This window comes from Poecile atricapillus, chromosome 2, assembly GCF_030490865.1.
Source record: "Poecile atricapillus isolate bPoeAtr1 chromosome 2, bPoeAtr1.hap1, whole genome shotgun sequence".
Lineage (NCBI taxonomy): Eukaryota > Metazoa > Chordata > Aves > Passeriformes > Paridae > Poecile > Poecile atricapillus.
In genome coordinates, this window is record NC_081250.1 from 8610868 (window position 1) to 8755046 (window position 144179).

Below are 144179 nucleotides of genomic sequence, written 5' to 3' on the forward strand. Positions count from 1 at the left end.
TAGCAGTTAGACAGCAAGGCCACCTTCTAGAGATCAGTAAGGAAGAATGACATTAATTTGACCTACAAGAAAATTCTACTTCAGGAAGTGCTAAGGGCACCACTGTGAATAAGCAAAATAAGCAAAATTTCCAGATAAACACATTGGAAGTGAAGCATACTGGTTAGTTACAGTGTCAGACAAGAACAAAAGAAAAATGGACAGTCTTCAATTTAGAAATTCAACCTTTTTATATATTATTACAACTATTTTCAGGGAATTCATCATCTTACACCTGTTCTAGCAATAGCCTCAAACAATAAAGGCATCACTTTTGGATTTCAAAGCACTATTAAAACAGACAACCAAACATAAAAATGTTTTTCATGATGCCAGATGAAACAGAATTTATCTGTGCAAGGACTGGAGTAATCAAAACAGGTATTTCTAAGGTGGTTAGGAGGCACTACAAGAGCAATGAACAAAGCTTTCTCACCAGTAGAAGGCTATGGTTTATGGTAGAGAAGATACTTTCTACAGGGGACAGCACTCTTAGATAAGGCTGTCTCAGACCTCCCACTCAAACACCATTTTTACAGGAGTTCACATCTTCCCCAAAATGTAATGATTTAGGATGAGAAGTTTGAAAATTGCTAAGGCTGAAATATCTGGGAAATGTTGACCTAAAAGTATTCTGCTCCTTCTCAGGGCTGGGAGGATGAATACATTTCTTTCCCTATTCCCTCCTCCCCCCACCTTTTACATATTAAGTAAAAAATACCTTTTACAGCTGCTTGGTGGAGATGCTACTGCTCCCTCCATGACTCAGATCAGGATTTGGAAACATGGCACAGCAGTTGCTATAGCACCGATATTCTGTTGTTCTTGTGAAAATGTCCACAAACTCAGCCAAGTTTCGAGTTTCTGCACATCTGCCCACAGAGACTGAGTGGAAACTTTGACTGTAGAGAAAATAAGAAGCACAGCTGGACCCACTGAAGCCTGTTGGGGCAGAGACTGCACTCGTCCTCCTGAATCACAGGTCCATCCCCTGGCAGGGCTTGGTGAGCCTTTCTGTCTGTGTGCACCCACCAGGCCCACTAGCAATAGAAGTTGTACATTTTCTCCTTCTTGTGCCTTTTATTGCCTCTCTCTGCTATCCCACCTCTCCTCAGTAATGGCTAGAAAAGAATTATCCCAGTAGAATGAGAATCAGGCAGAAAAGTTTGAGCATTATTGGATAAAGAAGTTAAATTACTAAATTCAGAATGGAAACTGGGTCACATAAGGAGGAACAACAAATGGCAGCAGATTGTTCAGTGCATCCAAGGATTTTGTCTTTGCTGGTGTCTCAAGCAATCAGAGTATGCAGTTTTACTTCTCAATTTACCTTCTCAATAAATTTGAAGTTTCCCTTCATTCCACAGGATGGCATTATGAAAAATAAGTCTGGGAAAATCCCAGCATTCTGGAATCCCTCCATAACTTTGCTCCAGCGCCTCAGTAGTTTTGGACCTTTAGATGTTCATGTAGATCGACATTTCATTCCATGTACCAGGAGGCCAGCAGGCTGGGAACCCATCACAGCTGGAAATGTAGAGGAAATGAGAATGCCATCTTTAAGAACCTCTCTCCCTTACAGCAGGAGTTGAAAGACAGGCAGTGCATGAGGAAAGTTAAAAATGTGGTCATAAAATTAAAGAATATAATCCTCAAGTATAATAAGTCAGGTCAGTTTTGGCCACAACCTATATGACACTGAAAATATTGCCTCGAACTTTGCACTGTTGAATTCTGACTGTCTGGCCCTGACTTTCTGAAAATCCAGATTGCCTGAAATCACAGTTCTGATTTGTGAAAGAGCTGAGAATCCAGAACTGCAAAAGTTGACCTGTTTTCCCTACAAGAAGTGTAAAATATTCTGAAATGTAAGAGGTTTAAGGCATCTCAAATTCATAAAATTGATCATTTTACCTTGCATTTCACCATTTTTTTCTCTCCCTGTGCATTAAATAGCAAAATACATTTAAACAGTAATTAACAAAAATAAACCACCCTCTTATGTTAGCACTATATAGAAAGATACTTGAGGAAGTTGATAATCATGCATTCAATGCTGGACAGAATGATGTGCAGCAAATAATTCAGTGGCATACACTGAGCAATTCAGATAAAAAGAAACATTTCATAAAGCTTCTATTCAGCAATCTCTTTTGTATATGTTAAAGGCACAGACATCTCATGGAAAAAAAGTAGCTATGCAATCATGTAATTTAATATCTCTGTCAGGATGATGGTGAACAATTGAAAAAATAACCAGAATTAAGATTGTCCATGTATTTTCTGTTTTCTCTACACTTGACTTTACAACCTTAACACTCTTGTAACAAAGCATATGATATAGTGACTTACCAAAATCCATTTTTCCACTTCTGGGCATTTCCATACCAGGGCTTTGTAAACACTGTTTCTTTATTGAAGTCCTAATAACATGTAGAAAAATCAGGAACTTTTAAAAGTCACAGAAGATTATATTCAAAAATATAAGTTTATTATACCTTTCTAATAATTTGGAATACTGAACCTGCCTTTCAAAAACACATGCAAATGCTATCATTTATCAAGTAAAGGTGTAAGACCGTGTTCAGTGGCCCATTTAGGAGGGTGTGGGGGTAGAGGCCAAGAATCTGAAAATATCCACTTTAAAATGTCTCCCTTCTTTAACTTGGATCAATTAGGGAAATGGTTTGCCATTAAGCTATGGCTCTCCCACACACCATTTAAATACACACTTGACTCCCATTGAAATGGTCAGTTCAACTTAAATTAGATTGAACTGTGCATAAACAAAAGGCTACTGGAGAGCACAAAACTCCCATAGCACCCTCTGCTGATAAAGAGGGAATGGGATTAACATTCATACAGAGCAATTCCACAGAACAGGCAAAGTAACAGAGGAAAGTGAAAATGGGTTTTCATTGCAGTTCAGAATTTAAGCTGCTGCTTTATAAAGGGACCCTTTCAAGACATTACACTCAAAGGTCCAATCCTGCAGTCCTTACTCTGGCAAAATTCCAGCTGAAGTCAATGGGAATATTGCCTGTGTAAGGACTATTCAAAATTAGTCAAACTGTCTGAATATCATTCAATCAGCTCTAATCACTGCATTGAGAATAAAGGCCGTAATTTTAGCAGTTTTTGTCACTTTAAATTCTTCAACAAATACTTGCATTATTCTCTGTAAATCATCTTGCCAAGCAGTATTTGTCAAATAATTGGACAATTTTTTTCCATCAACCATTGAATAAATTATGAATAACAAGCACTGATTTAACCATGTGACTCCCATCAGTCAATTCTTAAGTTTCCTATGAAGGGCTTAACTGGAGGTTTTATTGGTGGCTCAAACATTAGAGAAAATCTCATTCAACAAGAACTACTCAGCGACCTTTCCATCAGTATTGACTACGTTAAACCTGAATGGCAATTTATTTTTTTAATTGTATGGACTACCATAAAAGTTAGCATATTTTTGACAGAATGTCTGATTTTACTTTTTCTTTCAAATCCAAAGTATAATTTTAGAAAAAAAAAAGCAAAGCTCTACTTAGGAAAGATGATATATGTAAAGAGATTTAATAATATTTGTCAAATTAACATATATACTTGGAATAAATATTTATTTTCTCTCAGGCACATAAGCCTCACACAGGCACAATAGCTACATCACATTAGCAACATAATTTGTGTCTCCTAGTCAACAAATATTATGCTGATTCTTTCACCTCTGAGACAAATTCTAATTAGAAATATGAGGGTTATTGGGAAATTTTACTCTCTGTTAATAAAAAATTAAACTAGAAAATAAATACACATTTAAACAGGCATTTCGCAGGCACTTAAAATAAAAAATAGGGAGAAAAATTAATTTTAAATTAGAAATACTAGGGCATAAACATGCACAAACAGCCCAGTGACCAGTATCTAAAATATTAAGAGTCTTCTGGTTTAGAAGCAGAAATACTCCTTTTAAAGATCTATTATTGTGCAATACAGTGTTAGGAGAAAAACTTGGTTTTATCTGAAGTATGGCAAGTATATGTCACTATTACATGGAAAAAATAATTTTGAATATTAATGATGCCATCTGAAATTGTTCTTCAGTAACCCTGAATTACAGAAGGTATTACAGTTCCATGCAGTGGCTTGCCCTACAGAAGAAATGGGGATTCCCTCTCTCCCCCATGTTGAGGTAACTATTTGCACCGTTTTTTGCCTCATTAACTCTCATTAACTTTATATTTCCCTCTCATTAATTCACCTTTTATTTCAGGTAGTACCAGGAAGTGTAATTAGCTGCATCAAGCACATCTTCACTACACAAATTATTTAGCTGGTAACTGTGTTTATAATTAAGTGGTTTAACACCGCTTTATTACATATTTTCAGTTGCTCACAACCCTGCCAAACCTGAGTTGTTCCCCATGCCAGGTTTCTGTCTTGGGAAGAAATTTCTCTGGAAAATTTCTGTGAAAACCTTCTATGTAAGTGGAAAAACTGTTTTGTCTACATTCAAGACACGCCTTTCTCAGATATTGCTGGTGCAGTAATTGCAGAAAAAGAGATAATATTGGGGCATGTCTCTCTCCATGTGCTCAAGGGAGTCTTGTTGGAGTTGGCAGATTTAAAGCCTCTATTTGGCTAATATGTTCCATCTTCCCAGAGCTCTGAAAATGGAACCAGTTCAACCATATTTTACCCCCAGAAGCTGACCAGCCTCTGTTCTTGTTCTACTAGTCTACACAGAACGTTTTTTGCAGCAGCATAGGAAAACACAGGCACCTAGATCAGAAAAACTGTGGGTTTTACACAGCCTGAGATCTGTGGATCCACAGCTTGGTGGAACAACCTGGGCAGTTTATCCACATCTCCAAGCCTGCCTGGAGCTCAGTGTGGGCCACCCACACAAGCATTAACTTGGTTTTCCAGAAAGATTTTCTAGCTCTCTGCTCTGTGTGATGCAGAGTTAGAGGTAGAGCAGTTCCCTGCCTTGGAGCTAATTTGGGCAGATGGCAGAGGAGCAAAAACACCCTGACAGCTGTATGGACTTTGGAACTGCTTACTGCACTCTCAGTGCTCCCCTTTTGCTCTGTGTGCCAAGGAAGCACAGTTAAAAAACCTCCCTGACACCAGAGCTGGAACTGGAAAAAGGTAGGAGAAAGGACTAGACTGGAGCAGACTGGGATATGACAGAAGAAATCTGCATCCTACAGCAAAAATTAGAAAGCAACTTTGCATTGACTGTAAAAACTGATCCTAACCAGCACCCAAAAAACCCCACATCTCTAAATACACACCCTCTAGACTTGCTTTCATAATTATGTCAGTCTCTTGCTCTAGGTCTCTGCTATAATCACCCTGGTTTTCATATTAAAAACATATTGGGGTAGGTTCTCTGCTGCTGTAAATTGGCAAAGTGCCCTGAATCTCGTGGAACTGTGCCAATTTTCATCAGCTGCAGATCTGGACCATTCTTGCTAATTTACTTGTAAAGAAGCTCCCCACATGCCTCTAATCATTTCCATTTTCCCCCTTGACCCTTCCTGTGTTTGAGGTTGGGTTTTTATCCTAGAAACATGGTGAGAAAATGCTTTATTTTATTTCATCAGCAAACTGGGATGTTGTTAGTCACCATTTCTAGCCTCTCCTCCAAAATCAGATTCACAGCAGGGTGCAGCACAGAAAGATCTGTGACACCTCCATGGTTTGGAAAGGTGCAGGGAGGGACACAGACAGTGCAGCTCAGGGAGTAAGACCTGCTGTGTCAGAAAAAGAGGTGGCATGTGCTCTGTGGCAGTTTAAACACATCTACAATGACCCTTGGATATCCCACTGATGTGTTTTTCAATGGAAATATTTTGTTTTCTATTACCAACCTAGTTTTCCCCCCTCATTGGCCTTGTGTCACCTTAACTATTAAGTTTTTATTTTTATGTTGAGCTGTGCTACTAACTTCTCCAGAAAAACTTTGTCTAGTATTTTTTGTGGAACTCTCTTTTGATAAAACTATATATGCACTTGCAAACTTCTCCATTAAATTGTTAATCTTTGAAATACACTATAAGGCTGGAGCAGCAAGATATACTGTTGCAACAATAAGGGTTATTTTTCCTTAGAATTATACTCCATCCAGGCTCTTTGTAGATTTGGGTCTTTTATCATTAATGACTTTATCAATTAAGTTTCCTGACACCAAAGAAATTCACCATTGTAATTCCTGGAAGTATTCTCAGAACCACTTATCCCAACACAGTTTGTATGAAGCTGGCTACCTCAAGTTTTCCTCTATTGTATCACATTTTCCTGATTAATTACCTAAGTTTTAATAGGAATTCAGTTAGCAATTCTTTAGCTCCTTCAGATTCCTTGGATGAATGCCACATATTCTGACTTTCACTGTCATTTAATTCCATGGGTTGTTGCAAGCCCTGTATATACATCACTGCTTTTGGCAACACTTGCTCTTTGTAAATAGAAAATACTAAGAGAAGTTGTTTCTTGTGATCTGCTCTGCTGAAGTTCTAAGCCACCAAAACACTTTGTTTCTGTATAAGCTCTTTGTCTTCTCAGTTTGTTCCCTCTGTGCCTTGGTGACTCCTCGTGTATTTTCAGCGCATTATCACTATAAACATTCTTCAAATTTCCTCTGAAGTATTTGAGGTTAACTACACTTGTATTACAAGCAAATGGCTTCGAAATAATAATAAACCCCTATTTTTTAACAATACACAGCAATGCTGTCATCTAGCTTTACTCATATTTGCCTTAAAATCCTGTCAGAGAAGAAAGCAGTCTTTGCTTTGTGCTCTTTACTGTCACTCATAACCTATTCAAGGTAGGATTTAGCCCATGTATTTTCTCTTGGTCCTATGAACTCTTCCCTTTTCTTGTCTAAAAAAACCCTATGGGATTTATAGAGCATCCTCCCACTTCCACATCCCAATCTCTTTCCTACACAGGATAGAGAAATGAATTGTTGTACCTCATTGATTTTTTAACTTAGCACCATATTTCACAAGTGATAAATTATACCCACATTATCCTGATGCCAGACATTAAGCCCTACCCAGAGTTTCCTTCAGGCTCCTTATATCAGGATCTGCAAGTTTTATTATTTTACTTAAATGTTCCTTTCTAGAGGTGTCTTTTCCCCCTTGCTGCACCACAGATGCAATTGTTCATCATGTCTTCTGTTCCTGGGTGCATTTTGCAAAGATGAGAGGTATGAGAAACCTTCAAGAAATTGAAAATTTTCATCTCCAAACACAAGAGGAGAAAAGCAAAATTATAGGAAAATACCCTTTCTTGTAAAGATTGCTTTTTGCTGCATACACTTTTGTTCTATGAGGAAATGTGTAACACTAAGCAAGAATAAGAAATATTTTTGGTTTTTATAAGTTGATGAAAGAAATAACAGAATACTAAATTTTTCAAGAATCTTCATTTTTTTTAAGTTGAAAATTTCTGCAATGTACAGGGTGCAAAAAAGACAGGAAAATATTCTAGGCCTAGGCAAATGTCTGGAAGTGGTCTGACAAACCCAATCTATTCAGATTAACAACAGAAATTGAGGGATGACTTGATGACATCGTTAATGTATCTTTTCAAGGAGAAAATAATACCAGTTAATAAAGAGCTCTTCAGCCTAGATGAGAGAGGCATAAAAAGAGCAAATGGTGAGGAGCTGATGCCAGACAAATTCAAATGAGATATAATAAAGAGTAGCAGTCATGATGATTAATCACTTGAACAAACAAGCTCCTCCAAGTTATGAAATTTTTAGATGAAAACTGGATGGCTTTCTAAAATACAGGATTTAAACAAATGGTTGAAGTTCCAAACAACTGCATAAAATTTGTTGTACAATCTTAGAAGGCCAAAGTGGGTGATCAAACAGTGCCTCAAACCTGAAAGTTTTAACATGTGGCAGCTTCCAGAGCCACACAATCATTCATAACTACTGCTCTTTAGGTTTTGGGGTTTTTTTTTAATTTTCTTAAAATGCTAAGTTTGTGAAACAGTTTTCTAGCCCTCAGTCTTGTTACACAAAAGGTTCATTTCCCTTCAGACATACCAGGTAAAAAGCAGGTGAAAGTTGTATTTAGGAAAACACTCCTGTTTCAAATAGCATTTAACATAAAGAGAGGGGGAGGGAAGAAGGAGAAAAAGACACAAACACCAGCTCTGGAAGTATTAAAAGCATGCTCTGAAAACCTCTGTGATGACAGTTTGAAGAAAGCAGCTTTTATGTGCTACTGAGCCCATCTCCACAATGTCTTTTAAATGCAACTGTTTACCTAGAAAATATCAGCAAGGGCCAGAATCTGGACTAGAAGAGGCACCTTTTGATTGCAGACACTGAACTGAATCCTCAGCTAATAAATTGTTCCACACCTTTGTCTGAAACAAGAAAAGCAAAGGTCTTCATTTTCTCACAAGAATGCACAAGCCCCCTCAAAAGCAGTATGGTTTCCTACATCTAAGTCTCAGTATTTGTTGACTTAAAGAGTTTGTATGAATGACAATGCACATCACTGGTTTGTTACTTCTGTCATCTGTGCTACTGAGTGTACCTTGGCTCAGATCAAAGTTGAAAGCTTCTTAAAAGACACACAAACCACAATGTGACAAATAGCATGCTTTGTTTGACACAGCAAACAAGAAATTACTTTCATCAACCCAGGGAAAGAATCCTGTGTTTTCAGTGCTAATTCTGAAGGCTGCAGTGATGGAACCAGAGCTTTACTTCATCTCCAAGGAATGAGGACCTCTCCAAAGACAAACAGAAAGGAAGAAACAATATCAGTGCATTAAATGCTGACAATGGTATGAATTCAAGGCTTGCACCCTACAGGACACATTTGCAGAAAATTCACCCTTTGCACAATTAAATGGGTTTCCCACAAAGTGAAAAATGTCTCCATTAAGCAAATATTAATCTGACTGGAAATTACAGATTAGAACATTCTCAGCACTTCATAAACAGATCCAAACCTAAACATTCCTACGTCTACCACATTACACAGCCTCATACCATACATGATTAATGCACAGGCATCAGAAATACTGCAAACAAGATGTTTTGTTCTTCTTACAGCAGCATTACCTAAGCAATTGCCAATGCATTCTTATAAAATATTTTAACATTTTCACAAATATAAAGCACATTAGATGTATAAATCCTTACTAAATGTGCACTATTGGAGTAACAAGATTTTCACTAAGACATATGCTCAATAAAAATCAATGGTCATATGTGAAATCACATTTTGGTTGGAATCTAATGTGATCCAATAATGTATATATATAAATTTACCCCTAAATTAAGGTTTTTCTCCCTGAGCAGGAAGAAACACTTAACAGAACAGATTTTTAATTCAACTACAAACAAGTGACAACATTTTCACTGATTTGTAAGGGCTTTAAATGAGATCAAACAACATCCCCACTACCCTTACAAACTAAAATTGCTCAGCTTTCCTACTGAGTTGGAAGCACATGCCTGAAAGTTAACAGAAATTCACAGAAAATGCAAACAGTAAGCAAATAACACAACAATGACAAATACATAGAATGCCCATGCACCAACAAATATGTATTTAATATATGTGACCAAAGAGCAAATGAGGTAAAACATTTTCAAACCCCCGAGAAGAAAGGGCAGACACCGTATTTTTGTAATTAAGGATGTCTGATTCAGTTCTCTTAAAACAACTTTTAACAGGGCAACTACAAAGGTCTGTGACACGCTGTTCCTTGCTGAGTCAAAGGCAGGGCTCACATGTGCAGATTTGCCAAAACCTGCCCTCCTCAGCCAGCAGAATTATTTCAAGCTGGAATTCCTCTTTAATGCGTTCAGACTCGGCTCTCATTGTTTATGACAGCAGTACGCTCAATTCTCAGAAGAAATACTGGCTTGTAGGCTTCCAGTAGCATAAATGTCCTGATTTCCAGTGGGAGAAAAAACCTGTTTGTTTACACATGCAAGGATTTACCCATCCTGCTCAATGTCTGCACCCTGGAGCTTGGTTGGGAGGCAGTGACACAGCCCAGCATCCCTGGGACAATCCTACCCATCAACCCTTTAAGGGATAAGCTCGGGGCAGGTAGAGCCCTCACCGTGCTCACTGCTCTCCACACAGGCTGTATTTACTGTGGCAATACTTTTATAACACATCCTTTTAGAAACCACCATTCAGTTTGAGCCAACCTGCACTATTGTACTGCTTTCCTTTCATTTATATTCCTATTTTTATCACACTTTTTTAAACACAACTAACGTGACAGACAGCAATGTTTCATGATGGAAAGACATGATGTAAAGACGATATCAGTGAAGCTTACTGCAGTTGCTGTACTAAAAAGTTTGCTTCAAACCTTTGCCCCAGCACTGCTGTTTCTGTATCAGATTTATTCAGCCCACACAATTTAATAGCTCTTCCTGAAAAGTTACTCTCCTGCCATTGATGACAGCAGGCCACCTGCCTCTGCTAATTAGCAGTACCATGCCCAGTTGCAGCTCTACAAGAAGAAAATAGATTGGCTCTTTGATGCATTTCATTCTAGAAGACCAGAAGCTGTTGAATCTGTGTCTTGCTCCTCCAAAAAGGTTTTAAAATTTACTGCAACATACAGTACCTCCGCTGAGTGCAGCTAACCTATGGCTAAAAACCCTCATTTTTCCTAAGTCTTCTTAAAAAGGATTCTGTAAAAGTCAATCATTTGGGACAGATCTAAGATGTCAGCACTATTTAAACATACAATTAACATTTAAAAATTATACACATGGATAAAACCAGGTATCATTAGTCACTTATTAGTTACCTTCAAAACAGGCAGCGTGTTCATTATGCTAATGTCCTTGGAGTGTTTAAAGCAACCTTTTGCATTTGAAGTGGAGGCTCTTGGTAAAAGGTGGCACTTAATAAGAAATGGCAATTACTAAGGCATGTTACTCTCCAGAAGACTGCAGTATGAATTTTAATTTCTTCCTGTCCATGTATCAGTTAAGGTTAACACAGGCATTTTAGTTTAGAAACAGTAGGAAGTACAGTAAAAGTGAAAACCAAAATAAGAGACGACACTAATCTTCTCTGAGATTCAATTAAGGCCCAGCACCTCTGGATTAAAGGCTTATTTTAACGAAAAGCCTTAATTAAGCATACATGTGTATAGGATCACCTTAATGAGGTATGACAGAAATAGAAGAGATTGCAAGCATTACTTGAAAAGAAGCTTATTAACAACTTTAGGAAAGTCAGTCATAGATTTCTAAACAGAAATGGAAGGCAATATACTGAAACGACACAAGAATGCTGAATCATGCTCAAGCATAAAACCGAAATAGGCACAAGAGAGGTAATTTTCAATATATTTTTACCCATATTGGTACATGTTAGTGATTTTTCTACACATCAGTGGGTTGGTTTTAAAAATATTTCAGCATTTACCCTTTCATTTAAATTTTAAAAATTTAAAAATTGAGTTTTCTACTTTATTTCCTAATTAAAATTTATTATTGAATATCTCTAAAAGTTTATACTGTAAAACATCCCTTCATCATATTTGGTGCCAGGATAACTTGCAAGTTCGCCTTTAAAACTGCTATTTTATCTTTTTATTCCCGTCTTTGAAAACAATCAGTGATTTAATGTCATTTTAAAGATAGCCACTTCAGCTGCATTTTACATCTTCTCCTACCGTACAGAGAGGTATTCTCATTTGCAGATTTGACTTTAAAGTAATTACTTGTAATTACAGAGAAGTGCATCCAGTAGATTAATCACTCCATTTATATGCTGCTCAAAGGATTAGTCTCAGGACAGCCTCACTGCTTTTGCTCAGAAAATGTCACTTCCACAGGAAAACAAATCTCTCAAGTCAGCAGCAGCTGAGAAGGACTCTGACAAGTATTTAAACCCAAAAAATCAAAGAAATTGCACACCTGGATTTGAGGCACCATCTGTGCCTGTTCTCCTTGCGAAAAATAAAGGGCCACCAAGTGAGAATAACCAGGAAAATGGCCAGAGGAAGCCTAGACTCCTGCTAGAAGGACTTTTGCACAATTCTGGATCTGAAAGAAACACATCAGTGTTAATCAGACATGGGCAGTGCTTCTGGCTCAGAAAGCCACACTTGGAAGTGTGGAAAGTCCCTGAAGCAGCTGATGCTGTACTGAACACATTCCTACCACATCCTTGAGCCATTTTCTTTCTTGTCTTGAACAAAAATGGGACACTGGGGGACAAAGATCTTCGTTTGACCCATGTGGATACCATTCATCTGACCTCTTTATGAAGATTTCTCTTTCTTTTAGTGGTGATTCTATTATAGAGTTGCCAAAGACACAGGTCACCCAAAATGGCAGTGAGGAAGCTGCTGAGGGAGCTGGGGATCGACAACCTGGAGAAGAGGAGGCTCAGGAGGGACCTTATTGCTCTCCAGAAGTTGAGAGCATGGAAGCTGCAGCCAGGTGAGTCTCTTGTTACAGATAACAAGTAGTATGGATGAGAGAAAATGGCTTCAAATTGGGTCAAGGGAGGTTTAGACTGGAAATTAGGAGAAATGCCTTTACTGAAAGGGTTGTCAAGCACTGGAACAGGCTGCCCAGGGAAGTGTTTTCAAGTCATTTCAAACCTAAGCGATTCTATAAATCTATGATAATCACAAGCCTGCCTCCCATCTTACTACCTGCCAGGTTAAAAACACACATTAAAAATTGAAAAACACAGCAAAAAATCTTTGAATCCAAATGCACATGGAGGATCACAACTAATGCTCACTACCCCCCACAGACATGGAGCTAAAGGGGAAAACACTGCCTAGGGACAGTGGGATACGGGAAAGCCAAAGGAATCGTTCCCAGAGGCTTCCCCATGGGCAGTGACTGGTGGAGAGGCTCCATTCCACCCTCTGAGGAGAAGGGAGCAACACCTCCCACTGCCACCCTTCCCTCAGAGCCTGTGTGGGGCTGTGGGGCCGGGGCTGTGCAGGGAAAAGGGACAAGAGGTTAAAAAGAATCATCATGGCTGGAAAGACCTGTAAGACCAATGAGCCCAACCATTAACCACTGCCCAGTCCAACACAAAACCACGTCCCCAAAGGCCACATCCAGAGCCCCTCTGGTCACCCCATCTTGAGCCGTGAGTGGAGAAGCGCTGTGCTGGCAAAGCAACAACCACACACTGAAACTCCAGATCTGGGGTCCCCAGTGTGAGAGGGACACAGACCCAGAGGAGTGAGTCCAGGGGATGCCACAGAGATGATCAGGAGGAGGCTGGAGCACCCCTGCTACGGAGACAGGCTGAGAGTTGGAGCTGTTCAGCCTAGAGAAGGGAAGGCTCCAGGGAGACCTTAGAGCAGCTTCAGGTGCCTAAAGGGACAGCGGGAGAGGGAACAGAGTGCTAGAACAAGGAGGAGTGGCTTTAAACTGAAAAGGGTAGATTTAGTTTAGATATTAGGAAGAAATTCTTTACTGAGAGGTTGGTGAGGCCCTGGCACAGGTTGCCCAGCGAAGCTGTGGATGTCCCATCCCTGGAAGTGTTGAAGGCCAGGTTGGATGGGGCTCTGAGCAACCTGGGATAGTGGAAGGTGTCCCCAGCCATGGCAGGGGCGTAGAACAAGATGATCTTTAAGGTCCCTTCCAATGTAAACCTTGCTGTGAGTGTGAGTCAGGACAGCCCTGTAAGCAGTGGCTCCTGTTTGTCCCAGCTCAGGGGCCTCACTTCATCCCCTGGTGCCAAGTCACATCCCCCTGCTGTACCGGGGGTGTTGGGATCACAGCGGGGCAGCCAACATCATCCCTGCCCTGTGTACCACAGCCTTCCCTGTCCACAAGCTAACCTTGCAGAACAGCTCAGTGGGGTTTATTGCTACAGACACATCTTTTCCTCAGCTCAGACTGAAATTCGTGATTCCTGCCATTTGTTTTGAATCCATTCCCTGAACATTGCAGACAGCCCACTGAGGGTGAAATGAGGTTGAAAGGAAAGGAACAGACTTGGTGATTTATGGATCCAAAGTTAACTTCTGCACCTGGAACAGATGTTAAGCTCTTTTCCATGAAATCCTGAGGAGAAAACAACAGAAACTGTAGGTTTCTTATCTGCTATTGATGAGGCTACTTCTCCTGAGAAATATTATTGAAGTCCTTCTTCATGTTTGCTTGTGAAGGAATACTATTCTTGTCAAATCAGCTAAAGATCATCAGTGGAACATCGTGATTTTATACTGTACTATTTCACATCTCCTAAAATAAAGCATAAGCATGGGGAGAAATGGAGGAACAGGTAGATAAGCCCATTCCCTGTATAAAAATGATACATTCTTGTTTATATTCAGTGTTCTGGAAGGCAAAATTAGCCTTTGGGATTGTTTCTAATTATATAAAATTAGAATGTGTTTGGGCATGACAAATTTTTATAGTTCATAATGAGTTTATTGAATATAATAATAATGAGATCAGTAATTAAAAGTTTAAAATTACTGTTATTTTATTTAATATAAATGATAAATCAAAGATTTCATTTGACTTTCTATAAGTTAAAACTAGGATGTGTCAGAAACATCAATCTTAAATTTCAAATTACAGTAATTGAATGTTAGGCTTCAAATATTGGAGTTGTATGTGTATAAAAGCATTTAACAATTCAAAAATATTGGCTAAGTACAGCTAAGTACAGCTAAGTACAAATTCTAAATATTGGCTAAGTACAGCTAAGTACAATTTCTTTTAGTTTCCTATAATATGTACGGTTTTAAATAATTTATAACAATAATTATTCAAGATTGGTTAGGGTTTTTTGCTTTTTAGGGCTACTCCTCTGCCCAAGAGACAAGAGCAGTTTCTGCAGAGCAGTTGCTCTACAGGATCATATAATACACAGACATCAGCTGCAGGATCTTTTATTAAGAGTCCTTCTAAGTCAAGGACAAGGAATACCAAGAACTTTTACAAATCCCATGAATCAAAGAAATGGTCAGAATAATAGTAGATACTAGACTAAGAAAAAGAGCACAAAAGCAAGGAAGATGCAGAAAAGGAGCATCTTCTTGACCCCAGAGCTCCACAGCTGGCATTAGGTAAACCATTCTCATTTGTAATTTTTGTTTTTATTTAAAATAAACTAAAATGTGGAAGCTTTCTGTCGGAAGATGATTTAATGCTAAACAGCATGGTATCTTGTTTAAAATTTATCAAAATTCAGCAGTTTAAGCCACTAGGTAAAAAATGGGATCGTCATCAGTGGCTTGTGGGTGTTCAAGCAAGGCTGGTACCCTGGCTGGAACCAGCACGGGCGGCTATCCTCAGCCGCGCGGTCCATATCCCACTGCATCAATATGATGGATGGCGAATATGGCGATTTATTGCAGGGAAACTTAACATTTTATAGTCTGGGGTCACTGTGTTACTCCCATCTGCATACGTCACACCTAAGTGCTATTGGCTAATTGCTAGAGGCCTAGCTATCCTAACAGAGGGGGTCGGATAACTTTCCGTAACATCCCGAATTCTTCCGCATCGCCAGGCCCTAAACTACAACATATCCCCTCTCTCTATGAATAACTAATTTGCTAAAACATAAGGTATATTAGTCTCAAAAATTCTAATGTTATTTGTTATATACGTATTTTTAACACTTCATCTAACTTATCTATATTATAAAAGTTTTTTTTAAAAATGGATAATATAAAATTGAGTTCAAAGATTAACACAAGTAAAATCATCACAACTGGTCCAATCAGGGTAGACACCAGGGTGGTTAGCCATGGAGATTGATCGAACCAGGATTGGAACCAGCTTTGCTGGGCTTCTCTCTCTGCTTTTCGTTGAGACAGCCTGTCTTGTAGCTCTGCCATCGTGTCTCTCACTACTCCGGTGTGGTCAGCGTAGAAGCAGCATTCTTCTTTCAGGGCGATGCAGAGGCCTCTGCTGCATGAACACAAGTTTGAGACCTCACTTGTTCTGCAAAACAACTTCAGAGAGTGAGGAGACTGATTTTTCTAGAAAGGATATGAATTTCTCAATTCTCGGTAGATCTTCATCTACAGTCATCTGTAGCTAAAGCAGTCTCTGTTGTTGGGTCACGATGACAGAGACACCTGTGGCAGCACCTGTTGCTCTCAGGTTAAGCAGCATCGCTGTGGTTACACCTGTCACTACTTCTCTTTTCTGAAGTCGGGTGAGTCTCTCTACTTGCAGGCTCCACTCTTCATCCAGGTGGTACAGGACTCTGGGGATGATAACAGCTAATACACACAAAAGTCAGCAGAGGAGTTAAAGCTTTGGGTGTAAATGCAAGGGCTTGACTATTAGATCATGGGTTTTCAGTTTGTACCACAAAATTGGGGCTCACTGCTTCAGGTGTTATAACTATAAACAACACAATTACTATAAACAGTTTACCATGTAAATGACATCATACTTATAAACTTACAGCTAAAACTTTAACATAAATGAACCTTTAAAGATGCTTACACTACCTCTTAAAGGAAAATACTTATATTTTATACTAACATAACAATTACTACACAAACTAAACACTTTACCTTAAACTATTATCTAACTACTTTTAACACACGTGTTCTGGTATATATGTAGTCTAAGCGTGAAAACAATTTGCTAAAAGGATAAACACACAATTACTATTTGCTTTGTATATAGTTAGATGGAGTCTCTACACCTCTCAAATCTTTTACAGAATTTCTCTAACACGATTTAGTCCTGGAATGTTCACTGCTCCTGTGATGTCAGCTGGTAGCTGATCGGTGACTGAGGGCTTTGATGTTCAAGTTGTTCCTCACATCTTTATAAATCTTAAAACAAAGGATAACTGAAAAATTAATAGAAACACCACATCATAATAACAACATAAAATTTCTGTTGGCAACTGTCTGTGTATTGTTCAGACACAACTGTGTCCTGGCAGGTCCACTTCTGATCCAAGTCTGGAGTACCAAGGCTGTGTGATGATCTCTCCATTCACTGCATCTCGTGTTCAGAGGCAGACAGTCTGGTCAGATGGACAGGTGACCTTCCTGAATCTGTCAACAAAACGCAGGCACTTCTCTCCTTGAAGTTAATGAAATACACTAATCAAATTGCTTTTAGGGTATCAATTTCCCCCGTTTTCTAAAAATAAAAATGAGATGTATTTCTGTTCAACATTAACACAAAACCTTATACACAATCAGTAAACACCTATAACAGTTAAAAATCAATTAATATAAAAGTACTGTTAATTATTAAAACACTGCACCAGCATCCCATAGTTAATAAACAAACAAAACTAAAAATCATCAGTGAAGGATTGGATCATCATCTCCGGAAATGATTCTCCAAGCTCACTTTAAAATTGATCCAGCTGTTATATTAATAGGGTCAAATTGCAAAGTCAAAAAATGACTCAAATACTGATTTGGGACAGAAAACATCTGGATCTGTTGGCAAACATTCCACCCAGGTAAAGTCAAGGCTTGGCCAGGGCCTGGCTTTAAACTGGAAAGATGCCTCTTAACTCATTTCTAAAACAAGGTTCTCAATAGTAGCAGCTATGAGATGCTTACAGCACAGCAAACTGTAAAAATGCATTTGTACAAAGCAAATAATTAAAAACCTTAGGTACCAGACTAATTAAATCATTCAGCAGTTGGTTTAATTTGAAGCTTCTTTTATGGCAGCTGATTTTCAGCAATGGTACATCTTAAAATTCTGAAAACACTGAAAAATAAAAAAGTTACAGCAAACGAAACTGCAAAAATTGCAACAACTGAATAGAACTCCCAATGAAGTCTAGGGTGTCACAGTCTGCATTCATTTCTGTCCACAAGCAGGTGTTCATCAGTGGTTTATCACAGTTGCTTCAGTTGTAGCTGTCTTCATATTTCTAGAAAAATAACTACACTTTGCAATTCAAACAAGTGTCTTCAATAAAACATAAAACAATTCAAATTAAACAAAAATTTAAGCTTAACAATAATTATTTATAACAAAAGGAAATAACAAAACCTAACTTTAAAAGAATATCCAAGTTATACAGCTTAACTTAAAAACATTTAAGTCAACGGTAACATGGATTCACTATAAAATTATAAAAATTTAACAAATACATCACAATTCCATGTCATCTAGCTTTGAGAATAACCCATAATAACTGCAAATGTTACTAAAAACACTCATTCACAATAAGAATTTGCCTAGTATATGCTCAAATTAGCTAAGACTCCAAAGTGCAGCCTTTCCAAAGAAAAAAGCCACAATACAGGATTGGGCAAGTTGTCATTTAGCTTTTGTAGCACTTCTCAAAAATATCAAGTCCAATTTTTAAACTAAAATCCAAAATTCAAATTGGTATATATACAGTTATATGTGTTTTATATAACAAAAAGATTCACATTAAAATTTCCTTATTAAAATTGTCAAAAACTCAGCAAATGGGTAATATATAATTAACATAACTTTAAAATTATTAAAACAAAACAAAAATCTTTTAAGTTTCTTGGGATACAGAAATACATCATTTAAACTTTTTAATCTATTTTTAAAGGCACTTAATTCAATAGAAACTTATTTTTAAATCTCAATTTTAATTACAACAATTTGCTAATTTATAAGCAATACAATTTACAAAACTTCTAATTTTTAAATTGTCTGATTAAAACTCTCTTTTTTTTTCTTATCCTTCTCAAAAATGTCCAGCTTTCTGTTGTTTATTGTTGTTTTATTGCTTTACTTTCCGCGGTTTCATTGAAGTAACTGTTACGTGTTTCGCTGGTGGTTGCCATGGCAACAGCGTTCTGCCGTGTGTTTTCTAAAGCCGTCTGCGCCGGGCCACTTTTTAAATCTGAGAAAAACTCTGAAAACTCCAACTGCATAAACTCATAATTACTTAAAACACAAAATTAACTCCAAAAGGGTACATAAACACCTTTTAAAAACTCAGTAAATTATGACTTTGTAACAAACTCGGTATTGTCCCGGTGCTTCTTCCCGGGGGGGGGGGGTGAACCGCTCGTGTCTCAGTCAAAGCCAAAACTGGTCGGTTACTTCCTGTTTGCCGTGCCTTTTCTTGGTCTGTTCCCTCCCCCCTGGTTCCACTCCGCCTCCATCCCACCTTTCCTCCGCCCCTGGTTCCACTCCGTTCTGGCTCCTGCCCTCCCCCCTTTCTTGCATTCCAATCTCTGTGCAGAGGTGCCCATCCTCCCGCGTCTTATCTCTTTCACATTCCTTATCTTTCTTCTTCACATTCTTTTTCTTTCCCATCCCCCCGACCACGTTCCTCTTTCTTTGTTAGAGACATATTTTTCCCGCGCTACAACTTCTTTCTCTGTGCCATCTTTATGTCTTTGGAGGGATGTTTTCTTCTTATTTTTTCTGCCACACCTCTGGCTATTTCTGTTAACTTTTTCCAAAAATCTTCTGCTCTTCGCTGTTTCTCTGAGAGCAGATAAGAATTTAGGGACTGAGGGGACTCCCGGCCCCTCTCCCAGCTCAGTTGAGCTTCTCCCGTCTGGGGGCTGTAAAGGTCTAACCCTAAATTTCAGGGTAGCCAGCATACAGTTCCTTGTTGTTCCCCAGATCTCTTTGGCAAGCGTTTTAGTACATCTGTCCCACACCTTAGGGTGGATAAACCTTACAAACTCATTTACGACTTCTACAACCCAAAGCCTTGTAATAACAAGCGAATTAGGTTTACAACTTAATTAATTTACAACTTACAATCTAACCTTTTTCGATGATTTCATCATCCTTCTGGGCCCAGGCTCTTCCGTCAAGAATAGACTCACTATCTTGACCGCTGTTCCTTGACTCAGGGTATCCTTGCTTTCTTCTTGTCCCACTTTTCTTCCTCCCGGGTTTCTGGCACCATATGTGGGTGTTCAAGCAAGGCTGGTACCCTGGCTGGAACCAGCACGGGCGGCTATCCTCAGCCGCGCGGTCCATATCCCACTGCATCAATATGATGGATGGCGAATATGGCGATTTATTGCAGGGAAACTTAACATTTTATAGTCTGGGGTCACTGTGTTACTCCCATCTGCATACGTCACACCTAAGTGCTATTGGCTAATTGCTAGAGGCCTAGCTATCCTAACAGAGGGGGTCGGATAACTTTCCGTAACATCCCGAATTCTTCCGCATCGCCAGGCCCTAAACTACAACAGTGGCTTAAAAGTGTCTTTTCATATCTGAAAAGCATTTAAAACATTATTCTTCTGACAATGAAGGTAAAAAGGTGAAACTAGTGCATCTTGATGAAGACGTATTCTTCATTAGAAGCAAAAAGTACTTTTAATGTCTATTGAATGTTATACCTTTCTTTATATTTTATTTTCAAGAAAACATCAGTGATTATATTTAGTCAGGGGAAGATCCTAGCATTAAGATTTTTTTTATGTCGATTTGAAATGGTCTGGTTTATTCCTTACTCTGTAAAAAGACATTTAATAATGCTTCATGAAATGTATTCTTTGTTAATATATACCCAGCTTTGCTCAAAGTTAAAAAGGTTTGTATTTACAATAGTCCTGGGGGCTAAACTAGGGAAGAATTAACACCTGTAGCTAAATACCTTTTTCAAATTTAGAAGCAAACATGCAGCAAGATAAAAGTCACAGATGTGAGGGCTTGGAATGATGCCTGGTGAGAAAACTCACTTTTAAATAGTGCTATAATAATACAGTGGTGGAGCAGCACTGCAGATATTGCTTAGAAAAACAAAGCCAAGGAGCATCCTAACAGACCAGGAGAACAAATGCGCTTCTTGCCTCTCAGTTTTAGACCTGTATTTACCTTTGCTAAAGATTTCAACAGTATTTTTGCCATGAACATCTCCTTTCTGTTGCCTTGATTAGGCATTCCTTAAAGAACCTTCTGGCTCCAAAATTTGAAGTTTTGAGCAAAATAAATTTTCACCATCATTAATAACTGTTTAATTTATTCTTTTTCATGGAAATGCCCTTTGGCCTCTCTGAAGATCAGGTTGGGTTTGGCACAGGAACTGTCACAGCAGTCCCAGCTCCAGAGGGAACCCATTAAACCAGGGATGCTCCATCCAAGCATCATCTGCCTTTGGAATCAGCTGAAGATTCAGAGGGAAACTTCAGATAGTGAACAACAAGTGAGTGTAACCAGTGACAGGACACAGGTAATAAAATGAGATAATTAACACTATATTAACATGGTTACAGTTCTAAAGATGGGAGGATTGTTGTTGGTTTTTTTTGTTCATTTTGAAGAGAGGATACCAGGGGGAAAAACAGAAAAGAGATATTGGGGTTAAAATGAACATCAATAATGAGTGATTATGGAAGCTAAAGGTGAAAAAATGCAGCCCAGGTGTGAGCATGTTTTCCGCTGTTATTAGAAAATGTATTTTCTCTTTAAATCACAGCACTGACTGAATTTTCATAAAGCCTTTGTGTAAGGGATTCAAAAGACTGTGCTGAAATATTTTTTGAATTTTCAGTTGTTCCAGGGTTTTACTTTGTTGTATTTTCACCAATATTCTCATATTATTCCAAAACGCATCTGTCTGACTTTCTCTTCCTTAATAAGGATTGTGTGGTTTAAACATTAAAACTGCAAAACAACTTTGAGTATGTAATTTAATGTAATATTTTCTTCTTGAGTTTATGGGTAATCAAGAAAAGTTTCAAGGGTCTGTGTCATTCATTTTTATCAATAGGGGTTTGATTCCTAAAATCCAGCAGTAATAATTTAAAGGTTAATGCATGTAAACTCTTCAATAAGGTTCATTTTAAGATAAATAACTTGGTTGTAAAAGGGTATTTCAGTAAATGGCTTTTAAATTTGATGCATAAGGATGAAAATTCTTGCATCTCTTGAGCTGTGATAAATGTAGGTTTTCATTGCTTGTATTTTTTCAAAGTGCTGCTTTGAGAATCTCTCCACAGAGCCTTTTGCTTTGGCCACACATCACTCCTTGTGTGCCCTACTGCCAGTTTTCCTTCAGAAACTGTTGTATAATTTTTTTCCTTCTAAGCACCTGTACAACCTGTCTTTCACAAGTGTCCTATCTGTTTGTATTATTTAGAAGTCCAGCTTTGCTGCCAATCTCTTCTTGTTTGGCAGTTTAAATAATCCATTTCTGAAGCCTTTAAATAAACATTTTCTCTTACCCTGGGGATATACAGAAGGCTTTCCACAAAGCCATCTCATTTTCTTCCTTAAAACAGTCTCTGACCACAGTGCTTGGAAAGAAATCAAGAAAAGGCATTTTTTAGGTTGTGATACAGCATGGTTTCATGCTGTCCCTGCTTTGCTTTCTCACTCACTCTCCCCATACCCAGATTTTCTCATCACAGAGGCCATCACTCAATTCACTGGGCTATCAAAATGGGATAACAAATGTAACAAGGTGGGGTCTTAGGTGAACCAAACCACATGTAGTGAAATCAGTCCCCACATTGTTCCAAAAGCATAAAATGACCCAGTCGAAACCTCAAAGCTGTTGCTCTAAAACATGGATTCAAATTGATTTATGTTAGAAGGATGTCATGACCTCACAAGGAAGCAGGTTAGGTGGATAGTTCAGCTAAAGGGAAGATAGTATTCCTGATAGATCCTTTAGTACCTCTCAAAAGTTCCTTTCAAAGATCAAAGGCAGTTTGTGCAAATTTTAGGTGATTGACGATATACATCTGTAGATGGATGAGCTCAGAAGGAGAATTTTTGCCTCAAAAATTAACAAATCCTGCCCTAGAATAATGAGATACTTGAGAAAGGGGATCACCAAAACCCCATGATTTGCTAGGATTCCTTTTTTCTTCATGAGAAATGGGTTTGGATGCACAAGCTGCCTGATGGGGTTTTTGAAAGCTTACACAGGACAAATATGTGCTGCATAGCAATGCCAGATTTATGCAAAGATTTCAGTATGAATGAAAGAGTTTACCCTTTCCTTCCCATCTAGGACTGGAACTCTCATCTAGGCACCATCACCTTGCATTGTAATTATTGTAATTAACTATTGTATGCTGCTCTTCCTTTCTTGTTTTGTTAAATACCATTAAGGCCTCATCATGGACAAGTTACTGGCTTCTTACACAAACCTTGGACACTTCTCCATGGATTCTGGTCAATCAACACAAGCAGCTTCTTGTGGTCTTCAAAGATGATAAATATCTATATTCTGCTCACACATGGTTTTTACTGCTGAGGTACTGACACTGGGCTTTATCTGCCACTTGTGGGGGCAGGCAGGAATACTATAAATGTTTCCATTGATTCCTTCTTTAAGAAAGCAGAGATTTCACATGTACATGCAGCAAGGCACATCAAATTCATTGCTGAAGATGGACAAGCTCAGCTGTAACAGTGACAATTTCACTGGCCTCTTGTGACCATCTCCTTTTCTCTTCATGCTCTTTATTTCTCTTTCTTATGTCACAGCTTCATTAAACCTCAGAATTTTGCAGCAGCAGCCACAGTTCTTTATTATACTATTTGATTATTTTTTATTTTTAAGAATGCACAAATGCAATGCTGAGGAAAACTTCACAATTCTGAAATTTTATTTATACTGATTATTTGAAATTATGTCTTTGTTACATTCTTTAGTTAATCCTATTTTAAAGGATTTTTATACTCTGAAAAGTATAAAAATAAATTCAAATTACTCAGCAAATAAAAATGTACAGTAAAAAAATCCTGTATAAATCCTGTATGTAAAAGAGGTTCTGATAATTACTGAATAGTTAATCCATTAATGGTTTAGGTTGGAAGGGGCCTTAAAGATGACCCAGTTCCAGCTCCCTGAAATAGGCACTGACACCTTCCACTATCCCAGGTTGCTCAAAGCCCCATCCAACCTGGCCTGGAAAACTTCCAGGGATGGGGCAGCCACAACTTCTCTGGGCAACGTGTGCCAGGGTGTCACCACCCTCCTAGGGAATAATTTCTGTCCAATTTCTACTCCAAGCCTACCCTCTACCAGTTTGAAGCCATTCCCCCCTGCCCTATCTGTCCATGCCCTGCCAGAAGCCCCTCTCCAGCTCTCTTGTACCCCCTTTAGCTATTAAATAGTAAGAAATACATGGCCTGATGGTTTCTTTGTCTGATGATAGATTTATATGAAGTATCTGTATAAAGTATTTCTCAGCAAATGCATTATTAATGAATTTCATATGAAGAAAATCCATTGTCTGTAAAGAACAATGGGTTTTATTCAGTGATTTGTTGTTATTGTTGCTCAGAAATCAGGAGTAGTTGAGCACCCTTCCTTGTCATTTCCTGCTGAAAAATGGGTAAAGAGATCCCCACAGCATGGAAAATCCATACAGCACTGTGCAATATTCAGGAAAGAATTTGCAGTTCAACCCAGAGTATAAATATAACTGAATTGTGTGTACTTACGATTGTGCTTACTTATTTTATTTTCCTGAAGTACTGCTGAACATCATCAGCTGGAGGAAGAAATGAAGGAAATATTCTACTTTCAGACACCATTTAGCTTTGAATAAGTGGACTCACTCAGTGGCCAACTCTGATATTGTTTTGAACACGACATGGTAGAGGAAGATTAGCGGTATTTGTGGACTTCTGAAGTCATCACAGTAGAGAAGCCTTTTTATCTGTTCTTGCAAAGCAGGTATAGGCTATTTTCTGCTTCAAATAAACTCCTGATAGATATGATTCTGGCCTTCATTATTCAGGTAAATATTTGTTGTTTGTACAATTCAAGGGGTTTTTTGTCTTCTCAAAAGTTTTGTTAATTTCAGTTTAGCACAACAGTTATTTCTATTTGGAAAACAAAGTAGGTGCACACCCCATGCCAGGCAGCCACTTCCTCAGGTTATCTGATGAAATGCCTGCATTTTACCTTGATGTCTTGCTCAGTGCACGTGTGTAGCATGGGCATAAATACATCCTGCTTTATTGCATTCTCTAATCTATCATCTTGAAAATATTAAGCAACAGAGACAAGTGGCTGATGGAACAAAGAGCTGCTTTGGAGAGGTGATGATGGTAATTAGAATTATCCCAACTGCTTACATGTTTCCTTCCATAGTACATTTTAAGGTAGTTTTTCTGCCTTTTCCCCTTTTACATTTTTTTAGAAGACTTTTCACAGACAAGTCTGTTTTGTGAATCAAAGTCTCTGAATAACCTTAGGTACAGGACTTTTGCTTCTTTTTACATCAATATTAGCTGGAGGTAAACAACTGTCCACAGAGAGGTGGGAGAGGTCTAGAAAGATCTGCCAATTTCTGGCTACTCTGAAAGTCTGAAACTTCACAAGAGAGAGCAAAAGACAGTGCTCATTAAAAAGGTTACTTTAGATTTGGCACAAAAAGGCAAATGCCTCCGGAATTCTTTTTGTCCTCGGTGTTTCGTTAGCTTTCCTCCCTCCAGGGAAAAAGCCACTGTATCTGAAAGCTTTCCCTCCAGCTGGCTGCTGGCCATTAATCCTCTTGTGTTTGCCAGCTCAAGAGTGCTCACCGCTTGTTCTGGCCTTCACTCCTCTCCCAGTTTCCCCTTCCTCTAAGAGCCAACTCTTTTTTTGTCCAGCTCTGTATCTTTTGTCAGGACAGAGATCATCAGCATTTAGTGGGAATTTAGGTCAGATAAAGGTGACGTTTTCTTGTAGCCTGTCAACTTACTTTCTCATTTGTTTTATTGTGTGAGAAATGCTGCATTTGATGTGTATCTCCTCTTGAAATGTAATGTCTCTGTTGGGAAAGGGGAGAAAAATTAATCAGATTTCTTTTTAAATGTTTTATAATTTTTTCCTCCGGTCAGTAGCAGTTGCCAGTTCTTGCTTTCTGCCACCCCATGTGTTGTCAACACAAAATTCACAATTTCATAAACTAGTTTTATTTTCACTCAAAGACAATCATAATCACAGAAGGAAACTGATGACCTTTCACAATTTTTCTTGTCAGCATTTTTTTTTCCTTTTCAGCTGTTAGAATGCTTTAAAGTCAGGTTTGGTTCTGGGGTTGTTTTTTTTCCTTTGAAAAAACAGGTGCTGCATTCATATTCCCATGTAGTCCATTAAGGGAGTACATTTTTATATAACTATTCAAGCACATAATACATGAGTCTTTTAATTAAACTACCTAAGTGAATATCTTAATGAATTAAACGTAATCATCTTGAAAAGTAATTTTGATTCCAGATTTTTATGGTAAGAAATATAATTTAAAGCTATTTTATGATGAAGCTCTTTATTCTTTTTAATAACCCTTTTTAAAAGCATATGGGAAAACACAGTTTGTAACTGAGCTATACAGGAGAAGAGTAACCTGAAATAATTTAATCCACAAAATTTTATGTGAATATGTGGAGACTTACAAAATTCTCTTAATACTTTTATTTTAAAAATATGCATGGGGTAGTGTTCACAGATTGATTAATTAACTGTTTTTACATTCTGTAATCTAGCCTGTTTCATGCGTACCAAGGAGATGAAATATATTGTAAGTAATTGTAATTATAATTATTTTTTCAGTCATGCTTGAAAACCTTTGAAAAATTTACAGGTAAAAAATGTAGAAAAGAGCAGTATCAGACCAGAGTAATACATGATGGGGCATGCTTAGTTAAATTGAATTAATTAGGTAAGCCTTACTTCTGCTACAGGTGTGTCACCGGACAATATTTATTTCTTAATAATGTTCCAAATGCATTGCACTTTTAGTAAGAAACTAGACAGAATGAATGCACTACAAAAGCTAAAGTTTAAAGAAATGCATTAAATCATTGTTTCATCTAAATAATTAAATTATATAAATTTGAATTTCCTCTTCTTGAGCAGAATTTTGTCTTGGAGAATTCAAGCCTCCTGGAGGGGATATATTTCTAGAAAAGAGTATAAAGACTTGAGAGAAGCAGCGGCTCGCAAGGATAGGAAATTAAGAAAGCAATTATTTGACAGAAAGTTATTTTGTATTTGGTTCCTTGGTCTGTTTCCTTGGGGCAATTCAGCTTCCTTAAACCAGAATGCCTGAATATCAGCTCCCTTTTCACTTACTCCTTCTTATTCATACTAAAGAGGCAGCACTGGAGCCACTCAGCTGTTTTGTCAGTCTGTTCATTCCATCTTTAGAATCAATGCAAAATCCTTCCCTGTAGCACAGAAAAAGAATATGAAGGTGACTGAAAAATGCTGATGTTACACTAAAAGTGCTCAAGCCCTTAAGTTTGGAATAAATTAACCTGTCAGCAGGTTGTGACTGTCCTCAAGAAGCATGACTGGAACAGACAACAGCAACACCTTGATTTTCCTGCTGTTTTCCAGCAGATGTAGGCCTGTTTCCCCTGAAGGCTGCCAGTTTCCCATGGGCCCAAGATACTGTGCTAAGCCATGAAATAAGGTGTCAGCAACAGGAGGTCGAAAAAGGCTCCTAAATATGCTGAAAGCTGCAGCTGAATGTTGTTGGTCAAAATTTCTCACACTGAACCTCTAGTGGCTACAGCAGGAACCCTCCAAGCTGCCTCCCCTGGGCCAGCTTTAGGGTCTGTGTCTTTGGTACAGACACATTTCAGTGTGAAATGTGGTATCTGCCCACATTTCAGCCCAGAGTTTTAAAATCCAGGGGAGGTTTTCATCCAACACAGTGTCCAGAGAGAGGCCCTAGCACCAGGAACTCATTCTCACAGGTAACACTTCAGGATTTTACAGGGAACAAAATGGGCACTGCTTCTCCACCTTCCATTAAGAATAAATTTATAAAGTCTTCTCATAATGATGAGACAGGTTTGAATAAATTCAGTGCAAGCCGTGATTAAAGGACCTGCACTTATTTTTCTTAGTGGCTTTCAAGTAGGAACTGTAGATGAGTTTTCCTGCTGTTCGCTCTGACACTTTTAAGTGTTGGTTAACAAAAACATTAGAGAGTTTTCACAAGGAGCTATCCATTTCCAGACACTAAAAAGCTTTTCTAAAATAAAATTTGCTTCTCAAAATTGAACTGTGATTTTAAAAGGTCACTCCCTAAACATTAGCATAATCAAATGGCATCACAATAGCTTAAAAAAAAAAAAAATTTTTTTTTTAATAACCCTGCTGCCTCTGGAAGAATCACAAAGGTTAAATGTCAAGTTTCATATGCTTAAATAAATATCACAAAATAAAAAACAAGGTCTGAAATATTAGTACTAGGAAGGACGCATATTGCTTGTTTCAGGATGCTACAGTAGCCCTTATTACACCTGGTATTAAAATTTTTAATAATCTAGATCAAAGGAGATAAGAAAGGTCACTGAAACCAAAGTAGGCTACTTTTTAGCACTCATATACACAGAGAGCAGTGTTACTTCAGCATGTTAGGTAGTGAATTTCTTTGATCCCACCTATAAATGTCACTCTGTATGTCATTTAATTGTGGTATAGCCTTTTATTGGTGCAATTAAATCTTTTCTAATGCATTACATTATCTCCAGCTCTGCTAAAACCCTGCCATTGTTTAGGAAGCGAGGTAGGTCATTGTGAAATGATGCAGTTGACTTTAGCTTCTTCCTCCCCCCTCCACATGATTTCTCCCAACGATTTTAATTTAAATCTCACCAAACAATATAATGGTCTTGGAATTTGTTTAGTCGTTTGACTTCCTTTATCACACAGAGATGGTAAACATTCTGTTGCTAACCTGAAGTGGCTCCAAGCAGCAAAACTAGGAGGATATTAAACCAGTAAAAGCTTATCAACTGATTCATTGATATGCTGTAAATTCCAGCCTTTTCATTTTACTTTTGAGGGTTGCCATAAGTCAACACATTAGTAAGCAATTTGCTGACATTGGATCACTTAAAAAGGCTTCCCCGTGGACAAAGTTCACCTCGGCGCTTTGTTTCATCGTTTCATTTTATCATAGTCTTGTGCTGCTGTACAGATGACTGATGCAGCTTTGCATACCGATGGGGGATTTCACAGTCACTTTATGCCACTCTGTCCAAGCTTGAGGAAGTCTCAGACATAAAATGTACAGGGTATGGTGTTTTCAGAAATAAATTCAATTGCCCTGTTTCAGTTATTCTAGGATAAAAAAAGTTATTCAGTAATATGCATTGAAACAGGGTAGAATTTCATTTTTACATCCTAAAACATGACAATAACAAATTATTAAAAACACTGACTTCCTTTCCATTCATGCTGATAGTTCATGCTGACTTGCCAGGTAAAATTCTGGATTAAATTTCAGTTACATTTCTTTTTCTTCCCAACCTTAGACTTTATTTACTGATTGATGGATAGGAGTTGGGTCAGGTAATACTACAGAAAATCCAGGAGTACCTCAAAGAATATAGTAACTTAGCAGCAGAGGAACTTCATAGATCCCTGTCTCATGCAGGAAAAGAGTTTTCCTCTTATCTTTTTACAGTTCCAGCTCAAGGACGCTCACTTGCTTACAAAATCAGGTCAGGTCTGACACCACTACAAATGAAGACCAAGCATCATTCAGGGCCAGAAGTGTTTTCAAATGGATCAACCTTTACTCAATGGTGGTCAGAAACCCCAAATTACATAAGAGTTTGGTGTAATCTTACCTTGTTCTTCCTGAAGCCAGATTTTAATATGAAATCAGTAAGGGCATTTAAAATTGCAATGCAGCGATTCAGCTCTAGAACCCAGCTAACAAGAGTCAGGTACAACTTAGCAGGGGTTTTATTGATTAAATACATAATCACATTAAAATATTAAATATATAAGCAGTGTTTCACGAGTCATTCAGAGAGTCACCGGTAGGGATTGTTTGGAGACCACAAAGTGTAAATATTAGAGGAGGCCTGTGGTGGGACTGTTGCTTGTGTTTTTTGTTTTACACATACCACTGAAGGTCAGTGTGAATGTCTGGGTGGGAGAGACCGGGATGTTTCTTTCTTTACACTGAGCAGTTGCGAGGGGAAGCACCAGGTTCCCCACCTGCTCTTTGCTACACAGAATTCTCTCACAGAGTACAGGAGGGGCTGCTGCTCTTCCCATCACTTTGGGATTGAAATACATCCACAATACAAAGGCTCTCAGGGAACTTCTTTTATGTTACATTGCTAAATCAACATTTACTAAAAAGGAAATTAATCCAATTCTACTGACAAATGGATACATCCTTTCAACATCCTGTTGTGTTAGGGATCATTCAGGAACACAGTAAATCGTACTAGCTCTCAGCACTGAATCAGACCACAGAATAAAAAGAATATGAGATCATTCTAGCAGAAAATTTAGGAAGTTCAAAGCTTATATAAATTCTTAGTGAGTTTTCCACATAATTTGAGGGATTTTTGCGAGATTTGTGCTCTTGAGTTGTTTGGGTCTAGAAAATTTCATTTTAGCTACTCTGATCTATGCTATGAAGGGTCACTTTTGCAGCTGGAAGGGAGCAGATGTGCTGGTAGAGAAAATGTACCAAAAGAAAAAAAGTTAAATGAAACAATAGGAAAGTGTTCAGGTGCCATGAGGCTGTCTGACCTTGAGCTCAACCCTTCTGCCACCTCACCTCCCACTTCCCAACCCACACTCCCTGAAGAAATGGCTTCTTTTCCTATCAGGTTTTCTCTCACAGGAAATGCATGGAGAGAAAGGCTCACGTTGCCTGGTCACGATACAGATGTCAAAATGCCCCTTAAAACTACTGCACACAGACAAGCCTATGACTTGTGTGAGTCCCTGCAGAGCTTTCAGATACAGGAGTACATTAGGAGGAAGTGGCCACAGTGAGCTAGGATTGCACTCAGAATGATTAAATTCAAGAAAAGCAATCCTTTGAGATATTTATTTTGTTGAGCACCTGTGGGAGCATCTTCAGATACAAAGGCCTTTATGCAACATTCAGAAACATACTCAAGGCAGTAAGAAGGCATAAAAATCTATACTGAGGACAAACCCTGAGATGCCTCTTCTCCACTGTCTGTCAAAAAAACCAACCCAAACCGATCAATGCCAAAAAAATATAAAGAAGTACTGAAGACATGATGTAGTGCCAGAGCTCAGGCTTGGAGGTTTCTGTGTCCACTTGAGCTCTGCATTTCCAAAAATACAAAACCATACCCACAGATAGCAAAAAGGATGATAAGACACTTCCATAAAACCGTTGAGGGAATTGTGGGTCACTTCTCATATAGAAAATAAAGGGAAATGTAACCTTTCAGGTGTGGAAAAAGCTGGCACAAGCAGAAAGGTTTGTTTTACTATGGATGTTTGAGAACAAAATTAAAGCTTAAAGCATGACAAGGGCCCTTCACATTTGACATTTCTGAAATCTTGGACAATCAAACACTGGAATATACTGCCTAGAGACAGCACAGCAATCCCATCACAGACAGCCCCTGCCAGGCTGGTTAAATACCAAGAATAACACAGCTATGTTTGATCCTGTGCAGCTGGATGGATCAAACATCTCCAGGTCCCTTCCAGCCACGTGATTCTTGAACTTTAAAAACAGCCTAAACTCTCCTGTGAAATGGAATTTAAAGTCTGAAGCTGTTTAAGTTACAGACAGTTTAGGAAGCATGGTGGTCAGGGGTTTAAGATGCAAAAATTGCCCTTCAGTCAAGCCATTAAGCAATTGAAAATTACTTACAAATTACATAATGAGCATACTTAGCTATAAACAATCCCCACTGGCCTAAAGCAGAGGTTTCAAAATAATTGCACACCTGTCTTAAAACACAGGGCAGTGATGCCTCTGAATGTAGAGCAATCTCCATCACTTTCCCTACCTCAGCTATTTTAGAAATGCAACCAATTTGAGAATCTCAAAAGCAGGTTAAATTGGGAGGAGGAAGAAGAGAGGAATTATTCATACCAATTACTGACAGGATAATTTAGAATGACAGATTCTTCTTTTTTCATTGCTTTTAACAAAAAAAGGCACAAAACTCTGCTATAAATCACACTTTACCTTTATTGAAAACACAGTAAAAAAAAAAGTTTCCTACAAAACATTCAGTGTAACATTTCAAACAAAGGAAAAAAACATATTACCACTGCTTTCCACAAAACAAAAAAGTCAGCCTAGCTAAGGCAACAGATATTTTCAATTCTTTTTGTAACACAACAAAATACCCACAACAGAGAACATTATAAATCATAATTCAGGATGACCTAAAATGAACCAGGAAGGGTTTGGTGGGGAGAAGGTATCTACACCGAAAACTGTTGTGATTGAAATAACACTCAAAGCACAATTTTTCAGCTGTGTTATACCTTGGTCAGATACATCCATGTGAAAAAAAAGTCAGTTGCTCAAGACTGTGGAGTTTACAAAACCTAAAGCACAAATCAGACCAAGAGGGAACCACCAGTTCCATTCAGCACCTCCCACCCTCACACGGTTTATGGATTGTGCGTAATTTTTCATTTTTTTTGTAAACTGTGATATTAACCAGTAACACTGCAGTGACAAACCTGAATGTGCACAGTGAAGGTACCTGCTGCCATCATCACAGCCCAGTCAGCAGCACCAACAGCCATGGAAAGGCCAGCTAAGAATTGCGGTTTTATGGTCATGCCACCCAAGCACACATGAAGCCAATTCCATGTGACAGGGATCGGGGTGCCAGCAGCACCCTGAGAATATCCTCAGTCTCCTCACTGGGAATTTTAAAGACAAAATTTTTAATTTTTAAAGACAAGAGCAACATGTGATTTCTATTCAGGTGGTATGTGGTTGGGTCCCAAACCCCACAGGAAAGGAAATGCACCTTTCTTGTGTACATGTGTTTCATACACACACACCAAGATTTCCCATGACCCAAACGTATCTTCTTTTTCTACCCACTTCTCTTTGAAGCAACAGAAATCACACCAAATAAGGCAAAAATACTTTGCAACCTACCTTTAAGAAAATAAAAGTGACTGAATTTTTTTTGTTATACAAAGCCAAGGAGGAGAAAGTACTCACTAAGATTTTGTGACTCTTACTAATTTTGGTCCAAACTGGAATAAACTCATGGTTATGGGGGAAAAGGGAAATCATGCATGGGCTAATTTTCTTCTTAAGCATTTAAACACACCCACTGAATCCACTGCACAAGCATCACCATCATGCCACTTCTCTGAATGGTCAATTCACATGGGGAGAGAGGACCCAAAATATGCTCACACACATGAAATACAAAATTCCAGAGAACAGGGGAAGAGCCTCACCTCAGCACCTCATAAAGCCTGACCCTGATGAGAAGAGCTGACACAAAGTGTGTCCACCTTCCACTGAGGGAGGCAGTGAGAGCTGAGTCTCTCTGTACATCCCACAGCAGATGAGCTGCAGAGCAGGCCCACAAGAGGAGCCAGCCTGCAGTGACAGCCACCCCAGGGGCTCCCAGCAGCCCAACCAGCTTGCTCCCCTCACTGAAAAGTGGGGCTGTGCCCTCATACCACTGGAAGCTAAAAGCACAAATAGATGCAATGGCTAAACCCTCTCATTCATGTTTCAAACTGACTTGAACTCTTGGTAATTTTTAGAGGACCCACTGTAGTGACAGGATTGCTTAAATGGAGTCTAGTGGTAAAAAATTAATAAAAGTGAACATTTTTGTAGTGGAAGAACAGTTCTAACAAGGATATCTCTTTGTACAGGCTACATGGGAAAAGAAAAACATTAAAATCAAAGCAAGTGGCCCAACACTTCAATAGCTGGTACCTATGGAAGCAGGGAATAGATGAGGAATGCAAAATAAAGCCCTGTTCAGGACAGGAGCTTCATCCAGTGATGTCGACTATAAAACTTAATGTAAATGGGGGTAGGAAGAAAAGCAACAGCAAAGCTTGGGGTTAGTGATCAACAAACACCTAGACACGGCATTCCAAAGTGCTCAAGTAGGTACATATCTACATTCAGATACCTAAAAGCCTTTAAGAATTAGGATTTCCTAATTTCTATGTTGAAGTAAGGCCTTCATACAGACAGTTTCTAAATAGCTTGGAATTCAGTATGTCAAGAATATCAGCATTTACAGAATATTTCTCACACTATCTCTTTGACTGTTTGCAGTCACCTTCTATATTTGTTAGAACATTTAATGCTATATATATTTTTTAAAAATTATGAGCACTAAATTAAACTAAAAAGTTATGATAAAATATGGTAATTAACACAAAAGTAGCAAGCATTCTCAGGTTTCTGTTACCAAGACAGAGATACCCTCAGAAGTTCACAGGCTTCTATAAAAGTCCAAGATACTGTTTCATTGTGAATCACAAAAGAGGTTTTAAGAAGTGATGAATATTTTATCAGTGTCAGTGAATTACTGGCTTTTTTAGAGAACATACAATTGACATTTGTATACTAATGATACACAATCTTCTTTCTCTTGGAAAGAAGAGTTTTAGGTGCTACAGTTGTAAAATATTTCAAAACCCTTCCATTAAAATTGCCTTTAGTATGTTTTCTTACAGTGCATAAATCAAATCTATGTGGATTCTTCTTCTATTTCATGTTTTGTCTGTCTCAAGGGGGCAAGGTAGAAAAGGGGACAGAAGCTATATCACAATGTGACTGGTGGCTGTGGCCTTAGTTTGCACTTGCTGAATGGGATATATTTTTGTAAAGTTCAAATCCTGACAATGTGACTGAAATAACCTGCCAGATTACCAACAGCAACTTCAGTGTTCACGGGTTGGGGAGGGAAGTCAGTGTAGGTAATATTGTCTCAACTTAGCACTAAAATAACAACACAAATCCTAACACTAGGAGGTAGGGAATCTTATTTCATTAAAGCAATTAAAGCTTCACAGTTCACATTAACACTTTTAAATAAAACTAAGAGCATTTCTTTTTGAAGAGGTTATTTACGTGGCCTTCATGTCCTGTCTCTGCTTAGAGTATTTCATCTTGATTTTAAAAAATGTTATTTTCAAGATCAGAGAATATGGTAAATAGAATTTAGCTGTTTTCTTGTTATTTCAAAATTTTAGACACCAGTCCACTAAGGGTAAGGCTCAGCTGCTGTACATACACCACCACCCCACTTCTGGAAGAGGAAGAAGAGATGGGAAATAACCTACAGCATGCTTCAACAACTCAAGGAAAGACACATGCAGGAAGAGGCCAACAACTTACTTTTTCTACCTTATTCCTTTCTAATTTAGACTGTAAATTCTTTAAGAAAAGGGCTGTTGTGTCTTCACAGCACTGGGCACATGTGAGCACCTCAAGCAGCATCAGCTGCTGCACAGCCTCACAGGTGAGTGGCAGAGACATGGTGGGATGGACAGAGGCTGCAGCCACCCCTGGTGACACAGAGGAGGACGTGCCACTCCTGGTGACACATGAGGATGTGTCCCCAGGATCTGCTCCCGTCTCCATCCTGCCAAGCACCTGCTGAAGGAGCTCCTGCCTGCAGAGGCAGCCCAGCCCTCCCTCCACGGGTGCTCCAGGTGGTACTTGGGAACCAGACATGGAAAACAACTTGTCAAATCTTTTAATTTCTATGACACTAAAACAGCCAACAGGCTCAAAGGTATCAGAGGAACAGGGCCAACGATAAACAGCACATTACAGACAGTAAACAAAGCTCCTTATGAATGCAAAACTGTAACTTGTACATTAACCAATACTATTATTTTTTAGCTTAAAGTGATAAGCATGTGTGCTTTATGCTTAAAAACCCCACAAATATTACAGTTCTGCAATTGCATTTAATATTGTGCTACCAACACAGAAAAAAAAGCCAAAAAACAGCTAAATTAAAACACTCCGTTTACATCTATTTTTTGGTCTTGTGTGGTATCTAGTTGAAGATGGAAGCATTGATGTGCTTTTTGCCTCGTAAGAAGTGAGGCAGATGTTAATGTTACTAAGATCAGCTGTATATACCTTGAAGGTATAGACCACCTGACTCTACATGAGTCAAAATACTAGGAATGTATTGTCAATATCCATTAATGAATTACCAGTTGCTTGTACTTAAGTGACCATATGCTTCTGTGAAAAGTACACAGTGACCTGTATCTTGCATGCAGTGACAAAGCTTTGCATAAGCATGCCATTTTCAAGGCCAAAGGCATATTTTAATGTAGACAGTGTCACAATATCAGCAGTTGATTTTAAAACAAAACACTGTCAGTAGTTACACAGGGTAATTCTGAATTTCTCACCCATCTTGGAAACCACACAGCACCTCAACCATCCCACAGTGTCCAGGGTAAAGTTGTCCCTAACGTAGCCTTAACCCACACATCTGCCTGCAGAATCCAGCAGAAGGGGTGGGGATATAGTCAAGGCTCTAACATTTGTTTTGAAAAAGAGTTTTTAAAGTCTTGCCTGAAGCTTGGGTGCTTCTTGGCAGGAACTGCCCCTGCTCAGTTGAAGTAATTGCCCAACTCACTTGCAGAAGCCACACACACATTATAGTCCACCTTCTTCTGTGTTCTTGGGTCACTGATGCCATGACAAACACCTCTCCAAAGGCACAAAGAGCAAGACCTATGCTGCTTCATACTCCTAGGATTATTCCTAATATTATTTTCTTCAGAGTGTATTAACTGTCTTAGCATTTTAACAGATGTATTTCTATAAAGCTAACTGGCCTCACACACCACGATTCACCTGACCCATTAAGACATAAGAACAATATTGGTCATACAATGAGTTGCATGAAAAAGTGAGCACATGTCACCAGTTTTTAACTATGATGCCAATACATAAGGCTACAAGCTCTGAGAATACCTGACTGATGCCCCTAATAATATATCTCCCAATATTTTAAATATAAACTCATTTGAGAACAACTTTTAATTATAGCTCTCTGTTATTGGTTGTAGAACTTATAGATTTCTCACTAAAGTGTCAGCATTAAACAAAGAAAAGATGCTTGTAAATCTTAGTGAAATCAAGTAATTTTACTTTTTCTTCCAAGACTTGATACAACCCATCAACAGTCATTTCAATAAACCTTGAATTTATACTAATCACACACTCACAAAAAAAAAAAAGGAATTCTCTAGAATCATGTTTACTACAGAAATATTTACATTATGCCCCAGTTCAAGTCAGAAAAGGCAGCTGCAATAAAGAGAAATCCTCATGTGTACTGGAGCATGATTTTTGAAGCACTTTAGGGGAAAAACAACCAAGCAGACATTCACACACACAGCAATAAGGTCTACAGCCCAGAGCAGTCATCTCAGGAAAAAAAGCCAGAGTTTCTGACACAAGGTTTACCTTATTTTGGAACCACACTGGAAACCAAGTTGTCACCAACTAAGACCTCAATCTACAGACAGGCAGATTTGTTTTACACAAACAGGAAACGAACAGGAAAATTTTCTGGCTCCCTACATGATGGGCACTCACTGAAGGTGTCCCCATTCCAGTCTGTTTGAAGATTACTTGTGGCTGAGCAGGACAGAAGTGCAACCAGATTTTGAATACTTACTTGGTATTTTTCTTTACTATAAACTGCTTAAAGGATTCCTAAGGCTGCAAGGAAATGCTACAAGAAAGGACATTATCACTCACTGATGCCATCTTGAATCTAAGGCCTCTGAGCAGTTACACTGTAACACTGCAGAAATTCAAACTACCAAGACCGAACACACAAGTTTTACTTACCAAACCACCTATTGTCACCTCTATAACCTTAGAATTTAATTTATTATATCTACACATATGGGCCTATATACATGTTCATGTGTACATTAAAAAGCAGGATGGTGACAGATAACTGGATTATGCCACTGAACAGAAATCCTGGCAACTGAAGTATAAATTCAGAGAAATTTACTTTGAATTAAAGATTGTAGAAAACTGCAACTGCAGCCTCCTAGGCCTGTGCTCCTTGCATTGATTCCAGGTACTGCTTACACACATCAAGAAGTGTGATGTTCTTACTTGATGGAAAAGTTCATGGAGAATTTCACAGGGGGTACTGGGCAGGGGAAGGGACCTCCAGGGCACAACTGCTCACAGAACTGTGAGAGCTGTGACAGGGGGTCTACACAGCTTTTGACAAAGCATACTAGGCTCAGATTTAACACTGAAGTTAATCTTCATCTTGGACTTACATAAGACATCGTTTGACCACCAATAAAGCAAGCTGGCATTTAGAGCTAAGGACAGAGAGTGGAAAACACTGGCCCTCCAAGAAAGCTCCATGACACAGCCTACTGCATCCAGCACCAAGGGAACTGTGATCTTTCCTGTCCTTTTTAACTCACTCTCAGTAGAGCTGTTTATCTCCTGTCATGGAGAATGACTCCAGGTACTTTACATTTCCAGTAAGGGTCGTATTGGCCTTCAAGTGTATGTTTTCTTCTTTTCTTTTTTCCATCAAGTCCCAAAGTTATTCTTTTGTAGCTGTGTTTGTGTAACACAGGAGGTACTGAGCATTCAAATGGTAGCAAGTTTAAAAATAAGGATGTGAAACTTTCAACAAATAAAAAGGAATGCGTTTTTCTCTTCAGCTTCCAGTCTTCAAGGCACCTCCTGCATTAACGTACTGGGAAATAAACAAGCAGACCAAAAGTTCACTGGAAAGAGAAGAATCTGACACACCTAATTTCCTCAGAAGCACACAGCATCAAAATGAGACAAGGCTCAAACCAAACTAACAACTAAAAGCAATATAAAAATGCTGATGAGATGACAGGAATGCCATGAGGTTGATGTTTTCAGCTCTGTAGATTGTAGGTGATTGTTATCACAGTGTTTTCTGATGGCCATTTGCAGAAGGCTTTGTCTCCGAGTCTCTTGGATTGTTTGACAGATGAAGTTTATCTAATCCTGCAAAACATTACAGAACAAGGAAAAACTAAGACTCCCCCTTGTTTCAGGCACACAGGTATCCAAAAGAACACAGACAATCCAAATTCTACTTGGTGATTGTGGACTTCACATTTGCTGAAGACCAGAACTGATGTTCTACCTCCCTGTAAGGACTGCTTCTGGGAAACTCCCTCAGTGTTGTTTAAGTGAGAAAATCCATTACACTGGGCAAGCATGAAATACAGAGAATCTTAACTTTCTACTTTTTAAATCACAGGCTCAGATATTAAGAACGAAGAAAGATTTGCAATAATTTACCTTGTCACCTACAAAGACCTAAATAATTACCTAAAGTATTTATTTTAAACTATATCATCTTTTTGTAAATCATCCACTGCTGATCTTAAAGTCACTGGTGATGACCAAATCACTTCTCTAAACTATTTATATGCCTAACTACATTTTTTAGGACTACACTATTACTGATTTCGCTCTGTTTCCAGCCATTTGTTCTTATTGCACAATTCTCTACCCTGAGTGCTAATTCAAGTCTCACATCCTGTCCCAGGCAAGTAGTTGAATTACTCTTTTTCTTTTTTTTTTTCCTTGGGAGGGGAGGGAAGATGAAGAAAGCGGGCAAACTTAGCCATATTTCATTCAAAACAGGTGTGATGTCGGTCTTTTCTTGCTTGCTACAGTTACTCTCTGAAATCTCCTATCAAGTCTCTAAAACTTGATAAGAATAAAATCTGGAAAGAGTTTCTTATTCATTTTGTGTAGACTACACCGAATGTTTTACTGAAGTGCCCTGATGTACAAAGTTAAATCTCTTGCACTGTTGGAACTGAAATTCCAAAATTGACTGCACTACCACAAAACCAAAATCTCCTTAATATTGTCTTATTTGTAGTCTTAATACGTGAATTTTTTGGTCATAGGCCAATTTTGGTTCTCATTCTTTGAATTCCATGGGACAGTTTTTAACAGACACCATTTGTGATGTACAGCATTGAAAACAAACCAAATTTGTGCCAGGAAAGTGCACATTTCAGGGTTTGAGAGTCTCTACTTGTGTCAAATCCAGTGACCATTACCTTACTATGACTGCCATTTTTATGTTTGTTAATCTGCCTTCAACATCTGTAATTTTTTATTGAACACTTTAATTATTTTACAACAATTTTAAACTAATCTTCCACCAGCACTCTGAGAAGTGCTCAGATTTTGTTTCAGCATCACAACTCTGAAAGCAGTTAACTAACGTGAAAACTAACATGAGTAACTTACAGATGATGCAAACTGAACCCTCAATTACAAAAAACACTAAAGTTCCAACATTAATCCTTTCAATTTAAGGAAATACTACTCTAAGGATCTAAAGAGAGAGAAGCTTTGTTAATTAGTAAAAATAAGGCAACAACAATACAAAAATAAAAATTTATCCTCTTAGTATCAAATGTGTTTCAATTCTTTCTTCTATGGTCAAGAAATATCAATGCAAAATTAGATGAAATTTTTGATGAAATCAGGTACAGGTTTTACTCAGCCACTTCCTAAGGTTCTATATATTCTGTACAAGGATTTTCTGAATAGATGTTCCAAAAAAAGTATGACAACAAAGCAGTTAAGATCTCTGCTAACTATTTTTAGGTAATTAATAAGCTGCTTTAAACGAAAAAGAAAAAAGCCAACCCATACACAAATTGAAGTTTCAATTTGGAATAATTGCTCATAGCAATGAGAATTTCTGAATAAATTTTCTGAAGAAAAGACTGAAAATCCAACTGGAGATCAATAATTACCACAGGTGTATCATTAAAATCAACATTTTACCCTAGCTCTGGACTCTTCAAAATACAATGTTATTCAATGTTATTCATCCTCACATCTTAACTTGGAGAAATTTCCACCAGAAAAAACATATTCTGTGAGCTGTGACAGAACATTACCAGTAGCACATCAAGGTGTTAGTGGTGGAGAAAGGGAGTGGTCAAGCACCCAGTGAACTTTCAGGGCTGTGTTACCTAATGCCTTCAGGAGCTCTTCTCGCACAGCAGAAGTGAACTTTCTGACCAGACACAACGTTGTCATGATAGCAAAGAGCAAATTGTAAGATAACACAATATAGAAGTTCCCCAGCCAGTTGAACCTTCCAAAGTCTCCAAGGAGATCGAATCTGGTGATTCCTGTTATTATAAATATATAAAAATGTAATATAATAATATATAAATACATAGAATATATAATAAAGTATTTCAATATTTTTTAAAAAAATAAATATCAATATTCCTAACCTTTTTTAAGAAAGGCAAAAATTTCCTTCTATTACATTTACATTTGGATGCAAAATTCTTACAGACAGCACACCAAAAGACACGTGGCTAAACACACAAGACAATGTTTGTCAGTCACTACAAAACTGTAAGACACCTTCATCAAAATGGTTTTTTAAATTTCATAGTAAAATGGTTGAATAATGGGAGTTGAAATGAATTGTCTATTCTAGGTAAGAACTTTATAATTACAGTAAATGTGACTAGGAAAAACCAGCTTTAGTATGAAAACTACTTGAAATCTCAGTTTCTATAAAATCCTTCATGATTCCAGAAACAAATTAAATGCATCTTGAGCTTTTTTTTTTTTTTTAAAGATATAGGGAGCAAACAGCCTTTCTATGACAGCTACAACAACTTATGGTAAACACTAAACCTTTTAAGTGTTCTTCCAGAGCGCTGCTTTTGAAACCAAAGTTTAAAGACATCTTTCCGACTGCAGTTTTTCTCCTGGATACACCCACCACCAGAAGGAAAAGAGGCTGAAAGATGGTGCTGACAGGTCTCCTTCACAGGGCACCTCCAGCCCTGACACTTGGGTTTTGTGCTGATCAAACGCCTGTCAATCACTAATTAAGTTGAACAACATTTTTCTGAAACATGGAAGCATCTACAGGGTGTAGGGCCCATTGCAGAAGGCAGAAGAGGAAGAAGCACAGGTTGCTCCTTTGTCAGGTGTCATGGAGTATTGCACTGAACACATGGCAGAACATTGAGATGACAGCCACATGACCATTGTCTAGGATTCAAAAGCTGTTGTATTCCCAAAAATCCTTTGGCACAGATGATGTCAGAAGGAAGTGTGCCCTCACAGTAGTGCAGAAGCAGGAAGCTGACCCTGTCCCAGAACTAAAATGGCAGCAGCAAACGAGGCAATGACAAAGCATCTCCAGCTCTGAAACTCCTGAAAGCTCCTGATTTTCTATCATCTTATTTTGAAAGTGTTTTGGGGCTTTTAAAAACTGACTTCAAAAGTGATAATAAATGAAGAGACAGAATTAAGGTTCAGTTGTACTTCTTCCAAGGGTAAATCCAACACTCTCACTGTATCTGTATACACAAGACTTGCAAGCCAGCTATCACACTGTTAAAAGATACACACACTTGTTATAGTCAGCATCAGTCATTTAAATTAAAACATGAGAATTTAATTTGGTCTAAGGAAAAAATACTGAAATTAAAACAAGTAGTTTCAAAGGATGAAACAAAACAATCACTGATGGAAACAGCAAAAGAGGCAGGGAGAAATACTAAAAAAAGCACAGAGGGTCTCAGCACAGAAAGAAGAAACCATCTGTCTGAATTAACTGGTAAAGAGATGAAGGACAATAAACACAGAGCTGCTTTCCCACTTGAAGGAAAACAGTGTCCTTAACATCCCCAAAGCAGCAAGCAGTGTTTTAGTCAGACTGTGGAGCCACATGAAAATTAAGAAAGTCAGGTTTGAATGTACAGGCTTCCAAAACTAAAGGAAAAGTTAAAAAACAGGCAGAGCACTGGAATTCTCTGGAAAAGGAGTAACATTTGTTGATACATAGTGGTCCAGAAGAACAGTGAGCCCTGGAGCAGTGTTACAAGGACAAACAAATGAACCCTGACACTTCTGTTAGAGTAGGTGGGGAAATTCTTGTCCATAAATTACATTCAATTTCTTCTTACAAACAGAAAAAGTCACTGCTCTTCAGAAAAGTGACATAGTAACAGTTTGTAAACTCATGGGAGGAAAAGGTTAAAAAGGTTTTGATTACTTTCTTACAGAAGCAGCCTCTACTCAGCCCACAGAGAAAAAAACCAAGATTTTTAGTAACTCTTCAGTAATTGAACAAAAACTTGCATATCTAATGGCACAAGTACATACACACAAAAGTTGATGAAATTTTATCAAATAAACACTTAAAGAATTCTTCAGGTTAAAAACAAGTAGTGGGCTTTAGACAGCACACACAAATAAAATTAAAATCCCCCTTTGCTTGCATGTAATACTCAAGCGTAGAATTCTCAGAAAATTTCCATATGCTAGAGTTCAATTTTCTCTGGAATTCTTTGGTTTTGTATTCTTGACTATTAAGTGCCTTGCTCCCAATTGTTTCTCTGTGATTAGCAGTATGGTGCTGGTGGAAAACATTTCTGAAGGGCTACTAAAACGCTGCAAAGTTCTGGGAAAATATGAGTTAACTTATTTAAGCAAAATCACTTAGTTTAAAACTTTCCTGGAGTTCTAGAAGAATGACAGATTAGACATTCACCAGCTATATATCTAATTAGAATGCTATGAAACATGTAAGAAACTATTTCCATTTTTAAAAGTTGAAGAAGGTCAGCACATGTATTAGATAACTTTTGCTTTTTCACCTTTCCCATAAGGATAAAGTCTAGTCTTTTCTGTATAGTCTAGAATCTCGCTTTTTTAATAAAATGAAAAGACTATGAATCTGCTTAACATATTTATTTCTTTTCATCTATTCAGTGCCACAGGGCAGTGGCATGTAGTGCAACACACATTGATATTTCTGCAAAGCACCACATGACTCACTGTACTCTAATACACTCTATTAATCCTGTTTGGACAGCTGTGACTGTGCATTTGTTAGCTGTGTGTTAATTGTTCCATCTTTTTTCTTCTTTTATTTATCTCTATGGCAAACTATTCAGGAATTTCACTTGTTAGTCAGGTTTTTAAGTGAGTTTTACCATTAATCTGTTTCCTATGAGACAACAATGGACCCAGCATGTACACTTACTGCCACAGAATCTGGTTATTATCAACTGGTAATCTCATGGATCATTAACAATTAATTTTATTTTCTTTTAAACAAGTCTTGAATGCAGTAACTTAGTGGACACAAACTTATGTTACAATTCTATTCCAAAACAGTGATTTTTCTATGTAACATCTGGCTCCGCATGCTAGAACTATTTCACTTCTTAGACCTTTATCATACTGGTTATATCTTAAAACTGCACTGCTTTAAGTACTTGAATTACTCTTCTGCATTTTTGTGGAGTTTTACTACAGACTTTCTTAAAGTAAGTTCAAAAACACCTATTAAGATTCAATGCTTCAAAATGCATTACAGAGGGTTTTTCATTTGCTATAGAAATAATTTATGATTTATTAAAATGCTTCATCTGTAGATATATGTAGCATCAGAATATACAATATAATTTACTGGAAAACTATGAACTACTCTTGACTCAAGAGTATTCTCCCTGAAAGGAAAAACCAACTACAGAACTACTGAGCACACACTGCTGATCTGTGGGCCTGAGCTCAAACTTCTAAGCTTGTACTTGAGACTTGTACAGCCTGAGGTGAAGATTCTTGTTTTGTTCTATTTAATGTTCCCAATGAAATTCACATTAGCTACAAGGATTCTGCATGACTTAAAACATGTAATAGCCTTGCAATTAAAGTTCAAGAATTCAAGCTGAAGATTACCTAATTAAAGTGAAGATACAACGCGTCTTTCCAACTGGTTAAAACAGCTTAACTACCTCAAATGCTACTGCCAATCCTTAGCAATAAAATCAGCTCTTCAGTTCTGCTATTGTAGACTCCAAATTGTTAAATTTTAAAAATTAAGTTAACAAAAAATACAAGGATACTATTGTAAGGAAAGCAAAAGTAGCCTGGTATCACTGCTGATTAAACTTATTTAATGAGGAGTCATTAACTATTTTTAAAAAGCCATTTGCACTCAGTGTTACCTCAAATTTCAGAAACCAAATCTCAAATGTATTTTTTGACAGTGAGCATGAAATTATTTCATACTGCTCTGGACAATCAGTTTTCCTATATTTTCATCTCACAATCCCGTTTTAAGAAGTTTCAAATCTGACCTTCTTAAATAACATTCTCTAAAATTGCTTAGAATATTTTCTTTTTAGAAAGTATGTTCTGCAGTTCATGTACATAGATTTATGTTCTACAGTTCATGTTCATGTAGAAATGAAGGCCAAAGATACATGCTCTTTCCACTGAAAGTGATGGCAAGTTATATACGTACTATGGGAAATACAGCTACAGGCTCTTCTTTTTTTTTCTTGCATTTTTTAATTCAATTAAACCTCTTTCAGAATGATGTTACTTCCATTTCACTTACCCAGTGTCCTTGACATCACTGGCAAAGCAGAGCTCAGCACCAAGATTGAGACACAGTTTCCAATTATCTGTTTGAAAATGACAAACAGCATTTAAATGATAAATGGGATTTCTGAAGGGAACACAAAGAAAAACAGTGGTCAAGATGAAAAAGAATTCTTAAAAGGCACATTCTTCAAATTGAACCTAAAGCAATTTACAGTAACATATTGTTAGTCTTGCTGACTTCTGTCACTCCACTCCACATGGTGTTAAACAAGATGAAGATGATCCAATAAAAAAATCAAATATGTATTCATGTGCTTTTAATCGAAGTGTTACGTATGCTCAGAATCAAAATTATTCAAAACAACCATGTTGCAAAGCATCAACTGTTTACTTACTTCCTGTGAATGTTTTATAAAAGAACAATTCCATGGGCTTAGAATGGATGACTGATACATCAGCTTAAGCCTTGGATGTAACTGCTTGCAGGATTAGCACTATTTAAAAAATTACAACAAAGAGCTTCCTTTCAATTCAATGCCTGTTGTCTACTTTAAATAATACAAAAAAATTCACAGCTGTTAGATTTTACTCCTTAAAAAGAGTAATTGAAACTTTCTTTCACAAGGGATCATTTTCTTCAAGTCTGGTTCTATCAGAAGCCAAAAGGAAAAAAAAAAAGAAAACTTGAAAGTTGGTAGACATTTGTACATTCACTATTTATTTCCACATTATTCCTGGTGTAAACAATCAACAGGAAATATTAAGAACATTCCAACTCTCTACTATTTATTACTTTAATCATTCTGTATGCATAACCACTTTCTCACTTCCAACAATTTGTAGTAAAAGTATCATAATCCATTACCTCAAGAAAAAAATAAGAAACAACGAAACATACTGAAAAAATAATTAAATTCAACATCCGTTCCTTGGTTACTGATCACTTCCCCATGTCAGCTGTGGGAATATTTTGCCAAAAACCTAGGCATGTTCCTCCAAATTAGGTAACAGCATTTGTTATTCTAAAGCCAGTGCTAAATTGTAGAAAGTCAAATTAGCTTCAGATTGCAAAATGTTGCTGAATAGCCATCCTCAGTTTTAGTTTCATTATTCAAATTTGAATCACTTTGTCTTATTACTTCTAGCAACCACACTGTTCAGATCTCAAACAAGCTCCCTGAAGTACAGTTAACACAATCAAAGTTACTCATTAGCAGTAAGTTCCCTTTGAAGGAAGTTCTTTCACTTGCTTTTCTATAGCCAGTTAACAAGCTCTGCCATTCCTGGCTTTTTACAAGTGAATGGATGCCATCCAAACTAAACAGAGCACATCCTTTTTCCCACTCATTCAGCATTTTGACAATCTTCCAGTTTGTGTTTACACAGCTTACAAACAAATACTGATCACTGCAAATGAGCCATTCAGGGCAATTAAATAAGAGAGTCAGCTTGTCTTGGGTGGCAAGAAAGACAGGAGGGGCCATCCCCATCCCAGACTGTACCTTACCTTTGTCATAGTTGTATCATCCTTCCTGGGAGTGAAATTCTCAAAAAAACGAAGACTGTAGAAGCCAACGACAGAAGATACCATAAGATAGCTGTGAGAATCAAGGAAAAAAGGAACCTCCAAGGAATGCAAGTTTCACTCAAGTTCTCACCAGTCTAAAAGTCTTAAGAACTAAAGAAAAAGGAAACAAAACCACTTCAAGTATTTGAGAAGGACTGACCTATCTTTCTTCTTTCCAGGTTAGTGTCTTGCTGTATTACCAGTGTCCCAGAAAACTAGACAGAATACTTGTTAACAGACAGAATTCTTTCAGAAAGGATACAAAATCAAAATGATTTCAAGTGCTGCTCCCACAAAGCCAAAGGTGGATAAGGAGGCATTTCCTATTCCAGGTCCCTACAAGGAAAAAAAATACTTTGCATAACTAAATAAGATACATGCAACAGTTCAAAAAGTCAACTTCTAGCCATAACAAAACATGTAACAGGTTCCATGTGTTATGAATACACTCAAGAGAATGATATGGTTCAATCAAAGAAAAGTTTTATTAATTACAGCAAGCAAGTAATAAGCAAAAGATCAGCGCTGGGCGACAGGGGAGCAGGGGAGCCTTTTCTCAATTCAGTGTTTCAGGGGCATTCTGATGTCCTATTCTCCAAGTCCCCCCACCCCATGCAATGGCACCAGCAGCTTTCAAACTGCAGTGAAATGCATGGCAAAGACACATCTGCAAACTCCAGATTACTGATCTGCTTCATTGCATCACTATCTACATAAAGCTTCTGCACTATTTTAGTAAGAACTCACTACAACATGACATGTAATAAATGTTTGTGTGGGCACAGGAATGAAATCTAGCAGCCAAGTCAAGGTCAAGGCACATTAGTTTCCATGTTATTAAAGCAAAAGCTCTCGCACTTCTGCAAGACTTCCAGAGCTTTACTAAAATTATAAAAATTGTAAGAGAAGATTACTTTACCCCTGATCCCTTTGGCATTGCAGTCTCATCAACCAACAGGTACAGAATGTTGAGAGCAACTAAAAGAACTGAAAAGGACTATAAAAAAGTAGAAAGTCATGTTATTGACAAGTATTCCACATTTTTAAAATCTACACATTTATCCTCATCAGACTCCATTATGTCAAGTTTCTCATAAATGGTCAAGAAAAGATTATCAAGATTATTGTTTAAACACTCGTCACTCAAAAAATTTAAAACTACTCCCTCAAATAACCAAAGAACTCTTCATACTTTTTGCTGGAGGAAAAAAATAAAATTCTTACTGTCCAAATCAGGAGCAATATCATGACAGCTGGATAAACTAAATTCCTTTCCCAAGCAGAAGCTTTTTTCCTCCGTTCTGTTCAAAAGAGAAAAAACATTAAGTCTAATACCATAGATCACCTTAGAATAAAACAAAACAAGTAACAATCATTGTAAGAATCATTCCGCTATCTGTAAGCTCACTATAAATGTAAGTAACAACAGGATCCTGATCTGGTACAAACATCAACCAGTTCATAAGAACATCCACCCTGTACAGCTATACAAAGCAATGGCAAAAATATGAAGCCTCTCTAGAGAAAGGCTGGGGAGACAGAGACAAGCAGATTTTTCTAAGAGGTATGTTTCCCCATAACCTTTTCTTCCCTTAGCAAACAGCAGTTCCACAAAGTTTAAAATCTGCTGAATTTACAAATACACTGCTTACATGTATATTTTAGCATGACCTAAAGGGACAGAACAGAATTTCAGATATTTAAACAGAACTTTCCTTTTGCAAGGTAGGAAAGACGAAACTAACTTCACTGAACATCATTAGCATGTGCAAGAAAAGAAAATACTTTTGAATTTTAGAGAAATAATTCAAACACAAAAAGGAAAGTAATGTCCTAGATCAGCCCAAACATTCATAAGCATTATACATTAAAAGCTCCATGAAAAGAAGTGTTATAATTTCTCTAAAATAATGTTAAAAATAAGATCCAAATCAGACTCCTTAGTAAATTTATTTTGTTGGAGGGGTGCAATGATTTCATGTAATGTATTTACAAATGCACAAATTTGGTTAAGAACAAACTGGAATCAATCAAGCAACTACTCCAAACTGAACACAGCACCTTAAGGTCATTTAGTAAACTACAGACTACATGAAACACTAAAAAGTTCGTTACCTAGATTTGTTTTCTTGCTTTTCACTTTTTCAAGCTCACGTTCCAACTCTACCGTCTGGTATTCCACTGTGGAAGATACACCTTTTAAAACAAAAGACATGATTTTCTTTTAGATGTGACTGCAAGGCACACAGTGACAGTTTGGATTTCAGAAGCATCGCATTAGCATTTGTGACCTGAAACAGCAGGTGTTTCTTTGAGATTCTTCAAATTCTTTCCAGAAACAGCAGTCTACCCAGAAGAGTTCAGCACAGAGGTTTCAGCATCATCTCTCATCCCAGCCTGTTGTGCTCATGCTGAACTTTCACACAAGTCCAATAACCAGTGATAGTGTGACAGACAAGATGTCTCAAATGCCTCATTCTTAAATCCCTATATGATTCTTGCACCAAGATGCAAAGAATCCCTGGATGCCCCTCAGGAGCATTATTATTTAGCAAAAGTAGGTCTTTACCTTTAAAGTGGCCAGAGTTCCAGATTCAGCTTCTGCCCCTCCCTCCCTCCTTTTCCTCAGAAAGCTGCTTCCATACTGCTTGCTGATGGATCTTCTGCTCATACCAGTTTGTGTGCTCCGTGCCTCCATGCCATAATCAGATATTTCTACAACCACCCATGAGACCAACCTCTTCCACTTTCCAGCTTCCAACATACACATCACTGTTGTGCAACTCCTCATACTTTATCCTGTACATCAGCTTAGCCCTGACAGCCATAATTTTAATTCCTTTCTTCCTACTAATTTTCTGCCTGAAAGTTGCTCTTCAACTTTTCTTCCCATTCCAATGCACCCTTGAGGAAACCCAAACCACTTTCTCTCTCCATCCTTTTTCTCTTCAACCTTCCATTTTTTTCCAATCACGCCTCTTTCCCAGTGCAAGCACACTGGGGTTTCCCTCCTTGATGCCAGTTCCTCTACAAACCCTGCACAGTGTTCAGGCACTGACACAGCTCTGCAATGCTGACTAGAGACCTGCTGTTTCAGTTCCCATCCCATTATTTCTGCTTCAGCTTTCACTCTCTGCAATCACAACCTGGAAATATTCTGCTTGGGATAAGTTAGAAACACTCTCCATCCAAGGGATGAAAGTGGGGCAATCTCACCTGAAAGTTAAGGGCTCGTATTTTCCCTGTCTATTCTAGGCCAATTTCACTCTGCAATAACACACCATGGCAGAGGCAGTTCAGGTCAGTTTAAGGTCTAAAACCCAAAGTCCTCTCTGTTGTTCTTTTGCTGATTTACATTCACACCCTTCACCTGGTGGCCATTCCTTACCCTCAGATAACCTGTAAGAGCACCATGCTCCATGTACTTTTTTTAAACAGTCTCTAATAAATTTATATGATATTAATATGCTTGTCCAGGCTTTTATCTCATATCTTGACTACTTGCCTACAAAATCTAAACAGCACTTAGGCTGCTGGCACAGTAACACTACTTTGTAGTCCAGTCTCATTATTTCCTTATTTTCTGTTGTCTTCTCAGCCATTCAGCAACCTCAATACAAGAAAAAAGGTGACTATTTTTATTGCAGATAAAATACTGATTCGTTCAACGCAGTGAAATCGTCAATGAAACATCCATTTAAAATTTTAAATGTTTAATTGAATTAACTGAATGCTTCCTTTGCACACATTTTTGCATATAACACATAACTTCTGTGCTATGTCTAAACATTTATCTTGGATATCAGTGACATAATGAATATGGGGTAATATTTACAGGGCTTCAAGTATATAAATATCTCTAATCTCAGGACTATCCAGTAAGACCTATAGACATTGTTACATTACAACACCTTATCACTTGAAGTGCCTGAAATACAAATGTCAGTTTCATTTCCTCGGTGTGTTTTTTAAAAATTCATCATAATACACAGGTTTTCAGAAAAAGTCTTTAAAAAACCACAGGCTAATTACCACTACAAAAATAAGCTTTTGTGATGATGCATTTCCCCCAAAAAAAGTCTAAAACATCTGTTTTATGGAATGACTAATTACTGTTATGTGGGAAAATGGACAGCTCTAGAGCTCACTGGGAAAAACACTTTCATGGAAGCAGTTGAACAAGAAGGAAAAGTCAAGGCAGCATCTGAGGTCGTCTTCTTCTCTGTAAATGATTTAGGAGTCTCTGAGGAAAAGCTCAGTTCAAGATATATACATATATATGTTTTTTATTTCCCTCAGTATAAAAATCCACACTGATTTCATGGGAGTCTATTCAACAAATCAGTCATCACAGTAGGTCCCTAAGATATAGGTCAGTAAAAATTCTGAATCATATCTAAGTGCAGTTGTAGTTCCTCCTTAAAAATAGTTGCAAACAACAGGTTGCTACACAAAAGGATATTTTACGAGAGAGGCAAAGTTTCAGATCAGTCAAAAGAGTATTTGAAAAGGATGCAGCTAAATTCTTAAAAGCTCTCTAACATTAGCTTTATTTCAAACACGCACAAAGTTCAATGTCAGCGCTGTCTAGCCAATAAATCAAATTGGTAGACGAGACTTGTTTGGACTAGCAATGAAAAGTTAGAAGGGATTCTCCAAGAAAGCCACAAAGCAGCTCATTTAAGGTCAATTTAACGGTATTATTCTGTTTTTCTTCCAGCACCGACATAAGATTTCAGTACCTCAAAGGAAATTGTAAGAGTATCTATTTGCATTCCCCCAAGGTGATTGGCAGTTCACCACCAATTAGTTCAAAATTACACTGTTACTAGTGTGCAATAAAAACAACACCTTTCATCTTTCTTACATAGGTAAGGATACCTTCAGAGCCAATAACTTTGATCAAGTAAGTATTTTTGATCCTACCCCACCCGTCTCTTTGGATCCAGGAAAACTAATAGCTGAAGGCAACTTTTTTCTTTTAATATAAAAAAGTCCCAGCTTTATTCTTCAACTGTAGGAGTGATGTGGGTACTGAAATATAATACACTGGAAACAAACATTTTCCCAAAGCCCAGTATCTCTTCAATAGATAAAAATACTAGGGTAGATAACACAATCAAACTTTCCCCTCCCTCCTCCTCCAATTTTCAGTTAGACACTGCAGACACCTGAGGAGGAAGAAAATTAGTTCCCACAAAGAAGATCTACAGTTTCACAGATAGATTTATTTTCAAATATGAAAAGCTTTACAGTCATCAAGTATCACTTAAGCCTCTGCTCTGGTCCTCTTCATTTTAATAAAAATTTGACTCTTTAGATATAAATAAAGTATATATTTCATAGCACTTTACTGCAAACCTGCCCAGCAGGGTTACTTATGCACCAGGGATTTCTACCACCAACACTGTGGAAGAGTTGTAAAAGCCATGGCAGAGGAAGTGTGTAGCTGAATATATCTGCCATGATACAGCAACAAAGAGACACAACCTGTGAGCTGAAACACAGATTATGGCCTCTAACATTACAGCCCAACATTTAACTGATGTAATTAGCACCACCCCCATTTATATACACTTTTTTCAAATGCAATAAACATGGTAAATATGACCCTTCATAGTTCTGGATTTAACGATGTCAGTGTTTCCAGTATAATTTGTATGTATTAGAAAGACTTCTGGAAGAGAAGATGAATGTTTCCATGCTTGCCATAATGAGAACCATGCTTAAACTGACTAAAGTATCTACTCACAAAAATCCTGTAGAGTATCTTCTTGCATACATAACATCTTTCCCCAGCTGCATGCTATGTGCAAGTTTAGATTTTCATTTACTTTTCAGCTTAAGTCCATTAATTTTCTCTATACACTAAACTAGGGGTTTTCAAGCATTCCTTTAGATGGGGGTGTCAATGCCATTCCCTCAGCATTTGAAACAGGGAATTCAGTCTCTCTCCTGTCTCAGGACATTTAAGCCCCATGTCTTTCACTGCTCAAGAGCAGGCTGGTGAGTGCTCCATGGAATATGGGTGGGCTGCAGTTCCACTTTTCACTGAATACCAAGCCATGTGCTGAAAGCAAATCCAGTTGCTTGGCTGGTGTTAGGGGAGCTCCCAGCACACATCCTAAATCCATATCCAGTTTTGTACTGGACAGGCACTGTACTGTAGCTACCTACAAACAGCCTCGGTCCACTCCATAAGTGTAATTAAACTGCAACATAAGCAAATGTTGAGAGACTTCTGCAAGAAAAAGAGCTGCCAAGCATCACCTACATAATCCCATTCCCCCCCTGAATAGCAGACCCCTCTCTGCACTACTTCCAATAGATTCTTGAATAACTATAGGGTCATTTCTCTGTGTTGTACACAAGCAGAATCACCATGACAACATAAAATATTCAGTAACAAATATTTTACAGTTCCCAGCTAACATCAAACAGACAGAATGATTATCATTACCCCATCACAGCTTCAAAGACACTCACTGCATGCACCTTTTTGTGTGCCTGTGTGTGAATGCACATACATACATGTCACTATAAACACCTGAAAAGGTAAATGTTACTTTTAAACTGCAGTGATGGCTGATTTCAGCACAAAGAAGTCCCTACTCCTCCAATAAGATGACCACACCATGATCTCTGCAATCAAACATACTTCCCCTGACAAAGCAACTTTGAAAGCATACTTAATGAGACCTCAGAGGAGGAAAGATTGAGATATATGACAGAAGACTGAAAAGCACGAGAGAAAAATCAGGAAATTTAAAAAATTAAGGCTAAAATAAGTCATCATGACACACTGTTGTGCTGTCTTACATGAAAATTCCTTGGTTTTAGAAACTGCAGAAATTGTATAAATTATGGATGGATGGCTTATCCATGGAGTTAAAAGCACATCAGAAGATTTGTATAACATGATTTCCAGGTTTATAGAACCAATACATTTTCCATAGTTGGTGCCTGCCATGTTGCAACACTCCTTTCTATTCTAAGCCAAAGCTTCATACTGCTTATTAAATGCTTTGTAACAGAAACATCTTATCAAGAAATGCAAAATTGTAAGACTAAATACAGTAAGTCTGAAAACATTTTTATAATTGCTAATTTCCATTACTTATTAATAGAATGTTTTTAATTATTAAATTCACCAAATAACTCCTAGAATATAAAGGAGTGCTCTGATTTTTAATGATTACTACCTAAGATTTTAAATAATCAACTGAAACACAAAATATAGTCCAAATTAAAAACAAATTAAAAACTCATATTGCAGGAAGTCAAGCCTCTTGCTAATTAAGTTCACTGTCCTTGAAGCAAGGCTGAAATAGAGTTATTTACCAATCCAAGCTATTTTGCAGTAAGGGTGGTGGGTCTGGACGACCACTCAATTGATCTCTCAGGCTCAGAACATTCCCCCATTAGAGAGCTGACACACAATTCAAAAACAAAACCAGAGCAAACCCCACATACACAAGAGCCATTCTTGGAAAACCCAGTGAGGAAATGTACACCTGCAGCATTTGTTACAGGCTAAGATGTTGAAATTTTCTGGTTTGAAAGAAGAAGCTACACAACAGTGAGACCAATACTCCTGACCAGGACCACTCTACTCTAAATACTGCATCTGAAGCAGTACCATTACAGGTATAGCCTACATACCATTAAGCTTCCTCTGAATTGCTTCTTCCTCTAAAGTGATGATATACATCTGCTCATCTAGGTCTTCCAGGATCTGTATTTGGAAACAAAAACATGAACTGAGTCTCACAGACATTTCTTTTCCTGACTGCACTTACATAATCAGATTCACATTGCTCCTGTAACCTGTACTTTAAATACACAGTCTGCAACTTTACAATAGTGACACAAATAAGATCTTCACAGAAGATTATTCTATTCTGTTATACAGTTGTATCTTTACTGTAAGCAAAGTTACTTCAAAGTTTTTATTTCAAGTTAAGGCTTTTATGTTCAGTTTCAATCTGAAGAGACAGAACAGTATGTCTGACCTACATGCAAATCGTATCACCCTTCACACCCAATTTAAACAAAAATAACTAAAGATTTTGAAAAATTGTATTAAAAAGCAACTTCTCACATAAGCCAGTATTTCATGCAAATAGAAATTGCTATTGGAAGCTAAAAACCAAATAAATGAAACCAGTCTACATCAGCTACCAGATTCTTTGAGACTAAAGATAATAATGGTAGGTATTTTCTTCATGTTTCTGAGGTTGACCTGACTAATGAAAAGGAATGCAAGATCCAAGTGCACCCAAATTTTAGTAAATACAAACTAGGACATGTGACACCAAAGTCACTAGAGCACTTGTCTTCCCTCACAGCATTCAGAGCATGAACTAAAGAGCATCTATGTGTAACAAGCTCTTAAAGATGACAACTACCCATTTCACCCATCTGTGTGTACTCCCAGTTAACTCTTGTTATCCAGACTTTCTTCGCTCTTGTACTCTTTGCTCCTGAACTCAGAATATGCCCACACTTTTCAGGCACAGAAAAAACACAGCAGGAAATACTGGTAATAAATAGTATTAGTAGCATTGACATAAATTGACAAAAATCAGAAGTCTGTACTATGATAAAAAAACCTTTGGATAAAAACAGGCTTTTGTGCTATATGAAAAAAACATGAAACAAGTACAAAAACAGTGGTTATAGAAACTCTGATGAACTGAAGAGTTCTGTAGAAGTGTAAGCATTCTAGAAGAAAGTACCCAAATACCATTCTACCTCCTCACAGGTAGCACAGGAGGACAGAACTGTGTAGCACTTACTGTCGGTTTCACCAGCAATTGACCCATTACTGTAAACATCCGTGAGAGCCCCACTGGCGTGCACACTGCAGGGGAAGGAAGAGCATGCAAAACAGTCATCTGACAGTCAAAGACCAGTTTTTTATTTGGATGCTTCATGTGCTATTTCACATATAACTATTTTGTGGTTTTGAGAAGAACTGTGAGAGCTTAAAGCTCCAATATGAACTTTTAAGCACATTTCGAACAAGACAAGCCCCTCCCCCTCCAAGAGCTTAACTGATTTTTTTCTTTTTTATCAACAAGGAACACCATGTAATCAGAGATCTTAAACTTGCTCAACTAATTCATTTATTCAAAGCATGTGGCACCAGAGGCTGTGTCTTCACAAGTAAATTCAGCAGTACCAGGATGTATTCCCGGGCTTTAAAACTGGATTGCCTACACCAGTAAATTGTTAAAACTATTCCTGGCATTATTTCCCCTGGACCAGCTAACACTCCCCCAAATGATTCTCAGTGCAGCTCTGAAGTTCAGGCCATTATCATGAGCCAAAGCTACAGAGACACCTGCTAACTGCAATATCCTGGATGGAGTGACACTGGCTGGCCACAGCACTACAGAACATCTCAGGCCAGACATTTCATCTTTTAGCACAGGTGTAGCTGCAAGGCTAAGAGATCCTGAAGCTGCTTTGCTCTGAAAGTTATCCTTCAATTTCCATTGACAGTAGGCTCAGCTACCAGACTTTAGGTTATTTTCTATGAAGTAACAACAGGCCCTTTCTGATCCTAGCCTGTGATGGTTTTCAGGAACAGTACATGTATGCTTCTTGGGAGAAAGGCTCAACCACGATAATAGAAAATTATTAGTAGAAAACAATAGTTTAGGGAAAACAGCCTTCAAATCCTGAAATGTATTGGAGATGAAGGAATTTATAACAATATGGATGAGCATGTACAACTGCAGTTTCCATTATAATAAAACACTTGTCAAAAAAAGGAGACAAGATTTTATTGTGAAGATTTCACTTCCTTTTATTAACTGGTGTTTCACTGTAACCACTGCGTATTACAGGAAAAATACAACAGTATTCAAAAATCTAACTTAAGCTAGTCTGCCTTTACTACAGAAGAATCCTACAGGAAAAGGAAAAAAGAAAAATGAAGTGATGCTCCAAATCACCACTGCAATAGGCTTTACTCAAACACTGCTTCAGCAATTAAACCAGATGAAGATTTAAAGCTTTACCCCAGCAGCTGTCCCCCTGCTGTATACTACCCTTTCAGCTACACAGATCTAACAGCTTGGAAGGCCTTCACCTCAGTGATTTTCTTAAGTTACATATTTCCAAAACCTGGCATTTAGTCACAATAATTTCAGTGAACTGGTTAACAAGAGCCCCAGAACAGAGGCTGAGTTTTCGGCTCTGTTGAAGCAAACTGCAGGGCAGATCTCAAGTTTTGTAAACCAACTTCCCATTAAAGTGTTCGGCACCTCTGTGAATGCCACTCTGAAACAGCCTGCATGAGATGTTGATCTGCATACACAGTGAAGCTAAGGAGACTCACCGAGGTCTCTTTCATTGATATGTTTAAAGGGTATCACAAATTATCATTCCCCACTCTTTCTCCACAGTGACAGCCCCAGGTAAGCTTTGAACCCGTCAAGCTTGGAGAAGAGATGAAACCAATCTAGTAATCTAGAAAGGGAGAGGTTCTGTCCCTCTTAGCAATTTCTAGAAATTATTTAAGGAGGGGGCTGAGATTATAAATGGGATTTGGAGCCTTCCACCGTGTTTCTTATTCCCCTAAGCATAGATGACTGAACTCTGCTTAGGAGCAGTCAGTGAAAGGTTGGGTTTTTACTTCATTTGTCTCAAATGCAATTGTGTAACTGACCTGCAGACTGGCCAGAGACCAGCTGTGTGATTATGAAAGCTTGCTGCACTGTCTTCCACCTCCTGCCTATACAGCAATATTTTCAATTACAAAAGGAAGAATAGTAGTTTACTGAATATAGGACAAAATGTTCCAAAATAATTTTCTCACCATACTAGTCGTCTCCTGCAGACATTTCATTTAAAAATTGTGCTTTCCTTTGCAGAATGGAGTCCCTATTTCGACTACCTGCTTTAACAAGTTAGAAGTCGAAATTGTTTTGGATGAGGTGCAAAGTTTCTCAAAAATTGAAAATGTAAAGTACCATTTATTTAAACTTCAGAACCCAAAGCTAACAAATTCACACCTAAATTTAATCATAAAAAGAAAATCCAACTCAACTTTAACAATCAAAAAGTTTCCTTTAACCATAAAAAGAAGTTTTAACAATCAAAAAGTTTCCTTTAACCCAACACACAAAAAAGTCTCCCACCATGATATCATTCATCTTTTGGAAATAAAGATTTTTGAGGAAAACACTTACACAGAAGTAACAAGCATCCCATCAGTGATATACAGGAATATAAATACGGGAGGTAGAATTCCCAGAGGTCTGTAAAGAAAACATTGAGCACAGCTTTAGCTTATTTCCAAGAGGCTACTTATGTTACAGAAATTAACATCAAAATGGCACTGACTGAATTAAGACACCTTCTTCACAACCTGTGCAATACTCACATAGTATGTAATAGAAATACATTTAACTGGAAACCTGAATTTCTGTATTTACAATGAAACTGGGTGAAGGTTCTTTTGCATTCCATACCATATAAAGACTCCATACTGGCAGCATCGTTGTCTATGAGTGCTGAAGCCACCCATACGATTCCAAGGATAAGCAGTGCAAGAAGAATGAGCATTACAAGGGTTTCCAAAATCCGTGCTCTGATGCCCTACGGGCAGAAGACGGGAGAGAGAGTAAAAAAACACAGCCAAGAAGTTTGAATCAGGTACTTTCAAACGTTTTTAAAGCTATGAATAAATAGCAGATCCTTCTTCCTAAATACATACTCACATTTTATCATGTAGACAAAAGCACAACATGTAATTCACATTTAAAAGGTAGTGCATAAAAAAAGGAAGTACTTATGGCTTTATAGTGGCCCGATTGCATTTTTCCCCTTAAACCCATAGAAAAACGTTTTAAATTGCATATGCCTTACAGTTCTCATTAATCTCATTATTCCATAAAGTACTCTTTATACCACACAATTTTGTTCGAGCATTTTTAAAAGATGGATTACTTTTCTAATACTTTCAGCAAAGAAAGTGGATTAGCAAATTTTTATCTATGATTCCAATCAAGGGAATGGAAAGCCAATTATGGCAAATAGCCAAATGGCCCGGCAAGCATTAAACCCCGCGCAGGTACAATGCAGCAATTCCCTAAAAATCCCTCCGCAGCCGTCAGTCTGCGGAGCCCTCCAGCGCTCGGCTGCGGAACTGCTGCTCCCGGCTCCCGCGCGGGCACCGCTCCCACCGTGCCCCGGCCCCGCAGAGCGCGCACACAGCGCAGAGCGCGCACACAGCGCGCAGAGCGCGCACACAGCGCAGAGAGGGCGCACACAGCGCAGAGCGCGCACACAGCGCACAGAGCGCGCACACAGCGCAGAGCGCGCACACAGCGCAGAGAGGGCGCACACAGCGCAGAGCGCGCGCACACAGCGCAGAGCGCGCGCACACAGCGCAGAGCGCGCGCACACAGCGCAGAGCGCGCGCACACAGCGCAGAGCGCGCACACAGCGCGCACACAGCGCGCACACAGCGCGCACACAGCGCGCACACAGCGCGCACACAGCGCGCACACAGCGCACAGAGCGCGCACACAGCACAGAGCGCGCACACAGCACAGAGCGCGCACAGAGCGCGCACACAGCACAGCGCGCACCTCCGAAAGATCACGGACCGCGGCACCTGCTCCAGTCCGAAAATGGGACAACGCTTAGACAGCTGAGTGCTACACTCACAAATATATATACACCAACTAACACAAAATATCAGATTTACTTTTTACTGGTATCACTAATTTAAATAAGTTTGAGCAATGGAGTGATTGGGATGTTTTCTTCAGGTATCCAGGTCATTACGGAACCATCAGACTGATATTCAAATAACATTTTTACTTTTATTTTTCTTTGTTTGCCAGTATACATCTCTACAAGCAAATCCAACTTGTTTCTCACGCATGTTCACCCCAGCTTGGGGCTATTTCATTACAAAGACTACTTGGTAGTTAAAAGCAGAAAATCTGCTTTACTTTATTATTATTATTATTATTTTCTATTTTTATCACATCTTCCCTCACTGCTTAACCAGGGGTCTCCTTAAGGGTAATATTTATACGACATTTACTCTGAAAATTATGCTCTCAACATAATCACTGCATCCAGCTATGAACGAGGACACCAGGCATCCTAACCATAAGCACTGATCTGTTCTTGCTCACCAGTTCCTCTCCTTCCCCAGTCCTCTGCAGAACATAAGATTACCACTGACAACTCACTCCAGTCTGCTCAGGGCAGAAAAATTTCTATATGGCACAGCACACACAGGCTACGATTTACACTCATTTAAATATAGTGAAATTATATTTTTAGGAACTTTGGTGAAGTGATAGAAATATTCTATCATAGACATTAATGAATACTTGGTAATGGTTCAGGATAAAAAAGATATTAAGACACTTAAAGTCACATAGGTAAATACTTAATCTCAATTAGGCACCCATAAGACTGTGCCCTATGAAAACATTAATGTTCCAGGCACATTAGTTCATACTTTCATACATTAGAGTACCTGCCAAATAGCTGCTATTTGAAAGGAATGAAAGGTACAGAATTTCCCCCGCTCCCCGTGCACATGGAGAAAACCTCTGGAGAATCACGGAATGATTGAGGTTGGCAAGGACCTCCAGAGGTCACCTGGTCCACTCCCTGCTCAAGCAGGGACACCTAGAGCTGGTTGCCCAGGAATCTTTTGTGTATCTCCAAGCTTGGAAACTCCAAAACTTCTCTGGACATCCTCTGACTTCATTTTCAGTAAGACAAGCTGCCCCCTAGAGTACTTCTGTTTTAAGGCAGTCAAATTTTCATTTGACATTTACTTTCCCTTGGACAAATAATGCTGTGATCCTGATTAAGTTGGAGGAGTGAAAAAAAAAAAAAAAAAGTCACAAAATACACAAAATGTAAGCTTGACATTATAAAATTAAATGGACAATTGAAATGCATGTTAAGTTGGTGGGCTTTCATACACTCAGTGCTGTACACTAAGAATCTTGCTATGACTTCAGGTTACATTTCTGTGCATGAGGAGAAATGGGCGGGAAAGAAATAAGTAGGAAAACGTGGGGAAATATATTCCTTTTTAAAAAACTTTGTCTAACACAAAGACAGATTAGAAAGACTATTTGCCACTCAAAGATTAGAAATTTTCAATCTGTGACCAGGACACATTTTCATCAATGGAAACAGATAAAGCAATGGTTGGTTCTTCAAACACCCCCTAAAGATACCAGGGGGAAAAAAAAAAACAAAAAAAAAACCAAGAATGACATGAACAGAGAGAAGAAGCACCCTCACTTTTGTACACACTGGGGTTATTCCTGCTTTCTGGCGACATGCAGAAAGAGGGAAGGCTGTGTACACTAAGGAGAAAAAGATAAACTGGAACACAAAAAGCAAAATTATAAAAATAATGCAAGTTAAAAAGAAAGGCAAAAGGGTTGAAAAGAGTCTGATCGTTGCTCTTCAATTCCTACAGAATCACTGGGTTGGAGAGACCTTCAAGATGACCGAGTCCAACCCAGCCCTAACACCTCAACTAGACAATGGCACAAAGTGCCACATCCAGTCTATTTTAAACATATCCAGGGATGGTGACTCCAGCACCTCCCCGGGTAAACTATTCCAATATTTTATCACCCTTTTTGTAGAAAAACTTTTTCCTAATAAATACAATACAATTAATACACAAACTTCTCTGCATGTCAGTAAAGGAGACTGACATGCTCCCAAAATGGACTAGGGATCAGTGGTTTGAAGGAAGATAGTACTTCTCTTTCTCAACAGTGATTTTGGTTTTAGTAGCTCTCCACTTTAAAGTCTTTTTCCATGAAGGTATCTAGAATAAAACATCAACTGTCATTGCACTGCAAGTCCATAACAACATCTCTGGTAACTGCTGAACAGGAACATAAAACACACCCAACACCTTACAAATTCTTCCAGCTGAGTTTCAGATTATCCACAAAGCAAAAGTCACTCCTGAAAGTCAATGCCCTGTATGATTCCCTACTGTCCCTAAGAAGAAATCTGACATCTTACAGGCTGACTGACACATTAAAGAAGTCTCTTGAGGAAGATGAAAAAAAAAAATAAGATAAACAAAAACTTTTGGAAGCAAATTACTATAATCCAATAGAAACTGTAATTTAACTGCTTATCAAGAAAACTGGGGAAAAGAACTGACAGATTATAGCCTCAAAACCCCCACCTTCTCTTTTTTTAAACTTCAAAGTTTCACAGCTTATGACTCCACAGCTCACCTACACTTTCACTCACAGCATATTTTTGAAATCCGCCTATTTTTTTAACATGAGCACTTAACCAAGTGAAGTATTTTATTAAAGGAAAGATATTTAAAACATCAATCCCAGCAGACTACAACTTGCCAGAAGCCCAGTAATATCTGTCATCTATCTGCACTAATGGGGGAAGTGAAAAAAAAAAAAGAGCATTTGAAGCTCTCAAGGCCTGCCTACAAATAAAAGCTGTCCTGCAAACACATTCTAAGGATCTTGTGGTTTATACAGCCTTAGAGATATCTGACTCTCAGACTTCTAATTCTTTAAAATTCAATTGTCAAGACATTCAGAAGTTTTTATTGCTTAATCCTGAGCTACTTATGCTGCCTGGAGCACCAGGCCTAAGGGTTTATGTTTCCAGAAAAGCCTAATTTTAGCAGGAAAGGTTTTAATTATTTTAGAAGTGTTCTGACAAATTTTTAATTGCTGCTCTGGAAAGCATCATCAAAATCTTACCGTGTTTCTTTTCTATTATGATTAACACAGATAAGTCATCCCAGATGACAAATAGCCAAAAGATATTAAAAAAACAGCACATGGCCAAAAAACGTAATTCTTCATCTTGAAAAACCCAATGAAGTACAAATGGCAACAACAGTCCTGAAGGGATAACAGATGTCATACAAGCAACTCAGCATAATTACCAAGGAAACCACTTCTCCCCTGCAGTACATTTGTGTTGAGGGATGACTCTTATGCCACTTACAACACCTTTCTTGCTATGTGTGTTCACACATAACACCTAGAGACTGGTTTTACTTTAGAAGATACCATGTGGTGATAGGTCCTTACAGCTTTTCAATAAGGAAAAGGAAAGCTTCTTGATAACGGAGACAAAAGTGTTGGGGTTTCTTTTCTCCATTTAAAATTCTGTAACTGTTTTGAGTTACACAAATGTAACAACACAAAACGCTTTGCCATTAATCTGGCAACAGTAACAAATGAAGACCTTGCTCTGCACACTGGTTGTCCACCAGGTTTCAGGCCCCTCAAACAACCAGCAGCCAGCACAGGGATCCGTCCTGACTCACAAGGACAGTGCATAAAGCAAGAAACCTCCTGCCTGCTCCTCCATATGTAAACACTGGAAAGTTTAAAAGGAAGCTTCTGACAACTGTCATTCTAGCAATGCTAAGGTAGGACATGTACCATATTCCAGGAAAGACACTGTGGAAGGTAATGCTATCTTCCAAGCAGTGGCACAACCCCAGGCCAGAAAATCACAAGTTGCTATTTTTTGGGAAAGAATTATTAAATAAATGAAAGCAATCGAGCCACTTGTTGCCAATTTTTTGCTCTGCCAGTGATGAGAAACACAAATACTATTCTTCAGAAATTTAAGCACAGCTTTTAATGCTGTCTAATGCTATATGAATTTTAACATATATGTAGAAATACTTACTAAGAGTTCTTTTGTTTTAATGCAATGAATGATTAGAAAACCTTTCAGTATGTTATCATCTCTTTTTGCAAGATGCAAAATTCCTGGTAAAGTGAAAGAACTACAGCCCCATCCTTCCCTTAAGAAAAGGTATTTCTTTGAGGGAACACTACCTGGCTATAGAGATTTTGATGGATATATTATTAGCTCCTATATAATGGACATTTGTAGAGCTACATTGCAAATGCGGGACATGGAATGGCTTTTATTAATTTCACATTTTAATCTGGTTGCAAATTGTGCAGAAAAAGGAAAAAAGATAATAAAACACCCTACCATCAAGGAAATAAAAATTACATGTTACACACAAAACCAGAGAGTGCTAACTAAGTTTCTATGGTGCTGAATATGTGAACACAGTTCTGCTTGGACATCTTGACCTCTTGCAAGGCAGGTAAACATCACTTTTTACACCGTGCCCTGACCCATGGGGAAGGCCTGGGAAACATTTCTGCAATCATGGCACATTTAAAGTACACATGACGCCCTTTGTTCTCACGTGACAGAAAAGAGTCTTAGTAACCTCAAGATTTGTTCAGTGAGGGGCTGAGAGCAACAAACACACATGATAACATCTGCAGGAGAAGTGGAGGCACTAAAAAAGGGAGAATTACACAGGGTATAAGGTTGGGGATGTTATATATTAACCCTAATTACATTTTTAGCATGTGACACCCCATCTTTCTCAATTTGTTAGCATTGGTGAAGAGACGAGTGTCAAGCATTTCATCCATTTCTACAGTTTGACACCAGACTTGGAGCAATCCTTGCTGTGCTTTATTCAAGGCAGTCGACAAAAAAGTTTTTAATAAGTAAAAGAGAACAATTTTGCATGAGGCAACATTAAACATATACTACATTTAGCACACTGGTATTTATTCAAGGGGTCATTGCCTCATGAGACTAGAAAAATTATTAAATCAAAAATAGATGCTGTAGTTTTAGGAAAACTCAGTTAATTTTTAAAATGTGGCTTCAAATGACTCAGAACCCTAATGAAGCAAGCTAAGAAAATTTTAATCAAGAAGTAATATATTCAGGCATCAGATTCAAGTAAGTAGGGGGAAAAAAAAAAAAGCTCTGACATTTCCTTGCCCATATAAGAATCAAATACTTCAGGCTGTAACTAGCACTGACTGTGTCTTCTTCCACACCACCTCCTCCCTCACAGAATCTTCATAGCCTATAGGGATTTAAAGATTAAAATGAGCACTTTTCATCACAAGTATATTTTAAAGTTTGTATTTATTTTCCATGCAATACAACCATGAAAAATTCAGTCATAAAACATTCCCAGCAACATTCAACTGATTTTTCTGTTAGTATCTTTTCTCAAATGGTTTCACAGTTGTTACCATGCTGTCAATGGAGCAAGAGTAGGCCGCCAAAATACTGAACTGTATCAAATTTAACAGCCACACAGGATAAGTAACAAAATCCATAAAATTCTGAAAATTCAAAAAAACAAAGTTTTGTTGGAAAGAATTTTTTTTTTTCTTTGGGTACTGGCAAAAGACATGTAACAATAAGTATTAGAGTTATGCCTACCAAGCTGGAAGTGAAGGACCAAAATCCCTCAAGCAGATCTCAAGGAAAAGATGTCTTTACTAAACAGCCTGGTGAGGAGGCCATCTATTCAGGATGCAGTACACCTACTGGAGTGACTACAACACTCTATGCTCCCTTCTTCAGTGTCCCAGAGGAGTATCCAAACCACAATGTTATAGCATAATTTGGGGTCCACACCCACAAACGTTCCTGTTGACACCACTGCACACAAATAACTCCGTGAAATAACCTAAGAACCAAGATGGACTCCCTGCCAACTTGAGTCCTTGTGATCAGGATAAACAGTTCTTTCTTACCTTTTTCCCTACAATTTATTTAGTTATCCAATGCCAGATGGACTCCAGTGAGAATGATTAAGTTGGGATTCATTTATTGCCTAGCAGTTAAGGCCCTGTTTCAAATACATGGATGGAAATTACTCAAGCAAAGGGCATACCCATGGCTCTTCCACATTAGGCACCATTCTTGTAAATTTAACAAAGAAATGGTACATTAGAATTATTATTCCTTACAAATTTTGTATCAGAATACATACAAGAATACATACCAATTTCTAAAAGTGAGGAAAAGCTAGACACAATTGCAGCCAAAATGCAAGCACACACTAACTGGAATAAAATAATCACAGTCTATAGCTGTCAGATGCACACATAACAACCCTGCTGCAGCTTGCCCTAAAAGGGATGGATCCACATCTGTGGACATCCAACCCAAACCTTCTGGGGAAAAGAGAAATGAAAGGATAATCAGAGTAAAATGGTAACTGTCCCAGTGTTATCCCTTCCCCCCACAGGTTTGCTCTGTTGTTCCATTCACTAGCCCAGATCTCACTAATTAGCTCGCAGATGATCCACTCCCTCCACCTACCAGGTTTCCCAGACTTTCCAATGCCACCTGCAACAACAACATGGGAGCTGTGGGATTTCTGACACTATGAGTTTCCCTCTAATCATTTACTTTTGGATCAGAAAGAATCTTTCCTGCTAGACTGGCCTGATAGGAAGATAAATAGATGTTTTCCAACTTCTTTGTAGCTTGGCAGAGCCTTAAGATAAGTAACGCTAAGTATAAAGAAAGACTTGGAATTTGTGATTGTGTTTCTGGAAGAATGAGACCCTGAAGACAGTTACCAGAAGCAAATGACATGTACAAGCACATGGGTCACTTTTAAAGTACTAAAATAAGTAAAGAAAACAAAAGTCAATGCCCTGAAGTCATGTCTATTACTAATTATATGAATAAGCTCAAGAAGAAAGCACACTTCTAGGAACTGGTCAAAGTACCAGAATGCTGGAAGTTCCTATTAATAAGCTGGGAAACTCTTGAAAAGGCTTAAAAAAAATAAAAATAAAAAAATGGACAGGGATGGAAGAAAATCTTTGGTTCTCCCTCCTCCCCTCCTTTGTAAATAAAATTGTTGTCTTCCTCACAAATTTTCACCATGTTCACTATTCACAGATGTGTAAGCTCCTTCCTTGTCAGTTCAGAGTAAGTGATTCCTAATATAGAGCAATCCATAATGTGAAGTAATTCTAGTAATACTAAATAAGTGATATAGACTACATATCTAAATATCACATAGTTATCAGTATCAAAAACTCACTGCTTTCAGAGAAGGAACTAAAAAGTGGTATCTCCCTAGTAAAGTTTCATTTAATAAATAAATACCCATTAGTAAATGTTTATTGTTTTTCTAGGATTAAGACAATTATATTAAACCTTTCCACTATCAATATAAAGTTCTATGGAAATTTTCTTTTCTTTGAATAAAAATTACAATTATAGTCAATCTGTAAAGTATTTTTCAATTCTATTATAAAGCAACAAAAGTGCATAAATAGATTTAAAATAGAGACAAAGTTTCGCTTGTTCTGAGTGGTCACTACTAATGTCAACAGAGACTCAAATGAAGACACTAAGTAATGTGGAAATATTTAAATATTCAAATCTTTAGATAGTCTCCATGCATAAACCATCCATTTCTATAAAACAAATCACATTCTCCAAATAAAACAGCAAATCAATTTAATGTTTTTCACCATTTATTGAAATAAATTGAAAAAAACACACTGAGATGGGAAGATGCTCACATTGCCTCTTGAAGCCTCTTAACTCAGATATGCCAAATTCTTAGATGCATCTGCCTGTTTCCATTGACTAAGAAAGGGGTTTGAATCACAGCCATTTCTGGGATTTTGCATGCCTGAATACTTCCTTCCCAAAGAATGGCAAATTATTCCATGAAATATTTCAGTTTTAAATTAAATTGTTACTTAGAATTCTATTATAAACTGACAAAAAAATACATCTCAGGGTTTTTAGATACACAGCTATCATCTACCACAGACAGAAGGGTCTATAGAGGGCATTAAGAATGCCCCATCCAAACAAAAATAAAAAGCTACTTATTTCTGCCTAAAAATGTCTTAGGAAGAAAAAATATTTCAGAAGACAGTGCTTCAGTTTACACCAGTGATAAACTAAGAGATTCAAGCTTAGCACTGGTAGCTGTACCATCTGCACACTTTAAAAGTAGTCATATTTAACATGCTTAAACATGTTTTAACATTTTTGCTCATGCAAAAAACTCTTTAAGCTATCCTAAAATCAAATAGAAACTGTAAAAAACAAACAACAACAAAAAAACCCCACTCTATTTATCCACTGAGCAGCAGAGGAAAATATTCTCTCTCAAGCCATTTGCAGGCTTCCAGCTACATGTTAAGGCTCTTAGTAGAAACTGTGGAAATTCTACAGAGCATAAGCATGCTACATTCAGCACAAATGTGCAAGTTCAGGGCAACGTAGGCGTGGGGAAAGCACAAAAGTTCAGCAATGCAGCCCATTCCTGGCTGGGGTGAGGTGGAATAACTAATACTCCAGTGCTAGCTTCCAAAGCTGATTCATTTTACAGATGCCTCTACCTACTCATAATGTGTCACCTCACAGTTTCTCACAGCATGCTAGAGAAGTCAGTCAGAAAAACACATTTCAAACTAACACCATCTTCTTTGTGTAGTGTTTTTACCCAAATATTGCTAACAACACTCAGTTCACCTTGTTACTCTACCAATTTCCATAGCTCAAATATATTAAAACACTGCAAGAATACAAACTAAACTGACACGTTTTGATTCTCTATCTACATTACAGAATTGGTCACAAAAAGTAATTATAACCTCAACTCCATATACAGCTGCAGAAAGGCTGAACCCCTGCTCAGATAACGAAGTGGCAGTGACGCAGCCAGTGCAGAAAAGCTGTACCAAATAAATTTCACCATCAGCTCATCTCCTGGTAGCCTACCTTTTTGTACCTTACACTGAGGCCTCTATAAACAAAGTACCGTCTAATTTATGGAAGCAACCAACTGACATTTAACTACTTCAATGAAACGGAGCACAGATCACATCTCATCACATCTTGATCCAATGTGTGCAACAACCAACATTCCTTTATTTCCCCCTCAGCTGTCCCCAGATACAGACCTGTTACTTATATTCAACAAACCACAGATCTCCTCCTTATGGTTACATAAAAAAGGCAGATTGTTGTATATAATGTCCCCAACTGACTTAAGCAAGAAGTCATATAAAAACCTGATAAAATACTTGATACATCTACAAAACCAAATTCACATTAAGCCATTATTCCTCATCTGGCAAGTTTCTCTCTCCTAGCCACTGATTCTTAAATTTCTTTTCATCTCGCTCTCATTGAAACATGCTTGGCCTTAAGCTGACAAATAGATGGATGTTATTTACCTGTCCTGTGCAGCCTTTGATCCTAAATGTCTAAATACAGACATTTAAGCCAAAAATAATTATGTGTTCTGTAGTAAAGATTTTAAAATTTAAAAAAATAATACAACCAGGATTCCCAACCTCTTTTGACTTACCTGTAGTAATTCTCATGCTCTTACAGTCATTGTTAAAGGACAGCAGACATCACTACAAATGGATTACTTAACATTAATCTACAGTAGAGTTACAGATTCCAGTCAGATTCACAAAAGCAGGCCAAACACTCACCAAACCCTAATTTGCTAATATATATATACCTTTGGGTAAGAATATTTTTTCCCCCTTTGCAGAAGTGCACATGAAGGACTCAGTAGTATAAAGCTGTAATTTTAACATGTCTTCAGAGTTTAGTTCAACACTTGTCAATGTTACATGCTAAAAAGTTATACTAAACCTTCTCATCTTCCCTTTCCAGTCGTTTTATAAACTCTTCTCGTAGTTAGTATTTTCTGAGGCTATCCTCCACATTACAAATTACAAACACATTCTACATTTAGACATGTACAAGCTGTTTCTGAGACTTTGGTGGAAGCAGCAACCACACAAAGGTTCAGGATAGACACCATTCTTAATGGAAGATTTACAGTTAAATACAGTCCTTAACTCTGAACCTTACACCCCACAGATTATGTTATGGCTTTGTATAACTGTCAGCTAAGCATATTTTCATTTTAATTAGGAAAAGGAAAAACCATGATCAAGCTATTTGCCAAATCAAAATTCCAGAATCATCAGGATATGCTTCTAAATAACAAACTAATAAATTTTAGGTGGTGTCATTTTAAAGGACTCCAGTTTAAAAACTGGACTTTATATCTGAACATAACATGTTAGTTTATGTCAAAAATACAAACCCAAACAGCTGCCTTTGATGTGACTGATTAAACAACTTTTGTCTCTGGTATTACTAATGGAATGAGTAAATGGGTTGTAAGATAATGTACAATAATTCAGTTGCATACTAGTAAACATTCCATAGAGATCAGAGCACTAAAGTCTCAGTTCATGCTAAATGATTTTATAGACAAATAAATAGGAGCTTAAATGCCAAATAAACATCCACTGTTAACAGGGCACGTCGAGACTATTTGGTGAGCCATATACATAGTGGCCTGTGGGTATTGCAGTCAGGGCCAGAAGTAAGCATAAAGCACAGTCAAATGCTGTTTGCAAACAGTGTTCAAGATTCTTGAACTCTCCAAATGCATTTTACAGAAAAATCAAGGTAATTAGCAATCATTTCATATTGGAAAAGACTTCCAAGCCACTTATTTGCCAGTATTTCAAAATATAGGAAACATTTCTTCCCGAAGTGAAAAAGTTTCTAAAGGTAAATACTTCAAAGCTAACTTAGACCATACTTCTACGTTATCATGACACACTGTAATATGTCTTTTACAGGAGTCTACACCTATAGCTGTACCAGAGTTCTACTGGAACAAACAGCAAAGCTGGGAGTACAGATTTTCTGTAAGAAAGATACAGAAATTAGAATTTTCATACCCACAAGAAATAAAAAAGCAGCAGGTTCACTTTACACTGTATTTATTACTGTGTTTAGTTACTTGGAATTGGCAAATACAATGCACTGCAACACAATACATCAGAAACTTGAGCCTAGTTCAGTCCTATTTCATAGTGCAATGACTAGGAAAAGTCATTGCTATTAATAAAGTGAATCAAAATACTGACGAGGAGATGGAAGATATACACACTATGGCTATTCAGCAAGCTAACAACAGAGTACAGCAAAAAAAGCAGTTTCAAAATTGTTAATAATAGTACTTTTGCAAAGCTTCAACTTTCACCCTCTCCTCAAATAAGTAATTTTACTCAAAATGTATTTTTAAAAGAGATTAAGGGAATAAATCTGCCTTTAAAAGCAGAAACCCCAGCATTTCACTATTTTGTGAGGAACCTACACCCCATGTTTTACTTACATGGATTAAGCTGCAGCTACTAATACAGTTAGGACTTTGCAGCCACAACAGCCAAATCTTTATACAGTAGCAAGCACAACACAACCACTGGCCCTGCTCACCTGCCTTCAGCATATGAATAAACTGCTACATTTTTAAGTGGTGGTTTAATTAAAATAAACTGAGAATTTGGGAAGAGCCATCAAGGAAAGGCAAGCAGATGGAGAGACTAGCTGACACATAACAATAGCTGGTGAAATATTACTCTTATTTTCTGTAATAAACACTAAGATCAAAACATTACGCAAGTTAAATTTCCTTGAAAGGTTCCCAGCAGGAGTTTTCCTTCTTGTTTGTGCAGTACGCGATTTCCTCTCACCCACAAAAAACATACCAAGAATGTGCATGTGCCACTAACACTAAGCAGCACTTCCTTAATCACTCATTTCCAACAATTTATGGATGATCAGTGGAAAAAACGAGCAAAAATAATGAAAGCATGCAATGAAAGCTCATTGAGACAAACCGGCTTGGACTTCCTACTCATTTCTGTGTCTCTTTAAGATGGGGGTCTGATACAAATTAGCCACTGGGAAAAAAGTCATCTGGTCATAAAATACAGTACAGGGTCACTTTTATGTAAGTTTGCCAAAAGGGACATAAACCAGGACAATTTCAAACTGTGACACAGGATAGAAGTATATTAAAAAAATCTTTGTTCCTCCTCCATTGTGCTGTCATGTTGCTCAGCTTTATAGACATTCTGAGCACCAGCTCTGGCCTCTTCGCTTCCACCTGGTCTACCTAATTAATTAAGCAAGGAAGTTACCTCAAATTTTTGTACTATTTGTTTTTATTATCATGCACTTCCTTTGATGTTCCAGGAGTTAACCTCTTAATCCACAGACTCTGTGTGTTGTGTTCTGAACATTTTGGGATGTCTGGATAATTTGGATAATTGGTCAGGATGTTGCTGTCGCTCATGTTAAACTTTATGCTATGACTACAAGTTCAAAGATCAGTATTAAGGTAATATACTTCATAAAGCCTTTTTAAAACTCTACACTTGTGATTATGCAATACCTAGTTTTTCCAGTTTCTCACAGTAGTAAATTGTAGTATTTGTATTTTCTTACCAGGAAATTACTCCAGAACGTCCTTCTCTTTGTCAACTTCAAATAAATACAGATTTCCATTGAAGTTACATCAAGAGAAAGGTCATATTTTAAAGGTCAAGAAAAGGTATAGCAATTATCTCCTTGAAAATGTTTGCCTCCTTCACACAGCAGCACACATGTAATTTCTGTGCAGTCTGTTACCACACATGGAAACATCAGCACTGTGACCTACTCAGCTGCAAACAGCACAATTTTTATTTTTTGGAGAGAATGATAAAGAGTGAGGTTAATTCTGACATTAAGAAACACTGTTGACAACTTTGTTTCATAACTACAATCTGAGCAGATCAGTGACAAGGAGCTAAAAGATTATCTAAACAAGAAATGTAACTTTATGCACAGTCTCTACAAAGAAAGACAGGAAGAACACAGAAAAATGTCAAGCAGTTTTTAATACTGATGCAAGTGATTAAAGTGATATCAGGTACACCAAGAGCTCAGTTAACAGCAGTGGCCAAGTTGCAAGGTATGATTGAAAGTCTTGAAAAATCCAATTCACATGTGCACACAAAAATACATGTGTGCATACATAATGGCAGATACACAAAGACATACATATATATAGACATGTATATTATACATCTCCAGAATCGGCTGGATTATTGTTATTATTGTCATGATATCAGAATTGTTTAAGTGCTATTCAATGGAAACAAACAACAGCAAAAAGCAGCATTTAAGCTCTTTAGAAGGGCATGATCAGCCCCCTCAGGCCCAAAATACCCTTTCTGAATTCACACAGTGGATTTCATGAAAAACTAGCAAATAATCAGTCTGAATTTCAGTGCAGCACTGGACATCCATGTCCAGTGACTCAGTTCCCTATTTCTCTCCTCTGCACAATTTGCAAGCCCTTGGTTGTTTTAAACTGCTGCCCTGGGGAAGCCAAGTGAGTCTCTAAGAGGGGCCATGTGCCATTTAGAAAGTACACCAGCAGCCAGGGAAAAGGGCCATAGGAAACCAGAAGATGGTTAATCAAACCTGTTCTGATTCAGAACAGTTAAAGGAGCAATGCTACCATTCAGGAACATGGAATGAAAAGTCATGCAAAGCTCACAACAGTAATTTGTGAGCTATCTGAAATATCAGAGCATGAAAAAAAAAAAAAAATCACATTACAGTCAAGACATAAAATCAACTTTTATAGCACAGTGTGATAAACAAATGGATGGCTAAAATCCTCAGGAGTCAGACCCATAATGATGATAATGACTAAAATTACTATTGCTATTTAATCTGAACAAAGACATCCATTAAGAAATCAAAAAATAATTTCAATTTCAGGAATGAACCTCTTTTAATTATGCATTTTTAGAAGTTTTATTGAAGTCCAACAAGTAATTCATATATGAAGACCTCCAAATAGACATCTTCACTGCACACACCTATGTCCCAAGTGATCCATTTAGTCATTATGATGAAGGTAATTCAATGACAAAATGACCTACATAAAAGCTTCCACTGGAACAGTCTTTTTATCCAAAATTTAATTTGAGCTGGGTATCTAGAATCAACTGCTTTCCCAACTCCCAACTGGAAGATTAAAGATCCATGCCAAACCTCTTTACTGAATGTCTTCACATTTACAGTAGATCATTCTTCTCTTAAATGCTACAAGTTCTGCCAAATGTATGAAATGTTCTTTTAAACTGAGATCACTAAAATCTGATTTTTCCAGTGAACAGTAATAGCATTTGACCAATGTTTTATCTCTCTGGTCCATTAGTTGATGTGATGAATGACAAAACACGACTTTTTAAAAAAACTTACAAAAAATAATTTGTTCAAATACTAAAATTCTACAAAGTAATCATGGTCTCAAAATCTTCTTGGAAAAGAGGTGAGAAACATGACAAAAAAATCTACAGAAAGTAAAAATTTATGGGACATACTCATCCTTTGCAGATGCTAGAACTGAAAACCTTACATGCAATCATGAATTTGATTAATCACAAATTTTCCCAGATTCTAATCACCCAATTATGTGATGTAATTCTTTAAAACATATATAGTAATTATTACAAACAGAATCCTTTTTCTACACCAGCATCTGAAAAGAACAGCACATTTAATTTTAACTATTACCTTAGTCCTGAGTGCTATCTGCCACTTACTTTCCAAAAAAAAGCAATCAGAGAACAGGTATGGTCACATTACAACATCCAACAATTCCTGAATGTTGACCAGCAGCTTTAAGGCTCACTCCAAACCAGCAAAACAATTCCATCCATTTTGGATAATTTTAAACAGAGCAGTGAGGTAGAACAGACACTGCATAAAGGCCTAGAGTATTTGTACCAGGGATCACACTTGGCTTCTAGGATGTTCCAAAAACATCCAGAACTCAAAGTAAAAAAAAAAAAAAAAAAATCCAAAATTTCCTCCCTTTCAGTATGTGGGTTTTGATACCAAAATCTGATCCCATCTGCCCCATGACAAAGCAAACTCTAAAGCACCAACAATCATCTTTTCCCTGGAATCTGCAGATGAAGATTCTATCTTATCCATCTCATCTCATAAATGCTTTCAAGCATAAGCGTGCAATGGAGATCAGATTTATCTTGAATGGGATTTATTGATAGCCAATACCATAAGAAAGTTACACGTTAACTATTAAAAGTTTCATGTAAAGCACAAGTTTCATGTGTCTGAGATATACAAAGGATGTGTTGGAGCCAGCAGAGCTCCACCAGCAGAAGTTCCTTACCCAGTATGCTAATGGAGAGAATCCTTAGCTTTGTTGGACTGAGCAAGCAGAAACCCCAATGAAATCAGTTAATATATCTTTTAGAAGAAAATTCAAATATTAGCTGTGGCTAGATACTTAAGTGTCAAAAGGAAAATGGAGTGGCCTCCACATGAAAACTGGAAGAACAGAGTTGTTAAAAGCTCTCAGCCCTGTAGATACCTGAAGTGAATGAAGAAGAACAGAAAGTGTTTTCCAGCCTAGATGGAAGAGTCAAACACTCAACTTGAACACAGCACTTCAAATGAGTTTTCCCTAATCCCACCAATAACAAAAATGGAAACTTCGCTGCCTTCATGCCAATTCCTGTCAAGGCAACCAGGAATGACGTTTTCATTGCAAACAATTATCTCCTTGTGGCTTTATGTTACATGCCATGCTTCAATGACTCACAGTTTTTAGCATTCGTTTTTAATTAATTCTTCAGATTTCAAGATTACTTTCCAAGACCTTTTGCTTTCTGACAATTGTCATCTGAAGGGAGCAGAACTCCCTCAAGTGAAGTATCGTTAAAAACAAAAATGTAATCATTTGGATGATAAATATTAATGGAAAAGTCCTACAACTGGTCCCCAGACAGTCATTAGAGTTCAATCTATTTGATATTTATGATTTGAAATTAATTTTGATGTGCCTCCCATTATAGTAATTTTTCACTGTATTTCTTTAGTTCACATGTTAATACAATCATTATCATCTTTTGTTCAAAAACTGCTTTGCCAAATTCCCTGCTTCACTGAAATACTCAGCCCTTTCAACCTGAATGTATTCAACTAAGTTGAATATTTTAAGACTTTTTTAACATATTACTGTTATTATTGACCATATTTTAACCTTCTTTGGGATGTCTAATCTTTAAAATTCACAAATCAAGCTTGTTTCCTCAGTGTTATCTATTATTTAATCATCTTTCCCATTATCAAGAAACCTGTCCTTTTCCTTGTTATTTTATTTCTAGTGCATTTCTTGAACCTTCTCTCCTTTTAACATCCTAACAGAATCATCTTCCAAAAAACAAAATCTTGATTGAATCATTTCATGTAAAGAAAAAGAGTAGTCTTCTTTATTTCAGTACACATGGCTTTTAAGGCATCTTTTTTCCCCTGTATGGCTGGCCTGTGCCAGAGCATGCAGCTGTATATACACCTTCACATAAGCACACGCATGCCAGCACCAAATCCTCCCCAATATGTAATTTCAGTTTTATCAGAAACAAGAGCTGAAAATTAAATGTACACTGCAATTATTCTCTATTTAATAGTGTTTTCCTACCTTTTTTAAGCCAGCAAATCCTTCTGATTCCAGGAAGAAAAATGCAAAGGGCATTAACACAAACAAACATAGATTTGAAAAAAGGGAGGCAAGATTCCACAAACCTGCAACAAACAAGAAGAAATTTAAATTATAAGTTTCACAGTTAAATATATTACATTTTCCTCCCTTACACGTAGCAATGTAATACTGACACAACAAATGCCACTGGGTTGTGGATATAGTTATTTACAGGTCACTGCTGGAAAACATCCATTTCTCTGCATAATGATCTTCAAACAAAACCTGGATACAACTTACCTTTCAACAGCCCAAGTCTGAAACCTTGGGAGTCAGACTGCAAGCTCAGGTGTACTACTTCCACAATCTCATTGGAGGCTCTTTAGAGAACCACTGTAGAAGTTCTCAGGACAGAAGTATTTTACTACTCTCAGCGAATTCTCACAAAAGAAAGTACACTCTCTTTCTCCCACATTTTTTCGAGCAAACCATGGATTTTAACATGAGCAGTACACAAATGCCATCATCACCTCCAAATCAGAAGATATCATGGTAACAGCAGCCTTCCACAATGGGCTGACTGGTTCAGTAGGAAAGAGGACAGTAGCAGATATTTTTATCTCAACTTTATAAGGCTTTCAACATCATCTCCCATGAATCCCCTCATAGCTTAATTAATGAAGTATGGGCAAGGTAAGTGGACTCTAAGGTAGAGTGAACACTGGCTGAGCTTCTGGGCTCCCAGGGTTGTGTCACCAGCAGTTTGCCACCCCAGGGGGCTGATGTGGGGTTAAACACCCTCATTAGTGACCTGGGGGATGGGAGAGGGCGCATCCCCAGCAAATCTGCTCAAGAGACAAAATGAGGAGCAGCAGTGTCCTGCAACTGTGATGAACCTCAACAGGCTGGACAAATGGACAGAGAGCAGAGGAGAGAAGACTTAAGGAGATTTTATCCCTATATATAAATATCTGATGAGGGAGGAAGAAAGGAAAACAGTCAGATCTTCAGAGTGGTTTCCACTGAATTGAGGAGAGGCAATGAACATGAATGGAAAAACTGGAAAATCTACTTAATCATAAAAGGAGAGAAAAAAATAAACCAAACCAAAAATCCCAAACATTTTCCATTGCCACTGTACTCAAGCAGTGCAAAAGGCTGCCCACAGATTTTGTAGTGTCCATCCTTCAACATACAAACCTAAGAGGAGAGTGCCTTGAGCAGCCTTTTCTGACAGACCCTGCTTGGAGTAGGTTCATTTCAGAGGTCTTTCCAAACTTAACCATTCTGTCATCTATGTGCAAAATCAATAACTGCCTACAACAAGGACATCTGTAAGACACATGTGACATCTGCAGGAAGAGAAAGTATTTGGAAAACAACCTGAAGTGATAACTAATCTCTATTAGGATATCTGCTCCATTAAGATTTTCTAAGCTGAACACTTTCTGAACAGCCAGTTTCTGGTGCCTAAACATGAATCCATCATCAATCATCCAATCAGAAGTTGTGCAGGATGCAGTGTTTCTCCCCTATAAAAGCAGCAGCTTATCTGCAATTTAGTAGCTAACAGGTCTGACTACTGTCACATGTTCAGCATCCTAAAAAATAAAGTCTGCAGAGAAAACCCAGTTTCTTTCCCCACCTTCACCAAAGCACACACATTTCCATAAATCTGCAGGACTGTGTTACAGCACCTGAATATCACTCAAAAATTATTATTCCCCCATGATAAAAAAATGTGACAGCTTTGTTTGCTTCCTTCTTCCCATGTACAGGCTTCTTCCTTTTCCTCTTTGAAACTGGCCATCTTGTAAAGAACTGGGAAGGAAAAAGACATTTACTGGATGTCCAGGGTATTCATTATCAAGAGGAATTTCTGCATTAGATCCAAATGTAAAAAGTTCACAGTGATTTTTGCCTACACCCTCTCAAAAAATGCTTCTACCATATATTTCCTTTTCACTTAAATGACAGCATTCAAATTTGAAGGAGCAGTAAGAGCTAGAGGGGAGGAGGGGGACAGGGGGCCAAGAGAACTTCTTCAGCAGTTGACAGCAGCAGGACACCAGCAACCAAACTCAGCCAAATAGGCTACAGCAAACAAAACAAGAAAATTCCAAAAGATGCGTGAAATATAACACTCATTTGCTAAAGAAAACAGACTGCCCAAAGGTGGCTAAACTCCACTTAACAAAGAGGGGGATTTTTCCTTTTGAATTTGCTTTGCCAGGAAGCTCCTGTTACCATTCAAGAAACATTCAGGCATAGCAACATCAGCAGGAATGTCATTAACAGCCCTTACAAGGGGACATTAACTCCAGCAGTCTGCACTTTTTTCTTTACCCCCAAAAAAGACACCAGAGGAAGACTAGAAATACAACTTGATGGGCGTCTTATTTCAGCAGTTCAATTCACTCAATTCTTATACTGAGTCTTATTTCAGCAGTTTTCTCTAACTGAAGACAGAGTGCATTCAGTTACCTAATGCAAAGTTGAATACCTGCTTGTCCTAATTTCAGCAGCTCTATTACATGAGTATCTTACAACATAAAACAGTGCTTAGGAGCTGCAGAGTACGCTGAGCATTTTAAGGGACGGGAGACTGGTGCACATCCAGGATGATTTTTAAAAAGTTGCAATCCAGAAATTTACACATTAGTAGCATATCGGAACCGCATTTACAGAATATTGAACTACAGAGCTACAATATGCACATAAAGTTAGGAGTGGCAAGGACAGTATTGTTCTGCTGCTGACAGACACATGCACTTTCCTCAAAGTAAGGATTTTCTCTATTTTTTATCCTAATTTGATAGCTCAGAAATCAAATTAAAATAGACCAAGAAAAATAACTATTTTCAACTTTACTGACTGCATCATAAAATTGCCTAAGACACTTGCAGACATCAACATATAGAAAAGCTTTAAGCAGTCAATTAGATTTTTTTCCTTTGCATTTGTAGTGACCTAAGACTGTTCCCCATAAAACAAGTTAATAAAACATAAAAATTAAAAATTTCTTAGTCTTTGGCAAACAGACCCCGAGCAATTTCCCATTTTTCTTATTCATGGCAGTTTTATTACGTTTTACCCCCACCTGGTGGTTGTACCCAAAAGCAGCACAAGGGAACATCGCTGTCAGAACTAGTTCTGGATTAGTTCAGCACGTATTAATTAGGTAAGTGTTTATACTGGATCCAGGTTTGGCCTTTCTGCCTAGTTTCAAAAATCTGAGGCATTTATTTTCTGCTTTTTTATTTTCCAGATGTAATGCGACAATCTACAGAATAAAACCCTTCAGCGTCAGTTTCAAGTATATCAGATGACAGCAGTCAATCATAAATCTAATAAAAATGAAGCGTTTTAAAGCAACACAAGCAATTTGACAACGTTTGCAAAGCAGTACACAGCCCATAGGTGAAGGGCAGTAGTGTTGCGGGGATGTGCAGGGCTCCGAGACCAACCCAGTCTCTCTGAGCTTTAACACGTGGCACTTTGCAGGACTTAAAGGTAAGTGCAATATAAAAAGAATAATTGGTTTTTTGCGCCTGTCGGAGCTCGGGTGCTGTGAGCTCACAAAGCCGCACGGGTTTCCCCGGGAACGGGATGGATTCCCCGGGCGGGGCGATCCCGGCGAGAGCCACGCGGGGGAGCGCTCGGCCCAGGGAACGGCTCCGACCCAAATCCCCGCTGCAGCTGCCCAAGGCTCACCGCGACTGCTTCCCCTGGCCGTGCACACCCTGCAAACATCGCTGCGCTGCCCTCCCTGCCAGCCACTGCTCTGCACTTGGGAAATATGAATTATACTGTGCATCCCAAAAGTGCTATTTTCAAACATCATCACATTAGAAGTTGGTCACTTGCAAATTCAAAGCTCTTATTTAATAGCAACTATTCCAGCAGATTTCTTACTAACAAAATTCTCTGAAGCAGCAAGTGGCAGTAAAAATTTCTGAACTGGTTGTTATATAATTTTCAGTCTCTGATGGATTTTATTGCCCTTTTTCCAAAGACAATTCAGACACAGAAGGAAGGATTCTCTTCCAATAGTTTTTTTCTCATTTTTGGGAGTAAAGAATATAAATGTCTGAGTAGCTAAATACATTTGAAAAATTGATTTAGCCCGGCTTTTTTTTTCCTCCCATGTAGAAGATATACCAAATTAGCAATTCCCTATGACATGTCACAAAACACATCATAAAATAACTCAACTAGAAAGAGCCTGTAAAGTCACAATCTGATCTGCCCTTAAAAAGCCAAACTGCAGGTGCCACACGGCTGCTCAGGGCTTTGGCCACCTGAGCTATGGAAAACTTTCAAGATCTCCCAGTGTCTTTAGACAAACTGTTTCATTGTTCAACCATCTCAGCTGTGAAGAATATTCCTTTACGTCCTACAAACATCACTTCTCACCTCTTACTTCCCAAAATAAAAAAAAGGCAACAACAGCAAAAGCCCAAAAAAAAAAAGAAAATCCTTGCAAGTCAGGGATCTGGAAATTCATGAATTTATGTGTGAAAATTATTAGACATTTAGCAAAAAGCATGAAGTTTTCAGAGAAAAATCCTCCAAAGCCAAATTGCTCTCTCTTCACAAGACTAAAGAGGATGCCACAGTTAACCTGTAAACTATTTGCACCAGATTAAAGTTTCACATAGCGAACATACTTTCTGCAGACAAACCCAGAAAAAAATGTCCTGTTTCCACCAGCTATTTTATTGCACATCTTTATCACAATACTTACTTTCCACAATTTTCCTTGTTTGCACATAAATCCCTAACACCTGAATTTAACTATCTAGGTCCAAGCTGCCCACAGCTAGCAAGTTACTTAAAACATGTTTTTATTTTGAGAATAAATGTATAGGTGTCATCATAAACACATATAAATCTTGCATTAACATAAAGAAGTGTGAATGTTTCAAGTTAGCTTCTAGTAGCTCTTATTTACATTAATATTCAAAGCAGTGAATTTGGTTTAATTCCACCAAGTCTGCAAAATTCTTAAAAAAAAGAACAGAACAGTTAAGATAGACTTTTGTGATATATCACACAGCAGCAAAACCAACTAGCCAACAGCACATTAACAATTAGCATATTAAATGAAAATGAGTTATCAGTTTGAAAAAAAAAGAACATATATGTGCACATATAATGAAGACATCCATTTTAATTACATTATGCTGAGTACTAACCATGAATTAGTGAGCCATTTAACCACTGAATATAGTAGTTTTGTGGAAAAGAAAGCAGGATCTCATTGCTGATTATTGAGAAAGGTAGAAGCAGGACTGCACCAGCTGAAACTGCTAGAGTGAAGGTGCTCAAGAACAGCCTGAAATTTAAAGAAATGTACCACTGTTACCACCAACATGCTCTGAACAGCAGGGGAAAAAGGAATTAAACTACCTGTTAATCAGTGTCTAAAGGCAGCACATTCTTACATTGTAAATGGGCAGGAGAAACTGGGATTTCCAAAACATTTGACTTCCAAAAAGCAAATTTAAAACAGTTTACAGAATCCTGTACAAATAATTCGTTTTTATCAACTACCACGATTATTCTCTTGCCAAATGCATGCATTCAATTCCATTGTAATACAAAGGTTAAACTACTGAAGCTCATTAAATATCTTTCCATAAGTCCCCCCTGTCAGTTTTCATTTCCCACATAGACACATACACAAGAAAAAAGATTCAATTTCTATATTCTTAGTACAATTTTTTAAAGCAGAGCGATGTTCTAACAACTAAAGAGTGAGTGCAATTGTACATAAATATTTGAACACCAAAATTAAAATATGTTGGCTTTTTTCACAAAGGAGTTATTCAAGTTATCATCTCATAGATGTAAATTCAACATTGTCAGATGTGTTTCAAATATTTAAGCTTATTCTTTTTAGATCCCAAACACAATTTATACCAAATGCCATCTTGTGGCATTAAAAAGAACTGTGTCCTTAAAAAAATATAAAGATCAACAAAGCCTTCTTACAGAACTAATCTAATGCTATAATAAAATTAGACATAATTCTCAATTCAAAATTTCATGACAAAATAAATAGAACATCCCTAAAACAGAAACATCTGTAAGCTGCTTACAGAAATCTTACTTTTCTTTATTAGTCCACAAATACATTTTCATTCATACAATGCTTAGAAAAGTATAAGTAACTAATTTTAACTTTTAAAAATATTCTTATGTTACTGATGTTGGCTTCTGAGATTTTTTCTTTTATTTAAGGATGTTTAAGTATTCTAAGCCAGAACTGGGAAACCGAAACTACAGCAAAGTGCTACAGCACACTTTGGCTTTGTTTTCTCATCCCTCCACACCTCAACTTCTGACAATTATGCCATGTAAAGAAAAATCTATTTACATATGTTTTAGAGTTATTGCTTTTAGGAAAACAACATGCACATTTAAAGAAGCTTAGGCCGAGAGAAAGAAGAACATTTTATATTTACAACAACACTTTTCTCCAAGCTTTCCTCCCAAGGGGATGCCAGCACCACCAGGGAAGAGGCAAGAACAATGTAACATGGTTCAGCCAACATGTGATTGAGAGGGCAGCAACAGCCACAGAGGTTCTGTACATCCTGATGCATATTCCAATAGGAGATATTCATATCTAACTTTACACAGGAAGAGGATAAGGAGTTGCTGGCAGACCAGTAGGTCTGGCAAGTGCTTGTCTTCCACCTGTTACCTTCCTGCAGCTTTCTTACAATGATCAAAGGTATCTTCTGCAGAGAGAGCTACCTTGCTTTGCAGGATCCACTGCCTCCCTTCACAGGCCTTCCATCGACTGCTGTGGCAACTTACAACACCTCCCATCTAAACATCTATGTTTCAGAGACCTAAATGCAGGTCTTGCACTCAATTCCACCTCTTGCATCAGGTCCTCATGCAACATTCTGGCCAACTTCATACCTACCAGCAAACCTACAGAAGAAAAAAAGGCCTAGACCAAACTTTCATAACTATTTTCATAACTCAGGGTGCCACTAGACTGAATCTTTTTCCGTGATCCTCTAGCAATCTATTAGTAATACATTTAAATATTTCAAATAGATTCCTATTTATTTGGAAGCACAAAAGATTCCTATCATAACAGTACATTCAGGAAAAGTTCTGCCAAGAAGAGCTATACATACGATATTCTGTTAACGATGGCATCTTCATCCTCTTGCTCATCTGAAAATTAAATTACATCAGGTTATATTCAATACTCACTTGTATTTTCTTTTATCGCTTTACTTCAGGCTAAAATGTACATATAGATAGGAATAATTTTAATTTACAATTAAAATTCAGACATATTGATACAATTTATGAGCATAAATATTTTAAGAAGGCTCCTTCCAAAAATGCATGTTCTCACCCTGTTTTAACATTAGTCAAACTCTTTTCAATCTATCTAACAACAAAGTTATTTCATTTTACTTAAATATGCAGATCAAAACTTCTTGGAGAACTCTTCCAGAAGGCTCTATGGCAGACATGCTTTCAGACTACTACGGCCACAGCTACCGCTAGAAACTGCCCCTTTGGACATCTCTGGAACCACAGAGAGCAGGAAAGCTACAGGAAAGTCTACAAGTCCATACTAACTACTGCTAGAAATCATTTAAAGTATAAATGTCTTTTTAAAACAAGAAAGCATACCCAGAACAATAGTGATGACTGCTCAGTTGCTTCCCTTTACTTACCGCTCTTCCCAGCTCCTGGGGATTTGGGGGAGGAGAAGGAGGAGAGGTGGTTATATTCTTTTTACTTGTTTTGGATTTAAGATGCCATTACTTCCTTCTGGTACTTCAGATTTTAGACCATTTTTATTCACTTACTCCTCACTTAATACTTCACTAAAATAATCTTTTTGAAACAATATCAACATTTAACTGAGATGAATCACTAACACATCTTTCATTTACTCTTTACACCCTTCTCTATGTACATCAGTACACAAATTAAGTGTTTCTACATTTGAAATAATGTAGGCATTTTGAAATAAAACTTTCTGAATTTGAAATAATTTTGCACTCAGCATTCTAAAGTTTTTCCTATTTTCCATAGAAGATAGAACACCTGACTTTATATTCTTAAATTTTAAAATAAATTTGATTTAAGTTCCTGAGAGTCATGCACGCAGTTGAAATAAACACATAGCCAATAACCTCATGCTATTTTGAAATTCTTCTGTGAAAGGACCCAGAGTTGTTGTTTTTTGGATGGATACCTCATGGTGTTTAGAAAGACTACGTCAAGGTCTCTTATGAATCATTTTGGCTAAAAAGCTTCTTGGAAAAGCAGTGAACAATTTGTCCTCAAAAAGTTCCAGATGTGTTAACTCTTCAAACATTTCTCATCAGGAAGATTGTAGCAAGCTACAGAGTGCCTAAGTATCTGCTCACAAAGCTTTCATAAAGTCAGGCCAGCTGCAGAGCAGTTCCTCTTCCTAGCTAAGGAGATGAACTGCCAACAAAAGGTAATAAAAGTGTCTTTGCATCCAACAGTGTTTGCCAAACCAGTTTCCCCTTCCTGATCTTCTCCATCTCCAAATGGCAGCAGCTTTGTAATGTCCAAATTACGTACCAGGAACAGAAGATAGTATCTGTCTTACTTCCTATGTTTACAGAGATGTACCTTCTTTCAAGGAATTAAATTCCATGAAAAGTTTTAAAAGTAAATGAATCCATCCATGAAAGCAGCTCTATCATAACACAGGTCATTTAATAAACAGTTTCCAGTAAGTTCACCAAGATCAGCATACACAAGAATGTTTCTACAGCCTATTTCAAGCACCAATGTCCCAGATAAGCTGTCAAGAGTCAAAGACTCTGTGATTTTATACTGATTTTTATGCTATTCATCTTCAGAAAAAATACTGAAGAAAATGACAGGGCTTCCTGCAGGCTAGTTTTAAAATGGAAACTAGACAATGTTTCCAAAGGGGAAAAAAAGCAGAGTATTACATCAAGGTATTTTCTAAACTTCAGTGGTGAAGTCATAAGAACCAGGTTCAGACAACTGAGATAATAACTGTACCTGATCAGAGCAGGACTTTTTGAAGAAATACTGCTAGCTCCTTTCTGTAGCACTGGCAACCTTTCACTTTACTTGCAAAAGCTCAGAACATGATTTTGCTGCTAAAACACAGCTGAGGATACTTGCTCTGGAAAAGCTGATGTGAAAGGAGAACAGGATCTCAAGGCAAGGGAGGCAGAAGCATCTACTTTGACATTAACCCCTTTCTTCCATCTCAAAACAGTTAACTCTTAGGCTGCCATACACAACCAGTTCAATCCAGGCTGCCATAGACCAGTAGCCTAGCAAATAGTTTTGTTGCTTCTACCTTCCTCTACCTCCATGGAGATGGACAGGAAAAGAATCACCTATTCATTTGAAAAACAAAATTTTTTTTTGACATATTTAAAATTTTATGCTTACCTGCTTTCCTTTTGTATCTTGTGATTATAAAGTAGGAAACTATATAGAGAACAGCAAATAGGAGAAAACAAATCTGGAAAAAAAAATGCATTTATTAGGTCATGAAGAAATGTCTGGATTATAATAAGCAGTAAATCTAGTCTCAACAATTTAAAATTGAACGTAGATCAACAGGAACAAATTTTTTGTAAATTTCAAGACTTATGTTTTATATTTTATTAACAGAAAATTAAACCCATTAAAACAGCTTGATTAGAGTAATAGTTATTGCATCAATTATATGGTCAGCAAGTTTTACTCTAAAATTAAGATAAAAGTCTTATTCACATTGTGATTTTGAGGAAGGGGTGAGTGGAATGGGGTGGGATAGGCTGTTTTTGAAGTTTGAATCCACTTGATTTGTAAAAGTTATCAGGCTTTGGACCCCCTTCACATGTACCTTAAGGGTAATTGTATTTTATATAATGGGCCCTTGAGGATCTATTTTGTCAACACATGTGGAAAGAAACAAACATGTTTACTATTTGCATCCTGTCTTGAATCAAACAAATTCCAGGTGACAACACACACAAGAGAGTCTCATGCCTACAGTGGATGTCCAAGCATGAGCTCATCAAGCACAATGTTTCCTTCACAGTCAGAAGACAAGGACACAACTTCCCTTCTCATAAGGTTGGTGTTTTTTTTAGGTCAGATGCACCTTCAGCCCACAGTGCCTCAGATCAAATTGTTCATAAGATTTAGCACTACAACTAATAGTTGTAAAATACAATAAAGACCAAAACACCAAAAAAAAACGCTGGAAATCTTACAGGAAAGGAATTGAACAGCAGGAAAGTTTTAACCCTCCAAACCTTTGCGAGGTAAAAAAACAAAAACAAACCCACACATTTTATTTGCTCCTGAATGAGACATCAGTGGCTCAACACTGCTTCCTCAATCCTGGGTGCCTACACCTATTATGACATGAGTCAGTCAGAAATGCAACAAGAAGAAAGCATGCCATTCTGTTTGGGAAATTTTATTTGCTGAACAATAGCTGACCTGTTTCTTTAAGCTATCATTTTTAGATTTGTTGCCTTTAAGACTCACTGTCTTAAAAAAATCAAGAGCAGAAAGGCTATCCTAAGAGGAAGGGAAAAATGAAAGTGAAGGTAGTGATGATAGCCCTGATAAATCTGCATCTAAATAACAATACTGCATCCAAATCAGCAAATCACAGTGGAGAAAAATGTACTCATGAAAGACAGACTTTCTAAGAAATACTGATAAATATAAACTGAAAGGGTTATTTTTCTGATGTAGTCAGACATTTCAGATTTTAAAAAACCAAGTATAACCAAGTATGACATGAGTATGGCATTTGGGTGACTTCCAGGTGCCTCCCAGAAGTACAACAGTGCTCTAAGTCTGAACGTGGCAGCCCAGCTCATTCTCTGTGCAGGAAACACACAGCAGCAACACCCAAAATACAGGCACTGAAAATGAGATTTCATAACTAGATCTCTGAATTCTGGTCTTTAAGCTGAATAGAGCTTACCACTCCAACTTTCTCAACAATGCCTCAAAGAAGAGAAAGTTTTGATAAAGAATTCAGTCCTTTAAATAAGTAATTCTAAAGAATGTTATTAAGATTTAATAAAAAAAAGTTGGTATATTTTTGAAACAGGAAGAACAAAACAAACTGAGAACAACCTTGGTTTTTTGGAGTACTCTGACACAGCTCATCCTGTCAGTATTGGAAAATGCAACACCAGTGCTGAAAGAGAATCCTTCTCTAAGCTTCCAGTTCCTCTGAAAACTAGATCAAGGCTACAGCTAGAGACATCTATCTAATTTTAGGCACCCACTTTTGAAAATCAGGTATCACATACAGAGGGTAAGTGAATTCTTTAAAAATCTGTCAGATGCAAATAACACAGGGTAACCTATGTAAAAGAAGAACACAGTCAAACTCATTTTTGGTTTAATTTTATTTAAAACAAGAATAAAAATTACTGCAATCTTGTTTACACCTTCAAACAGAACATATGACCTTTATTCTATCCGTGATAGCAAGGTTACAATGAAAATGTGGGTCTGCAATTACAAGGTACCACTGAAATAACTGAGGTATTTTGAGGGCAGAGCAGACAAAAGCTGCCCAGTAACAAACTGTCAAATGCTAGATTTCTGGTTTTAGATAATATCTGCTCTGCAACCCAGCAATAAGGGGTAACCCTACATCCTGGTGTAATTCTCCCTCTACTTCTGTCAGATTAGAGAACAATTTGGTCAATGTTTGATAAAGCTGTTTATTACTGAAAAGTCACAAAATTTTAAAATTATTGGCAAGAAAATAAATAAATTCTAGTAAGCAAAAGCTTTATGATCTTTAAAAAAAACTCAGATTAGAAGTCCTTCATACTGACCAAAACAAGTTAAACAGCAAACTCAGAAATATTACTGCAGTCTCAATTTACTCTCAGTGAAACCTCTGATCCTGAACTGTTTCTAACCATGCATTCTGAATAACTTTCTGAAGGAAACAGCTCAAGTCAGCATCCCAACTATTTTTAGACTGGAACTCAGCTAAGCTGGGGAAAAGGAATGCGTAGTCTATGATAGCTGAAGAATAGGCTCCACTATCCTGTCAACACTACAACCCTGGGTTCTTATTCCTCATATTGTTGTTAGTTTCAGGATATTTTTGTATTAGGAAAAAACCATCCAGCCTTGTTTGTATTTGCTATAGTTTCAATTTGTGTTTCTCAATTATGAGTGGATGGGCTTGTATGCAGCATTCCAGGTAAGATTTTACAGCTGTATGTAACAGCACTAAGCCCTTCTTGCCACACTGAAAACACTTCCACACTCACCTGAGAATCATACTGGTAACTCAGCATTAACCTCCTCTCAATGGATCCATCAGCATTGTCCTACCCAATTGCTTACAGCAGAATAGCTCTCAAGTTTCAATAGAAACTTGGTTTTAGGGTTCAATTTCGTCACCATGTCTTTTCCTTTATTTTTTTAACCACACTTTATTGTCACACAACATACAATCATCTGTCAATTCAATTTCAAGTCACTTACTAAAAACCACAGGTAGTCATATTGAAATAAGGCACTAATCACAAAAGTGAACACCATACACAAAACAATATTGATACCTTCAGTAAAAACAAATATTTAAGAGCCTACCTATATTCTGTAAACTCCATCTTTCCTTCAGAAACTACTGTGTGTGTCAGTATTGGAGGCAACACTGGAATACAGTGTTAAATCCAAATTATACTTCAAATTGTTTCCAACCAAAAAGCTGTGATTTATGTCATCCCTCATCTCCACAATAAAAAAGGATGCTGCAAATACAACAAATAAATCTAGGAGAAGCTATATTCCTCAGATTCCCAAGTTCTCTGCAAGCAGTTTTTCACTTGAGCCCTAATGAAGCTTTTTTTGGGTTTTATCTAGGGAGACAGTCAAGACATCATGCAGAGAATGTACCCAATTGTGATGAATAAGGATTTCTGACATCTCCCACTTCACAAGAAATAATACCTTTCAGTCTTAAAGTTTGTTTCCTTAAATTCATTCCAAATTTGAGGGACAAAGCAGTTGTGGATCCGTTGCCATAATTAGACTGGGAAGCTATTTTAAACATAACCAGGGTACATTCCGACCTTACAGGGGAAATACACTCAGTCCACATTTGACCAGGTGAATCAAAATATAAAGGAAATTACAATGAGCTTGAGAATTGTCTATGGTTATAGCCAAGCAGTCAACCAAAGCAATTCTTAATAATTTTTTATGTATTTGTGTGTGTATCCCCTCCACACCACTCAGTAATTGAAAACAAGACACATGGATTCTGTGCCACATCCCAGGGCTCCTTTTTAACATATGGCACATTAAGAAATCTTCAAATCCCAAGCATATAATTCATTTACATCTTTTCCCATGGACTAAATACAACCTCTCATAGGACAAGCAAAAAGATACCTGTCTTCCCCTGAAGCCCTTAATCTTTATTCAGGAAAGGAAGTGCCTTCTGCTCCTGCTTAGATTACACATCAGACACACTAGGAAAGGCTGCTTCTGGAGACACTGCACTACATTCGCATGCCTCTTGTAAGCAACTGTTCCACAGTGTCGTACCTTTGGATCTCTCATCCAAAGGCATCCAAGTATAATCCACATCATACTTTTGGATCTGTACCACACAGCTCCCAAGTCCTGTGAAAATGGAGCTGAAGATTACCTGCATAGTATGTGCCTTTAAGGGGCCAGCCGTGAAGGGGCCAGCATTAACAGTCTGAACTAGGTCACATTACATTGTAATTATCCCACTGATAATTACTAAGGATCAGCTGACACTAATTTGTCCATGTGGATGATCTTCAAAACTCTGGCACTGAAATTCATGCCTCAGATTGGGAAAGCATCATCTTCTATTGCAAGTGTAAGAGCTACACTTTCATGCTAAGAAAGACTATGCTCAAAATGGGTAAGATGTTTTTTCCCCCTCTTACAAACAAGATTCAACCATTTTTTACAACTTCAATTTGTGTGTGTGCACATTAAAAGCTGCATTTTCACGTACAGGATTCTATTTATATAACATGGAATTATTCCAAACTGTTGTGAGGGAGCTGTATTTCACACTAGGCAAAAAGCATATAGGTGCCTTGGCTAGTAACTGTTCATTACCTCTCAGTCAGTGTGCCCTGGTAGCCCAAACCTTAAAGAGCATCCCTGGCTGAATTACCTAAAGCCAAGCCAATAATCATGGGAAGTAATTCTCTCTCTCTCCAAGCAGTATTCACCCTGTCACATGTAGTTGCTGTGTCTAGCTCTGAGCCACCAGTATAGGAGAGAAGTTGGTAAATGCAGAAAGGATGATCCCTAATGGTCAGGAGGCTGGAACACTGGCCTGGTGCAGACAGGCTGAAGGACCTCTGTGTGTTCAGCCTGAGGACAACAAGGCTTCAGGAGGAGCTGACAGAAGATTGCCAGTACCTATGGGGAGGTCATTAAAAAGAGAGCTGAGCTCTTGACCATGTCAGTGGGAGGATGAGACAGGAGGTAAGAAGAAATCCCCTCCATGAGGAGAGCAAGCAGTGGAACCAGTTGTCCAGCAAGGCTGCACAGTCTCCATTCCTGGAGGTTTTTAAGCCCTAAGCAGTTTGATACCACAGCTGAGCCTCCCCTGAGCAGGAGCCCGGGGTCCCACTCTGCCTTATTTTCTAGTTTCCTGACTAAATAAGTACTGTTATAAACTTAGTCACTTCATAATTTATACCATTCTGCAAGTCATTTATGAATGTGTTTATTAAGTGTAGGCACAGGCCCCTCATAGGGCTGTGTCAGGGATATCCTCCCACTGTGGAAGAGCCAGATATGTTAGAGCAAGGAACCAGCACAGAACTCCTTCACAGAGAGAAGTCCCACACCTTAGGAATGTTCTTTAACTTAATATGCTTCCAAGCATAAAACACAGATTCAACCCAGGTTCATTTCCACTTGAAAAGCTTCAAAGCAAAGAAGTGATAGTTTCCTCCAACTTGATTGCATACTAGCATGCAGAACAGGGAGAATCTGGAGGAGCAAAAGACTAACAGCAAACAGCATTTTACCATGCCATGTATGAATGAAAAATCAAGAAGCTCCAAAGAGTAGGAGAGGAAAGGAAATAACTTTAAAAAGAAACAGCTGTGTCAGTATTAAAATAAAGTTACTGTTATTACATCCACACGAATTTCTATGCAAATGCTGGACAAAACAAGGCTACAGATGTAACAAAGAACATCTCCACTTCCAGCTGTTACGTTACAGAATGTGTTCTTTTCCTTAACAGAAAAAACAGCACAAAAAAAAGAGAAGGCCGAGATGACTCTGGGTAATATCACCATGTAGAATATGTCTATTTGCATGCTTAAGTGTTGAAAATGAAACAGTCGGTGTTTTGCCTGTGATTACTATTACAGAAAATAAAAGTGTTGCACTTCTTGGTTTTCATTTCTGTAATAGAAAACAACAAACACAGCATTACACATCCATCTCTTACTCCTATAATGCTGCTGAAGTATTTTAATGTGCATTAAAATACCACAAGCTTCCTCCTACTGTCCCATTTGGCAACTGCTTTTGTTTACTCTTAGAAAAGATGGCAGGAATAAACAGCAAGAAAATACATGTGGAGACAAGCAGTTCTGCTTGGTCTATTCCTAATAACTCAATTATCCCGCTGACATCTAAAAGGCAAACAAGGCGTTCCACCTGTTTTGGATGTGTCAACAGTAAGTGACCTACAACCAACAAAGCACACTAAAGAAAACTGAAAATTTTAACTACGGTCTTAGTTTGACCTCAGCATTCATTGTATCATCTGGTCTGCAAATCCCATTTTTCTCAAATGAGACATTAACTCTGCTATGGTTAGGTTAAGTTCACTTTAAACTAGCCAACCTTATACACTTGGCATGGCACAGTAAATTTCATATTATGAAAAAATACCAAATATGTGCTATGACTGTCTATGACTACAGATTAATTTTGCTTATTAACACTGCCCTCCATACCTATGATTCCCTGCCATATACAGTCTCTTCTCAGGACTCCTCCCTGGCTTAAAACATTTGCAAGCAGTTGACCCACTTTTTTTGGTTCCTATGTCATGAAGAAATTATAAATGGTTCAGAGGCAGGTGCCTAGACTTCCTCATCTAGAAAAAACATCCAGGATCCAACAGAAAGTAAGAAACACTTAAAAATATATTCTGTGTGCTAGAAATTCTGCTGAAGATAAAAAACAGCTTCTACAGCCCTTCAGTCAAAAATGTTTTTCAGCATAGGTGCAAGATTTAAAAACACTCAAGAATTAACACCAATAGCACCAACCTAGACCATGTAACATTCTGCTCCTGAGTGAGCCATTATTCAACACTAGAAAGTCAGGCTGTAATAATCATTTATATTAAAACTCGAGTCACACCATTAAAAATTCATTTCTGAAAAAATAACCTCCCTAAGTCTCATTCATACAGACTTGATATTAAGACAGCTTCTTTGACTAATATTAATTTTCAGGGCAAGATGCAGAAGATCTTAGAAGACAGAGCTAATAAACTTTCTCATCCTAACACATAAAAATACTCTTCCTTGTCTTCTCACACATATATCCTGGAGCACTTTTAAGTGCCACCCCCACTCCCAAAATACAAACATACTTAAACTGCAATATCTGTATGTTTTCATAATTCTCACCAATTATGCAGACTCTCTACTGGATATAAGTTACTACAGTCTGAAATTCAGCAAGTATTTTAGACATGTTCCCATTGTCAAATTCAACTAAAACCCATCAGCATCAATCTTTTCCATAAGTACATTAAAAATAGAAATTACAGTTAGATAATGGAAAAAATTGGATAATCAAGGCCTAAACAGGCACTTAAAATCAACAGTAAAACTGAAACACCGTGTTTTGATGACAATTGTGAAGCCTATCCTGGAAATCACACAAGAAGGTAAAGAGGTAAAATATCACACACATACACTGCTTCTATCCTCTGTACATTAACCCAGCTATATGCAGACTTCGATGCCATCGAAACACATACTACCTGCTGTAGGAGCAGACATGATTTGGAAATAGAGAAAATAAAACATAGACCTGTAGAGTATTTTCCAGTTAATCAAAATTTGCAAAAATTATCCAAGCATTCAAATATTAAAACAGTACAAAGCACAGAGCTCTCTCTTGAAATCATGTTGACGGTAGTTAGAAACAACTTTTAACATATCCAGCTAATCAAAAACCTAGAAATCTCTGTCTGGGGAGCAACACTATTATACATGAATATTCAACTCCCAGTGATAAAACAGCAACATGAGTTTTGAAACCGTCTTTCTGAGAGTCAATTGGGTCCCAAAGGGCATAGGTCAAAGCTGCTGAAAGTGTGAAGCAATCTCACCTGTCACATGAATGCCTAATCAGGGGGTTAGAGCAGCACTTGTTCCAGGTCACCTCTACCTGGCTCTGCTCACCCTCCAGAGGGATGCAACAACCAAGGCTGGTTATCATTAGATGCATAAAAACAAACTCCAGTCACCACTTTCAGAAGTTTCTCCTCTTCCTGTGTTAGAAGTTGTATACAAATTCTTGAACGCAACTGTTCCTAAAAAGGCAGTGCCCCAAGTCATTTGACAGCACATGGGTACATGAAAGAGTCAGTGGTTTTCAAGGTAAGGGGGAGAGCATGGGAGTAGAGAGTGATGCAGAAGTTAAGACTTCCTCAATAAAAGTTATCACTGTTCTCTTAAATGAGGATAAATACTAAATTAAATAGGAAATGCTGAAAGACAGGAAAGAAGAAAGTAGTTCAGTTTAGAAGAAAGAAAATAAAAAAAAACACTTCAAATACAACCAATAAACTTATACTGAAAGGAATGTTTTCTTTAGTCTTCCTTAACCCAAAATTCTATCTATCTATCTATGTCTACAGAACTGAGCTCTTAATTTCTTATCATAATGCCACTGGCAATGTGCTTCAGATTCTCTCTCCACTCTGGCTTTACCACAATTTCCTCTGCTGCTCTGGCCATCTGCTCACCTATCTCCCAACCCTCTTTAAGCTCTCTGAAAACACCTATTTCCAGAGGGTCTTGTGCTAATAAACTCAGGAACACTCAGCAACCTCCTCACAGCACAGACTGAGTTGGTATTACAACCCTCTCCCAGTTACACCCTACCCAGTCCCTCACTCTGTGCCCAGCCACTTAAACAAAACCCAAGATGGGTATGTTCGTTTTGGTCACTCTATGAAAAGCTGGTTTTGTTTGCTGCGAGTTCTTATGCGTTTCACTACATTTTCTCAAATCTAATTATACCTCAATACAAAATTTTCTTAAACATATGCCTGTACCCTCCATGAAGTGTGTTGCCCTTTTGGTCAACTGCTCCTCCAAAGAAACACACCAGCAACTTGAAAGGAATTCGTTTGAACTGCAACTAATTGCATATTTTTACACTTCAGCCTTTCATGCTTATTTCACATAAACAGAAATAGTGGAACTCTACAAAAGCTGCTTCTGTTTTGGGAGTAAGCATCTCTCTCCAATTGTCTATGCCAAGTATTTTGAGATGCCTATTGATTCCAGATGGATCCACAGTGCTGATCCCCAGGACCAACAGCCAGAAGATGATTCATCACTTCTCCAAGTTCAGTACAGCACCCATGTTTACAAGTAAAGATATACTTTTAAGATGACAGAATTACGCCAATATTTTATATATTTAATTATGTTAAATGTGCACCAATCTTTCAGCTTTATGTCCTGCATCACTGCTACAAATACTCCTTTATTCAGTCACAAATCTTCCCCAAAATATTTAAGGGAAAAAAGAAGCAATACTGAGAAATCCAGGCAAAGCTATTTTCTGAAATACAAGTATTTAAGATATAAAGTAATCCTCAAGTTTTCAGTGTACAAGTAAAAAAATTGAAAGGCACCTTTTTTTAATAAAAGATAAACTTGCATAAGCATGCAAACAAAAACATTTCAGTATTTGTAATAAATTTGTTCTTACAAATCACCCACGCTTCTAATCAGCACTTTCTTCCTGGCCCACTATCAAAACATCATCACTGCTGGCAGAAAAAAGGGTCTGTGAAAAAGCTCAGTTTTTTAAGTATGCACAACTGGTCACAAACAGGAGCCCACTAGCAACAGAAGTGCTCAAACCAGCTCCCTCGTTTTACATCCTTACAGAGGGCAAATGCCAGCAGTAATCACACTGCATTAATAGAAGAAATAAAGAAGTTAAATTTCTTACAATAATTAGCATGTGAAGCCTGCACCCCTGAAAACATTTAGTCTTTCAAATGGAAGTGTATCACATTTAACATTAAACTCTGTATTACACCAGTTTCAGTATCTGCCTGAACTGGCATGAAACACTTAAAAGTTATAATAGCAGTTTTGTATTTGAACATTTTCTGCCAGGACTGATTTTTTTTTTCATTACATATTTAATAAACTTATTTCCAAATATACTCACTCTGTTTATTCTTAAGCTTCCTAAATAGCAGTTCTGTGGTGCTAATAATAGAACCTAGCAGTTTTGTTGTGTTCTTCCACAGTCTTCCCCACACTACAAATGCAAGCACAGTATTTATTTTGCCAAGGAACACTCATAACCAGGTGTCCATGTATATTTTTACACACTCAAAATCCTACATTTTTTAAGTGGAAAAAGAATTTAAAAATTTAGCTTGTATTTTTAAAAATACAAGCTAATACTGCAGAATAAAAGACTCAGATTGGAAAAAAAAAAAAAAGGAAGTTAATATTCTAACAAGTAAACCCAGGGGACCATGAAGAGGCTCAGGCATTGCACTTGTTCCATTTACATTTGAAATAAACAGTTCACAACAATACCAGTGGAACATGAACCCTTTATAAACAGGCATAGTAACAGGACCCAAGAGAAAAGCAGTTCCCTAGAAGTTCAAATATTTTCCATGGATGTGCAAGATCTCAGCAAATTATAAATTAAAGGACCAAGAAAGGTAAACTAACAGAACATTGTCCTCCCTTTACAACTCTTTCATATGAATACTGACCAAGCACAGAACACAAACCCTTTTCTGTACTTTGCAGTCAACTAAAGCTGCTTTTCAGAAAGATGCCCCTTTTAGCCAAAACTGAGCATGAGTCTGGCTTTGTTGAAGTCAAGTATCTCACTGGCTCCAAGAAAACTCTTGGCTGTGCCACGTCTCTGACACTGGGTCACCAGCTCACAGTCTCCACACTTACTTCACTGCATCTGAATTTTAAAGTTCAGACTCAGACCAAGTCTGAGTCTTGGTGTTTTCAATAACTGTTCGAAGCAGCAGATCCTCTATAGAGCAGATTCATGTTTGAAGAGCCATTCCAAAACCAGAGCCACACCTGATTAGGGAGTTAACCACCTTCTAGTAGCATAGACCATCCTCATGAAGCAACAAAATCCAAGGCAGATGATTTTGTTGCAAACAGGCACCCTCTTGAAAAACAGGTGCCATACAGACACTCCAAATGAGGTCAAGAGCAAATAGGCCTGAGTTAAATTAAGCATTAAACCACTGAGTCACCTCAAAAGCAGATGAAGGATGTATTTTTAAAAAAATAATCTATTACTAAGCTTGCTCAATCTATAAACATGTGTCAGAAATAATTGTTTTTTGAAGATGGAATTAGCAAAAGTTAGTAGCTGCAGAAAGAGACAGGCATCACCACCAAAAGGATAACAGGCCTTGAATTTTTTTATGTTACACAACTTTATGGAAAACTATGTGGCTTGCCAGTTCAGAGAACACATGAAACAGAAATAAAGCATTACACTGAAGCTAAACTCAGCATGCCCTTAGGATTTCATCAGACCAATATAGAAATTCTGTATTCAAAGAAAATTTGTAAGAGAAAAGTGAAAAGGATTTTCTTTTCAACTACATCAGCTTACTTTGATTTCTCTTCTCTCATGAATGTGTCATTTTAGCTTTAAGTAAAGACTGTGCCACACAACTAGCTCTTCAAAGATACTTCTAACAGACAACATAAATTTCTCTTGTTCCCAACAGGCGTAGAGAGGTCTCCTCTGCTGCAATATTCCACAACAAACTGGAATTGAATGGTTTGGGTTGGAAGGGACCTTAAATATCATCTGTATCCATGGGCAAGAACAACTTCCAGTAGACCTCAAAGCCCCATCCAAGTTGGCCTGGAATGCTGCCAGGGATGGGGTACCCACAGCTTTTCTGGGCAACCTGTGCCAGTGCCTCACCACACTCACAGTAGAGAATTTCTTGCCAATATCTAATCTAAGCCTACCCCACCCCAATTTCAAGCCACTACCTCTTGTAATGTCAAATGTTTCTCTTAACTGCTCTGCTGCCCCCAGCCCACCTGCAGCTGGAATCAAGGTTTAATGCATGTGTCAGAATGGAGTATGTTCCCTGCTCCAGCTGAGGAACTGATGATTACACCCACTACCCATGCAACAACTGTCTATTTGCATATTTTAAGAAATTCTATTCACTATATAACTTCATGAGCAGCAAGGGTAAGGAGAGGATGTTAACATAATTGCACATGTAAGCAACATACTCTGTGTGCTCCAGCATGCTCAGACTAACCACAAATGCACTCATATTTGCAATATTCTCCTGCAGCTGTGTGGGAGCCACAGGAGGCTGCACACTCAGCTGGGGGTGGCAGCACTTTATACACTCATAAAACCTTGTGGTGTTCCAACATAAATTAAAGACAAGATCACAACTGTACCACTGTATAATTTAAAAGGCAACATTGTTATTATTAGTCCCACTGATTAAACAATAACAAAGATGGACTGTGATCAATGTTAAGATCAAAGTAAAGTTTCAAGAGCAAGATTATTCTGAATCCACTGTACACATAAAACAACACTGCGCCTCTTCAGTATGAGTTACTGATGTCCTGTGTGATTTCTCATATAACTACACTGGTAGGAAGACTTACCAATTGCTCTGGAGACGCTGAAAAAGTCCCACTAACTTTGGAGGAGTACCTGCAGTACAGATAAACTAGTTCTTTAAGAATTCAATAGACTTCACTACTTCTAAGGCTGCACACAGCCATTCCTTCAGACTCAAAAATCTGTGTTTCCTACTGAATAAAACCACAATACATACCATCCAATTTAACTGGTGAAAGTAAGTAGGAGATAATTAGCACACAATGGAATACAAATGGAAAAACAGACATGAGGGAAAAGAAAGATTTGTACATACATTCGTGTCTTCATACCACAGAGGTGATTAAGGTAATACTTAGAGCCTTCTTTACAAAGAAGTATTTTACTTTTTGTGCCCCTCCACTAGTCGTGGCTTCCAGGACATATACTACATCCATATACTACATCCATGCCCAAAGAAGAGACATTCAAAAAAATCCCACAAAGTAGCTGTTCTTCTCAGAGGCTTGTTTTGCACTCTTCAGAAAAAAACATTGCAGAAATAGAATATTTCACAAGAAAGGTATTAACATGCATTCATATACTGTAGAAGAGTAATTAACACATTCCAAGCAAGTCTGCTATCAAGTGACCCAGCCATAGTACTACATAAATCAGTTAACCATGGTATTTAGAGTCTCCCAACAAGGCTGAAAACACTTAAAGCTAAATAATGAAATCTTATTTTAATTCAATAAATCAGTTTTTTCCCCCAGACAACAGGGATGGCAAAAAAAACCCCATTATTCCCTTGCTGAGCCTGGACAGCACGTTCACAGGGCACAGCGCTGCATGTCTTCCTTGTGCAGCCTGTATTTCCTTCCTGGAATTGAAGCAGGAGAGACATGAGCCCCATCAAAACACCTCCATCAGCTTTCAATAGTCCTGAAAACAATTACAAGGCTGTCAGAGAGGAAACTGCAACTGGTCTGTCTGCACGCAGGGTGTAGTGCTGCACCTGCCTACGGAGGGCTGAGGGAGATGGGACAGCACAGGCACTGCCAGGCACTCCACTGGTTGCACGGAGCATGAGGGGTCAGGGAAAACACAAAAGCTACACACAGCACCGCAAACAGCCCAGCAAGGCAGGAGTATCCCAGTATGACAAGCGGTACCATGAAATCCCATGCACACCTGATGGGAACAAGGCTGCACCTGAGGGCTGAGGAATCCACAGACCCAGAACGGGTCACAATTGGAAGGGACCACAGTGGGTCATCCGGTCCAACCTCCCTGATCAAATAGGGTCATCTCAAAGCACATGGCACAGGATAACATCCAGATGTTCTAGGATACCTCCCGGGAGACTCCATAGCTTCTCTGGGCAATCTGTTCCAGTGCACAGTCACCTGCACAGTAAAGTTGTTCCTCATGTTCAGGTGGAGCTTTCTGTGCCTCAGTTTCTGCCCACTGTCTCATCTCCTGGTGGTTGGCACCACCGAGCAGAGCCTGGTACATCCTATTGGCACCTCCCCTTTAGATATTTGAACACATAAATGATGTCCGCTCCAGTAATCTCTTACCGAAGCTGAGCTTCGAGGTTGTTGCACAGGTACCTGTTCCGAGAGCACCCCTATGGAGCACACAGATACCCTGCGTGCATTCACAGCATCTCCATCTTTCGCTGAAGGCACAAGGTGATGAAAACCCTCCAGAGGGCCAGCGCTAGGATCCTCCGGCTCTCGTGGCACCTCAGAGAAGGTGCACTCACCTCTCTGCCCACCCGAGACAGGCCCCTGAGTCCCTCCGGACACTAGGGCGAGGGGCAGGCAAGGACAACGGGAGAGAGCGGGACAACCCGCCGGTGCCCAGGGCTGGGGAAGAGAGCAATGACAGGTCCTGACCAATCATACCATGGATCCGCGGGGCACGGCGGCACCTACCGTGTACTCCCGCACTTGGCTGTGGAAGTTCTGCTCCCGGATCGTCACCTCGTCCGCTTCCATCCTTCATAGTACCGCGGCCCCCGCGAGCAATGGCGGCCGCCGCCGCCGCGCCTGCTCCTGCCCCGCCGGCGACGAGCGGGCCACCATGGCCGGAGGCAGCCCGGCTGCTCCCCCGGGCCCCGGCAGCTGCTGAGGGGCCCCGGCTCCGCCGCTCTATCTATCCCGTCCGGCTGGCGCGGAGGAGGAGGAGGAGGAGGAAGGGCGGGAAGCGCCGCCTCAGCTCCTCCTGCTGCGTCACCGCGCAGCGACCCCGCCAGGGGCGGGCGAAGGGGAGGGCGGGGTCACACCGCGGGGGCGTGGCTTAGCCTTAAATGGAGGGTGGGAGAAGCCACGCCCAGAGGAGGGCTAGAGGGAGGAGCGGGGCAGGGGCGGGGCCAGGGCTGCCGGGGGCGGGGCCAGGGCTGCCGGGGGCGGGGCCAGGGCTGCCGGGGGCGGGGCCATGGCTGCCGGGGGCGGGGCCAGGGCTGCCGGGGGCGGGGCTGGTATTACCGGCAAGGCCCGGGTTACAGAATGACGGAATTGTTCAGGCAGGAAAGCCGCCCGAGATCATCGAATCCATCCTGTGACCGAACATCACTGCGTCAGCTATCCCGTCAGCTATACCGTGGCACTAAGTACCACGTCGTCTTTCCTTAAACATTCCCAGGAACGGTGACTCCCCCCCCTCCTTCGGCAGCCCATTCCAATGTCTAATCGCTCTTTTCAGTGAAGAATTTCCTCCTGATGTTCAACCTGAACTTCCCGTGGAGCTCCCCAGTGAAGGGAGCGGCAGAGCAGTCTGGACCCCGGGGGTCACTTGCAGGAGTCACCCGGAGCCCGTCGGAGCCGGGTGTGGGCCGGGGCTCAGCTCCCCCCTCGGGAACACGACAGCCACCACTGTCACTGAAGCCGGCAGGGAAACATGAGGGAGCCGGGGGTGCTCGGCTCTAGTTGATCCTTCTCAAACTCAACAATGTAAACGCATCCGATTTTCTAGTTTGAAAGACTACTTAAAACTTCAGTCACAACTTTTATTCCTCTTCCCTGGAGCAGGTTTTTGTCATTGAGTGATTTCTGCTTTCTCCGGTTTTTGGCCAAGTGCTGTGATGAGAAGGTACAATCTCCCCATTATTCCCCGTTCCCTCTACATGCATGGGCAATCTTCTCTTTTTCCGACTTTGCAAGTAGATAATTGTCTAAATATACACAGAAGACTATTAATCTAGGACACACTATAAATTATAGATTGTGATTTAGCAAATCAAACTTTTATTTCAATCCAAGTATGTATCATTAGTCTAGAGAAGTTTCAAAAATAAGGATCATCATTTTCTGCTCATTCACAACTATTGATACCTCATATATTTTGTCAATGCCAATTATAACTCCGATTATATTAATTCCCCAGCCTCTGGCCCATTTTCTTGGTTAAAAGCAGATGGTAAAGTATTTATGAATTTTTAGAGTTAGAAAAAGTAATCTTTGACTGATGTATTTCTTGTAGTCCTGAATGGATGCAGGGGGTCCTGCAGTATGGCCAGAGCTCCACCCTTGTTCTTTTGATACTTGTGAAGATAAAGACGAGGTATTTGCAGGCACAATCATACCATGGGTGTGGCAGGCCAGAAATGTTCCCATGCTTTCTCCTCTTGAAGCCCACTGCTCAAGGAGGAAGACTTCAGGCGTTCACTGAGGTGGTAGGAATAGAATACCATTAAAAACAGAGTTAAAGGAGCAGGGGGCACAGTCTTTGAGATGCTTCTTGGGAAAAGCTGTCCTACTTTACAGCTGTTTTCTGCACAGCACTTGATTCTGTCTGATATTATTACTTGTCTGGGGTTTTCTTCTTTGCCTATTCCTATTTATCTTCAATCTCCTTTTCTTCTTCAGATGCTGAAAGTGATGAAAGCATCCCTATAGTTTCCAAGATGAATCTGACAAAGAATTATACTTCTAGTTGAGTCTAGTTCTAATTTCAACTAGAATTAGGCTTGTGCTGTTCTCTGCTCAGGAGCTTGTCCAGACTGAACAGTGTAACTGAAAGCAAGGTTATAGGTAGACCAAATATCTTTTATTATAACAAACACAGCTGACAAGAACAGACAATTGTCTGGCATGTGCAAACCTGGCCCCAGGGAAACCAAATTCTCTTAGAACTGTGTATAGAAATATTGGAACAGTAAAGTCAGGATCCCAACTTTCATCATCTTATATTAAAGACCCACACAATAAATGACAACGGTACTGGAGCCAGGCTGTTAGGAACTGAATGTTAGGCCTTCACTGGATTTGTGATGAAGAGAGAAATGCTGTCACCAGAGCAAACCCGCTCTTAAGAACTAGGGAGACCAGATCAAAGAGGAAAAACGGGAACAACCAGAGACTCAGCCAGGAGTCCAAGCCTGAGGTGAGGGTTAGTTCCTGAGCTGCCTGGGAAATGACTCACCCACTGTCAAGAAACAGCATTTCAGGCATTTCTAACTTTATCTGCAGACATATTGAATACTGGAAGATTGTAAACAAAAATAACAGTATTTCTGTAGCTTATAGAAAGTAAGCTTTAGAAGACCTGAAGCTTCCACTCCCACTTGGGCAATATGTGTTCTTTTAAATCTACTGAATTTGAAGTAAACCTAAGGAGGAGATAAAGTACATAATTTGTCTCATACTGTGGACTGTTGAGTTCTTTCTTCCAGTTCTAGCAGATGAATCATCAGAAACAACATACACATATTTGCTGAAAAGGCTGGGGGGATGGAAACAGCTTCGATCCTTTCTTGGGCAGAAGTTACTGCTCAGTTCTGAGGTATTTACATCACAAAGGAAGGTCAGAGTAGCCACCACAGCAAAATCTATTTATACCAAAGGAAATTCAGTCTAAAGGAGGCAACTCTTGCAAACTGATGAGAAGGCTGACAGATGCATGCATTGATCTGATGGGAGTACAAAAGTAATAGTTTGAAGCATACTAGATGTAAAACTACCAAAGCAAGTCTGTGGTGCTTTGCACCAGAGAGTGGTTAAAACACCTCTAGGTGTTTTTCATCTATATCCCAGACAAAATGAGACAGTGCTGGAGGGACTGCCCTCAGCCATTCTTACAACCTCCTCAGTAACTCTAAGGGATCTGTTGTAAGCTATATGTGATCTAGGTGCAAATACAAAACTTTCTCATAGTGGTAATGGATGGATTCACACACACAAGAGCAGTAATAAAAAACAGACTTCCTTCTAACTTACATTTGGTGGTACCTAACCCCCAGCATAAAAGTTGAGAAGATTTATGAGATTTTGCCCAGTTTATTGCTTTTCAGATTAGTTTCAACACCATTTTTCAGCTCCAGGATGACCCAGTAAGTATCTGGTACCCTAAATGCCCAAGGAGAGTTTTATGTGCACAGGATTACCTCTGAGATTTTCCAAATAAAAACGTTGGGATATTCAAGGCAATAAAAGTAATTTGAATTGTCAAAGTTGGAAGTCTTTAAAGTTGGAACTGTTCTCTAGGAAGGTTCCCTCAGAATTTGCCAATAGATTTCAAAGCACTCTTTAACTGTAAATGCAAGCTTGGCACCATGCCTTTAAGACTAACTTTATCTCACAGCATTTGAATAGGTGATACCTTTTTTCAAATCATCCTTCATTGAAATGAAGCTTGGCTAAACAGAAAATAGGAAGTTATTCTCTCTGTTAATATGACTAGTTACATACTTATATTCAAAATATTACCTAGGAATTAGTCAGATTGAAGCCAAAGCTTCAGATCACTTTAGTATGATGCCAAGAATGACCACTGACTTTAAAGAGATCTTTGTGTACACGCATGCCACAGATGACACCCAGCACTTTATACTCAAAAGCCAAATATGGAAGACAAAAAAAAAAAAGATTCAAAAGTTAAAATATCTTGATCATGGTATAAAAGAAACATAATACTATCAAAATTATGTATATTAGGTTTATTTATTGGGTGATTTTTTTTTCAGTGTCTTATATTGGGTAATCTAAAATATAGAAAAAATTGCATTATAACTTCAGAAATCCAGTTCCATCAGTCTTGGATCTGGATTCAGCTTAAAATATTGCTGACTGACATGTCATTTCTATTCATAACTTATACTTTTTACTTCTTTGCTTTTTTTTAAGAACAGAAAAGTTGGGGTTCCTTTTGTTCCAAATAATTCTAGCTTGTATTTTCATTGCATTAACCCATTAACAGTAACTCCCCAGCTAAATGCTGTATTATAGCACAATATATCTATTTTAACTTTTTGAAACAACCAAGGAAAATAAATTTGAATTAAAAATTACAATGTCGGCACAAAAAAAGAGGATGTAAACTAGTTTAGTATAGACTCACATAGGTATGTGCTGGATTTTATATATATATAGTCATAAATATATATATATTATAAATATCTATAGTCATAAATGTATTGATGAATACATAATCCCCCCAAAAAGAAGAAAAAAACCACAAAGTATTACCATTTGGTAACTGTTCCATTGTTGTTGGAACAAGCTTTTAAAATCAACATTTTAGTAAAAATCTGCACTATTTCTAACTTAAAGCTTGGTCCACTTGTAAAAAATTAAGTGATACTGCTTTCAATAACAAGGAACTGGATTTGGTAATGAATAAACCCCCTTCTAATCCTTAAGTTTCCTTCAGTGACAGGAGCCTAGAGTCAGTACCTGCAGTTTATTACAGTCAGAGGCATAAACTCTGCAGGCTGTCAGGTAAAGCATAAGTCACATCATGAAGCTTTACATCATGAAGAGAACAGTTTCTCTTCCATATCTATGAATGCAGCATGAAGTGACTGAAAGATCATTTTGCCTCTATTCACCCTTAATGGGGCTTTCATGTCCCATTGGGAGCATTCAAAGCACTCTTCAAATCAAAACATGGCAAAACTCATACCACATTGCAGCTTAAACTTCATTAGGAATAAAATGAAAGGTAATATTCAAGGATATGTGGCTGCATAAGTCAAAGTTCATCTGCTAAGTAGATACGAATGAGGCCAGGGTCATCTGTGCCATGCTGTGTACCCATGGCTGTTTGTGTTGATTCTTCAAGTAGGTATTTATTGGTAAAATTCTGGAATGACTGTCTGGGCCAATATTGTTACAGAAGAACCAAAGTACTAAATCAACTAAAAAAAAAATAAGCGTCCCTTTCAACAGTTTACATCTTTTTTTAGCCCAGAAATTTAGTGTTAGACTCAATCAGCCTCTGAAAGGGGTTCAGCTAGAGTGGATGGATGAAAAGACTGAAAATTCATTACTTCCCCTTATGGTGTGCTCAATATTTAATTCCTGCTAATCACAATTCTCCTCAAAATCTCCTTTTCAGTCAGTTAAAAAGATTTACTCTAAGTAAATTTACCCTTTGAAAATTTTTCTCAACCGTGAACTCTTTTTTTTTTCTTTCATCCCTGAATCCTCTCCAAACTTTTAACCTACTTATTAAAATGCAGACACAAGAACTGAAAGCAGTATTCTAGGCTCAGATTCAGCAATTCTATGAACAAATGTAAAATAACCTTCTTATTTTATGCTCTTTGTTACAGACCATTTAATCACTATGGAGGAAAACAACGCACAGATTCAGAGGTGAAAAACATGATTACTTCCCAGAAGTAAATGGAATGTGCAGTTGAAGACATTTGTATTTACTCCTGTCTTCCTGCTGTCAGAGGCCTGGCTGCAGGTAAAAGGCTGCCTTGTGGTTTTGATTGCCATGTCCACTTACTTCCTTACAGAAAATAAAGCCAATTTTAGGGACATTTTAATCCAAATGCAATAGCAATCATTTCCTTGACATAGAAATTGGTGATTACTCTGAACTTCACTCATACCAGCATACCTCTGAACTTCACTCATACCACTCATATCAGCAGCAATCTGTCATTTCTATTCTGATCACTGCCCTGCAGATACAGCCCTGGCTCTGTAGAAAGGACCTCAACCCCTTGTTCCTGGTGCATTCATGGGCTTTTGACTGAATTCAAGCCTCTTTTGTTTTCTGCTTCCCAAACATTTCAGATTGCTCTGTATGATTAGATTATTTTTGTAATTTACCACTCCTACTTCCAGTATTTGCTAGCATTTTTGTATTATCTGCCAGTACCATTAGCAGTGATTTGTCAACCAAAATAAATACATCCTTAAAAAATGACATTACCATCTCTGTGGGGTTTTTTTAAGTTTTTCTTACTTTTTTTTTCCTCATCTTTGGAAAGTTCCTGGTGTACTAAGTACATAAAATAATTATTTTACTGGTTGTAAGTGTTATGTTTGCCCATATGTAATAGAAGCTTGCCAATATCATGGGTTGGTTTCATGGCAACACCATAAGGGGATTAAAAGAGTTATCCCAGAGTGAAGTCAATATTATTTGTGTTAGCAAATAATCATTAAAAGCTTTAATGTTGTTTTACCACTGGCTGAATAATAGCACCAAAGGTGTCTCTGAAACCAAAGTGTCACCAACAATTCTTCTGTTCTTCCAGAAGAGACGCTCTCTTCACTCTGTGCTTTCTCTCCAGCCTCTGTTTAGTCCCCACTCTAGAAGTGCCTACATGGTCCCATTTTAAATGACCCCAGGCCCTGCTGCACTTTGGTTTGTTGTGTACACAGCACCATGTTACATCTACACCACACAGAGCACGGGCTGCAGTCTCACCTCTCACTGCCCCGTGTTTGCCCCACAAGCTTTGCTGATCATTTACCATCTTACTTAACAGTGTTTCTCTGTCCTTTCAGAATATTCTCCTTTGATTTGTGGGCCAGTCAACATCTTGCATTAGATATCTGAGTCTGCCAATCTACTATTGATTCTAAAAGATGTGATCATGCATTAGATGTATTATAAATGATGAAATTGCAAATATCCACCCATATGATCAGTTCCTGACTACTTAACATGGCTGTAATCATTGTCCTTTAAAAAAATTAAATCATTAATCTGCTGGGCCATCTGTGCTTACTCTGAACTATCCTCAAGCTATATTTTATTAGTTACATAGTTTTGAGAAATGGAATTTTACCATTTTTGGAGAAGAGAGGTAGCACTGTGAAATCCCTAAACAATAACTGAAAAAATATTTTGTATTAGTTAAATAATTTTATTTTTTCTCTCTAAATTCAGCATCTGACTCATCATGACTAAGATGCTTTTACAGTTAAATACCACATGGAAGGCATTTCAAAAATTCATCCTGTATTAACTACAACCGTTTTTCAGTCTGGGTGACAAAAATCACACTGTATAAATTTAGTCTTTGAAAGTAAGCCATGCACCTTTTATGAAGGACTTTTATCCAAAATGCTAGAAATTTTAAAGGAAATTAATCATCTTAATTTCTTAAATTAATAGGTGCAAGATTTATTCTTAAATCATAGATACTCCTTTCTAATTAAATTCAAATGTGTTTAATGCATCTCAGGAGTGTTAAGATAATAAGTAGACCTTTTCTGGAACTTAACATCCTCGATCCCTGTCAATAATTATATTGGGTGTCTAATAAAATATGATGCCAGGCATTTTTTAAATCTTTATCTTCCTCCTCTGTCTCATTAGCAAAATGAATAGGTTTGCTCCAGAGGCATCACCTAATCTGGAGAATTCAATGTTGTTCAAGGACACAGCAAATAAATTTCAGCAGGTATTTCTTCCTGCAACAGTCATATATAAAATGCACTTTTACAGCATCTGCCAGTTACTCGTCGCTGTATAAGATTATTGCCATTGTAAAAGCCACCAAAGGCTGGAAAACCAAAAAGGTCTGTCAGGTGTGATCTCCTGACAAGGAGAACTTTATGCAGTTATCAAAGACTACACTCCTCATAGAGCTGCAGTGTCCAGCAATTGATCCACAGAAAACATGGCACTCATCCATTCCACCAGTGGTCTATCAGAAAATGCTGACATCAAGAGAGAAAGTTATTTTATAACAGAAGACAATACTTATTTTCAGAAACTGGACTCAGCTCTAGCAAGCCTTTTAACAAAAATTATGCCATTAATGTGAAATTAGCTAATTTGTTCTTGAGAGTTTAATTTCCTTTCTCAAGTAGACATTACATTACAGTAATTACACCTGCAAGTTAGGAAAAAAAAATGGCAGGATCCTCAGCCCCTGGGATGATATATAGTCCTCTGGCCCTCATATAAAAGCAAAAGCCATCTCTAGTCACTTGGGTATATCCAAGTATTTGAATGGAGGACTCCAGAGATTTCATTTCATTTCACTTGAAGGTGGGAGGACAGAAGAAGGAATAGGTTGTGATTCATCCAACTCTTTAAAATATTTCCAGCTTTCTAATTTTAGGTCCTTTACACCATACGTTAAACTCAAATGATACCCACCCTGTCTGTGATTGCAACTGCAGAGATACTGCATGCTGAAGCTCCATCTCTGTCTATGCTACACGGCACATATGTGATATTTGACCACATTTTACATGCAGTGTGTCACACAGAATCCCAGAGTCTTTTGAGTTGAAAGACACCTATAAGGATTGTCAAGCCCAGCTCCCTGCTCCTTGCAGGACTACCTGGAACTAAAACACGTGACTAAGAGCAATGTCCAGATATTCTCTGAACTCTGATGAGCTTAGTGCAATGACCACTTCCCTGGGAAGCCTGCTCCAGTGACCACCCTCTCAGTGGAGAACATTTTCCTAACTGAGGTCCAATCTGAACTTCCCCAACACAGCCTCATTCCGTTCCATAAGGCATCCCTTTGAAAAACACTAGCACACTGTGCCCCTCTATTTTTTTTCCTATTTTATTGAGCTGTAGCCCTTGGCTTGGGCAAGAGGAAAGGTCAGTCTATACAACATACAAAAAATATGTGGCTGTCCTACAAAATCTCTGAAGCCAAGGTTTGTCTAAAGACTACTGTCCAGATACTTCATCTTACTCTGTGAGGAATCACCTATTTAAACTGTAGAGATAGTACAAAGTCAAAACAGTTTCATAGGATGTATTCATACAGTTTTACATCATGTGTGTTGATATCTCAAGACTTACTTGCTTTTACAGAAACAATACTTTTTGCATTGTTTTTAATTTGCCTATAGCTAAGCATAAATTAAAAGAGTACATTAAATGTCACTCTAAGGCACATAGGAAAACCTAAATACACAAGAGTCACTTTATCCTGAATAATAAAAACAACAAACCATGGGAAATAACTCTGTAGTTTGTCACTGGTAAAGTATTGCAGAGGATGTAGTTTTCATTGCAGTACCATTAATGCTGCATAGCATATGACAGTTTTGCTATTTATGCAGCCATGTCTGCACTGTTTCTGTAGCCTGACAGCCCATCTCCCTACCCCACACTCTGTCCTGTCATCACTGGGGCTATCCAAGTGCCAATACTCTGGACATATGCTAACCTGACATCTTCCCCACCTTTAAATCCTTGGCCACAGTCCATTTATAGTCACCTTCCCCAAAATTAGCACAATTAGAATATACTTTCAGACCTATTTGCTGTCTCATTGTGTATTAACACCTGAGTATCAACAAAATAAGAAAACAACCCACGTTCTCACAGACAGATCTTCTCCCTACTTCAACTCTGTTACCAAAGTGATATTTAGTCTGGAATGAATTCAGGCTGCTAGCAAACTGCTAGGGAATTAATTATTGAACATTGCTCTTGTCCTAAATAACACTATGGGCTATGACATACATTTGGATTTTTTATTGTAGTGACAGAGATAATGTGCCAGTGAGCTCATCATCTTTCCAGGTTCTCTTCACCCCACAGCTCAGAGCAAAACACCAGCAGCACCCTGGTGAGATGAAATTCCAGCCATACTCTTTGCCTTCCTCTGTCTTGCAGTCCCACCACTGACTCCCATATTTAACACCATCACCACACAGCAGGATCTGCTGATGCACCCCTTCATATTTTCTTGTTGGACCTTGAATCATGCCAGGCTTGAGGGAACATTAGCTTTCCTATCAAATAGCTCTGCAGTAAGTCTTGCATTCCTTCTCTGTGGCCTAAAGCACCTTATAGAATCTCTGAATCAAAAACTATATCGTCTATTCAAGTTCTAAAATTTTCACATAATTTGGCACTTGTGAAATAATCCCACAGCAGACACTGTACAACTCCAAGTTCCCTATATCTAATTGATTTTTGTATTACTGCAAGATAATAACCTCCATAGACCCTCTGAAAAACCCAAGAGGATTTCATTTGAGCACTTTGTGAAAGTATTCAGGCAAGTACTCTTTGGGCTGTAGTGCTGATCCTGTCCAGCTCTGTTCTTGTTCAGTTTATCCCCACTACCCCTCAGCAGGACTGACATAGCCATATGTGGCTGGTCTGACCTGGGGAAGATAACTGAGGAAAAATACAAAATTTAATCAGAATGAATTCTCTGAGCCAGTTCATTCTGTGTTCACACAACAGAAGGAGTGATGTAAACTGAGCACAGAGAGCTACTCCAGCCATCACTGTTGCAGAGAGAAGTGCTCGTGAGCTACAGTGTACATGGAAAACAATCACAAATGTTCTTCTGTTTGGCCAGTGCCATTTGTAGTACTGAGAGTAATATATTGTCCTTTTGCTCTGTAATCACAATTCTTACAGAGGATTATGAGTCAAGACATAACTAGTGACCAATAATTTTCACACTGGGCTGTGGAATAAGAAATACATATGCAGAATGCCAGCAGGACAAATTAATTGCATTTTTTAGGAGTTTGTTCAAAGATTCACTCATGCAGTATGTTCTAAGTGTATATTTTCAAATAATTGCATTAATTTAAATATTGTATGCATACTTACACATAGTGTGGGTCTGTGTATTTATGTATGGTGTGTGTGCCTATTTTTATTTAAAATTCTTGAAAATATAGTTACTCTGCTATAGTACTGAAATAAGCTTGTACAGAAGAGATCATGGGGTAGTGTCCTCTAGAGAATTTCTTTTCAAGAGCCAAATTACACAGTTTGTATGCTGAGTAAACTTCAAGAAAGGTATGGGTATGAGTTTTTGTTGGTTTTTTTTCAAAATCATGGTCTAGAGACTTCTGAAAATGATGGTTTTGCCTTTACAATGAAGCAGCAACTTATATTATTCTTTCATGTGAGTTTGTGTGAGTATACATATGAAAGAAAAATATAGGTTAATTACTGTTGGAGGGCCTCTTTAGCTTATAATTTTATTATTCAGTGCCTCTTTATCTTATCAATTTGTTATGCAGTGCTTCTTCATCTTATAATTTTATTCTGCAGTTTATATTTTATTTCCTTAAGAGGAACATTGAAGTTTGTGCCCCAAATAAATCATTTATTTAAAAATAGATAGCATTTAAATGGCTGCTTAATATAATACAAGAACTAATAAGCTGAAGTGTTTTAAACTGAAAAAATTATTATAGACAAATCTGAAATATATGCAAACTAAAGCATTATCTTAGTTATCTTCCCCTGTTAGATGCATCACTGCATGCACAAAATCATGTAGCTCAAATCAATGTCTTCACTTAAACTATGCTCTGGAAAAAAATGGCAGTTTTGACTACATAGAAATATAATAAGAATTCCGCAATGTGACCTATAGTTTTTACTGAAATAAATTAATGGATGGCATGCAGATGCCAAGATTAAACAGAGTAATAACAAAACATTAGTAAGCACTTTTAGTGTAATTAAATTTTTGATGTATTACAATTTTTAGTGCGTAATTATTTTTGAAGGAACTGGAGAGTAATACTGGATCACACCCTACCTAGTTACTAAAGAATAAAGTATGGTGATACTTTTAAATTCTATTGCAGAATAATGGTGTATTGTCCATCACAGATAATGATGGCAAGGTTTCTCTCATCTGATAATCACTCACAGTGATTACCTAATAAAAGGACAATCCCCGGTACTGCAAGAACCTCTGGTCAGTCCAGAATGTAAGCAAGCATTAAGATGTGCTATATAAAGCATCTCAGCTTGCAAGTGACCTTGAATCTGCTTCCTTATTGCTGGAGGTTGGGATTGTTCCATGGCTGTGTTCCCAGTCTGCATCAAGAGGCTACTGATAACATCAATCTTATACACGAGTCTCTAAAACTATTTTTGATGTTGGCCTTGAACAAGTATAATAATTTCACTTAATCACCTCTGTTTCTACACAAAAACTGGAATCTAAGCTGACTTCTAATTTTTCATTCTTGTGAAATCCGGCCACAGGTTTTCTGTCTGCCATCAAATATCTGGAATCACAATTAGCTAAAATATGTCAGATGCCCTGTGACTCCCAGCCATCTTTATTGTACAGAAGTTCACTTTCAGCTAAGAGTAGAATAAATTTTGTTTGACTGAGAGGTCAGTCCTTGGGAAGAAAAATGGGAAGTGTGTTCATTCGCATATTCAAACATGCAAATTGAATGCATCCAATTTGCGTTATTTGTCTCCTAATGAGAATGACCTTTCCTGCTGATGGGAAAAAGCAATTGAAATTAGGCATGTGAAAGATATGGAAAATACTAAATTCCAGCTCTTTAACAAAACAGGTCAACTGCTTGATCCTGTGAGTTAAAAAATAGTCAATGTCATATTGAACCTCAAATCCCAGTGCTCTCTCACCTTTAAGACACGCAGATTAGGTTCAGTATCTGAATTTTGCTACTCAGATGTATCTCTAATAACGCTTCTTGCCTAGCACTCCTCTTCACCATCCTGTACGAAGAACATCTAAACAGTTTTCCCACCACTAATATGGCTCAGGTTAACACCACAACATCTTTATAATTAATTTGCATAACAGGATATGAAGCTGTAAAATTCAAAGATCAAATGACCTGTCCAAGGCTACAAAGAGGATGTTACTACATCAGGACTGAAACCCAGTTACATCTGGTCTTTGGTCCTGTGTGGATCAAGTTTCTTTCAATATCCAAATTGAAACAGAAAGAAGCCACGATCAATTTACCAAGAAAAGGAACATTAAGATCACATAGCTGGTGTTGTTCTCCTTCTGTGAATGCCAAAGAATAAAACAAGTCCTGCACATGGGCAGATCATCCATAGACAGATATAATCATCACTATTAGTGCCATGCATTTATTTGCATTAACTATCTTGTCTAGTAGGAAAAGAAAAAGAAAAAAAATTATAGTCAAGTTGCCTCTCTTCCTTTCAAGCTTCCTTCCTCTTTCATTTGCAGAGCTCAAAACCAGGCAGAAGTTTCATCACAAAGGTAACAGATCTTAGAACTGGAACCACTCATGTGCAGGCTTCAGGACTAATTAAAGAGCTCAAAATTCAAACCAACATTTACATGCCTTAGAAGCAAGGGCAGTTATTTATTCTTGTTATTGTTGTTTCTTCATTACAGGGCTGCAGGAGTCCCCCATCATGGATCAAGGCCCCACATTGCGAGGATTTATTTAAACACTTAATGAAAATATCACACCTGCAGTTAAGAATTTACAACAGCAATTATAAGATCAAGAATAAAACTGACTCTTCAGTTGATTTCTGTAATCATAAAATTCTAAATACTAACATATGCCTGATTTTAAGTGTGTTTTCCCATGATGACTTAGAGGAATAGGATGCAGTAAGTTTACCACTGCCATTCTGGAAATGCATCCAGACAAATGTGGGTTGTCCTAAAAATAGATTTCTTACCTTTGCCACCAGTAAACAAAGAGGAAATTTCCACTCAGGAAACAAAACTTCAAGCTGTACAGAGTCAGCCAGCTCCCTAGGTACACACATATAGCTGTGTAGGCTTTATTCTTAACATTAACTTACTTGTTAGTGTGCTTTGCTCTTCAGAAAATTATTTAGGAGAGCAAAGAAAACAAACCCTTTCATGACAATGTAATTGCACAAAAAATTAATAACAATGTAATTGTTCCTATTTTCACCTGTTTTCAAAACCTGTTTCAGACTGGGCAACAGAAGTGCCAGCTGTAGCTGTTGAATAATGAATTCTCCCTTAAAGCAGCATGGGAAATACAGTGGTTTTGTAATCTGCTAATAGTGTTGTTGCATAAATGATTTTGAGTGATCTTGCTCTTTGCTGCTACTGGAAGAAGTTCCCTTTCCCACAGCTAGCTACCTCTTTGTGTAGCTGAATCACAAAATTAAGCCAGTCCAATTTAAAAACATTTTAGTTTCATCCTGTTCAAATCTTGAATTTGGTGCATTATGCCATGACTCCTGGTGTTATCATGGGGAAATGCATTACCTGGACAAACTCGTGGCAGATTGAGGTTGACCTAAAGTAGCTGCAAAAACTGCAGGTTTGAAAGACTGCAATCACTTGAAAGGGAAGTCATCAAGTGAAGTAGATTAGGGTGGTATCTAGTTTTAGCTACTGCCAGACACAAACTGTGTAAACACAGGGTTACTTAAGGTCATGTGAGTGTGGTTTTGTTTTGCTGCCATGACCTTTGCATGAGTCACCTAATGAGGTATCCCCAAGGCCCTTGCCTGCAGCTAAACCAGTCATGGAAGGCAGGTTTTTCACCTTGGGCTAAGGGAGTCTAAGGCACTAATCATCTCATCCTGATGCAGAAGCCTAAGATAAATTAGATGGGTTTTTTATTTTTTCTCTGAAAGTCATTATTTCTCTCCATTTGACTATAAACAGAGAGCAAGGAGACTGGATCAGCTGTAGGTGTCTTGACTAAACTGAGGGAGAATAACTCTGTTGTCTGTCAGGCTTAGATCAGTGTAGCTATTTCAAAGTACTTTGAGAGAAGGGTCTGTAACTAGAGACGTAGCAGGCATGGTCCACTGCTGCACTCTGCTAATGGTCATGTAAGTAGAGCTCCTGATCAGGAACTGTACCTTAAATCAAAGCTATATTTTACATAATAACATCATGCTTTATAAGAACTAGGATTAAAATATAGAATGGCAACCAAAATCTATAAATAGATATCATTGTTTAAGTACAAGGTTGCTGACACCCTGGAGAGACCTCCAGATCCTTTGCTGTATTTGTCTCAGACACACATCATATTTTGTATGTTTAGCAAAGCCTCAGGAAAAATGCAGAAAGGCTTTGGTTAATACCTAGGAGCACCCCACTGAGCTGAAAAAGCTGCTGGAGACTGTCTCTGGAAACGATGACCTTACACCATGTACCAGAGACAGGGGATGGACAGTAGCACTGCACACTGCAAATGCTCTCACTGCTTCTGTGGCAGTGGCACAGCACGTACTCTTGTCACTGTCTTCACTCTTATAAGTAAATAAACAAACAAAAGGGTAAAAGGTGACTTTAACAAAGTAACAGTACCTGTTAAGTTTAGGGAATTTGTTTGTTGAATTCAACCCTTCCCGGGTATTTATTCTGGAGTGTCACTCATAAGTATTCTTTTTCTAAAGTTGCCTTATCAGAATTAAAGAAATAGATAATAAAGACAGATCTTCAGGAAACAGAATTCCAACCAGGATGTTAAAACTAAGTAATTAACAACCAAGGAGAAGGATCAGAGGGAAAAGGATCCCTTGGTATGTATGTAGAGGTTTTTGATGAAAACTGCTTTCTAAATGACAATACAAGTGCTCATTAGATAAGGTTGGTGTTTAGCACTAAGTCTCCCACAGAGAGAATTCTTGGCACAGAAGCTTTTATTATATAAATTTTGTGTGAAAAATGCAAAGTGCCATAATGTGGGACTTTGATCAGTGCTGCTATTCTGATTTACAATTGGGGTTTTTTTTAACTATGATGGGCACAACACACTAATTTAAAAGCTTATTTTAGGTGTAATTTACCTCTTCCTTTCAATAGCAAGAAAGTAATCTGATTGCATTTTTTCAGTCATCCTTGTGCAACGTATTAGATACCTTCCTTATAGTTTAAAACTAAAAATGCTAATGGATTGGGGAAATGGGTTTCTGCTTTCACTCAGCATATCTGTCTTTTTTATGCTTGTCTTTTGGATCATTTATCTAAATAATAACCTTTAGTACCTACTCCTTCCTTCCAATGAATTAAAAGATATTAATGATTAAAATCAGTGAATATGCATCTTCTCCCTACTTGAGTTTTGCCAGCTGAGGTTTCCATTTTCATCTCATGCTTTTTTGGAGGGGAGGGGGCAAGCTCCATACATCCTTGTGTGAAATACTCATGGTTACATTCTAATTTGTCTCAATCAAACAGCCTAAGTGAGCTTAAACTAATGGTAGATCTCTTTTAAAGAGTATCACCAGTGAGTACTGACTCAAATGACAGTGATTTCAGGGACTAAAAGAGAGAAATTACATTAAAAACTCAGCAAACAGCTTTCAGTCAGCAAATCTGTTGGGGCAGACCCACAGAAGAAGCAGGAATTATGCCTCAAGGGGAGGTGCTGTGGGTAGAACTTCCTCAGCCAACAAACCTGGAGATACAGAAGGATACACTTTGTCTTCACACAATTTACACTTTAGTCTCAGAATGATGAAAGGAAGCAAATTTTGTACAAAGGAAGCAGAGAGAAGATAAATGACCAGCCCAAGGTCAGGTACAAAGATGATGGAAATGTGGAAGAAAGTGCCAGAACAGATATTTTTCTAGACTCTTCATGTAGTCAGTTTTCAGCAGGCCTGGCTAAGCTGTCTACAGACCAAGACTGCAGGAATTCCTTAGCACATATACCCTGGGGAAAAAAACAAAACCAAACAAAAACCCAAAAACAAACAAACAAACCCCTAACAAACCAACAACAAAAAAAAAACTCCAGCAAGATTCTGAACAACAGGGTTGTATCTTAAAAACACTACAGAAACCACTTCTTCACCTACCAATACCTTCTGCAAAAGATGGGACTGAAACGTCAGAAGAACCAGCAACTTTATACTGCCTTAAGACTCTGTAAAATGTTTTCCAGATGAAAAGTGTCCTTCCATAGAAATCTTTCCCAGCAGACCACATTTCAGTTCTGCTGATCCCAGTGGTGACAGTATGGCATGGGGAGAGGCAGTACCTCCAGTACATGGATGCTGTGCTGGGTACTCATAGCAGAGTCACTTGCACTGCTCAGAGGCTCTCAATGCTTGGAATAAATTCATTCCAGCAAGAAGCTTTTATTCTGTAGAGTCAAAAAAGGCTTTGTGTTTAAAGCCATGTTCTTACATTAATCAGGATGTTTTCTCCTTTGATGAGAACAAAGAGCCACCCTTATGAGCTCAGTCGAAAGGTCTTTCTGGTGCTGCTTTGATATTTCCTGTGGTGATAAATATTCTCAATAACTGCAAATTACAAAAGAGCCAGAATCTACCTATGGGCATTATGTAGTCACTAAGGCACATTTTCATGGCATGTGGGAGGTGATCAGGAGACAATAGCAGACAGGCAGCTAAAGGAATTGTATTCTGCTCATTCTGCTAAGGGCAGGGAAATAATAATCCATGAATATAAAGTAATAGGAAAGGAAATCTGTTAACAAAGATTATCTCAGCAGGAAGCAAAAATGCTGTATGAACTTTCATTTCCAGTGAATCATGCCGTTATGCTCAATTTCATTGCAAATGTGAAGCTTGTCCTCGTGGCTTGTTCTCTGATGTGGGATCACTGTCAAAAAAAATAACAACTACAAAATGTTCCCTTAATTCCAAATTCCTGTTTGGTAAGTGATTCTCACATGATGCAAAGATCTAAAAGTGAAATTTGTGACATGGAAACTGGATTTCCTCCTTTTCTGGTATTTAGACAACACAGGAATGTTGGAAGAGTCCTTGGCAGGAGTTTCTAATTTATTCACATTTTAGACCTTAAGAAGACTGTATTTACCAGGTACTCAAAGCCAAATTGGTAAATGTAAAATAATAAACCGCAAAATTCTGGAATAGAATCTGAAATACTTGTTGTAGTGTATTTCTTTTGATATGGCATCACTAGATTTGAATTCTGGATGTTAAACAGATTGGTATTTATTTAAATATTACATTTTCTTGACTATGATATTTATATTTTGTCTGAAATATGGTTTTAATTCTTTGAAAGTATTTTTACTTCAAAAACAGGTAGCAATAATTCTATCCATATATTTTTTTGTACCAGTAACATGCCCATTTTCACCCAAATTTGGGATCATGGGGTTCAGCAAAATACATGCTCTTCACATTTTGCTTTGTGACATGAATTATTGAAGAACGCAAATACTGGCATTTTCTCTCTTTGAAGATGCATGAAATTTCCCATTATTGGAAAGCTGTCTTGCCCTGAATAACAAATTACATGATGAGACACAAGGAAGATGCAAATCTTAGGGTTCTAAAAGCACCTAATATTTTCTCAAATTATATTCAGCTGTATTTATCTTGCATTCTGGCATGCTGCTGGATTACTGTTATCAATAAATCTATAAATAGGATGCAAAATGCATGTGAGCTGTCTGTGCAAGAATAAAGAGTGGCCCGGCAATAAATTACAACATAATATATAGTTTAAAATGTAGCAAAAAGGAATGCCTTGACAAATCAATGCAACATATTTTGTCAGTGAGGATGAAAGATTCATTATGCATCAGCCTTGAAAAAGCTGAATTTCTGAGGCATGGGTCATCTAGGACATATGATGTAATCAGACAATATGGAAACATGCATAGAAAGACAAAAATAATCTTCTGAGTAATAAAGCCATATTAAATTGTCAGGTAAAATCTAAGTCCTGTGCAGTACTTTACTGTCCAAAAGAGGTCAGGAGTACCACAACAAACAAATGAAATCTAACTTCCTCTGGATTTGGTCCCCACAGCAGGTTCAAGCCCAAGCCTTTTTCTGAAACTGGGTTATGTGTGCTGGCTTTCATCAGTGTTTTTCTCATGTCTGCTAAGGTTTTAGCTCATATTGAGGCTCTTTAGTACAGCCAAGAAATGCGTTCCTCTGCCCAGTTTTCAATGAAACTTGGAAAATTGTTTTGGGGAACTCCAGGCATCTGCCAGACATGACTGGCTCACACCCAGCAGGCTCCATAAGCCTGGAGCACAGCGGAGACTAAAAATAAGACTGACCGATTGGTTGTCCTGCTGACAGCAGCAAACTGCCATGGGACATTTCATTTCCCCTGATCACATGGATGACAGACAAGCTGTCACCAGCTGTGCAGAGCCAGGAGGATGCATACCTGTGGCAGGGACACAGGCCCCAGCAGTAGCATCATCTTATTCTGAATGCTGGTGAGGGTGGAGATACCCCAAGAGAAGTTGGCATCAGTCACAGAATCCCAGAATGGGTTGGGTTGGAAGGGATCACAGTGGATCATCTGGGCCAACCCCTATCAGGGTCATCCTAGAGCACATGGCACAGGGTTGCATCCAGATGGTTCTGGAATTCCTGCAGTAAGGGAGACTCCACATCCTCTCCGGGCAATCTGTTCCAGTGCATGGTCACCCACACAACATTTCTTCATCATGTTCAGGTGCAACTTCTGTGCATCAGTTCCCGACCATTGCCTCTAGTGCTATTGCTTGGTACCACTGAAAAGAGCCTGGTCCATCCTCTTGGCACCCTCCTATAGATATTTATATACATTAATGAGGTCCCCTCTCAGTCATCTCTTTTAGAGGCTGAACAAGCCCTGCTCCCTCAGCCCTTTCTCATAAGAGAGATGCTCCAGCCCCTTAATCCTCTTTGTACCATCCACTGGAGTTGCCCCATGTCTCTCTTGTCCTGAGAAGCCCAGAACTGTACACAACATTCCAGATGTGCCTTCACAAGGGCTGAGTAGAGAGGCAGCATCGCCTCCCTGACCTGCTGGCAATACTTTTCTGAATGCATTTGAAGATCCCATGGCTTCCTTGGCCACAAGGACACACTGCTGACTCATGGACAGCTTGTCATCCATCAGCACCCCCAAGTTCCTCTACAGAAGGCCATGGACATGGATGTTGGCTCTGGCACACTCAGGAAGAGACACCTGAACTTGGCAGTGTTGGAAGAGGCTTGAAATGTGGTCTTGGCAGGTGGAGGAGTGTCAGGGGCCGGTGTCCCTCAGCTCCTTGTGAGGCATCAGCAAGAGCCTCGTGCCCCATGGGAGCCTTGTGACCACAGCCAGAGCTGTGAAAGGACACATTGCTCCAGTCCCTGGTGTAAGAGGAGGGACAAGCCTTGCATTTTCTTTCTGGACCATGTCTAAAAATAGGCAACAAAGCTGGTGGAGGGTTTGTAGCATAAATTCTATAAGCAGCGGCTGAGGGAGCTGGGGTTGTTTAGCCTGGAGGAAAGGAGGGTCATAAGGGACCTTAGCACTCTCTACAAACACCTGAAAGGAACCTGTAGTCAGGTGGGAGATGGACTCTTCTCACAAGTAACAAGTGATAGCTTCAAATTGCACCAGAGGGTGTTCAGGTTGTTCTTCACAGAAAGGGTGACTGGAATGGACTGCCCAGGGAAGCGGTAGAGTCACGGTCCCTGAAGGAGTTTTCTTAAACACTCTACTTAATGCCACGGTCTAGTTGCCGTGATGATGTTCGGACTCGATGTCGAGTCCATAGGTTGCACTCGACGATCTCAGAGGTCTTTTCCAACTTAATTTATTCTATAATGCACGAAGGAGGGGATCTCTACAGACCGAGCGCTCTTGATGCAGCACTCCAGGCCCCCGTCCCCTCAGCGCTGCAGCCGCCGGCGCCCAGCAGGGGGCGCTGTGCCCGGCACGGCCCCCACGCGGCGGAAGCGGCAGTGCGGCCCCTCTCCAAGATGGCGGCGCCCAGGCGCGGTGTGGCTGCGGGCGGGATGAGGCGGGGGGCAGCCGCCCGCGCCCGCCGCGCCGGGAAACTGGACCGGCTGCGGCAGGCGGTGCAGGACTACGTGCAGAAGGCCGGCGGCCAGCCGTCGTTGGCCTTGCACAAAGATTCGGAGAGGTACAGTCGCAGGAGCCGCCGGGACGCCAGGAAGGAGAAGCGCAGACTAAAGCGGAGCCGCCGCCGCCGACTCCAACGCGGGGAGCTGGTGGAGACTCCTACGGCCCCGGCCAAGCCGGGCACGGCCAAACCCGCTCCGGCCAAGCCAGCCCAGGCTAAGCCGGCTCCCGCTGCCCGCCCCGGAGCCCTGGCCAAAGCCGCCGCTGGGAAGCAGCGGCCCAGGCCGGTGTCGGCACCGGCATCGACAGCCCTTGAGTCCCCCTCGGCCGCTGCAGCCACCTCGGCGCGAAAACGGGCCCTGCTGGAAGCCAACGAGGAGGAGGATAAGGAGATCCGGCGGCTGGAGCGGCAGCTGGGGCTGGGGAAGCGGCGCAAGAAGCAGGAGGGGCCCGCGGGCGAGCGGCTGCCGCAGAGCTTCCTGCGGGACGGGCTGGGATACGTGCTGGGAGCGCTGGGCACACGGGCCGGGCTCAGCCAGCTCTGCGAGAGCAGCGACGAGGAGGAGCAGCAGGAGCCGGGGCCGCGGGAGCGCCCGCCGGGGAAGGAGGAGGATGCTGAGAACGAGGAAGATGCTGAAGACGAGGAGGATGGTGAGGACGAGGAGGATGGTCAGGACGAGGAGGATGGTCAGGACGAGGAGGATGGTCAGGATGAGGAGGCTCAGGAAGACGCTTCAGACCCCTCCGAGGCGGATGACGTGGAAGGACATTGGGACAGCGAGAGCTCGTCCCCCGAGGACGACGGGGTGCCAGAGGCCAGCGAGCCCTCGAGCGAGGAGGAGGAGGAGGCAGAGGTAGGATGCTCGCCTCAGATAACACAGATCTGCTTCCCCAAAGCACATCCCGCAACCTGAACACAGAGCAGAGTTGCATCGCCGCTGTTACGCCCAGGTGTTTGCTGTCAGCCGGGCCACGTGGAGTGTTGTCCTGGTTCGGAACAGCCGGGCCCAGCGACAGTGTTGACTTGAGGGGTCTGCCAGGTCCTAGGGACACTTGTTAGACGTGGCGGGGAGAGTTCCCAGTTCAGGCTGGTGGCAGGTAATACCCTACAGCACAAGGCACGTGGGAGCTGTGTGTGAAATCTGCATATAAAAGGAGCTGCCCTGGCATTAGAGTGTAAGGATATGATCGAGCCCTTCTGCAAAGAGAGCTTGTGTTGAAATGAACAGCGGTTACACAATGAAATGTTACTTTCTGAACAATCTTAGAATATTAGGTCTTGTTGAATGGGTGGAGGAGAGGTCACACAGGTCATTTAGCTCTCATGGGCCTAAACTTAAACTGTCACTGATGAAACTTGAGTAAAACCAAGACTTAAGATGTCAGGTTTTAATGACCATAACTTAAAGTTAGGGAAGAGAGACTTTGCTGTCGTCAAGTTTGTCATAAATTGGAATTTTTTTCCTGCTTTTCTTCATATTTTTCATTTGGCATTGATTATTAGATGGTGAGATATATCCTTAACTAAAAGTTTGGTACTTTAATCTTAAATAGAAATGTGTATTTGTGTTCAAGATACTGGTCTCATCTAATACCTTGTTTTCTTGTTTTCCTCCTAAGAGTGATAATCACGGTGCTACAAAGTATGTTCCTCCTCAAATAAGGAAAGCGCAGGAAACACTAGATGACAAGAAAAGAGAAGAACTGGGAAGACTGAAGAAAATGGTGAATGGTCTCATTAATAGGTAGTGTAATAAGGAAAGTCATTTATCTTTGTGGATCAATGTGACAATGCACATCATTCAAGCCAGGTGGCAAGGATGTGACTTTTCTCTTCACAAACTGATTTTAAGTTGGCAATCATGTCTGCTATTGTTAAGAATAATTATCTTTATCAGTATAAATTCTTCAAAGTTAGTCATTATACATGTTGAAAAATCTAGAAAATAAATTTAAGATTGGGCTGGATTCCACATAGCAGTTGCCTGCAAGTGCTAGATATAATTCACTCAGTGTCAGTTGGAGTATGCTTATTTAAAAAAAATCTCAGAAGAAAACAGGTTTCGGTTTGTTTTGGGTTTTTTGTGAAGAGAAGCAGCCCTTCCTAGGTTAAAATACTGAAGAATAGAAAAAAGTAATTAGCATTCATTTCAGTTTTTAGAGTATTTTTTAAATCAAAAAACTATTGCCAATTTTCATCTGTTACCTGTAAAACATAGACAAGAGTTTGTTCATTGATTTGAAATTTAATATACCATATATGTGGATGTATAAATTATTTTCCTACTTAATTTCTTCAAAGACTCTGATGTGCCACGGTTAAAACTGCTAAAACCAGTCTCTTTTTATAATAAATCTATTCAGTGTGACAGTAAGCAGATTGACAGTGTTTTGTAAATACTGTTGCAAACATGTTTTTACATGTAATTTTTTTTAAAATTATACTAGAATTGAATGTACTATACTTTTTTAGTTTAGTAAACACAGAAAAATACAAAAGGTCCCTTTCAGTCATCTTATCAATCTTCAATCTTTTCTTCTTAAGTCAAAGTAGTTTCTCTAAAAAGAATGGTTGTTTGTTAGGTGAACTCAAAATTGTGGAGCCATGTGAGGAGAAGAAAGAGTGAACATTGGATTTTGTTTCTCCATAGGCTGAGTGAACCAAATTTGTCCTCCATCAGTGGACAGATGGAAGAGCTCTACATGGCCAACAGCAGAAAGGATATGAATGACACGCTGACAGACATTCTCATGAATGCCTGTGTTACTGCCGTTGCCATGCCTGCAAGACTCATGATGGAGCATGTGCTTCTGGTCAGCATCCTTCATCACAATGTAGGAATTGAGGTAATTCTTGTGCTTGGTACAAATTTTGTATAATAATACGTATTGTAGAATGTTTTCCTTGACATTTTGTTTGAATTGCCTTGTCATTTTTTAACTATGTGGCACTAACAAGCATCTTTAGTTGAGTTTCATCAGTATTTTGTGGCTTATTTGTAAGGCTTTCATAAGTGAAAAGGTATAAGTCCATTGCTTTGATTTTATTTCCTTCATGAGTTACCACTGGTCACCATAATTTTTTTCATCAAAATCTTTCTGCACCCAGTAATCAAAATTTTCTAACTTTCAGCTTCTCTTGTTTTTGTTACACTAATCCATTTCTGTTGTCATGGATATATGTGGGTATTGTTTTTGAACTATGTATATCCAGATAAGAAAAGTGTTACATCTACAGGAATCCTTTTACAGTGGTGGATAGACTTCTTTTCTATGCAAATCATCAATGGAATTAAGTAGTTATAATATGGAATATTAAAAACTTAAAAAGTATGGCTATTTTTGGAGGGGATTTTGGTTTGTGTTTTTAAGCCTAATGAATGAGTAAAATCCCTCTCACCCAAGCTGACACTGAAGCTCCTAATGTCAAAGGGAAGATTTTAGCTAATTTCAGTGACATGTCTGTCAGGAAACTTTCAGCAGTATGTTCCCCTCTGCATCTGTTTTCTTCCCCTCTGCATCTCAATGCAAAAGATGTATTGATGCAAGTTTTTCTGTTTGTCATACAGTGGCCTGAATGCTGGTTCTGAAACCATATTAAATATCAGGCAGATGCAATTATGCAGCTTTCTCCATGTAGACTTGTCATTAAACTTCTTTTTTGTCTTTCTGTGCTCCTTGAAAGGCACTTCTGAATGCAGATACAATGTTTCTGTGAAATAAATGTACAGTATGCATTACATGAAAGTGTGATAGTACAGCTGCACTGAGGATTAAGTTGAGCACTGCAAAGGTTGGCCTGTATTTATAAATTATATTAATTAAATAAATTATTTATAAATTATTAATGTGCAGCTATTGGATAGTTAACACCTAAGCTGGTCAAGGCTTGTAATGCAAGTCAGTACTGCAGCTGGGACTTCTGGTTTTCTCAAGGTAAACAGATTTTTAGCTCAGTAATAACGGGTGAGGGTCTTATTTAGCAGCAATGTATTCATTAACTCCCTGTGTTTCAGAGCCTGTAGGCTTTCTAATCCCAGCCTTTAGCATCAGTTCTCTCTTTAGAAATAAATAAATTCCAAAATTTATTTTCCCAGCTGTACCACTGACAAATGTCTAAGAATTATCCCCACTTCAAAAGCAGCTTCACCTTATGTTCAGCAACTGTGAAAACTTGGTATTTTGGGGATTTTTTCCCAATATAATTTTTTATCCTCCTGTTAAGGATTTTTTCTGGAATGCTGAACTCAGGAATGTGTTTGCTTTTTGTCATATAGCTTTTCCTGGATGAATGACTAGCAGTAACAGCATGCTGGCCTGACAGCTGGAAAGATGCTAATATGTGTCTATGAATATTATGTATATAAATGCTGATGTATGGGTACTGTAGGTTCATAATACTTGTTTTTCTTGCACAGGCTTTAAAAGGCAACTGGATGTCAAATATGAGGAGTAAATAACAGACTTCTACAAAAACGTAGATAAATTTGGATATTTGTGTATGTAAATATAGAACATCCATTTTGTTTGAGAGTAGCAACAATATTTCTTTAAAATTGAACCTAAATGAATTTTACAGATGTCTATAAAATCTACTTACAGTTAACTGCCGGATTTTTTTTTTCCCCTTAACGGAATTGTTGCCAGGTCGGTGCTCACTTTTTGGAAGCTGTGGTGAAGAAATTTGATGAACTCTGTAAAAGTGATGCTGAAGGGAAAGAATGTGAAAATCTGCTTGCCTTGATTGCTCATCTGTATAACTTCCATGTGGTTCATTGCCTGCTGATCTTTGATATTCTGAAAAAGCTTGTTAGCACTTTCACTGAAAAAGAGATTGAGCTGATTTTGTTTCTTCTGAAAAATGTGGGCTTTTCCTTAAGAAAAGATGATGCATTGGCTTTGAAAGAACTGATCACTGAAGCCCAGAGGAAAGCAAGCACAGCAGAGAAGAAATTCCAGGATCAGACTAGGGTATGTGTTTGTTCTAAAGATTTTATGTTCTCAAGAGACTGTAATAAGTACTTGGATACATAGTTTAATTTACAGAAACGTTTTCTGCTACATTCTGTTCAGGTTCTATATTACCATTAGTGTGGCATTCAGTTATTTGCGTTCTTCTTGTCTGTCTTTCTGCATTAGTTCTTAGGACACAGACACCAAAATGCTCCTGATGGGTGAGACAAGGCTGGTTTGTGTCTTATGCTGTGGACAGTTTTCTGTTTCATAATACTTTGTGCACTTCAAAAAATGGTCACTGAGGCATGGTGTTGAGCAGATTAAACTTGTACACAAATTAATGTAATAGGGGTTAAGGAAAACATGTTGTATTTAAATTTTGGTGTGTATTGCCAGCTGAGCTGCTTATTCTCACAGAATATTAATTTCAAAGTACACTCTTCTACTTTATTTAACAAAAGAATATTAAATATTCTTAAGAATTAGAATCCACAGAACTATTTATTTTCCCAATAGGTTCGATTTATGCTGGAGACTATGCTGGCCCTTAGGAACAATGACATGCGTAAGATTCCTGGTTACGATCCTGAACCAGTCGAAAGACTCCGCAAATTGCAGAGAGCACTGGTGAGCACTTTCTTGGCTGGTGTAGCCTTTTATTCTTAATCCAGGAGTAATTATTTGTATTGGATGTCAGCTTTCTTGGGGGTTTTTTGTTTGTTTGTTTGTTTTGGGCTTTTTTTGACAGAATGGGCAGTCTGTCTAGAACAACCTAGTATAAAAGGGGTGAAAGTAATTTATCAATGCATATCAGGATAAGAGGCCAGGCAAAAACAAGCTAGGTGACTTGGTTCTGTAGGATTTCCTCTCTTAAATTTTTGAAGTCCTGCTGATATGCTTCTAGACTTTGTTGTTGAAAATTCTTATTTTGTTCAGAGTTTAAAATTTTTGTTATTTGAACTGTACAACACATAAAGTGGTTTGTTGTGTCATTTTACGTCGTCACAAGTGTTCAAAAGGAAAATCATGACCAGACTGTAAGATGCTGCAATGTCAGCGTCCTCTGAATTCTAATCAAACTTTTTAGTTGGAAGATGTCTACTTTTTAGATTAGTATCTCGTTTTTCAAATAAAAAACCCAAGAGCTCATATGATTTATGGAACTTTATGAATTTAAAAAATTACAGCATATGGGAAAATTGTACATTCTTTTCAAGTTGCTGATTGAAACAAAGGCTAGGGAGGAGACATGGGAAGATCTTTACAGCAGTATGAACTTATATGTTTAAAATTTTTTGTTTAAAAATAATTTTAAGTAATTCAAGTATTTGTTGTTTTCTGTAAGAAAAGAGAGAAAAAAAGCTTCAAATAAAAGCTTTTGTGTTGGTTTTTATTTTTGTTTTGTTACTCAAGGTTCACAGCAGTGGTTCAGGAAAAGACACTCAGCTCCGCGTGTCCCTGGAGTCTCTCCTCAGTGCTGACCAGGTTGGGCGCTGGTGGATCGTGGGGTCATCCTGGAGTGGAGCACCAATGATCAGTGATACAAAAAGCCAGGCTCAGCAAAAGCTGCATGTGGGAAAGGTAAATCCAAATCATAAGTCTAAGTGTTTGTGATCTCTTGAAGATTTTTCTTATATGTCAATAAGTTTATTTCAGAGCCCACCAAAAACATCTTCACATGCTCTTGTAAGACCAAGCTTTTGGACTGTAAATTCTGTTTTCAGGTATTTTTAAAACATTGTACTCATGTGCTTCATAAGAACTGTTACTACAAATATGGTACATCTTGTTTTTCCTTATCCTGTGGAATTGCTAAGGTGAAATAGAGACTTGATTCAACAGTGTCTTTGCTAGTAGGAATTCTGCAGGTTGTGGTGTCTGTCTGTGGCATACATCCAAACTGATTCCAAAGGTAATGTGATGAGATGGTCATTGTGATTTACTTATATTAAAGAAGCATGTCTTAAAATTAATCAGCACAATTAAAGTAGATTAAAATGTATTTCCATAGTTGAAAAAGCTCCTGATGATGCCTGTGCCTCTGGACAAAAGCTCAGGACCTTTGGTTTGGTGATTCATGGTTTACTGGAGAGCTTCATTGATGGTGTTATTTAAGGTAGTACAGAAATAGCTTTTTTGAGGGCAAACATAAATAAAGTAGCATATAAATTTATTTTCAGGTGAGTTCAAAAATAATGGAGCTTGCTCGTAAGCTGAGAATGAACACTGATATCAGGAGAAGTATTTTTTGTGTCTTGATGACAAGTGAAGACTTCATGGATGCCTTTGAAAAACTTCTGAAGTAAGTACAGCCTAGTACAGAAATCAGCCCAGAACTAAAAAGAGGTTGCTAATACAGCATTTCTGGTCTGGGCTCAAAAACATTCAATTGATAATGCAGTTAAAAGAAGTGCATAGCTAGGGATCCACACAGGGTAAAAAGGGTAGGAGAGGGGACCGGAACCCTGGTGTAAGGATTAATGGGGGCAAGCAGAACTGACTGGCAGTCAGAGGAAGGGAATAGCCCCTTTGACACTCTTGCCTATAACTGTGATTTGCAGCATCTTTTGATATAAGGAGCCTGTGTCTTTTTGGCATTGGAGCTGTGGATCCCAGTAGAGGGATGGAAAGCTACTGCAGGCTTGTTTCCTTACGGAGGCAGATCAGAAACCCCTGCAGAACATCTCGGGTTTTTTGATGCACTGCTGTGATTTCTGTACTACTGCCGCTTCTTTGACTTCTTGCCACCTTGTTAAGCCATCTCTGCCCATACTTGCATGGCCTGGTAGTGTTCTAGCATGTCCACTTCCCTCCTGCAGAATTTATTAGCTTTGGGTTTGCTTCGCAGTAAGACCAGTTCCCTTACCCCTTGACAAGCAGCTCTTCAGAAGATGTGATCAGGGAAGAGCTCAAACTAAGCTATTCCCTGTGCTTGTCTGAATATTAATTGTAGGTCTGTAAGAACTGGGAGGGGAGATCAAGTCTGAACTTTTCTGTCTCAGCCTTGTAGCTCAAGGGTATTGTCTTACCAGGAGGGCATGCAATTATTTAATTTGCTTACCGAACCAAAACAGACTTTGTAATAAAGTCAACTAATATTTGATTAAATGCCACTTCTGCAAAACACAGCTTGGACTTAAGACTGTGATGGAGTCATTCCAATATCTTAATATGGCCTGTTCAATTAAAAGAAATTAGCTACTGCTACAGCTCTTGCCAAGACCTGGCAGCTTAATTTGCAAATTGGACCTGACTCTCATCTGTGCTATTTAAGCTAGTACACAAATCTGAATACATACAGGCTTGGCAGAAAATCTCTCTGCAGGCTGCCTGGTGTGTGTTGATGCTGATGTTTATACAGCAAACTCTAAGAGAGGAATTCTTAAATCTGCCCACATCTGGCAGAGTATAATGGAAAGTGCACGTAATTGTCAGTGAAGGAATTAACTTCAGTGTGAACATGTGTTCCAGAGTGTGTGGGAATTTGTATCTGCATGTTTGATGTCAGTCTTGTGAGGAGGAGCATACAAAGAAATATTTTAACTGCTCTTGTTGGTTTATCTACTGTTAGTTCTGTGGCAGAGTAGAGGTGTGGTTAAAGGATAAACTGTTTGAAATCCAGGCTGCTATAGACTTTCTAGTCCCTTTACTCCTTACTGCAAATGAAAGTAATTAGTTTGAATCCAGAACAGCTCCCTGAAGTGGCTCAGTGATTGCAGAGGTGTCAGTGAAGAGAGAAAGCTGGGATCATCACTTGTGACAAAGAGGAGAGAGTGAGACTGCAGCCTCTTCATCAGCTGAAAGGCCACACCTTCTTCACAAACCACAATTTCACTCAGGACAGAGGATGAATGCTGCTTAAGTTTGATGGAAAGGCAATTTTTGAAGTTATTTTGTGGACATAAAGAATTTGACAAACTTCACATCTCAGAAAATTCTGAGCCACTCATGAAAGGCTCAGCTATCCTACTGGAGTGGGATGTGTAATTCAGGATAGCAAGTGTCTACCAAAGTGAGTGTATATACTAATATAATTTGGACTGACTTTTAAAAGGGGATTAAAGAGTTGCTATTTTTGATCTGAAGGCAGTGGTAGTCTTGGGCTTCAGCTGATGATAACTGATCTACTTGGGGGCAGCATTCTGCTGATGACAACCTCCTTCAAAGGCAGTTATCACATTTTCAGCAGGATCAAGATATACAAGTCTATGGGAATACTGTAACTCATGAATAATTGAATCAGTGAGGTGGTTTCACATTCTTTATCAAAGAATATCAGGGTTATGAAATCTATACAGGTTTATGGTGAAGCTCAGCAGTGAAAGACAGTCCAGACTCTGAAATTTTAGAAGTTTAGGAATTCTAGTTCTGTGAAGAAGTGAAGGTAATAAGAAAATTGAATATCCAAGTGTTGTCACTTGGTTACAACTCTGGCAATGTGAATATTTCCTAAATAAGCAAGTCATGATAGGAGTGATGATGAACAAGTAAAAGGACCATGTGTCAAATTAGTGGTTGCAGTGTAACTTCCCAAGTGATCATTAAATGCAAATTTGATGGCTGAAAACCTGTATACTTGTAGAAAAAACCTTTTGTTGCTTTGAAATCAGTTGGAACTTGGCTGATGGGAGAACAGGTGGGTTATGACACAGACACAGCACTTCCAGTACTGACCCCTTTTGGACTTCTAAAGTTTTACTGCTCATTAGCCTAGAAATCATCCTAGATTTTCCTGTTGTAAAACTTTAAATTCCAGGGAGTTTGGTCTCAACAGCAGTGTTTTCTCTGTAAATCTGGTGTGTCTGTGGTCACATGCAATGCAGATGAGGTGTGTACAAAGGAGGGATATTGGCATCAAGTAATGACCAAGTACTCTAAGAGACAGTAGGGCAAGTTTCAGTGGAGTCAAACCTGGTTAGAAAATACTCTTGAATTGTACTAATACCCTGTGAAACTTGAACTTGAAGCAATGAGAAGAATTTTGTTTGATATTTTTCAGATTCTAATATGACGCATTTTTCATTTTAATTGGTTTTAATGCTGCCAAGCATTTGGCAGCATTCGGAAGTTAGGTCATATTATTCACAGACCAGGTGCATTGTGAGTTAGTCACCATTCCAAGCCAGAATGTCTCAGCTCTCTTTTACACTGGTCAGCTATTGGAGTGGGAAGGCTGCTCAGTCCTTGGCCTTCATACTGAGGCAGCCAACACAGATACAGAGATACATACATACATACATACATACATGCACACATACTGTTTTCTCCAGGCTTTTTTTTTTTTTTTAAGGTGCTTTGTAATCACTGACTGTATCCTCTTAGGCTACTATCAAACAAAACTGAATTTCAAGTATCATGTAGCATAGATTGGACCCAGAGATTAAATAATTTGTATCACCAAGTAAGAAAAACGTCTAAGAATATTTTCTTATCCCTGCTAAGTACCACAGAAGTGAAGGGCCCTGGAAAAGTTTATCCAAATAGGATTACACTGATCTGTAGACTGGTTTTCCTCCCATGACCATAAGCAGAAGCATGAGATTATCACAACAGAACCCTGCAGTTCTTGTTTCACTATTTAGCTTTTGTTTCACTGTTGAACCCCTGTAGTGATATCTGTAGGTGCAGTGCTACTGCTGGTATCTCTGTGCCCTCTCTTCTGTTCATGGCAAGCTGCAGACATGGAGTGGGATACCTTTCCTTCCCTGAGCAATGATAATACTTTTATCATTCTACTTCTGTTTATTGAGGTGTTACTTTTGTATCTCCTCCTTTAACACCCATAATTCTTCAGCATTTCCACAGTGCCATACCAGGATACTTGTTTAGCCAACACTGTTAAAGGTTGGAGTCCATTATGAGTTTTAAAGCCTTTGTAGGTACTTTGTAAGAAGTAGAATTTAATGTGATGTTAGGAGAACTTTTAAAGTATTACTCTTAGGTGTTGACTGTAGCTCTTACTTTGTGTCAGCAAGTTTTTCCTTACAAAATATTTCTCCATTTCTTGCTAAATTTTAGGCTTGGACTGAAAGATCAGCAGGAGAGGGAAATAGTTCATGTCATCCTTTTCTGCTGCTTACAGGAGAAGACATTCAACCCCTTCTATGCATTTTTGGCTAACAAGTTTTGTGGGTATGAAAGACGATTTCAGGTAAAGACAAATCTGTTGCTTCATTGGCTTTGTGTCATGATTGTGGTTAGGAAGACAGTTACTGAATACCTGAAAATGGATGCTTGCCTCTTAGGATCTTGATCCCAATGAAAAATTCTGCTGGTATGGCTAAGCATTAAGTAAGGCATACTCATGGTCAGATCTGAATAGGAAATGAAATGCTGAATGTTTTCTTCCTTCTGTTTTATGCATTTTAAAATAATTGGAACGGTCTGATCAAGCATTTCTGTTAATTAAAGGAGGGCTTATAAAGAATAGAAGGTCAAAAGGTTTGTTATGTTGTTGCTCATTTAAACAACCACTTGATTTGTAGGATTACTTTTTTTTGCCTTTGACCCCTAGGTGACATTTCAGTTTAGTATTTGGGACAAAATCAAAGGCTTGGAAAACCTGTCAGCTGCTGCCATCTTCAACTTGGTTTCACTGCTGGCTCACTTAATAAGGACAAAATCACTGCCACTTTCGGTTCTCAAGGTTGGTGTGTTTTCTTTTCAAATCCTTCTGTGTTTTCCCTGCAGTTGCTGGTTCTATGGAAGGTATATTTTCTTTGTTACCTATCTGGTACTTTAGCTGTTATGCTGAGACAGACTTGTTTTAAAATTACCAAATTGTTCCAATTGATTATGATAATGCTGACATTTGGGGAAAGGGAACCTGTAGTGACCCAGGCATAAAGAAAGTCTACTTTTTTTTATCTAGAGTAGCTGTGAGGTTATTTCCTTTAGTGTATCCACAGTTGGAACACAATTGACCCCTTCATTAGCAGGCTTTGCCAGTGGACTCTGTGCTATGGTTTTTAGCTGCTGTTGTTTTTATTAGACAAGAAAGTGCTGAGTAGATTTCTTGGATTTCAGAATGAGGAGTCCATAGATTTCTATTAGAAGAGTAATTGAAATGTATTAAATAGGCAATTAAATGGATTGTCCCAGGTACTTACGAAGTATTTATCTAATTGAGAAAGGACATCTGGTATTCTGGTACCAGTAGGCTTCTATTTCTTAGAAGGTTCTTTGCTTTCATTATTGATTGGCTTTTGAAGGCAGCCTTCTCAGGTAATTATTCTGTGCTAAACTCAAGGCTCAGTATATGCAGAGGCAGTTGGTGTGCTAAAAGTTCTTCATTTAGGAGAGCAGACCAGCTGTTTGAAATACTTGAATTAATTTAATTCTCCCTCTCTGTCTGCCAGGTAATTGAGTTCAGTGAACTGGACAAACCCAAAGTCCGGTTCTTACGACAGGTATTAAGCATGCTGTTAACCAAAGCAGATGAGGAAGAAATTACTGACATTTTTATGAGGTGAGTGATCACTGGCATCTCCAGAGAACCCTTGTTGAGTAGTAATTAAGAAGATAAGAAATTTGCCTATTTTGTTTTGAATCACACTGTGCCTTTTCCACACATCAGCCCTCCATCCCTTAAAATGTGAGCTCTCCTGGCTGAGTAGTTCAAGTGTATCATATGTGTGTTGGTACAGGCTATGACAGAGATGCAACTGTGTTACGAAAAATAAGGCTTCCAGATACTCAGTATTCATTTTGGGGTAGAATTTTCATGAGCAGAACTCTGTAATTCCCTGTTGCCTTTATTTTTACCATCTGTGTGCAGTGAGGTTCACTCTGCCAGCAGTCATTGCTAGGATCTATCTTAAGAAGAAAACAGAAAGTGAGGCAAAGGTTTGGGGTATTTTTAATGGGGTTTTTTATCAGTGTTCTCTGAAAAAATCTTATTTTTAATATGGGACAGGGTTGCCTGGAGAGGCTGGGAAATTTCCATCCTTAGAGAGGCCTACAACTTGAATGAATAGGACTTGCAATGAAATTGCATAGAAAAAATTAGGTGGTGATGTTTCAGCTATTATGCAGCAGCACAAGGAAGCTTGAACACCGTGTTTGCTTTGTTCTTTGCTGTAATATAATTGTTTACATAAAGCAAGCCTGAGGCTGCAATATTCCATTTTATTGTTGAGGCCAGTTGTATGTCGAGTGTTTGGGCTGTTTGCCAAACCAAGGTAGACTTGGTAATTTGAAAGCTTCTTCAATAAAACTTCTTTTATAGGTTGGATTTTTTTCTACAACTCTATTTGAAGAAGATGATAAAATTAAGAAACTTCTGAAATGGAGGAAGACTGAGTAATATTTTTGATCTGTATCTTTACAGGATATCTGACAACCCCAAACTGGGAGTGCTGCGGGAAGGCTTGAAACTCTTTCTTACCCACTTCTTACTGAAACATGCGCAAGCCCAAAAGAGTGCTGAAGAAGCTAGCTTGTTAAAAGAGAGAGTGGAACTAGCAACCAAGGCTTTAGAGTCAAAAGAACCCAAATTGAAGCTATAGTTACATTTTTTCTAGTAAAACACAGAGAAAAATTGAGCTGTGGTCTTTTGGACCTAAATAATTGAGAACAAGGAGACCAGTGTTACTCCAAAGGATCCATTTTTTAATGTAAACAGTTACTTTGCTCTGTGTGCAAGTTAGAGGTTTAATTGGAGGCGATACAAGGCCTTTTTGAAGAAAGAGAAATGTAGTTTGTCATGTCCCTTTTTGGTACAAGTGTTTCATATTGACAGTTGATATCTGGAGAAGAGGGTGAATTACTCTTCTGTGGTACTTTATCAGCAATGGTGTTCTGCATTACATTCTAGTCTTTCATTTAAAGTAATAAAAGAATCAGCCTTAACTAAAGGCTTTTAGTAAGGAACCATGGTACTCACCTGAAGAAAGGGGCCACTAGATGGCACAAGCACTGGTGAGTTGGCTGGGGAAGAAATCAACTTTCTTCTTAAAGTGTTGGAAGTTATTTGCTAATTCTGTGAATTGATTCTCTGACTGTAGTCAGGAAAAGATCTTCAGTTGGATTCAAAGCTGTAGCAAAGCAACTTGAAGATCTGTCTTTGCCCAATTATATTGGGTTTAGAGATCACAGCATAGTTTTATGGCTTTTTTAACCTGTTTGTCACAGCTTTAGAATTGGAAGTCATTTGTGTCAATCAGATTTTTCTAGACATAAACAATATCATCAATATGAGTCCTAACAAGAGAATACCTCCCTTGAGAGTTTGCTCACATTTTGCATTTGGATACTTAAAAAAAAAAATTAGGTACATTTCTTTCTGTAGCACTCTGTTAATGGTTTGTTTCTTTTGTCACCTGACCACTACACATTAAACTGCCATTTTTCTAAATGCTTTGGTGTTTGTGTTAGCTTTACTCTGGCTGGCCTTCCAGCAAGGGAATGACCTTAAATTAGGTAGAGAAGGGAAGTGCTTTCTTTTCCAGAATGTGCATCTGTGATCTACCACTGTTGGAGTTGTCAGCCCTGTTTCTGTAGCCAGACTTGCCTCTGATGTCCAATGGACCATTTACTTATGGTCCCTCCCAATTGCCTTTGATACCAATTGATCTGTCCCTGTTGGGAAAATTTATTTTTTAATCAAATTCTTAAATGTAATATATTCTACTTGCTGAAGTGTACTGTTTCCAGGTGGAGAAGTACTTCCCCCAGCAGCCAGGGAGTTGTTTATTCTCACCTTTCCTCTGAGAGGACAGGGCAAACTTTAGGGAAAAAGGTGACCTGGGAGCAGAGACCCACTTTCAAAATCCTGGGTTACACTAGCAAACAACAGAAGATACTATCGAAAAAACAAAGCAAGATGCTTTTTTTCAGTCTGTTTCATACCACTGTCAACCACTGGCAGCTTTTAAATGTACAAACCTTAAAAATTAATTGTGATAAAATTAAGTACAGTATTTTCTAGAATTCATGCCAATTAACAAAGTATGGGCAGCGGCAGAATTGATGCCGTTTTGCTGTTTACAAAAGTCACAACTTTAGGGGGTGTGTATAAACATTTCCCTTTACAACCAACCATGCAAAACCTTCTACTTAAGGTTTGGAGTATGGACTCAGGAGAAAATCTCTGCAAGACCCTAGAAATCGCTGCTGTGGAGCACATGGGACTCTGTGAGTAAAAATTGTTCCCCCTACACTGCAGCAGCCACTTATTAATTGCCCTTTTTGCAGGAGTTTAGGTAGACCCAGCGTGTCAGCCTGTTAGTGGTTTAATAACACACAAATAGAAACACATTGCTGTAGCAGGGAGGTTGAGGCAACTTGGCTGCTGTAGATAAATTTTGAATCATCTTCCTTAGCCCAAAGGTGCCGGGCTGCCTGTCCCTGCCTGCTGTGAGGGCTTTGCTGCCGTGGCAGCATTGCCAAGTGTTTTATGGGTGTGAGCATTCACTTGCTGCAGCTGCCTGAGGTGGTGCAATGCAGGTGTTGCTGTGCAATTAGAGGAGATGGTTTTAACCTTACAGTCAGGAATTACTATTGTTTCCCCCCCCACACACACACACACACACTGAGACTTGCATTAATTATTATTTCTCCCAGAGAGCTCATATGTTTTGTTCAAAATTAGTCTTATCACAGCCATTTTCTTCATTTCTGAAGAAAACAGAGTTTACCTGCCTGTGATTTTACATTCAGCAGGCTTATGTATAAACATCATTTTGAAAAGAAAAAACACTTTTCAAGGAAAGCAGCAGAAATACACTGCCAGCCCACAGTGCTGTAGTCACGTCAACAATGGGTTTTGTGGGTGATTCTGCACAAGTCCCATCCTCTCACTGTGATTCAGTGAGGGAATAACTGTCCGACAGAAATTTGACAATTCCAAGATAAATGTGAGTTCCCAAGTCTTGGATCTTGTCATATTTAAGAACTTTTTCCATGGTCCTACTGGCCAGACTGCCACAGCTCAAGAGGGGTGGAAGGCCTGGCAGACTCTGCTGTTGATGTACATAAGCATCTGCAAGCTGTTCCTTCAGTGGTCATTACATTCCAAGTATCTAAAGCATGTGTGAAAAGGAAAGCAGAGAGGATTTTGTACTTATTTATATGTGTATTTATATTAAAATACATATGCATAATGTATTTTATAGGTATTCTACATGTATGCTTCCAGTGTCTGTAAACATTATATACAATATATAAATTTTTTCATGTATCATACTTCTAACCCTGGAGAAAAAACACTAGTCCCAGCAAAGCTGGCCCTTCCAGAGTCTCTCCTCTTTCTAGCAGGGCTGTAAGGTCTCTAAGAGCAGCAAGACCAAATGCTGACAGTTGCCTTCCTGCAGGACTGCACACTAAGCACTGCCTGCTGAGGAAGTTACACCTGGCTGGGACACATTTTGCTTTGTCTGCCACGGAATAAGTGTTCAATAACATACACAAAATACAGCCCCTGGAGATTTCTTCCTGTTGAGTATTAGTCTGGCAGCCCATGTCAAGCCCCTGTGAGAAATGGTCCCTGATCTTCCAGTCACGGAGATGCCATTTAGAATGTCCCAAACTCTTCCATACAGCAGGTTTGGGAGAGTTGCTACTTAACAAGAAGAAAAGGGTTTTGGACTGGTAAAAATACAATATGCTGGAAAGCCAAGCAGCTACAGTTGTAACACTAATCCTTACTCCCACCAGACCAATTGGGGAACACAGTGTGATTTTCTTTAGATGCATTTAACAAAAAGCCGGATGTTTGATTTTTTAGCTGTGTAGCAGAAAATTTCAGTTCCCCCTTTAAACAGCACGATCCACTCATAGCTATTATGGCAGCTTCAATTTTTGTTTTTCTTTTAAGCTGGACAGCAATGTTTTAAACTTTCTCTGTTTTCTGTATCAAAATTAACAGGGCAGTGAAGTCTGGTTTTTAGCTTTGGCTGGAGTGTTACACTGATAAATCATACACAAGTCCTTTTGGCAGGGTTTTAACATGACACCTGAACGAGCCAAGTATCTGCAGGGCTTTTTTTCACTTGACATTTTTCCATTGTCCTGCACGCCGGGGATGAGGGGCTGATGTCAGTCGTGCTGCGAAGGCGCAGACGCAGCGGGGCTGCCCTGCCTGGTGCTAGCAAAGGTGTGCAACCCAATACTGTGCTCAGAGCACATCTGGGATCGTTTAATTCCCATTGTTCTGCGGGTGAACTTTGCACATGAAAAGTTACAGCCCAGCAGCAGCCGGTGCACGACGGTGATTTCAGCTTAATAAATACGTGAGTGGCAACTCTAATACTCTGATTTTTGTTGCACTGATCATAATTGCAGCTTTGTGCCCAGCTACATCCCGTGTGTGTGAGTCAATATGCAATTTTTTCCTGCAGTTGATAAAACAATTTCGTTTTCAGAGACAATTTGCTCCATAGGGTCACTTCTAAAAGGCTGACTGTATGTTTTACCCAAGACTTTTTGGGTTGGACTGATTTCTTGGTAGAGATACAACTCTTTTACCACATGACACTTTTGGTGATTTCATCTCCTGGAGGAACTTTCCTTCACTCTGCAGTAAAGCATAGTTTAGCATGAGGCTTGCAGGCATGGACATCACAGCTGCCTGTACAAAATAGTTGTGCTTTCCCCAAATTCTGGTGTGACCTGCAGCCTTGCTTTAAAGCTAATTACAGTAGCCTTCCCCAAATTTGGATGCATGCATGATTCCAAACCGGATACCACATGGTTTCCCTAATAACACTTCAAGGAAATGAATGAGCATCTATCAAGGATAAGCTTAGGAAGAGCCAGCTGGCACCAAAAATTCCTTAAAACTTGTGTCCTAGGACAAAACTGTTAACGCACCAAAACATTGCGTGAACTGAGTGGAATTCATTTCAAAGTGAATTAAAAATGACTGAGTTATGTAACTAAAATGAGAGGTACAGAGCAAAATTAAAACAGAGACCATTTTTGAATTGTTACTTAATAGTCTTTTATCAGTTACAGTGAAATGTTTCATTTTCATAAGTGACAGATTTCCAAGTGTTACACATTTTTCATTAAAAACTCCATTATGGACCTTTTATGGTTCAGATGATAAGAGTACCCTCAAATCTCTCCTGGGTGCACAGGCCCTCGTGGCTCTGGTGTGGAATAGCAGGGAATACTGGTGGAGGCACTGAAGTTCACTGGGGAGCAGACATTGGTCACAGCCAGGGACAGAACAGTGTTTTGTAACAAAGAGATAATAAGCCAAGATATGCTTGGTATCACCTTGAGGAAAAATAAGTCACCTTGATTGCATTTTCTAGGCTTGCATCTTCAAAAAATTATCTTTCCTCCTCAGCCAAAGCCTTATATTCTGAATGGATTTTTTTTCCTTACTGTGTAGTTCAAATCACCCTTAAAATACTGGCTAGATGGTATTTACTTTGCAAATTTCCCTACCTAAATGGTTTGAAACTGTGTGTTGGTCCCTTGAGAATAGTTATTATGCCAGGGATTATGCAGGTACTGTGTGTCAGGGATGGGGAAGCAGTGCAGAAAGGCAGGGACAGCACCTGAGAATCCTGAACTGTTCCTGTGATGATAAAAGCTGTGGAGGGAGGCTCTCAGAAGCTCTTCACCAGCACTTCAGAGCTTGAGCAGAAGGCAATAGATTGGCTCAAAAGCTGTTGTGGGTTTTGAATCAGCTCAAATCTCTTATCTCTGGTCTGAAACCTGTGTGAGAATCAGATCTGCAGAGACCTGGACCCATCCATGCTTCTGGGGTTCCCGGTTCTTGGGAATCCTCACACCAGGTTTGTGAGTTTAAGGAGCCTTCAGACTGCTGAGAACTGGAGAAACAAACCTTTGTTCCTGGATAGGTTTTTGACACCCTCAGGGAAGCTAAGACTTTCCCTGAAATGGCCTCCTCCAGGGGCAGCCAGGGCTCCCCAAGGCTGATGTGGAGCTGTCAGAGGCACAGGAGTAACAGGTTTTGCAGAAGAGCACATTTACGACTTTTCAACATTATCCCATTTTCATTTGCTACCAAAATCGACCCTCAAATCTAACCTGTAGATGCAATTATCAGTCCTAGAGATGAAGATTTGGAGGAATAAAGGAGAGTGGGGTTCAGGTATCTTGCCATCATACTGCTGATGATAGAGATTTCTTCCTCCCACCCAAAGCCAGAGGAAGCCAGGAGGTTTTGGGTCACTGCAGGAGTGGCACACTTCAGGGGCACAGACAGGGCATCTCACCTCTGCTAAAACCTCCACCATGGCCTTTTCACCACCCAAAACCTGAGTTACACTGAGTGGAATCCGATCACAGGCTGAAGAGTGAAAATGTGGATTAAATTCACAGGTTTTATTAAGCAAACCACGCAATTATCTGTCATTTCATCTCCTCCACAGTCATTGATTGAGGTTTCCAAGACACACAAAAAGGCAAAAGAAAGTGTGAAGACCAGCCATTTTATGAGGTGGAAGCTCAAGAAATGAGAAGTAGCTTGCACATGGTGTCTGAGCAAGTTACCTGCAGAATAGAGCTGAGTGCCTTGATGCTCTGAGCAGGAATGGAGGGGCAGCAGACCACTGCCTCACATCACCCAAATCTGCTTCTCCCAGCACCCCCAGCTCACCCTCACAATACCGTGTGAAGTGCTGTTAAACAGGTTAAAAATCCTCAGGCTGTGGTGAACTAGGCTCTTCAGAAAAGCTGGGAGGGGCAAGAGCATGGGGGGAACGAAGGGAGTGAAGAGATCCCTGAAGGAGGGTGAGAGCTGCAGCAGAAGCTGGGAGGGGAGAAGGAGACAGCACAGGCAGCGGGAACCACTGGCTGATGCTGCTGAAGTGTCATCTTAATTATCCCTGGCAAAAGAACAGTGATTAACATCGATGACTGTGGACAACCTTTATGTAATTACTCATTAACATTTCTAAAATTGCACCTAGCAGCTACAGCAATACATGCTTTATAGATTTATCATTTTGAAGTCCAGAAAGAATCATTAGATGGTCTAGGCAGGCCCCAGCACACTGCCAGCCACTATTACACTGCAGAAATCAGCACCGGAGGTGGCTCGGCAGCTTCTGCTCGGCTTCCACGTCCTTTCCAGAAAGGCCATCCAGGGATACCAAGCAATGGACAATTTGCCCCATCCTTTGAGGTGTTCTAAACTGAGATCACTCCCCTGCCCCTGCCTTACATCAAAATCCTCCCTGGATACTCTTTTTTTTATTATTATTTATGGAAATAGTACCCACAGCCAAGCAGGGCTGGATGGGGACAGGAATTCTCCGTCCCCGTCTCCTCTGTGCGGGAAGAGAGGAGGCAGCTGAATCAGGAACTTCTGCATTGTGCATCCAAACTCCCTCTTCAGACATGAGTCCCACCTGCCAAAAGGTACCATTGGCCAAGAATATTAACAGAAGTCCTGTGAATAATAATTTAAAACTGCGGATTAATTAGAGGAAATTGTGATCTGCTTGCAAATATCCTGCAGGTAGTAAAATGGAGCTAAGCCTTGCAGCTACAAAACTCATTGCAAGCCACTGCCTCTGCTGAGTTTTACTAGAGGAAAACAGCATGTTCTTTACTCATTTTGGAGACCAGTCCCAGTTAGACTTAGCAAAATGTGGGGTTTTTTCCAAAAGGAGGTGGAAAACAGATTTTATAGTAGCTTGCAATCAGTCAGAGAAAAACCACTCTGATTTCCTACATTTCCTATTGTTGCAGGTGATCCCATTTCCATGCAGGCACTTCCATTTCCACCTAGGACTTGGTTAAATTTAAGTTCTTCTATCCTCTGAGTAAGGAGAAGACAGTAAATATCTCCTGATCCACTGCCCTTGTAGAGAACTGTTTGGAAGAGACATTACACTACCCTCAAGGCAATAAAAATGAAGCAAAAGGTCCAAGAAAAGACAAAACCATCTCTTCTTAATGTGGAACAACCTCAATCCACGGTTGCTGATCCTGGTTGCATGAGTACTGGTGAAAAATAAAAAATCTGTGTCACAGTTGCTGCGTGGTTCTCAGAGTAATGTGCAGCTGGTATTTAACTCTGGCCAGACCAGACCAGACCAGACCATTTTTGAGGGGCAGAAAGATTGTAATTTGGTCACTACACAACACCCAAGGGAGACTAAGGACCTTGGGGGCTTCATCCCTTCCATTATTTGTCCTGTGTGTTGTTCCTGAGATTCAAACAGCCGACCAAGAAGCTCCCTGCACATGACAGGAGCAATGCATGGCTCAGGAATTAATAAATTATGTTCCTGCTTTCACAGCTGAAGTGCGGTGTGGTTATCTCGGCACCCAGAGCGCTCAAGGGGACATTTGGGAAGGGAAGAAGGGCATCTACACTAAGATTCACTGTCCTGGGGCATCTCTGCTGTCAGCTGGGAAGCCTTAGTGTAGCTCCCTGGCAGAGGAATCAGAGCTGTGATGGGAACCAGGCTGGAAGGATCCACGGGGGAGAGGTTGCTGCTGGCACCCACACAGGAGCATCAGACACAGTGTCAGCCCTCCCACACGTGTCCAGCCCCACTGGGAAGGGAAGGGGTGTGGGAGGAGGAGGAAGAACCGTGTGATGGCATCTTACTGAGAGCTAGAGAAATCGCTGAGAAACAGAACATTAATTGCTTAGTTTTGGATGTATGTAACAGTTTGGACTTCCGAAATAATCAACAGTCTTTCTGCTGGTGGAGTATTTCATTCGCAGCAGTTGCACGGAGAGTTTGAGGGAGATTATATATTTATGGTTTCCCATTTGAAAGACTTTTAGCAGGTTTACCTCAAACATATGGATCCTGTTTTGGTTCTTTTGTTTTAGCACTTAATGCTTGTGAAATTGCCAGTTAATGACATCCATGCCTAAACCATGTTGCTTTTTAAAGTAAAATGTCTACCAAAGGTCCGTGTTCATACTTACCACTTCTCAAGTACAGCAATGAAAATTTTAAGAGGTTTGTTACCTACTGCGTCTGGGGAGGGAACAGACCGAATAATGAAATTACAAACAGGGGTTTAGATTAAAGCGCTGCCTGTGCTGGGTCTTGAGGCAGCTCAACCCCACCAAAACCAGTGGGGCACCCCGGGGCTGGGTGTTGGGGGCACCCTGGAAACGGGTGCAGGGAGGCCCCACACTGGCAGGAAGGTTGGTGTGGGGGGAGGTGGGCTGGGAGAACAAAGCTCCTGGGGCAGGGTGAGGGGTTCCGGGGGATGAGGCTGGATGCGGGGACACCCCCGAGCTGCTGCGGGCTCAGCCAGAGAGCGCGGCCCCTGGCCGGGCTGGCTTGTGGGTGATAACGGGGCCCCTTCGATAGCTCCGGGCTGGGTCCCCCCGGCAGAGACTTCCCCGCCCGGGGCGCTCCGGGAGCGGGCGCGGAGCCTCCCCGGGCCGGCGCTCCGGGAGCGCGGAGAGCGCGGCACGCGTTACCGGCTCCGCTAATCACCGCGAGCCTTTGATTGCCCTGCACGTGGGGACGAGCCTCCGCACTTCAAAAGAGCGTGGGAAATCCTGATTAAAAGGCTTTTCTCCCCCGTTGGGACCGACACCTTCTTTGAAGCCCTTCCAAGCGACAGTGCAAAAGCACCCAGCGCCAAAGGACCGTATCTATATTTTGAGTGACTTTAATTTCTCTTTTCCCCCTCTTGCTCTCTTTCCCCCTCCTCTCCTTTCAGTTTTGGAAACACCTGGTAAGTTGTAAAATGATTTACGAAGTGAAAGTGTTAAATGAGGCCACCAGCTGTAAGACTGACAGAGCTTTATGAGTTTTATTAGGTGCCCTATTATGGAAAATAAACTTTAATCCGTCCATAAAAACAGAATCTGAAAAACATATTTGCCCTTGTAGTCTGGAACACTGAAGGTATTCTTGTGAGACGCTGGGCTTTAAAGAGATTAATTTTATTGAGACAGACACAATACACCGGTAGGACTTTGATACCGAGTCCGTGAATAGCTGCCTGTACCCGCAAGGCTGGTTTTCGTGGGGCTGAGACGAGTTTGGACACACACCTCTTGGGCATACAGGATATTTCTGGCCCGGTGGGGCACGTCTGCCAGCTTAATTAGTGGGTGTTTAATTGAAAATTGATGACTGAGGCAGGATCTTTATTGTTGGGGGTGGGGGGTGATCTCAGGTATTATTATTATTATTATTATTATTATTATTATTATTATTATTATTACTGTTGTTTTTGTTGGTGTTGTTATATACACTGTGCATTATATTTAATTCATTGATCATTTTTTTGAGATAAGGTATTGTCCAGACTGGTACAGTTCAGATGTTTTAAGGTAGAAGCAAGAGGTAAATCCTGCTGACAGTAACTCGGACGTGTGGCCGGGATTAGGGCGGAGGAGCCAGCGTGGCCCTGCGCGGGTCTTGCCCGCTCCTGCCCGGCCGTTCACCCACGAAGATGCAGCTTTAGCCAGCGGTGTGAAAAGCCACTGCGATACCAATGCCTTTATTTTCCTATCGCCTTGAAGTCTCCACCGCCTGTGGCCGAAAGAAAATCGTTTACAGATTTAAATCGGAGCCTCCGACGCGATCGTTTCCGTGCAAGAGGGTAGGTATCGACCAAGCCCAAATGGAGATTATCCCAATCAAGTGTTTTGCCATACGAGATCTGTTCAAATTTATGATTAATCGTGATTTTTGGCG

The 144179-nt window shown here is 38.9% G+C and overlaps 3 protein-coding genes across 4 annotated transcripts; 2 read left to right on the forward strand and 1 right to left on the reverse strand.

The window, feature by feature from the left end:
- The first annotated feature begins 14305 nt into the window (after positions 1-14305).
- On the forward strand, positions 14306-27012 carry RNF32 (ring finger protein 32). Its single transcript, XM_058830205.1, is given in 9 exon segments — positions 14306-14327; positions 14852-14947; positions 14950-14996; positions 14999-15051; positions 15053-15120; positions 21372-21376; positions 24256-24384; positions 26514-26626; positions 26835-27012. Coding segments are annotated over 9 exon segments (711 nt in total).
- A 4876-nt stretch (positions 27013-31888) lies between these two features.
- LMBR1 (limb development membrane protein 1) lies at positions 31889-100118 on the reverse strand. 2 transcript variants are annotated; one of them, XM_058831559.1, is made up of 17 exons: positions 99788-100118; positions 85383-85455; positions 83090-83129; positions 81128-81267; positions 75930-76033; positions 58183-58309; positions 57901-57969; positions 55498-55562; positions 54362-54434; positions 48815-48895; positions 47924-48000; positions 47619-47696; positions 46962-47035; positions 46640-46730; positions 45146-45212; positions 40734-40895; positions 31889-38727 (listed from the first exon to the last, which is right to left on the reverse strand). In XM_058831559.1, the coding sequence occupies exons 1-17, from the start codon at positions 99848-99850 to the stop codon at positions 38645-38647; spliced, it is 1467 nt and encodes a 488-aa protein (XP_058687542.1). In that variant the 5' UTR covers positions 99851-100118; the 3' UTR covers positions 31889-38644. The 2 variants fall into 2 exon arrangements, with proteins under 2 accessions (XP_058687542.1, XP_058687543.1); XM_058831560.1 differs by lacking the exons at positions 81128-81267; positions 85383-85455; positions 99788-100118.
- Positions 100119-120462: 20344 nt separating this feature from the next.
- Positions 120463-134933, forward strand: NOM1 (nucleolar protein with MIF4G domain 1). The gene is made up of 11 exons (XM_058833213.1): positions 120463-121469; positions 122236-122360; positions 123267-123462; positions 125263-125586; positions 126088-126198; positions 126985-127152; positions 127752-127873; positions 131590-131722; positions 132086-132217; positions 132930-133039; positions 133901-134933. The coding sequence occupies exons 1-11, from the start codon at positions 120513-120515 to the stop codon at positions 134076-134078; spliced, it is 2556 nt and encodes an 851-aa protein (XP_058689196.1). The 5' UTR covers positions 120463-120512; the 3' UTR covers positions 134079-134933.
- Positions 134934-144179: the final 9246 nt, after the last annotated feature.

Excerpts from the sequence above, each read along its gene's own strand:
- LMBR1 (XM_058831559.1), bottom strand. The coding sequence starts at position 99,850 with ATGGAAGCGGACGAGGTGACGATCCGGGAGCAGAACTTCCACAGCCAA. Across the intron at positions 58,310-75,929 it reads GATTTGCTGGCTTAAAAAAG|GGCATCAGAGCACGGATTTT; the intron begins GTAGGAAAACAC and ends TTCTGCCCGTAG. Across the intron at positions 54,435-55,497 it reads AATTGCTGGTGAAACCGACA|ATCCTGGAAGACCTAGATGA; the intron begins GTAAGTGCTACA and ends TTCCAAATACAG.
- NOM1 (XM_058833213.1), top strand. The coding sequence starts at position 120,513 with ATGGCGGCGCCCAGGCGCGGTGTGGCTGCGGGCGGGATGAGGCGGGGG. Across the intron at positions 123,463-125,262 it reads ATCACAATGTAGGAATTGAG|GTCGGTGCTCACTTTTTGGA; the intron begins GTAATTCTTGTG and ends AATTGTTGCCAG. Across the intron at positions 131,723-132,085 it reads GGTATGAAAGACGATTTCAG|GTGACATTTCAGTTTAGTAT; the intron begins GTAAAGACAAAT and ends TTTGACCCCTAG.